The sequence below is a fragment of the Squalius cephalus genome, assembly GCF_949319135.1.
Source record: "Squalius cephalus genome assembly, chromosome: 22".
In the NCBI taxonomy this organism is placed as follows: Eukaryota; Metazoa; Chordata; class Actinopteri; order Cypriniformes; family Leuciscidae; genus Squalius; species Squalius cephalus.
Genome location: NC_137143.1, coordinates 3,877,826 through 4,020,773, shown reverse-complemented (window position 1 = coordinate 4,020,773; position 142,948 = coordinate 3,877,826). Strand labels below are relative to the sequence as shown.

Sequence of the window (142,948 nt, the reverse complement as noted above, 5' to 3'; positions counted from 1 at the left end):
GTGGCTTACGGGTAACCAATGATTTTAAACTTCAGACAAGCGCCCCCCCGCGAGAAAGAAAACGCTTTTCAATTATGCCATGCCAGACTCTGTCTACGAAGCAAAGCGAAGTAGCAGAGTTTGGTATTACCAGGCTAGAAGACCAGGCAAGCTTTGGGACAAACTACTTTGTCACAATTGCGTCTTTATCGGACCGCTCTCATTCATCCTATCACCTTAAACTGCCCTGTCAATCATCTTATCACAGTTAAATTCCTCCACATTCAATTTAATTTAATTTCCTATAGACGAATCCGACGAGCGTTCTGTGTAGGCTGCCATCTTGTGGCGACGCCATTACTGAGCTGTTACTAGTATGTAAACAAACCTCCGTGATAACGCAAACGCACCCTCGATGACAGCTACAGCCAGGCCGTATGACTTGTTGGGTTGATGATGTTAGACAGTGGCCTCCAGTCACAGATGAAGGTACAAACGATCTTACAGATTATTTATGAAAATAGCTTGGCAATAACTATGCTAGCTAGGCAAGCTAACGAGGAAACTATTAAAAGATCTGTCCATTTGGCAACAATAAATAAATTAATGATATCAAATAAACGAATTCATGTTTTTCATTTGTGACCATTATTTATCTCATTTTCACATTTTAAAAGGAAAGGGTAGGTACAGCTAACTGCTAGCGTTGTTGGTTCTCAGAGTGAGAGTCACAGTCAAGCAAATACAGTAATGTTACTACTGCCCCAACGCGCCCCTTCGGTTGTTTTAAATGTATTCAAGAGTATTTTCTCCTTCGCCTGGCATCCGATGATCAACAAAATGCCAACTACAGGTCACTGATAGAGGGTCAAAAAAATTATCTGAGCTCCGTATGGGTTGGTCAAATAATGCACACTCTACCAGATGATAAATACATAGTTCTTAAAGGACCTGTCCGATTTTCACAGACCATTAACAACACTTATACTGTTCAAATAACTCTGCAGAGGAAGAATAGTAAAGTTGTAGATGTAACGTTAGTGACAGTCGTAAATCGCGGGCTGTTTATTCCAGTGGACGCAACCAAACCAATAGGAGGCAATGGCGCAACGCTACCCAGCAACAGCTCAGTAATGGCGCCCGCTTACTTCCGGTAGTTTCGCCGGATTCGTCTATACCGTATCACAGAGAAATGGAGTAGCGCGTTGATTTGCCAACCGTGGCTCTTTCATGCGGAGACTCTTCTCATGTGTTTGAGTATGATGCATTTATAAGTTAAAGTCCCCCTGTGGTGAAAATCAAGTTTTAAATGTTGTTTATATGTCTATGTGGTGTTTTTAATCTGCTTTAAGACAAACCATATGTAAATTCATAAGTCGACAGCATTGCTGAGTATTTTCTCCTTAAAACTGCAGTGAACCAAAGACAGTCTCAAAAACACGCTTTGAAATCGCTGGTGTTTCTGACGTCACAAACTACCTTGTAACCAATCAGATCAACGTGTGATCGTCAACCAGTGGATCTCTGAGCTGAGTGAGTGAGTGGAGGCGGGGAGCATTTGCATTTAATTTGCATAGAACCGCGTATACTAAATGAGGCAGTAGAGTTACATTCAAGCTATTTTAAGGCATGAATAAAATCTTTTAAGGAAAAAATATTTAAATATGTAATTTTGGTGATCAAAGATGAGTAATGATTGACTACAGGAGGACTTTAATGACCAAAAGTTCGCAATGCTGTAGCAGATGAAATATAATGTGGGTAACATTGTATAAATATATTTTAATCAGGTTAGAAACTCATTATTAATCACTTAAACCCCTTTATCTAAACCTCGATACGCAAACGTCGGTGGCACATCTGCCATGCTTGTAGTTTTTTGTTTGTAGTTCTAATCGAATCCTCATTCACTCGCAATGGGTTTTGGGCAATAATGCACGGATCCACACTTTTGACTCTAAAAAGTAGACCATCCGGGTATCTTTGGAATACTCAACTTACTAGGATTTGGGACACACTAATTCTAATTTCGAATACTATTTAGGACGGATAGTATGCGAATTGCGACACAGCATTTAGCTAAAACACACCAGATCCACCCTGTGTCTCAATGTCCATACTTTCCATCCTAAACAGTATGTGAGATTAAAATTAGTGTGTCCTAAAGCATAGTGTCATGATTCTCGTAGAAGCAGAGACGTAGTCGGATCTAAATGCAGCAGTAGACTTTAATTGACTCAGAACGGGATAAACTCAGAACGGGATAAACTCAGAACGGGAAACAGGTACATGCACACGAAACCTACATACAATAACTGACCAGGAACAAGAGAGCACACAGGGTTTAAATACACAGAGGGGATCAGGGAACGAGACACAGCTGGGGCAAATGAGAACAACGAGAGGGACCATACAAACTAACAAGACAACACACCTGAAACAAGGGAACTAATGATTAAGCAAGCTAGGGATAATTGAACACAATAAGCACTGGCAGAATCAAGGAGACTGAATGAAATAAAACAAAGTCCAAACAAAAACATGACAAAACAGAACCTGGTTGTCACACATATTATGTTGAAAAGAGTGTGCCAGAAATTTCCGATGTTTTTTTTGCGAAGTGTGGATCCGAGCTCACTATAACAGCTAATATTGCCCACAACCCATTGCGCTTTGGAGGAGGATCCAGTTCAGACAAACACGAGTAAAGAGTGTTAAAAAACTACAAAACACGGCAGATGTGCAAGACTGACGATTAAGTAGAAGGGTTTGAAAATGACTAATAATCAACATTTTACCTGATAAAAATATGTATGTAATGTTATCCATGTTATATTTCATCTGCAACAACAACGTGAACTTTTAAATGCATTATTATGCATTAATATGAGAAGAGTCTCCGCATGAAAGACCCGCGACCGCAGATCAATGTGCAGCTGCATTTCTCTCCAATACGGTACACTCAAAAAATGAATTTTTGCCTCTTGTTAAATTTAATTAATTAAAATAAGCAAAAGTAACACAATTGTTTAATATTTTGTCACAACTTAATTTAATTGTGTTCAATCAACCTAATATATTTAAAACTGAAGTTTACTTAATTAATTTGCGTGAAAACTACATGAATAATTTTTGTTGACAACTAACTGGGCAGTGGATCTGTAGTTCCCAGCATGCTTTGCAAGGGTTTAGGAGGGTAAATTTAGGGATTAAAGTGTTATTTTATGTGTTTTTCTGTAAATGGAAAGATGTTGTTAGTTAATGTTAGTGTTTAATATTCACTAATGTTAGAAACTTAGAGGACTTTCTGTAATGTTTTTGAATTTTGTGGTTACCGTTATGCAGAATAGTGGCGACTGTGTTTAGTTTAGGGCTTTGGGCCTCTATACATGCATTAAACCTCTTTTGCAGACCTGCATAAGTAATATTCAATATTACTCTGTAAAAAGTGTTTTTTATTAAACTGAACACTAGTAGCTCCTATCATTGGAAATAACTGAGTCAAATTAAATAAAATTATAATGTTGACGATTTTAGGCAGGGCAAAAATGAAATGTATAGTCAACCTGACAAAACTTAGCAGGAATGACTAAATGAATTTAAGTTCATACAACAAGATTACAACAAATAATTTCAAACAAATTAGATTTTGTTGGAAAAATGTAATTCATTTTCATGGAAAAGTTTTCCTTAATTTAATTAAGTTCGTTCAACAGCTTATTTTTTTGAGTGTAGGAAATTAAACTAAATTAAATTAAATGTGGAGGATTTTATCTCTGAGAAGATGATTGACAGGCCAGTTAACTGTGACAGGATGCGACAGAGAGCAACCGTTAAAGACGCAATTGTTGTATAACGTGATAGTGTGTCCCAAAGCTTGTCTACTCTTCTGCTACACTCAAAAGTATGTACTTTTTCGGGCATAGTATAATTAGGTGAATTGAGACGCAGCATGGAAGTCTAGTGATGCTAAAGGCCTGCTTGATTAGCTGGTTCAAGTGTGTTCAATTAGGGCTGGAGCTAAACTCTGGATAGTGGCCCTCTAGGAATGGATTGTGTATTTTTGTCAGCGTTGTGTAGGCCAGTGGTCAGGCCCGGGGTGGGTAATCGGGAGAATCGGGCGAATTCCCGGTGGGCCACAGAATAAAACATTTTAAAAGATAATTGCGACTTTTCTGTAAATTCTGACTTTATTTCTCAGAATTGCGAGATATAAAGTCAGAATTGCGTGAAATAAAGTCGCAATTGCGTGTTATAAAGTCAGAATTGAAAGATATAAAGTCAGAATTGCGTGAAATAAAGTCGCAATTGCTTCTTATAAAGTCTAAGTGAATTATTATTTAACCTTTACATTATTTGTTGAACCATGGTATTAATACAAACTACACAATAGTAAGAGCTGAACTTTTGCTTCATTTATCCAATTTGGAAAAAGTGCTAATTTGGAATTCCACCATGGAAAAAGTGGGCCGGTCTTGGGCCTGAAACTCCCGGGCTGAAAAGTGGCCCCACTCCGGCCCTGCCAGTGGTTCCCAAACCTGTGCTGGAGTACCCCCAACACTGCACGTTTTCTTTGTCTCCCTAATCAAACACACATGATTCAACTCATCAGCTCATTATCATTATGGGTGTGTTTGATTACGGAGACAAAGAAAACGTGCAGTGTTGGGGGTACTCCAGGACAGGTTTGGGAACCACTGATGTAGGCAATTAGCACTGTGATGGCATTTGAACATGACCAATGGAATCTTTGGAATCAGCAGCAGTGTGGGGTTCAGTTTAACTGGTTTGGGAGAGGGAGGAAATCCTGCATCAGGTTTATCAGGAATGGCCAACACCGTTCTGCAGAGTTCAGATTCAGCCTCAATAAAGCAAGATAGATAGAATCAAGATTTTCAGGGTTAAATTACAAGCAGTTGTGTTGGGCTGGAACTGAAGTCTGCAGGAGCAGGGTTGGGGTGGTTTCTTTCCATACACTTTCATGGTTATTTATTGAAAGTAAATGGTTACTGAGGTAAACATTCTGCCAATATGAATCTCCTTTTTCAACAGAAAAAAAAAAAAATCAGATGGGTTTGGAACAACATGAGGGTGCGTAAACAAACTTTAAAAAAATTAAAAAAAACATTTTATATACAATGTGTAACAAAATTTTTTTCATAGTCATTCCTCCCTATTGTGATGTATATCCAAATGAAATGCCTTCTGGAACAAAATCAAATGTGGGCGGGGCTTGATTTTGTCCATGAGGAATTGATTGGATGGTTGTGGTTTGCTATTGGTGGATCTCATGTGAGTGACAGGTTGCCCCGCCCTCATCATCAGAGAAGAGAAGAGATGCTGCAAGAGGGAGAGGAAGTTATTCTGATTCAAGATTAAAATTTTTTTACAGATTACAATAAAATAATGATGTGCACGGATAAATAATTTATAATAAACACTGCAATATTACATGAAAAAATAAGAATTATCAATTTTGATTTCATGGTGATAGCCAGGCCTATATTGTAGAAATAGTAGATCATGGTAATATACATTACTATAAGTTAAGGTCTCATTAAGTCGAATATTCAGATAAAATAATTATTAGATAAATAATTTAGCTTTTATAACATAATTTGACAAATAATTATGAAGGAAAAAAATTTGATCACTTTCTCTCACTTAGCCTATGTTTGAGCTGTTTTAACTGAAAGCAACTTGCACTGATATATCTTAAAATATGTGAATGACGTTACTGTTCTCGTTACAGTGTCGTTGTTTTGTCTCAAGATTCACACCAGTAATGTATTTTTCTAAGACATGTTTATACTTGTCCTTATTGAACTAAGGCCTAATCCTGGCTTAATCTAAAGTCTGTCTGGGACACCGGGCATTTTTTAATTTTTAAATAAAAAAAATGATGAGTTAAAAAAAACTGATGACAATATGTAGAACCAGGTTGGACATGGGAAGCATGTGTCAAAATGTTGCAGTGAGACAAGCTTATAATGTTGCTTTTGTGCTGCTGTGGAAGTTTTCATTATATTATGTGTTTTGGCCTCTAGAGGTCCTCATTGTACTCGTTATATCAGCACCATCGCCTTCATCTCTTCACCTTTGTGTATTTAAAGGCCCACTGAAGTGTAGAATACAATTCTACAGGTAATGGGTTTATTTCGATTTATTTATTTTTGCTCTTTTATTTTATTTTTCAGTGACATTTTGATATTCTAAGTGAGTTATTTTGTCAATTCAGTTCAAGTGTATTTGTGACAGAGACAAATTTGGTAATTTATCACGAGCTATTGCATTATTGGTGTGATATTGTGTAAATTTGTGATTTAAAAGGAATGTGACTGTGTGAATTTCTTACATTCTGAACAAACAGTCAATTTGAGCTATTTTTACTCTTTAATCCTATTCTAATTAAATCCTTATCCTTTTGTTATACAAGAGTTTTATTCTTTCAAAAGAGTTTATTCGTTACAATTTAATCATACATTTTAATTATCAGTAATTTTCTACGGGAGAAGTACTTTATTTAGTGACATTAGAAGGGCCTAACTTCAACAACTTCAACATACATGCATTATGCAAAAGCTGCACCACATTCATATCAAGCCCTGACATGAATATATGAATGAGGGGAGCTTCAGGAAGACACATGTAATCAAACACCAAAAGGAGGCATTGCCACCATGATGACTAATGATGACTGACTCATTGTCAGTGCAATAAGGCCCACCAGCCATGTCTTCTTCATCATAATGACGCATTTAGACGTTTTTACCTGTGACGAAAATAACTTTAACCTTAAAATAGCTTGACTCAGAGCCATAGAGAGAAAGAGTTGCGACACTCTTTGATGTCGCCGCTATGGCTGTCACGTGGTTCATGTAAGCCCCAATAGTTCCAAAACATACGCCGGCTGTCATGTTCTTCTATGGGACAGACAGCAGCGATTACATTATTGAACGGTAAATATAAAATAAAACACACACCCAAGTACTTTTTCAGCTGTTATTGCATTTTGTTAATGTCAGTTTTGCATTTGCAAGTTTAAGACTATATTTTTGGAGGGAAAAGCTTAGTGTTCATGTTCGCATAGTAGCACTGGCTTTAGCGGCTCTAACTTAACTTTTCCATATCATTCATCTGATGATGGACGTCTCATGATATTTATTTTAGCACAACTGGGCTGTATTAGGCTATTGATTTCCGTGATTTTGCTTATAAATTCCGATTCAGCCATTAGCCTACCTTCGTGATCACGCAGAGAGGTCTGCCGTGGCGGTCCGTTCAGAATTCGCTTAGAAGCTAGCTCACTTCTTCTGATGAAAGTGGCCATCCCCAGGACCACAACGTGAAACATGATCATGTTAAGACTAAGAATATAATTTTAAGATTTAGCCATACACATATCAAAACTATAACAGATTAAAAACGAATTTACACTTTTATGTTTGGGTCTATAGGTAAGTGCAGAGTGAAGATTTTTCTCTATGGCTCTGGGTTAGTGTACAGAGTAGGCTAAGAGTAAGGGTAGCTGTAACTCAATACAAGTAACTTAAGCAATTAACTAACAAAACACTTGTAACTTCTGTTACAGCTATTGAGACATCAATTAAGCATGGCTGATACAAATGAAGGTTTTCAAATAAAATATTTTTTATTAAACAATGACAGACAACAAAAATGTGTGCTTGTGTGAGTGTGTGTGAACAAGAAAAACAAAAACCAGGGGCAGGTGATCCATGAAACAGACAGGACTGGTGATGGCCATAACAATCCCAGAGGTCCAGCATTTTGTTCTCACAAGCCGCTTCACTCAAGACAACAAAACAAACGGTGGGATAAAGTGGGGCAAAGAAACCATAAAGAAAGGCATACAAAAATTCAATTAAATAAAAGTTGCTATAAAGGTGGTAGCGATTCATTACCGAACTAATTTGATGCTATACCTTCACAGCTGGCGAAGTCGCGCTAGCTAACTAGCAAGCAGGCAATGCTAGAAACAACCTAGATAAAATATAAATAATTACGCTGTGCATATACAAATGAAGATCAATAAGCTTCGCAAAGGGCCTCTGATACAATAGACAGTCGACAATTCAAAAGAGGTCGATATTTCAGCAATTTACCTCTGGAACAACTCGACGCGCAGCAATGTAAGTGAATGGGGTCCAACGCCCAAATGACAGTGTTTGGAACTAATCCGATCTTCAAATCCCGGAAGTAGGCGGTTAAAAGCGCCGCAATTTTTGTACAACGGAGGTCTATGGGAGTGTCACAACTCTTTCTCTCTATGGCTCTGGCTGGACTGTAACTCCACACCCTTGCTTTATTCAGTATACTTCATTTTGCACACATGAATATGCAAATTAGCCCCGCCTCCACTCACTCGCACCAGCTCAGAGATCCACTCACTAAACTTTACTCAAGTTACTGTAGTCAATGCTACACAATGTCGACTTTTACAACGTCAGACACATAACTGTAATTAATATGATTAGCCTTTTGCTTGACTATGTTATCAAACAGCTAATAATGTGTTGCTAATGATACACAAACCATGTTCCCGTTCGCCATCTCAGTCTGTCTTCTAAAAATCAGCATGCTTAGAAACAAATTGAACATCAGAACGTCAGTGGAGAAAAGCATATAGTTCATCATAACATTATAATATACATCATTTAATGCATCGGCTATACTGCTAAATGTACAGATTTTTCATATCAACACAAAAATATAGCGGGATAACCTGGCTTCTCTTGAGACTTCCCCGCTTCACAGCAGTTAATGATATGCTAAAGCCCACACACACGTTGATGTGATTGGTTACTAGTTTTTGACGTAAGAAACACAGGCGATTTAAGACTTAAGTCTTTGGTTCATTTGAGTTTTAAATAAAAAATACTCAGCAATGGTGTTAACTTATGAATTTGCACATGGTTTGTCTTAAAGCATATTTAAAAACACTACATATAAACAACATTAAAAACTTGATTTTCACCACAGGGGGTCTAAGTAAAACTATAGATTACAGTGAAAATGACTCAATAACAAGTTTCCAATTCCAATATGACTTGAGTAAAAGTCTTACCCCTGGTTTTACAGATAAGGCTTAAGATAGTCTCAGACTAAAATAAAATACATGTTTGAGCTGTTTTAACTGAAAGCAACTTGCACTGATATATCTTAAAATATGTGAATGACGTTACTGTTCTCGTTACAGTGTCGTTGTTTTGTCTCAAGATTCACACCAGTAATGTTTAAATGCTTATTTTTGTTATTATTTGGTTATCAGTAATTTGATCAGAAACCGGATGCAGGGGCTGCCAAAGGAGTTAGCAGTGCCTGGTCTCAGATGCCTTAATGTGACCCCATCTCCATTTTATGGCCGTTGACCTTTTTCTGGTTGAATACTAGTGAGAAGGTTCCTCGGGCCATAGAACGATGGTGGGAAACCATCAAATATTGGTCAAATTACCCTATCGAGATCGAGATGTCCCCTGTAGACCGTTTCCTGCAATTTAAAGAAGTTGCAAACGACTTTTCTCCAGTGTTGTGACGTATTTCCCAGTGAAAAGGAATATTGAATAGAGGGCAGGGTTTTACTCTAGCGCTCCTCCTCTCCATCTCTGCTCATAACAGTAACAATAATGGTTTGAGGGGAGTGGTTAAGCGTTTCCCAACCCAAGCCGTCAAACCTACATCATCAGAGAAGGAACGCCATTCCAGACCGGAAGTAACTTTTCAGACTTTGATTAAAGATTACGACGGCAAACAATTTTTTTCTGTGTATTAACTTGCACGGACTAATTTTTCACCACAAGACTAGTAATATGCGCTAACAAAGTAAATAGGGTCCATTTTGATTTCAGTTGGACTTTAAGGCACAATGTCAATGTGCCCGCAGGTATTCACTCCCACTATAGGAGCAGCATGTAATCATGTAAACATATAGTCACGTAACAGTTCCCACACCGCCGGATGCCATCCCGGAGCCCATTGTTACCAGTGAGCCTGTATTCATGGGGAATACCCCATACCTGTAGGCCATTTAAAAGGAATGTGATTGTGTGAATTTCTCACATTCTGAACAAACAGTCAATTTGAGCTATTTTGACTCTTTAATCCTATTCTAATTAAATCCTTATCCTTTTGTTACACTTTCACAAGAGTTTTATTATTTCAAAAGAGTTTATCCGTTACAATTTAATCATATTAAGTACTTTATTTAGTGACATTAGAGGGCCTAACTTCAACAACTTCAACATACATCCATTATGCAAAAGCTGCACCACATTCATATCAAGCCCTGACATGAATATATGAAAGAGGGGAGCTTCAGGAAAATACATGTAAACAAACACCTAAAGGAGGCATTGCCACCATGATGACTAATGATGACTGACTCATCCATACCTGTCAACACACCCGTTTTTCCGGGGGTTCTCCCGTTTTTTAGCCCTATCTCCCGAACCCCTTCCGGTTTGTTATTTCTCCCGTGAAACTCCCGTAATTTGCATGGCCCAAACTCCTTTATGAATAATCGGACATATGTTTGTCTAATGTTGACCAGTTGCCAGATCTTGTATTAAATGCATTATATTAACACAATCCACACACCATACAATTTCAACCCGTTTGTCACCTCAACCTGGCAACCTATAACCCAGTTGCGCAGTCGCGGAAAGTTTAACCCCAAAGCGAGCCGATAGACATGGCAGGTGAAGGCGGTGTCCCCCAAAGAAACCGAAGTACAGTTGTAACCTACCTCTTGCTATTCTTCAACCTCTACTCGGCAATGGTGTTGACTTATGAATTTGCACATGGTTTGTCTTAAAGCATATTTTAAAGGTACAATCTGTATTTTTTTTTTTTTTTTTTGCCGCCAGAGGTCGCATTTTCAAAACAATAAGAAAGGTGAAGCTTGATGACACTGTGGAGGAGAGTGGAACAATGGGAGAAGTCGTTTTCACCATCCATGGCTGTATGGAATGCACAAATCATATAAATTATATATTAGCTAATAAATTAGTTTTTGTATTACCTGTACGTTTTATCACACTATTTTATATCATCGTCGTAATGAATTAGCTGCAAGGAACGTGGCATGTAATGCTATCTTAGCATGTTACTAATTTGTGACTATTTGTCAAATGATTTGGTGGGTTAATGTTGCGCAGATTCACATGTTTAAAACAATCGTATTAAAAGTACATCTGAACAAATCCACAGTATTTGCAAGTAGGCCTAATGGCTAAATATTTTTGTGCAACACATTTAATTTCACTGTCATCAGACTTGATAAAAAGCGTTACTTGTCAATTAAAACCATAGACTGTAAAAAAAGATGGACGACGCCTCTTCGCTCTCTTCCATTGATGAGAACTGAAGCCGCCAGAGTCCCGATATCGCGCTGACATATTGGAACTTGAGTCTACGCAGTAGCGATCTCGGGACCAGACCTGCGCAGTAGTGAGCAGGAAGTAAAGCCGCGAAATCAACGCTCCGCCCTCACTCGCCTCAGGGAAAGTGCATTCTGCACACTTTTTTAAAAATTGATTGCAGTATGACAAGAGGCTTTTTAAAATAAAGTAAATACAATCTCCTCAGTCCTCCGAAGATCCCGAAAAAATGTCCGTTGGTGCTTCAGTGACTACTTCGCTCGGAGAACCTGTCAATCACAGCTGTCAATCATGACGTTACACCACCGCATCACGTAACTAACTAAAAACCAACTTATTTTTGAAACAGACACTTGAACTTACATCAGCGTGATAAAAACAACAGCAAATGAAAGAAACCACCTTTGGAAAAAGATATTTGAAGTGTAATTTAATTGTTTAGTTGGTCTCACATCCCGTTGAATAACACGGGGAGGCGGGGCTTATGACCTATACTAGGACCAGTCACCGGGGGGCGATCGAGACGTTTTGGCTTCACTTTTCAGGTCTTGTGCGGCACGCTTGATTAAAACACATGCAGGAGCGGAGTCTCTGTCAAGTCCAAGTTTGTCGCGAAGCTCTCTCCATCCTGAAAACGCCACGGCGATGTTGATCCTTATTTTATTTCTCGATTTGTCCCAAAGCTTGCTTGCCTCAGTTGATCTACGTTTACGTTTTTTTTTTTTTTTTTCTGTACTCGCCAATCAATAATCGTGAACCATGATGACTGAACGACAAAACAGGTGCGAGATACTGTATCATAGATATACATAGATCCTCATTAGCGGCTTGCGTTAGCGGCCCATTGAAAGTGCCGCTAGTGAGGCATCCATGTATTATATCTATAGTTTATACAAGCAGAACCCGAGGATAGTGCAGATATTACGTCATTAGGGCTGCACAATTAATCGCAATGAAACCGCACGGGATTTGGCAAAGGCTGCGATTATTTTATGCTTAGTTTGTCAGTGCAACGGCTGATCGGTAGTAAATGCTGCATCTGAACGCCAGAGGGCGTTTCACACACACACACACACACACACACACACACACACACACACATGCCAAATCATCTGAACACCAGAGGGCGTCTCACACACACACATGCCAAATCATCTGAACACCAAAAGCCGTCTCACACACACACACGCCAAATCATCTGAACACCAGAGGGCATCTCACACACACACACACACACATGCCAAATCATCTGAACATCAGAGGGCGTCTCACACACACACACACACGCCAAATCATCTGAACGCCAGAGGGCGTCTCACACACACACATGCCAAATCATCTGAACGCCAGAGGGCGTCTCACACACACACATGCCAAATCATCTGAACACCAGAGGGAGTCTCACACACACACACATGCCAAATCATCTGAACACCAGAGGGCGTCTCACACACACACATGCCAAATCATCTGAACACCAGAGGGCGTCTCACACACACACACGCCAAATCATCTGAACACCAGAGGGCATCTCACACACACACACGCCAAATCATCTGAACACCAGAGGGCGTCTCACACACACACACGCCAAATCATCTGAACACCAGAGGGCATCTCACACAAACACACACACACCAAATATGCCCCACTGCAGAAGTATGATAACGCGTAGCATGCAGGAAATGTGCTTTTAATCCCATGCTCCAGACTCTCTACTATTGATTACACACACACACACACACACACACACACACACACACACACACACACACACACAGTACTTGTCAGGACTTTGATTTTGTTGTGTTTTGGCCTCTAGAGGTCCTCATTGTACTCGTTTGTAAATCAGCACCATCGCCTTCATCTCTTGTCTCATTCACCTTTGTGTGTTTAAAGGCCCACTGAAGTGTAGAATACAATTCTACAGGTATGGGTTTATTTCGATTTATTTATTTTTGTCATTATTTGGTTCTAGCCCAGAGCTAAAATGTGAACGTACAGCAACATATTTTGATGTATAAAATGTGAAAAGATTTTTCAGTGACATTTTGATATTCTAAGTGAGTTATTTTGTCCATTCAGTTCAAGTGTATTTGTGACAGATTTGGTAATTTATCACGAGCTATTGCATTATCGGTGTGATATTGTGTAAATTTGTGATTTAAAAGGAATGTGATTGTGTGAATTTCTCACATTCTGAACAGTCAATTTGAGCTATTTTTACTCTTTAATCCTATTCTAATTAAATCCTTATCCTTTTGTTATACGTTCACAAGAGTTTTATTCTTTCAAAAGAGTTTATTTGTTACAATTTAATCATAAATGTTAATTATAAGTAATTTTCTACGGGAGAAGTACTTTATTTAGTGACATTAGAGGGCCTAACTTCAACAACTTCAACATACATGCATTATGCAAAAGCTGCACCACATTCATATCAAGCCCTGACATGAATATATGAATGAGGGGAGCTTCAGGAAGACACATGTAATCAAACACCAAAAGGAGGCATTCCCACTATGATGACTAATGATGACTGACTCATCGTCAGTGCAATAAGGCCCACCAGCCATGTCTTCTTCATCATAATGACGCATTTAGACGTTTTTACCTGTGACGAAAATTACTTTAACCTTAAAATAGCTTGACTGTAACTCCACACCCTTGCTTTATTCAGTATACTTCATTTTGCACACATGAATATGCAAATTAGCCCCACCTCCACTCACTCACACCAGCTCAGAGATCCACTCACTAAACTTTACTCAAGTTACTGTAGTAAATGCTGCACAATGGTATATCGACTTTTACCACGTCGGACACATAATTGTAATTAATATGATTAGCCTTTTGCTTGACTATGTTATCAAACAGCTAATAATGTGTTGCTAATGATACACAAACCATGTTTCCCGTTCGCCATCTCAGTCTTTCTTCTAAAAATCAGCATGCTTAGAAATGCTTTGAACATCAGAACATCAGTGGAGAAAAGCATATAGTTCATCATAACGTTGTAATATACATCATATACATAATGCATCCGCTATATTGCTAAATGTACAGATTTTTCATATCAACACAAAAATAAAGCGGGATAACCTGGCTTCTCTTGAGACTTCCCTGCTTCACAGCAGTTAATGATATGCTAAAGCCCACACACACGTTGATGTGATTGGTTACAAGGTAGTTTGTGATGTAAGAAGCACCAGTGATTTGAGACTTTCTTTGGTTCACTGGAGTTTTAAATAAAAAATACTCAGCAAAGGTGTTGACTAATGAATTTGCACATGGTTTGTCTTAAAGGGGACATATCATGCTAAATCCACTTTTTTAGCCCTTAAATGCATTTTGTTGTATATTTGGAGTGTTTAGAAGTACAGAAAAGTTGAAATTATTCTCTTCAGGTGCTTCGTTGATATCTTTATATTCTGTTTTGGCCTTATTTTTCAACCTGTTCCGATTTTTCTGTTATCTATGACGTTTTGTGAACTATAACGTCACAGTATTTGCAGCGGAACTGCCAGATAAGGACATTGACTTCCAGCCCAACACTTCGAGCAATCCGCCATTTTTATTTCTCGCTGCAATTTTGTAGTCCAAGCTAAAAGATGCAGAAGTTACGAGAGGGTAAGTTAAAATGTTCGGTTGTTGGATGTAGTAACCCACACGCTTCATTACACCGTCTAATGTAGATGAACTGCTGCGCTTGTGACAGGGCGCATGTTTAACTGAAAGAACGAGCAGAGAGAGAGAGACCCGGTCGCGCGCACACACTCTCTCTCTCTCTTCGGAGCCAGGCGAAAGTGTAAACAAGACATCACCGTCTCCAAACTAGACGCTGTCTTGCTCTCTCTCCCTCGCACATATTAATCAAAATAAATCGACACGGTGGTAAAAGGTCGGAAGACCAAAGTTTCATGTGTAAATACAGTAACACACCATTGCGATACATCCATATGAAGACGTTGTTCTGCAGGTTCGTCGTCTTCATTTTCATCTCGCTCCGGCTCCGACTCTGGCTCGAACATGTAAGGCTAGCTGGACAAGTCTTCCGTTGTTGACATTTTGTTAATAACGTGTGAATAAAAAGTTTCTGTGCCGCTAGATAATCGTATCTCTGCTATCAAACTACAAAAATGGCCGAACGGGGTGGAGTTGAACCGAGTGTCACCTCTGCATCCTGGAGAGGGGGCGAGGTATGACGTGTCTCAATTGTATTTAAAGAGACCGCACCAAAACGAGTTGCTCTCAGACGCACATAAGAAAAGGGGTAGAAACGGGGCCTGTGGAGCTATAATAATGAGGAATTCAGACCCAAGCATTGCAGTTCCGCTTTATATAGACTACAAATGTATGATTTATATGTAAAAAGGAACGATTTAAAAGCATGATATGTCTCCTTTAAAGTATATTTAAAAACACTACATATAAACAACAGTAAAAACGTGATTTTCACCACAGGGGGTCTAAGTAAAACTACAGATACCTTACATTGAAAATGACTCAATTGAAAATTGGACTTTCCAATTCCAATATGACTTGAGTAAAAGTCTTACCCCTGGTTTCACAGATAAGGCTTAAGCCTATAGTCCCAGAGCTGTTTTAACCAGAAGCATCTTGCACTGAATATATCTTAAAATATGTCAGTGTCATTGCTTTGTCTCAAGATGCAAATCAGTAATGTTTTTTTCTAAGACATGTTTATAAAGGCTAAATGTCCTAATGAAACTAAAACCTAATCATGGCTTAATCTAAACCCTGTCTGTAATTAATTATGAAGGAAAAAAGACTACTACATTTGATCACTTTCTCTCACTTTACCGTTTTATAGCCTATTATTGTTTTATATGTAGCCCTGGTTTCACAAACAAGGTTTAAGATAGTCTCAGACTAAAATACATGTTTGAGCTGTTTTAACTGAAAGCAACTTGCACTGATATATCTTAAAATATGTGAATGACGTTACGGTTCTCGTTACAGTGTCGTTGTTTTGTCTCAAGATTCACACCAGTAATGTTTTTTTTCTAAGGCATGTTTATACTTAAATGCCCTTATTTGAACTAAGGCCTAATCCTGGCTTAATCTAAGCTCTGTCTGGGACACCGGGCCTTAATGTTTTACTTTTAGTTTACAGTAAAAGAAATATGAGTTAAAAAAAACTGATGACAATATGTAGAACCAGGTTGGACATGGGAAGCATGTGTCAAAATGTTGCAGTGAGACAAGTTTATAATGTTACTTTTGTACTGCTGTGAAAGTTTACACTTATATTAAGTACATATGATACAAACTATCCTAAATTCATGTTTTTCTCATGATACCTAAATAATAACTGAATAAAAATCAGTGTTTGTCATTACATGGATGATCCATGACCTTGTTTGTTTCTGGTTTCTGAGTTGTTAAACTGACTGCTTTTCTCCAGAGAAATCCCCGGGTCCTGCTCATCCTTTTCTTTTCTTCCTTTCTCCCCTCAGTCTTTGGTTATCTTCTGCATATTTTAATCCTTTCCAACAGTTACTGGATTATTGTAGAGAGTTTCTATTATTTTGTTCAAATATAATATTTTCTGCTTTATTCCCATGCTCCACTCTCTCTCCTCCAGGACTATTAATTACACACACACACACACACACACACACACACACACACACACACACACACACACACACACACACACACACACACACACTCTCTCTCTGTACTTGTCAGGACTTTGATTTTGTTGTGTTTTGGCCTCTGGTCCTCATTGTACTCGTTTGTAAATCAGTGCCATCGCCTTCATCTCTTGTCTCATTCACCTTTGTGTATTTAAAGGCCCACTGAAGTGTAGAATACAATTGACCCTTCGCTAAGCCCCGCCCTCCTTAGTTACTGTTGCTACGCCTGACAAGCTTTCGCGCCTGGCACGTCTATTACAGGATGAATGCACTGGTGTCAGACATTCCCAAGGAGATAATTAGTCATTTTTGGTGAACAGGTGAAATATCTGAGAGAGCAAGACAAAATGGACTGCGGTATGCATTCGAGGGATATATCCACGACATAATATGCAACCGATTAGAGAATAATTTAATCAAAATTGAAGCTAAAGGTCCCAGCGCAAGCAGCAGCCGCCTCGTACGCTGACCATTCAAATGGGAAACCCACAAATTGAGGAACAGCTATGTGCATGCACAGCAGGGTAAGTGAAATTTGAAAATAATATAATAATTATAAATCAAACAGCTTATCCATAAATCTTGTGGAATAAACACAAGACATTAGCCTGACCACGTTGCAATGATAACATTCTCCCGCTTATATTTTTAGCGCGTCAGGCTACTGCTCACACGTCGTGGAGCAAACGTAGGTGTTTTTGTTAATCCTGTCATCCCGGAATTTCTCCCCTTGGGTTTTAGGTTTCGGGAAGGAAAAAAATGCCACTCCGCCGTGTCCAAACGTTTAGGATACCGGGTATCAGATTTGCACAATCCATACGCACAACGCTTCGGCAAGTTTCCCTCGCTTGAAAGCTTGCCAGACCTCCCGCGCCTAGTTACGGTTGCTAAGCCACAATTGGCCTGTGGCGGTTTTCGGGCGTGGCTTAGCGAAGGGTCAATTCTACAGGTAATGAGTTTATTTCGATTTACTTATTTTTGTTGTTTGGTTCTAGCCCAGAGCTAAAATGTGAACATAAAGCAACATATTTAGATTTTTCAGTGACATTTTGATACTCTAAGTGAGTTATTTTGTCCATTCAGTTCAAGTGTAGTAGTAGTAGTAGTAGTAGTAGTAGTAGTAGTAGTAGTAGCCCTTTATTGTCACTTAGTCACAAGTACCAGCGAAATTAGCCATCAACCTGTCCATAAAAACATGCATACAATATGACAAGGGGGTAGACAGGACAGGAAGACAGAGGATTGAGGAAAAAAAATACAGCATGACATGAGGAGAGGTGAGGAGAAAAAGGCAACCCCCAGACTATGCTCCTGTGAGGAGTACAGTGTGGGAACAGGAAAAAAACACCTCAGCAACATAAGCACATAATCAGTACACTCTACAACAGGGGTGTCAAACTCATTTTCACTGAGGGCCACTTCAGCATTATGGCTGCCCTCAAAGGGTTGTAACTGTAAGACTTTTAAAATGTTAATATATTGTCTGTGTAATGAGGTTCAATGTTCGTATGGGTAAGGAAGGAAGAAGACAGGGGTCGGCGTGACTGAAACACTCACACTTTATTGTAAATCAAAAGTAAATAAACAAAAAGGGCGCACGTAGCGCATTCACCGTGCCACGCACAGCTCACACAAAAATACAAAACAAAAGACAACTTCCACTCCAAACAGGCAATAACGTTCCGTGAGGTTTCAGTCCAACTCTCTCTCTCCCCTCCTCCCGAACACTGGCTTATATCCGGTCTCTCCATGCCAATCACTGCAATCAGACACAGGTGTTCATCATTTTGCACTTGACCTACTTACTCACCGATCGGCCCCCTCCTTTCTCTCCTGCTACAGACTTCGCAAAACCACGCCCCCCTCGCCACAGTCTCTTTATTTGATTATTAGTTATTTAAGTTACAAATATTGTATATGCATTTGCATGGGTGTTTCTAGGCTTTAAAAACATCAGGGGATGAGCCCAAAACATCAGGGGCTGGGTAATAATGATTTGATACAGAGAATAATGTATATTGTATATATGCAGGGGCAAACTGGCTCAAAAATTCAGCCTTGGCACTGTAGCCACACCAGCACACATTACCACACAGTCATGCGTATTCAAATGTGAGGTAGTTAGGGGGGTTCGGGGACATGCTCCCCCGATAAAATTTGGATTTCTCGGACCTACATATGTGCATTTTAAGGTGTTTAAAGGCCACATTTTTTTGGATAACAATAGCTTTAAAAGCCTGTCAGTGCGCAGTAGCATAAATTATTTGTCAAGATAACAGATTCTTAAAAATGAGAATGAGGATAAATGTTGCAATGAATGATCCACACTACAAAATGGAAATGCAGAATGTTTCTGCTTATTGTTGACAATACACAATCACATATTCTAAACAGGAATGGCCTTAAATGAGAAATCTTTCAAGGATTATTTTGCATAGATGTTACATTTCAATCAAAAACCAGTGCAATCTTTTTGTGTCCAAAGGCAAATGAGCAATTTATATTAGCATTAAAGATTGGTTTCAGCAACTTGTTTCTTTTCTGAGTTAATCAGTGTTTTTGGCACTAATCAGTTTAAAGTTCAATTGTTCACTCATAAAGACAAAGTCACTTGTCGCCACCTACTGGCTTAATGATGCAAGTGACGCAAACACAGACAAGCGGAGTGATACAAATGGTGAAAATGCTAATACTTGTACCTATATTAAAATAATATAAAATATCAATATATTATTCTTCAATCAGTTCTATGCAGCAGAATCAGATTTAACAGATTTATTTTATGACCAATTGTCAAAATAAAGTATAGTCCTACAAAGCTATTTTTATCAGAGCATGAGCAGAGCAGGGAGAGGACCAGCGAACGAGAGGATCGTGATTCGTGTAATTTTACCAGTGTTGCCCAGCACGGCTATACACACCATGTTACAGCACAGTAGTGCTATTGCAAAAAGAAACAAGTCCAGAGAAATTTCATGTCGGCACTTTTTTTAGCGGACTTTGCCTTTCCGGTGAGCGTGAGCAGAGTTCGCAACACAAACACAAACACACACACACACACACACACACACACACACACACACACACACACACACACACACACACACACACACGGAGGTTGCTTGCGGGAGTGGGGGGTGGAGGTAACCCAGCACAGGCAAGCAGCCATCCGGTCCTGCAACCATTCTCGGCGCTGGTCACAGACCCGCCTGTCAGACTGGGGGTACAAAGCAGCGAAGGCGCGGGATGGGGGGGTGATTGCATATCTGTAAATATATGTAAGAGTTTGTGTATGTGTAGGCCTGGAGAGTCGCTACGCCTGGCAAGGTCCCAGACAGAGTCAACAATCAGCAGGTGTCTGTGGGGAGTGGGGGAAGGAACGCAAGAGCGTCTCACTGCAGTGCTCTTCCGGGGGAGTTGTTGTTCCAGCAGCAGCCTCGGCCAAGGCCAGTGCTGGTTGAGGGGGGCCGAAAGCAGATAAGATTGGGATTGTTTGGTCTTGGGGCGAGTAGCCGCATTCCAATTTACACGACTATTCTCCTGGTCCATTTTGGTCTCCGAATCGATCCATTTGCCTTTGCAAAGCTGTGAGCTTCTCCATGATGTTATCCATATTGTGGTTCATAGTCCCAGTCTGAGTGCTGACAGCTCTGCCCACTGCTTCAATCATGATGGGCAGCCTTGGGCTTTCTTAATTCCTCGATAAACCAGGGCAATGCCTAATCCAGTCAGCAGAAAACCTGTTATCATGGTTCCGAATAGGTAGATATCTTCAATGTCCTCCATGGAAAGAGCCGCCAGACACACGACCCGCCACCTCTCCCACGCGTCCATCACGTAGCCAGCTGCGAATGTAACCCAGGTTACTAAAGATGTTTTTATTTTTGAAATAGAAAAGAAAGAGACTGACACTTATGTGAATGAACAGTTTTTATTAAATATCTGTAAAGAAAAGAGAAAATAAGAATACATAAATTAGAGAAGAGTGATTTGATTTAATGAGACGATGATTGGTCCTAATAAACGAATCAGAGTTGGCCGCCTTAGTGGGTGGAGTCATCGGAGTCGAGAGATGATGCAATGATCATTTTTTCGGAGAGAAGCACCGAAAGAGAAGCAGTGAGCGCGATCTGAGAAGAGAAAGAATTAGACTGAGCGAGCTAGTAGTTTGTTTAGAGAGATTTAGAGATATAGAACATAAAGATTTTGAGAAATAGAAACAGAACTTGATACTGTGATTGATTTTGAGTAAAAGTGAAACTAGCTTTTTGTACGTGCATTGAAGTACGGGCCTAAAGCTGAAAGATCTGCCGCAAACTTTTTCTAATTGATATTAGAGTACTCTTGGTTGGGTTTTTTCTTCCCCCCCCCCCCCTTCCATTTCTTTTCTTTTTTTTTTTTATATATCCTTTCGGGATTTTCTTTTGGTTTTGTCTGCCATTTTCTATTTGCTGAGTTTGGATGCTGCTTTCTGGAACGAGGATCGGGGAAGCTGCACGTGAGATGTCCCTGCTTCACTGCGAAAGTTCGAGAGTTGGTGCAAGCAGGAACTGGCGAGCCATGCCCAAATAAGGATTGAACTGAGAATCGCACTGCGAACTGTGTGGTAGGGTCGAGTACATGGTTTCTCTTGCTATCCTACTGAACCGTGAGTTAATTTGAGTTTGCGGAAGAAGGATCTCGTGAAGGAACATTGAACTGGAGCTGAGAACTAGTACAATCTCATATCACATTGAGATTTCTGTGAACACTGAGATAATTTGACTGTGATTTATTTTCCTTATTGTTGTTATTTTGTTTCAATTTATATTGTGATTTATTTCTTTTGAATTATTAAGAGTTTATAATTTCTATTTTTGGGTAATAAGAGTGAACTGAAAGGTAATTTGGAAGGTTGAAGTTGAAAAGTTACATTTAAATCAGACCAAAAGAGAAAAGTATTCTTAATATAAATAAGCCAAATTAGGAATAACTCAAATAACTAAAGAAACCATATATCTTAATTATACCAAAATAAGTTAATTAGGTAAAATTAGATTTAAAATCAAATAGACCGTATAAATTATAGTAGATAAAAAGAAAGACTAAAAAAGGGTTATAATTAGGATATAAATAAGAGTTTATTTATTTCTGGTTTATTTTCTTTTATAGACGTGTTGAGTTTAATTTTATTGTCTTTTTGAACATTTTCTTTCGTTTTAATTGCTTGTTATTCCTTTTAAATACAACTTACCTGTTTTTCCAACTTAACCCTCTGGGGACCAAGGTGTTTTTGGGGCCCTTGAGATGTTCTGACATGCCTTGACATTTGTGCTTTTTTCAGTTATTTATAAACATGTTAATGACAAAGGTGTAAATTCACTATATATAGCACAAACAGGGCTACCATAATATGCGAGCAACTTGTATGTAGATGTTTGTATTTTTAAGAGAATAATGTTTATGCGTGGTTATTGGAAAAAATAAAAATGAAAGTTGCTGAATTAAGACCACAAAACACATATTAAATATGTGTCCACAAGACTTTTGACTAATGGATGTGGTCCCATTGAGTTCTAGCTTCAAAATTAGTCTTAGATAGAAAATAGAAAATAGTCTTGCTTTATCGTTCACAAAAAAAAAAAATACATTGATTTAAATGGTGTAAAACAGGTTTTGCTTGGAAAGCCAATATGCGAGGGGGAGGAGTAGTTTACACCCACTCTGCATAATGACTCTGCCTAATGAGCCATTCTTTCAGGTGTGACACTGACTGAGCCACAATGCAAGGACAAAGGATGTATTTAGAAGAAGACTTATATTGACCATTTAAGATTTTGCTTACATCTCTCTTGTAAATATGTTTTGCTATTTTATTAAAAATGTTACAATTACAACAATAATTACAATTTCAACAATATTTCAAGTGTACTCTTTCTTTGTAAAAAAGAAAAAGAAAAAAGATTATAGGCCTACATTTTATCATATGTATTCATTAGTTTGAATATAGCCAACATTGGAACATCTAACATCTTAGTCTATGACTTTATTTTTGACAAATATATATATATATATATATATATATATATATATATATATATATATATATATATATATATATATATATATATATAAAACGTTAGATATGAGCAGAAATTGCTAAACAAAAGCTTATTTGATGTGGCAGTATATTCTACAGTAGCCTAAAAACTGTACCCAAATCTAGTCAACAAGTGACTGACTGTAACGTTGTTTTTATGAAATATTAGGGCATATAAATGCTAATTTGCAGTTTAATACGTTGCTTATACAAATACATTTTATTTCAACATATTCCAGTCGATTTTTACTCATCTCAGTAGGCTATAGCAAAGCAGTTTATTCTTTCACACACAGACGCGCGATTTATATTTAGGCTAAACAGTCTTTACAAATATGTACCCTTCATTCATCTCACAGAAAGGCGAGTCATATTATAGAAATGCGATTCATCTTTTTGCGGTTTGCATAGGCCTACACTAACGTTATTCCATAACGTTATTCCACACTTGAGAAAAGAAAACAGCCTACCTCACTCCTCAGCGGGATCTGCTCCTCATATCAGGATATATTGTTCCTCATATCAGCACTGTTCTGAGGAATCTTTTCTCCATAAGGTAGGCTATATTATGCCTCACTCGATCGCGACGCGCTTTGTTTACAGCTGATGTGGGCGTTTCACAGATCTTCAATAGTTCTCAGAATTTGCGTTTGAATAGCACGCGCTCTCCGGGGAGTGGTCACATTACTGTGAATTAGCTCGTAATGAGCTCGACTGGAGTCGCTCTCTTTTTATACAGATTACAGAAGATGAGAATATTTGTTTTTTATATAAGTTACTTCATTTAACAGATGCGATCTCAAGCTTTATGCCCGTGGGTCTGTTTGCCTGTTTGACTGAATTTTCGCGGAGTTATAGATCATTTTCGAACGCGTTTCAAATGGGAGTTTACTGACAGTGAGAAGGCAGAAATCGCATCATGTTAATTTTTCTTTATTTGTCAAAAAGCAAAACACTTTATTTTTATTGTGAGTATACAGAAAAAAAATAGAAACTGAACAGGATCGTTTGATGTATTACACGAAAATGAAAGATCAAAATTAACAGAGCATTTAGTGTTTATTTTCATTGCTAAAAAAAAAAAACGAGCAAAACGCGCGGGCGCGTTTTTGGTCCCCAGAGGGTTAAACAGTGTGTCCCTGTGCTTCTTTGCTGCTAACACAGTCTCTTGAGCGAATTCTGGTCTTCTGATCGTTGGTCCATAGATTGAAGCAGTGTCTTCTTTCACGCCTCTCTGTGTCTTTTACCGAGGAGGGTGAGGGTAACACACTTGCCACGACACGGGTTACAGAAAGTTGGCGAGCCAGCCAGGAGACTGTTGCTTAGCAACAAGGATAGTAGTAGGAAACAAGCTAATTAGTAACCGAATTTTTCTCAGAAGCGTTGATCTTGCGTTGTGACAATGGAAATCATTGAGAGAGAGAGTGTGGACGTAGCAAATGCGCTTCTTGTCAAAGGTCTCACGTTGACCGAAACAGATGATGAGCTGAGTACTTTCTTGCAAAGGTATGGCTCAGTTAAACGTAATTTGATAATTGACGATCAAACGTCTGAGTTCCATCAGCATGCCATTGTAGAATATGCTCACAGCTCTGCAATTCTGGACTTAGCGCCAATGTTACCCATAACTTTGGGAAGTCTTTCGAATCCAAGTGTCATGTTTCAAGTACGAGCTTTGGCTAGCGTCTGTAACCAGACGGCCAGTGAGAAACCTCTTTCAAATGTGTTTCAGGAGGAGTTGAATGAACTCCAGGAAGTTCACTCTACCAACTGTACTCCAGAGAGAGCGCGAAATGTGAGCTGTGATGAATCCAGTAAAGCAGAAACAGTAGGAATGCGAGGTTTAGAATTCAAAAACCCAATCAAGAGACAGACAAGCCCTATGGCCTTTCCAGAAACCACCGTTGATGGTGTTACAGTGACTACTCGTTCTGGTTTCCCCATGAACGTTGTAGACCCACCAGGTATTCAGAAGATGGTTGTAGAGCACATAGTGAAGTCAGCTGATGCTGCGATGTTACAGCAAACTTCAGTCCGTCTTAGGAATTTCTCAGGGAGGTGCCCGCGTCCTCCAAATGAACCTGACTTTGACACTTGGCGAGTAAGTGTAGAACTCCTGCTAAGTGATCCGGCTATTTCCGATTTGCAAAGAGTACGTAGGATCCTAGATAGCTTGTTGTCTCCTGCCGCAGACGTAGTGAAGCACGTGCGACCTCCAGCTTTGCCTGCGGTGTACCTTGAGTTGCTAGAATCAGTGTATGGTTCCGTAGAGGATGGTGACGAACTGTTGGCCAAGTTTATGGGCACTTTACAGAACCAAGGTGAAAAGTCATCAGATTTCTTGCACCGGTTGCAAGTTCTTCTGAGTTCAACGATTAAGAGGGGAGGTATCGCGGAGAAAGATTATGATCGTTGTCTTTTGAAGCAGTTTATGAGGGGATGTTGGGATAATGGTCTCATTGACAGCCTTCAGTTAGGGAAGAGCGGAACCCAGCCACTCACTTTCGCTGAGTTGGTTGTGTTAATTCGAACAGAAGAGAATAAACGTACTTCCAAAGAAGAGAGAATGAAAAAGCACCTTGGGTTGCCAAAAACTCCTGTTGGTTACCCGAAACCTCGAGCTGCCACCCAGCAAGTGTCAGTGTATTCTCATGAAACACCAAATGCTAGTAGTTCTGAAACAGATTCTCTGAGAAAGCAACTTGCAGAAGCTCAGGCTCAACTTGCTACTTTAGGTAGAAATTCAGATCAGAAACGCCAGAGCGGATGTTCTGAGAGAAACAGAATTTGATGCTTTGAGAAAAGTAGTGGAAGAGTTGCGCGCGTCAGATAGCCGCTATGCAAGTTTCCATGACTCAAGAAGCAAAACGTGAAGATTCAGATAGCTTAGAAGTCGCTAACCTACGACGACAGGTAGCTGAACTGCAAGCTCAGAATGTTGCTCAGAGAAATTTTAGAGATCACTCACCGTGTGACTGCTGGTCCTCGAGTTTTTCCGCCTCAGAATATGATAGAGACAGATACTGGTCGAGATGTTGTAAGGGCCCCAACCAATGGCCAATCGGCCTCGTCCCGGATATTGTTTCCAATGCGGAGAGAACGGTCATTTGGCTGTTGCCTGTGATAATCCAGCAAACCCCTTGAGAGTTGAATAAAAGCGTCGTAAGCTGAGAGAGCAGCAGGCCCAGTGGGCTCTCTGCACGGGGATTCTTCTTGTCTTTAAACTAAGGGACGTTTCTGTAGCGGGGCATACAGAGACGAGGTGTAACTTTAACCGCCCTAAGTGTTATAGACAAGCGGGCCGTCGCGAGTAATCAGATAGATCACCCTTAAAGAACCTGCCCAGAGGGTTAGTAGGAGTAAAGTGCACAGCGCATATTGTCTTGGGGTAAAGAAATTAGTTGTCTCCTAGACACAGGATCTCAGGTTACTACCATTCCCCAGTCGTTTTACGAGTCGCACCTGTCTGATCATCTGTTGAAGTCATTGGGAAACCTACTAGAGGTAGAAGGAGCCAATGGACAAGCAGTTCCATATCTAGGGTACATAGAGTTGGTCTTGAAGTTTCTGAAGAGTTTGTGGGTGCAGAAGTTGAAATCCCTACCTTAGCTTTGGTAGTTCCGGACCTCAATAGTCTGTCGCAAGTTCTAGTAGGTACCAACTCCTTGGATGTGCTTTATGGTCACTGTATCAACGAGAAACAGAATAATCCTTGTTCGAATCTTCATGGGTATCAGGCAGTGCTTAAAGTCCTTGAAGCGAGATGGAGGCAAGCTAGCAGTGAACCATTAGGACATGTGAAATTGATGGGGAGTATCCCTGAGGTTGTGCCTGCCGGGAATACAGTAGTCTTGAATGGCTATGTTCAGCTTTGGGAACCTTGCTTAGAGAAATTGATAGCTCTTGAACCGCCTTCAACCCCAGCGTTCAGCGGTCTTTCGGTGGCGAGTTGTGTACACACTTTGCCATCCAGACGATCCTCTCAGCTGTCAGTTCTGCTTAAGAATGACACTCGGACTGATATAACAATTCCTCCTAAAGCTATACTTGCGGAGATTTACGCTGTAGAGGAAGTGATAGAGAGTACTAAGAGTTCTTGCGGAGTAGAGTCATCAGCACCTACCTCTGCCAACCTTACCTTTGACTTTGGAGATTCTCCTTTGCCTTCATATTGGAAAGAGCGAATTTCGAACCGGCTAAATTCCATGCCTGAAGTTTTCTCTTTGCATGATCTTGACATTGGTTGTACTAGTCAAGTGAAGCACCAGATTAGATTGGCAGATGAAACACCCTTTAAGCATAGGGCGCGTCCAATTCACCCTCAAGACATCTATGCCGTTCGAAAGCATCTTCAGGAATTGATTTCTGCCGGAGTCATTCGCGAGTCCGAGTCTTCCTTTTCTTCGCCCATAGTGGTGGTCCGGAAGAAAGATGGCTCGGTTCGGCTCTGCATCGACTTTCGGAAGTTGAACTCTCAAACGATTAAGGATGCTTACGCGCTACCAAATTTAGAGGAGGTCTTTTCTGTGCTTACTGGTTCCAAATGGTTCTCGGTACTTGATCTGAAGTCTGGATTCTACCAGATCGAAATGGATGAAGCTGATAAGTGCAAGACTGCTTTCGTATGTCCCCTAGGCTTCTGGGAATTCAATAGGATGCCTCAGGGAATCACAAATGCGCCAAGTACATTCCAGAGGTTAATGGAGCGGTGTATGGGTGATCTTCACAGGAAGCAGGTCTTAGTTTTCATTGATGACTTGATTGTCTTTTCAAAGACTTTAGAAGAACATGAGTCGCGGTTAGTCCAGGTCCTAAACCGGCTTAAGGAGTACGGGTTGAAGCTAGCGCCTGAAAAATGCCGTTTCTTTCAGACATCAGTCAAGTATTTGGGGCATGTTGTTTCAAGGGATGGAGTAAAGACTGACCCGGCTAAGATTGAAGCTCTAAAAACTTGGCCGAGACCCACAAATTTAAAAGAGTTGAGAGCTTTCTTAGGCTTTGCGGGGTACTATAGGAGGTTCGTGCGTGACTACTCGAAAATGGTCAAGCCTCTCACGGGACTCACTGAAGGGTACCCTCCACTGCGCAGGGGCCGCAGTGGGAAGCGAGAGGGGAGCGAGTATTTTAACACGAAAGAGCAGTTTGGTGATCGATGGACTGATGCATGTCAGAATGCGTTTGATGATGTTATTTCAAAGTTGACCTCTGCTCCTGTCCTGGGCTTTGCTAACCCCAGACTTCCGTATACGCTCCACACTGATGCTAGTACTATGGGGCTGGGTGCGGCATTGTACCAGGAGCAGGACGGGCAGATGCGAGTGGTAGCGTTCGCCAGTAGGGGATTGACAAAAAGTGAGGCGAAATATCCGGCACATAAGTTGGAATTTCTTGCATTGAAGTGGGCTGTCACAGCTAAGTTTAGTGATTATTTGTATGGTACAGACTTCACTGTTGTAACAGACAGTAATCCCTTGACGTACGTTTTAACATCTGCGAAACTTGATGCTACCAGCTACCGTTGGCTGTCTAGTTTGTCGACCTACACTTTAAAGCTCCAATATAGGGCTGGGAGTCAGAATCAGGATGCGGACGGTCTTTCCCGGCGTCCACATGGTGAGCCTTTTGATGATTTGGTCTCTCAGAAAGAACGAGAAAGAATTGAGAAGTTTACACTTCATCACCTTGCAGATCCTGAAAACAAGTCTGATGTTCTCATGGCAGATGTAGTGAAAGCCATATGTGAAAGGCATCAGGTGATTAGTTTATCTGAAAGTCTCAGTTTGACACACCCTTCTATTACATTAGTTGAGTCTCTCGCTCATTGTGTCAGTGCTTTGCCGAAGGAGTTGCAACATGAGACTGAGCATGGGTTGCCTGCTCTTCCCAATCTCTCTGAGGCAGCATTGGCAGAATGGCAAGAGAAAGATCCAGCGCTCAAGGTGATAGTTGAGTGGATGAGAAATGGAACTAAGCCAGGTACCCTGAGGGGTCAGCCATCTGATTTAGCATTGTGGTTGAGAGAATGGAGTCAATTTTGAGTTGAAGAACGGAGTGTTGTATAGGAAGAAGCAAGAGAACGGAGTCTCTCACTATCAGTTAGTGTTGCCAGTTGGACTAAGAGACATGGTGTTGTGTAGTCTTCATGATGATATGGGGCACTTAGGTATTGAGAGGACTTTAGACTTGGTGAGGTCCAGATTCTTTTGGCCAAGAATGTCCCAAGCCGTGGAGAAGAAGATCAAGACGTGTGAACGTTGCGTGCGTAGAAAAAGACCTCCAGACAGAGCCGCTCCCCTGGTTAACATTCAAACCAGTAGACCCTTGGAGTTGGTCTGTATGGACTTCTTGTCATTAGAGCCAGACCGCAGTAATACCAGTAACATATTGGTTATTACGGATCATTTCACGAAATACGCCGTAGCAGTACCGACCCAGAATCAAACGGCTCGTACAGTTGCGAAGAGTTTGTGGGAAAACTTCCTGGTACATTATGGGTTTCCCGAAAAGCTACATAGTGACCAAGGCCCTGATTTTGAATCCTGTACAATAAAAGAGTTGTGTCATGTAGCGGGTATTCACAAGATTCGTGCTACGCCTTATCACCCCAGGGGTAACCCGGTAGAGCGTTTTAACCGGACGCTTCTCCAAATGTTGGGAACGCTAGAGAATGAGAAGAAGTCTAGGTGGAAGGAGTTTGTAAAGCCCTTGGTACATGCATACAATTGTACGCGTAATGATACAACAGGGTATGCTCCTTATGAGCTTATGTTTGGACGTCTTCCTCGGTTGCCTGTAGATTTAGCTTTTGGATTGCCAGCAGAATCTCCAGCTAAATCTCACTCTCAGTACGTTAAAGATTTGAAAGAACGCTTGCGAGAGAGCTATGAAATAGCTAAGAAGAATTCTGCTAAGATAGCAAAGCGCAACAAGGGAAGGTTTGATAAACGTGTGGTTGATTCAACTTTGGCAGAGGGTGACAGAGTTCTTGTGCGCAATGTTAGGTTGCGACGAAAGCACAAGCTCGCAGACAAGTGGGAGCAAGGAGTTCAAGAAGTGGTTAGGAGAGCGGGCGATTTACCGGTGTACACTGTCCGACCAGTTGGGCAGAGTGGTCCCCTCAGGACATTACATCGTGACTTGTTATTACCTTGTGGATTTTTGCAGCCGAGTCAACATGAGAAACAGCCTAAGCAAAGGGTTCGCAGGCCCAGAACTAGAGCCTGTGCAGATGATAATGATTCACAAGAGCCAGAATCTGAGTGTGAATATGAGTCTGGCACTGATCGATTCATTAATCCTGCATTTAGGGATACATTGGATTTTGAAACACGAGTTTTGGTGAGCCCCGAGCACTTACCTTGTCGAAATCCTTGGAATGTCCCTGTTGACTTACCTGTGGATGAACCTGTGAGAGAGAACTTACCTGAATCTGGAGAAGCGGAAGCTCCTCCTGTTGGGATGGAATCTGTTCGTGTTGATTTAGAGATTCCAGTGAGAGGAGAACCAGAAATTGATCCCCGCTCTGAGTTTCCTTTTCAGGAAGCTGAAACAGAAATTGGTTGTGAAGGTGAAAACAGAAATGAAGAGAATCCAGTTCTGAGTGAAGCTAAAGATACTGAAATTGATCAAAGTGAACGAGAGAATGACACAGAGTCTGAAGAGGGAGTTATTCCCAGACGTTCGCAAAGAGAGCGAAGACCTGCAAAAAGGCTTGAATATCCCCAGTTAGGGAATCCACTTACCGTAGTGATTCAATCTCTGTTGCAAAGTCTAAGTGTGGCATTCAGTACTGCCTTAGAGGAAGTAAATGCTTCTTCTGTTGATGATGTACCTGTGGTTTCGATTCAATCCCAAAACGTGTAGATGCAGCGGGACGTGCATGTATTCAAGAGGGGAGGGTGTAACCCAGGTTACTAAAGATGTTTTTATTTTTGAAATAGAAAAGAAAGAGACTGACACTTATGTGAATGAACAGTTTTTATTAAATATCTGTAAAGAAAAGAGAAAATAAGAATACATAAATTAGAGAAGAGTGATTTGTTTTAATGAGACGATGATTGGTCCTAATAAACGAATCAGAGTTGGCCGCCTTAGTGGGTGGAGTCATCGGAGTCGAGAGATGATGCAATGATCATTTTTTCGGAGAGAAGCACCGAAAGAGAAGCAGTGAGCGCGATCTGAGAAGAGAAAGAATTAGACTGAGCGAGCTAGTAGTTTGTTTAGAGAGATTTAGAGATATAGAACATAAAGATTTTGAGAAATAGAAACAGAACTTGATACTGTGATTGATTTTGAGTAAAAGTGAAACTAGCTTTTTGTACGTGCATTGAAGTACGGGCCTAAAGCTGAAAGAGCTGCCGCAAACTTTTTCTAATTGATATTAGAGTAGTCTTGGTTGGTTTTTTTCTTTCTCCCCCCTTGGTTTGGGGTTTTTCTTTTTCTTTCTCCCCCCTTGGTTGGGTTATAATTAGGATATAAATAAGAGTTTATTTATTTCTGGTTTATTTTCTTTTATTGACGTGTTGAGTTTAATTTTATTGTCTTTTTGAACATTTTCTTTCGTTTTAATTGCTTGTTATTCCTTTTAAATACAACTTACCTGTTTTTCCAACTTAAACAGTGTGTCCCTGTGCTTCTTTGCTGCTAACACAGTCTCTTGAGCGAATTCTGGTCTTCTGATCGTTGGTCCATAGATTGAAGCAGTGTCTTCTTTCACGCCCCTCTGTGTCTTTTACCGAGGAGGGTGAGGGTAACACACTTGCCACGACACGGGTTACACGAATGTTCCGGCAGGGCAGTCAGGTTCCCCCGAACCCAAGCTTCTCGTCGAAAAGATGGTGTCAATTGCATTGAGAGACCAGTTGATCAAATCCATGATTTCTTAGTTCGGAGAGCAGTGCGGAGAGAGTCTCTCAAAGTATTTGTGTATTTGTGACAGAGACAAATTCAGTCATTTTATCACAAGCTATTGCATTATCGGTGTTATAATGTGTCAATGTGTGATTTAAAAGGAATGTGACTGTGTGAATTTCTCACATTCTGAACAATCAGTAAATTTGAGCTATTTTTACTCTTTAATCCTATTCTAATTAAATCCTTATCCTTTTGTTACTTTCACTAGAGTTTTTTTTCTTTCAAAAGAGTTTATACGTTTTAAATTTAATCATATGTGAGTATACATTTTAATTATAAGTAATTTTCTACGGGAGAAGTACTTTATTTAGTGACATTAGAAGGGCCTAACTTCAACAACTTCAACATACATGCATTATGCAAAAGCTGCACCACATTCATATCAAGCCCTGACATGAATATATGAATGAGGGGAGCTTCAGGAAAATACATGTAAACAAACACCTAAAGGAGGCATTGCCACCATGATGACTAATGATGACTGACTCATCGTCAGTGCAATAAGGCCCACCAGCCATGTTTTCTTCATCATAATGACATATTGGCCTTTATGGGTGAAACTGGTAAAAATAGACAGAAACCACTCACTTACTCTAATGTCACCAGTTTAGATTATGCCCAAATCAAAATTTAAACTTGAAATGCAGAGGTATAAAGAGTACCTGAAACCCATACTTAAGTAAAAGTATTTTAGCGAAAATTCACCAATTATGACTTGAGTAAAAATCTTACCCCCAGTTTGCAGACAAGGCTTAAGCTAGTCCCAGACTACATGTATGTTTGAGCTGTTTTAACCCAAAGCAGCTTGCACTGATATATCTTAAAATCTATTTAAATGTCCTAATTAAACTAAGTCCTTATCCTGGCTAAATCTAAGCCTTGTCTGTGAAATCAGGCCTTAAAGTATCTGATTTTAACAGTATTTTATTCAGACTGAATGTAGGCTCAGAGATGCACTAGTGCTCAACCGATATCCTTCAAAACAGTCTCTTCATTATAATATAACTTAAAGGCTTACATAGGATATGTGCTGGTTTCGGCCTCATCAGTTGGTGCAGCCATGTCCTCATCTCCTATATGAAACACCTGCGATTCACAACTACCTGCTAATGTACTTGCTCTCGTGTAGTCTACAGTAGCCTATATTGAAGTTAATATAACTTGTGCGGTTTTACCCTTACCCAAACTTGCCAACAAGGCTACTGTACGCGAATGCACGTGCATTGGCAGGTGGTTGTGAATATATATATATATATATATATATATATATATATACATATATATTATTGGCACCTAACATTTTGCATGGCACCTAACTTAACAAATCTCTGAAACCTATGACATCATGCACATGGGTATTAGGTGTTCAATCTATTGTGTTTTATTGTCATCTAACGGCCTGGCAGCAGAATACAGCTTTTTAGTCTTTTTTGCGGAAAACTCAAAATGAAAAACTACTGCAATAAACCACCCGCATCTGAGTTTTGCATAAACCAACCAGTATATTAGAAGACACACATACTGTACATTACTGGTTACTGGTGTTTTTGATGATATTTACAGTCAAACTGTCACGTGCATTTCAACATAGCACAGTTTACTGCAGTCTTTAACTACAGTCTTTTACCCTCCACAACACAAATACAGACAAATGAACACACAAGGACCGACTTAGTAAAAAAAACTTTTCTTGGCAGTCTACACTTCATAATTTATAACAAACAAATGTCCACAATTACAGTTCCTTTTGCATTGTTACATCACTATAAATTAATAATTCATTTTCATGAGATAAACTTCTTTACTATGAATTTGCAAACAGATTGCAACATGGTTATAGGTGTTTGTCTTTAACTATTATATAATAACACCAAAATAAACCATTTGATACAATGCACTTATTGTTTACATGTTTTTATATTGTGCTTTTTTTTTTTTACTGTATTTAAAAATAGCTGCATGTAATTTGTAATTCTAAAACAATGGCTAAATAACATTCAAATAAACCATTTGATACAATGCACTTTAAAAAAAAAGTACTGTATTTAAAAATAGCTGCATATAATTTGTAATTCTAAAACAATGGCTCGCAGGTCCGAGGGTGAGAGGAGCCAAGGTGGAGCCGACAGGATGACGGGTCGAGGTGGAACGAAGGGATCACCCAAAGGACCCTCTTGTTTCAGTGAGGCTGGTGACTAATACCTGACGCTCAGCTGCACCACAAGGTGTCAGTGGGGAAGATGAAAGGCTGCAGAGAACCAGCTGGGAGGTGGGAGAGGGAGGCTGGGCGGGATTAATGATGACAATAGAGTGTCTATACTGGATAGACCCCGCGATGATGAAGTCACTGTCTCAATACAGGGTGATGTGAAAGTTTTTATGCTGGACAGGACCAGCAGTGATGTAGACACTGATGAGTCAGGGCGGGGTAGGGAGGGAAGCAATGCTTTAGAGTCCCAATCGATCAGCCAGACGTTCCCAGTTTCAATCTCCACCAAAATACCCTCTGGTACGGTAGTTACTGGCTCACACCCCTGGTCAGACTCATGTTGGGGCTTTGGCTCCGGGGCGATAGTTGGCGCTGTCGTCAGTGGCTCTGTCCTCGCGGCGGGTAGAAGCTCTAAGTCTGCGGGGGGCTCTCAGTCATCCTCCTCTACCATAGGCATAGTCTAGGAACTCACATAGCAATCATCGAGGACCATCACAGATGAGTGTGGATTGTAACATGTTATTTAGCCCATAGCAAAATAAGTAAATAAGAGCAAAGTCTTGGAGGTCAGTGAAATTAGCAATGTCTAGGAAGTCCTGGATGTGGTCCATGAGAGAGAGAGTTCCTTGATGAAGGCGGAAAAGATGTACTGCTGCATCCATGTCGGTGAAGTCTTCTGTCACAAACTGCTCCGGGACTTGGGTGAAGATCCAAATGCAGTTTTATTAGGGTAATCCAAAATTGTCAGAACATAATGAGTCCAGGCAAAGGTTTATGGGAAATGTAGTTCATCATGGAATGGCAAAGGACTAGAGAGGAGTGCCCTGCTCTTTCCTGAGTTAAGATTTTCTTTAGGCTGTCTCTGTGTCTTTTATATGGAATGGTTCTCCTGAAAAACACAATCAACACACATCCGGTCAAGATTTCATTAGTTTTTGTTTCAGTACACAGAAGTACAATATGAAGAGCAGATTGGTTGTTTACCTGCAGAGCTTTCATCAGATTCACCAGATCTACTGATTCTGATAAAGCAGATTGCCACGATCACAGCCAGCATGAAGACAGCAACTACCACATATGAGCAACCATACCTGAGGATTGGTTCAATATTTTATTACGTTTACCATGAATTCAGATTTCACAAAGCAAAGAGGTTTAAGAAAAGAAGATAAACTTACAAGGTTATCTGTGGCAGTTGTCCTAGGGGGAAATGGGTGAAAACAATTAGCTTATGTGCATATATTTTATATACGAGAAAAGGAATTGCATTCTCGGAGCAATACTGCAATGAATAGCCCAGTCTGGTCTGCAAAGGCATCTAGCCTAACATTTCAAAAGTTGTTTCAAAAGTATAAATTATTGAAGCTGCAGTAATATATGGAAAATTTAAGAAATGAAGTATTATTCTCACCCATGGCACACTGTGTGTCTGCGAACTGCGTGCAGTTGGAAACAGTTATCTGTCCAATTTCTATAGGTTGAGAAAAAGGATTGTATTCTCAGAGCAGAACTGAAATGAACAGCACAGTCTGGTCTGCAAAGTCATCTAGTCTATAAACTCTCAGTCATGTAAAGCAGGAGCAGTTCTTGACAACATACCAACCTGTAGATTTGCATTGAATGATTATTTAGTGATTAACAGTGGTCACTGCAATATATTCAGATGTACTATTATATAGTCAGTGGAGCTCACCTTCTGGGCAGTTAAGGCAGCACAGCAAATCTGGAAGTTGGAAATGGTTCTCTGGGCATGTTTCGACACATAGAGTACTGAGCGCCCCAACAAATATTGCCTGGAGTTACAAGAGTATTCAGCTTAAATATATAACTCTCAAATTACATATGTTTAAATCTGGACAAGTTCAAGACAGTTCAAGACAAGAAAATGGAAACCAAATACAATTTTTGCAGAATGTAAAACATGAACAAAATCCCTTTCAATCATTCTAGAGTGAAAATATTATCTTTACATGCTTGGTAATGTTTACCATATAGATTAAAACAACAACCAAAGACTTTTTCACTGTAGTTAAAATTTTTAGTTTGCACATGATACAGTTCCGAGACTTACCAAAACACATTTGATGTCTGTTTGCTTCACTGTAGGTTGTAGACTGAAACAAGTGTTTCTTACCAATGTCTTCTGTAAATCCCTTATACACAACTCTCTGCTTTTAATCAGCCTGAAACAATGAGGCATTGAAGGTGTGGCCTCTAGGAGATCCAGGCTATATGTCTCAGCCCGGAAATGAAGGCGAACCATATATGGATTTTATTCAGGGCTGCCAACTTTTATGTATTTAGCGTGAGACGTGAGATTGACGCAAATGACTCTTTTCACATGCTCTCACGCCACACATCCACCCTGACACCGACAGACAAGACAGAGTAGGTTACTTTTGAGAAACAAATCCTCAGGCTCTCAGATTCTGTCAATTTTATTATGAAATTCAAACAATAAATACTGTTTTAGCGCTTGTAAATGTGATGTGACAGATCACTGTAGCACCTCAGTTCAAGTGGCAAGTGAACCGATCATCTCTTACTCTTTACTACTAGTTTTAGAAAATAAAAACAAATGAACAATAGTTATGTTGAAAGATACAACTTACCGAAATGTATAAGCCTCTCCAGAGGCGGACAGAGTACACAGCTTCATTACTTGAGTAAAAGTACAGATACCCCTTGCTAAATTTTACTCAAGTACAAGTAAAAGTACTACAGTCAGATGTCTACTTAAGTAAAAGTACTAAAGTACTTGTTTTTAAAAGTACTTGAGTATCAAGAGTACAAGAGTACATTTTCTAAATATTGCATTACTACTGCCACAGTGCTTACATTGGTAAACACAGCAAACACTTGAAGTGAAAACTATCATTAACTTGTTCAGAAAATTGAAATAGTCTGGCGAGGTGGGGCCACGGCTTGGCACATTCCCGGGATGCAATATTTTTTTTCCCAGGATGGTAGTGGAAGACTCATGAATATTCATTAGGGAAGTCATCCCTGATTGGTCTGATGACCTACCCCTAACCCCACCCCTAAACCTACCCGTCACTGGGGGTCTTATGACCTCCATAACCCCGCCCCTAAACCTACCCGTCACTGGGGTTAAGACCAATCAGGGATGACTTCCCTAATGAATATTCATGAGTCTTCCCCTACCATCCTGGGGAAAAAAATATCGCTCCCAGGATGGACCTGCGTCTTCATCCATTGTTTCGTCCATGGTTTCTTCTCTTATCTAAATCTGACCATGGAGTTGACTTTGGCGGAAAGCTGAAGGTGATTGCTGATAGGCTGTCCCAATCAGTGGCGCCTGCACAATCCAATCACATTTGAGAGGGTTTCCGAGATGTTTCTTTTTTCCTGTTCCTTTTTTTTTTTTTTTTTTTTTTTTTTTTAGAAGTAATGGGTACTCACAGTTATGGATAGAAATGTAGTGGAGTAAAGAGTACAATATTTGCCTCTCAAATGTACTTGAGTAAAGTCATGAGTACTCCCCAAAAATGATACTCGAGTAAAGTACAGATCCCTCAAAATTGTACTTAAGTACTGTACTCAAGTAAATGTACTCAGTTACTGTCCGGCTCTGTGCCTCTCACATAATATCGATCAATCAGTATTTTTCAACTCCGGAAAGAGGTCAATAAAACAGCTGGAGAACAATGTCACATAACGTTACATTTACCTTTTAATGTCCATAGCACGTTAATTGGCTAGAAAAATTAGCTATAGAGAGGAATATTTTGCTAAATATGTGCACCATATTACATATTTATTATATTTTTACTTATTAAAATATTATAACATTATTATAATAAAAAACATATTTAATTTGAGTTATTTTAAACCTTTAATAATAATACCAGCTGGAAGGGCTCTCAGTATTTATGTTTACAGTATTAGGTGAGATTTTTTTACAGAAATATTTACATGTATCTACTGTACATATAGTGCAGTAGATTTTTTACACCTATCTATCCAAATGAATCGATATTGAATCAAGATCGGAATCAAATCACAAGAATTAAATTGAAATCGTGAGATTTGTGTCAAGCAATAATATAAACCGTAACCTACCAGTCATTGTACCATGTAAACATTGTAATGTTGTCGCTTAATACATTTCTGTTTAGTTACCAAATGTTTTGACAATCACAATCACTTATTGTGATGCAAGGCTCTTTTTTTTTACACCCCCCCCCCCCAATCCATAGACACATTTCATGATGATAATTTTCATTTCCTTAATTATAACATGTAGTGCTGTTTAAACACACAGCCATCTTCTAACCGTATACATACTGGGAACTATATTCTCAGAAGGCGAAGCACTGCTACTTGGGCGGAGTGATTTACTCCAACTCTGAGCGAACTCTCTGCTCCTCACCACGGGGCTTCTCAGGTGCTGCAAATCACTCTGCCCAAGTAGCAGTGCTTCGCCTTCTGAGAATAGTACCCAGTATGTATACGGTTAGAAGATGGCTGTGTCTCATGTGACCTTGTTATTTGTACACACTGATACAAATCACAACATGTAAATATGAAAATGTTGGCGTTATTTTGTCACTTATTGGGAGCAGTATGCTAGCTGGAGCCGTTAACCTCCAGTCTTTGTGCTAAGCTAGGCTAGTGGTGGGTGCGTCAGACAGAGTTACGGCACGCACGGAGATGAAAAGGGTATATATGGACTTATCTAACTCTGGGGGATATGGTGAATAAGTTAAAGTCCCAAAAAGTCTGTGTGTTCCTTTAAATCAAGGCAATCGTATTGGCCAGTGACAGCCTATGACATCATACTAGTGCGACTAGGAAGTATATAAGGGGCGCCTGGGGAACATGACAGCCACTTCTCGTCTGTGCAGGCAGCCCAGAGGCATGGTAAAGAGAAGCAGTGTCTTGTTCCCTGTTCTCAGGGGTTACAGTCGGAACCCGAGACATACCCTTTCAAAAGGGAATTTGCACTGCGTGCTGAGACGCTTATGGCGAATTAAATACCCGCGCTGCCATGCTGAGGTGAGTGCATGCCAAAACAATGACGGAGACTATAACATAATAATGGCAGCTTCCAGCAGAAGTGCCAAAACCACTCGCCCCTTCTGGTCACACATAGACTGTCAGTGACAATACTCCCTTTGGCCATTGCCCGAGCTATCATGCCACAATGAGCTCAATAGAGCGGTGGCTTCAGCTTAGAGAGACTCTCTAGACTAGAGAAAGGAAGCTAACTCACCCAACACACTAGCTGCGTTTACATGGACACTTATAATCGGATTGACGGCTCAATCGGACTAAAAAACCTTCATTGTAAACACCTTAATCGATCCGATTGAGCTCGATCCGAATGAAATTTCGATTGGATTGAAAGGGGTGGTTTATTCCTTTTGTAATCCGATTGAGAGAAAATGTAAACACTTGATCGGATTGAAAACCGAAACTGAAAGGACTGTGCATGTGCAATAACGTTAAATAGTGTAAAAATGATGCGCGGAACGAGCTGTTCTTCCTGTTGAATAAAGTGTCATATAAATAAGTGTCCCGTCATTCTAAAATTCTCATTTCACTCAGCGTCTGTGAAGTGAAGCAGGACAAAGTCCCACCAGTCCTTATTTTGGATTCTCATCCACAGACGACTGGTTTTGGGCATTTTTACTGCGTGATAAATATAAGCAGCACGGCAAAACGTTAATATGCTCATTGTCTCAAAATCATGACCAGAGACGGATTAATATTACGTCTGCTGTTTAAAACAAATAAAGAACCAATAGAGGAGAATAGTTATGCGCGAACAGCGGGAAACTCTGTATATTTGTGCAGTGTGCGCATGTCAAAAATTATTCTATTCAAATCAGGATATTAACTATTCCGATTTGAAACTTGTGACATAAACGCGCACATCAACCTGATTACTTTATTTATCGTTCATGTAAACACCGTGTTCGGATTCATCAATCATATTGATTTCATTCCGAATGAACCAAAAGGTGTCCATGTAAACGTAGCTACTGATGACATATCACTATCTGGCTCAGATAAGCAGAGGCCCTTTCAAGCTTCAAAGGCCCCTCAAAGGCTTGGAAGCAATATCTTCACTGGGAAGGGATTCCTTTAAGGGTATATGGCCAGGGGCCTAATAGGAACCCTGGCCAGTCACTTTTAGGGGGACAACATGTCAACCCCATAGCCACCAGGGAGGCTGACCTAGTCTAGCCAACAACCTGTCTGTTTCCTGAACAGAGCCTCTTACCATTACTTGCCTCATGAGAGGTAGCCAGATGAAAGGGACTGCAAAAAGGCAGTAACCAGCTCACACCGGATAAAGAGATGGGCATCCTGTGGAGCAGGACTCAGCATAGCGCTTTCCGAAACTTACAATCGAGGGGAGTTACTCTGCTCGACCCAGGACCTACAGAGTGCTATCTTTTTCAAAGCACTGTGGAAGCTGGGTACTCCATAGGGAGTACCTTAACAGTCTATAACATTATCTACCAGGGAGGTCTCATGAGAGTCCTTCGACCTTCTGACCAGACTTCGGGAGCGGAGTACTCTACAAAACGGTCCTCTCAAGTGAGGGGAGTACTCCCAAGCTCAAGCGAGCAGAGCATCGACCAAGCCCTAAGCAATAGCAGAGAGGCTCCATAGGCTCCTGCAACTTGATGTAGTTGATGTTGATGTAGTAAGTTAATTGCTTTTGATAATTAAGACACTGTTTGTATGAACAGGTCAGTTCTCTTACAAGAGGTTCTCTCGTATTGCGTAAGTTGCTTACGCTACGGGCAAAGTCATCTTTTCTCGAGATCTGAAGCCAAAAAATGATCCATAATTTTGTATTTATTGTCAACGCAGTGCGGCAGCCAGCAGACCATAGCAGGCTGTATAAGCGTGCTCATTGTCCTGCGGCAACTGCAGCAGCCTACCGGTGAGCCCTGCGTAACGTCACGCCCAATACGCATCACAGCCTGCCAGAATGGGTGTGGCTTAGCGTATATAAGGAAGGGTTCAACAGGCTGAACTCTGATTTTCATTTCTTCAGCAAAGCTCTACGCATCGCTGGATCTTGAGAAGCCGCCGCCGTTGAAACAAGCGACCAGCAAGCCCAGGAAAGCAACTGAGGAAGCTGGGCGTTTTCGCCGCCTTCAGCCATCCGTGCCTGCCGTGCTATCCGGCGACAAAGTATCCTTTCTCTGCTGTGTGTGCTCGCCGCCACGACACACACTCACTATCTAAAAGAGCGCGAGGCGTTTTTATCAAGCCGTGGACACGCAGCCATCGCTCTCTCTTCGGGCGGCTGCCCCGAATGCGAGGAGCTTTCAATGTCGACCCTGCGGGCTCGACTTGAAGCATTCGACGCCGAAGCTGTCACTCCGTCTGTCTCTGCTGGGCCGCGCAGGAAGAAGCGCCGCTCCCAGAGGCCACCGGAGACCGATGTGTCGCTTAAAAGCTCGCCGGAACCCTTCCCTCGAGCTTCTTTCTCTCATTCTCCGCCCCCCTCCCGGACGCGCAGCCGCCGGCTCCCGCCCGCGCCGCCGCCGCCTCAGGATGAAGCGGATGAACACACTGCCGCTGACAGCTGCTCCATCCTGGCCTCTGACAGCGAGGAATGGTCCGGTTCACACCATTCTGCCTCCTCGTCAGTCCAGGAGTCCGGCCGTACTCGGGCCGGCGTGGATGCGGAACTCCTGCGCCTCCTCACCAAGGCCGTCGACCAACTTGGCCTCGAGTGGTCACCGCCTAAAGAGCCCGCGCCTAACAGACTGGATGGCTGTTTTCTCCATCGCCGCCGCAGAGCGCCCGCATCTAGGACTGCACCCTTCCTGCCGGAGCTCCACGCTGAGCTTTCAAAATCGTAGTATGCACCATTCTCTGTGAGAGTCCACTCTCATGTCTCCTCGGCGCTCTCACAGGTTGACGGCGCCGCAGAGAAGGGGTATAATTCTATTCCCCCAGTGGAAGAAGCGGTTGCAGCGCACCTTTGCCCGCCCTCTGCTGGATGGTGCTCAATGGCTGCCCTCCCGTCCAAAGCCTGCAGGACTACATCAGCCCTTGTCGGCCGCTCTTTCGCCGCTGCCGGACAGGCTGCCTCAGCCTTGCACTCCATGGCAGTCCTACAGATCCTCCAAGCCGATCTCCTCCGTGATCTGGACGAGAAAGGCCCGGATCCTGCCTCCATCACGGATTTGCGCAACGCGGATCTCTCCCTTCGCGCTACTAAGTCCGCTGCCCAGGCTCTTGGAAGGTGCATGTCCTCGCTGACCGTCACAGAGAGGCACCTCTGGTTGACACTCGCCGACATGAGGGAGTCTGAGCGAGCCGTTTTTCTCAACGCCCCGCTCTCCCCCACCGGCCTCTTCGGCCCAGCGGTTAACGGGATTGTAGACAGCTTCTCGGAGGTACAAAAGACCACTCAGGCTATGAACCTTTTCCTGCCTCGACGCTCGAGCTCAGCCGCACGCCGCACGCCGCTCTCAGAACCAGCCTGCGCAAAGCTCTACCCAGCGTCCAGCTCAGCCTCCGTCTTCGCAGCGACGACAGGGCAGCCGCCCTAGATCGTGCTCGACCAGCCGTCACAGGCCGCCTCCCCCGCGGGGACCCCGGCCTAAGATCACGCTGAAACCGGAGCCCGCGAAGTCCTCCTAGTAACTCAAAGGAGGAAAAGATGGTTAAGTCCCGCCGCGGCCGGACCACCGTCAAAGCGTTCCGCTCTGCCAGTCCCCGTAGTCATGGCTACTGCAGATGTGTATTACGCAGCCAACAAGCCGGTGATACAACCCGCTCGCCTGCATACAACCGCCGTTGTCACGGCGACCCAGAGAAATCTTTCAAAAAGAGCATATTGTCTGGTTGTCCGGCTCACGCTGCATGTGTTTTAAGTGTAGAAAATGTGCCCACGTTTCAGTGTTCACCCCTACACACAAGCACTATACCCCCCGTGCCTTTCACGGAGCCCACTCTCATAAAGCTGGCAAAAGCCGCTCGAGTGTTAGATGTAGGACATGTGCCCATGACCCCGTGCCCACACCTACTCACTGCCCGCTCCGTTACACGGCCACTTCCTGCCAGTCACGTCACGAATGTAAGTCCTGTGCCCGCTCACGAGCGCTCACACTTACTGACAAGCATTTTACCCCCGGCGCCGCTCTTGCACAATATTCTCCACGTCCAAAGCCACCGGGACATCGTGTGTGAAACGGCCAGCCATCGCTGTCTGCGAGCTGCCGTATTCAAGCACCAAGAGCGCGCGCACTGCGCCGTGCCTCCAAGTCAGTTTCTCGAGCCCACAGAATGCGGCAATCGGAACCCGGAGGCCATTCTGCCCCTAGCTGTACATGCAAAAGCATGGGAAGCTATTCCAGGTGTGTCAGAATGGGTGCTGAGCACAGTAAAGCGGGGCTATTCGTTGCAGTTCACTCGCCATCCCCCGTGCTTTCGAGAACGAACCGAGACGAGAGTGAATGGGGAAGTAGCACACCTACATGGGGATAGATCTGGACTCTGTGTCTATGACGGCCCGCCTGTCACCTAGCCGCTTCATTCCGAACGGGCAGCCTTGTTCCCCTGAAAATTTTTCAGAGAATGCTAGGCTGCATGGCTTCAGCTGCAGCGGTGCTTCAGCTGGGTTTGCTACATATGCGCCCGCTACAGCGCTGGCTGAGTGCATGAGTACCACACCGAGCTTGGGCTTCCGGCGGTCTGCATATCAGAGTGACTCAGAGCTGTGTTTCAGCTCTGGAGCCCTGGACAGCGGCCAAGTGGTACTAGTCGGGGGTGACGATGGGAGCCATCTCGTACCGAAAGGTTATCTCGACAGACGCCTCCAACCTAGGTTGGAGTGCCTTGTTCGAGGGCAGACCGGTCTTTGGCCAGTGGTCAGACCAGGAGAAATGCCTTCACATAAACTGTCTGGAGATGATAGCGGTCGAGAACGTGCTGAGGCACTTCCTCCCACACCTACGGGGCTACCACGTGCTGGTCCATACGGACAATATGTCAGTGGTAGCCTACATGAACCACCAGGGCGGTGTCAGATCCAGAAATCTCAATGCTCTGGCGGAATGCCTTCTCGTTTGGGCTCAGCACTCCCTGCTCTCGCTGAGAGCCGCGCATGTGCCTGGACGCCTAAACGACGGTCCAGACAGACTGTCCAGGGACAATGTTCCCCCGGGAGAATGGTCCCTGCATCCTCAGACAGTCCAGCTGCTGTGGCGCCGTTCCGGCAAAGCGAAAGTCGGCCTGTTTGCGTCGAAAGACAATGCTCATTGCCCAAGGTCCTTTTCAAAGAACGAGGACGTGCTGGCCCAAGCGTGGCCCAGCTGCCCGTTGTACGCTTTTCCCCCGATCTCGCCGTTACCACAGGTAATCAGGAGAGTCAGGGAGGCGAGCCATGCGGTGCTCCTCGTTGCCCCGCGATGGGAGAGCTAAGTCTGGTTCCCAGAGCTGATGCAGCTGACCGATCTAGCCCCATGGCCAATCCCGGTGAGAAGGGCTCGAAGGAGGCGGTTAAATTTGGCATCCTCATCCAGAGTGCTGGTCTCTGCATGCATGGATAATCAACGGGTACCCATTGTCCTGCCAGAAGGGGTGGTGAACACGATCACATAGTCTAGAGCTCCCTCCACGAGAAGGCTCTACGCGTCGAAATGGTCTGTGTTTACTAACTGGTGCGCGGGGAAAGACCTGGACCCACAAACCTGTGGGGTCTCTGAGGTACTTGTTTTCCTTCAAGAGCTGCTGGAAAAGGGCAGGTCCCCTTCCACGCTCAAAGTTATCTGTTAACGCCGCATGTCTCGAGTTTGGGCCTAATGACTCTAAAGTCATCCTCAAGCCGAGACATGGTTATGTCCCCAAAGTGCTCGGCACTCCTTTCAGAGCGCAGGTTATTACGTTATCGGCCCTGCCGGGGTCCGGTAGCAAAGTCGATGTTAACCTTCTCTGCCCTGTCAGAGCGTTGAGGATTTACATCACACGCTATTCATTTACACACAGCTATTCGTTTCGTTCGGTGGATGCACTAAGGTTCTCGCCACCTCGAAACAGAGTCTGTCCAGGTGGATTGTTGACGCTATCGCGGCAGCATATGACCTGCAGTGACCTGCACCTAAAGACCTGCAGTGCCCTTTGGGCATTAGGGCTCATTCCACTAGAGGCATGGCCTCTTCGTGGGCTTGGTCCAGCAGGATTTCTATTCGCGACATTTGTGCGGCGGCAGGCTGGGCCTCCCCCTCTACATTTGTTAGGTTCTACAACCTAGAAGTTCCCGCCCTGCAGGCTAGACTTCTGTCAGTCTGTTCTGTCAGGCTAGACTTCCGTATGTTCTGCTCAGGTTCGATCACGCACAGGCTGCTCTCACGCTAATATTAGCTCCCCTGGCTGAACTACACGGTGAGGATTGTTATCCACGTGTCAGTATGGACCGGCTGTGCTGCTCTGTATTCTTTGCCACATGATACTGTGTGCTTATGTACATGTACTGGCCCACTCAGGTTGGCCGTCTTATTCCCACTGATCCGTGTCCCCAGGGTGTTCCCTTGGGACTATATGTGGTTGATGCTGGCGCGCATGGCGATGACAAGGGGTTCCCGTAGCGTAAGCAACTTACGCAATACGAGAGAACCTCTCATAAGAGAACGTACTCGGTTACTAACGTAACCTCGGTTCTCTCTAGAAGAGGGAACGAGTATTGCGTAACCTGCCGTGCCCGCCTCGAGCTGGTATCACTTCAGTTGATGAAAACCAGGTAAGCAGCCCCTGAGCCCTTCCTTATATACGCTAAGCCACACCCATTCTGGCGGGCTTTGACGCGTGAGGGCGCGACGTCACACAGGGCTCAGCGGTAGGCTGCTGTAGTTGCTGCAGGGCAGCCAATGAGCGCGCTAGTAAGCCCGCTCTAGGTCTGATAGCTGCTGCAACGCGTTGACAATAAATACAAAATTAAGGATAATTTTTGGCATTTTCAGAAGTACTGGGTACAATGACGCAGTAATTTTTTTTCTCTTTTGTGCAGGTCATGTTTTGAAAGACAATCTCCTGTAACTTACTAATGTAAGCTCTCCAAGCTACTATGCTCTCCACAGAGCATAAAATATTCATTTTATTTTATTTTTCGTGTTCGCATTTATGAGGAAAAACAGTGACAGTTCTCGGTTACGGACATAAGCGCTCTGAAATCGGCACTAAAAAGACTGCTTTAAAACTTTCACAGAGACCTCAAACAGAAAGCACAAACCCTTTCTAAGTGAATTTCATTTTGTATTAATTGTATCTTAATTTTAATCAATGTTTCATCAACCAATTGCCTGGATTTAATAAATAATAAGTAAAGCAGATAATAGATAATAGATATCACAACACGGAGGTCCCGGCGCTCATAAATGAAACGAAACTCAGCATAGCCTACTTGCCTCACAGACCTGAGAAATATATCTATTATCTACAGAATGCTTGAAATCATATTTTTAAACAGAACAATTCAAAACGAAAGAAAACTATGTAATCTGAAATGTGCATTTCTCTCCGGCGCATTCACTACTGTGAAGAACGTGAGTCAGCATCGTCAACTTCATCTTTGCAGCCGACACTTACAGAAACTTACAGAAAACACTTGTTTATTAATAAACAATTAAAATGTCTCCTTGCTATATTTGACATATTCATAATCATTACTTTTGCGGTTCTTTGTGACAGCTTTTAGTTGCTTTATTGGCAGTGCCACCCTTACATGTTACATGAACGGGTCACCACTGCATCAGCACCGAAAACAGAGGAGCATTTGGTAGACCTTTTCAAGTAGGAGAAGATGTACATTTTTTTTTTTGAAAATTTATTTTTATTTATTTTACTCCTAAGGACTGAAGTTTGAAGTCTGAACTTATAAACAAAATGTGGCACTGGCATATCATTTATTCTCCAAGTGAAATAATTTACCTATTTTTCAGGGGTGAATGTCTGTCTACATTTGTAAAATTATACATTTATGGTAGAATCAAATGTTGTTTTGTTTGTCTTGTGTATTGCCTTATCTACAACACATGAGTGTAGTACGGTAAAGGTAGTATAGGAGAGAGACTTGGATTTCTCTTCAGTAAAATTAAAGTGTAAATATATCAGGGGGAAAATGTGTATATACATCGGTATCGGTATCGGCATTGGACAAAATTAGTTTGAAAATATCGGCATATCCAATATCGGCCAAAATGCAATATCGTGCATCCCTAATATCTGATGATGGATTATATGAAATATGACTCACCCTGCATTTGAATTCCCCCTAAATGACTAAGATTTCCATCTTACGTCTCTATAACCTTTACTTCACGAGTTTACACTTACATCCCCCCCCCCGTGTTAATTATCTGAACATGCTCCTCCCGAATGTTGTAATAAAACATAAATCAAACAGATTTGGCTTTACCTTAGAAATTTCAGCGAGTCCGTGCCAAACTCAGTCTGGATTCGGGTGCCCTTGAGGCTCGATGAGATTGATTGTCCAGGTTCAGATAATAGTTTTTAGATGAAAATCACTCTGAGACTTGTTATAGAGAAGTTTACGAATCACCACATTCAATGGTTTCGTTTTAATAACAAAGTAAATAATAAACATCAACATAAAAAAATAGAAGTATACAAGCAGAATCTCTTAAGCAACATGGTATATGTAAAAATACATTGCCCTATACCTATTAAATACATATATGAATTACACATCAACACTTATTTCATGACTTATCGAGAACATACTCAACAGGTCTTGTCAAACTTCAACAAGTTTCACACCCTCTGCCAGTCTGTCCACTTTATATTTTTAACAACAGTGTTTTTCCCCAGTTGACTGTTTTCATCAATCTTTTATTCAGTCGTGTTACTTCTTGTCTAAATATTCGCATCATCTCTCTTGCTTTGGAGATGGTTGGCTCCTGATGAGGACCTTCCCATCTTCTGTCTCCTCCTTTTCTTGGTTTCTTCTCTTTTTTGTTTTGTGTCTTTTGAAGACTGGCTACAAGCAAATAATCCATGTTAATCTCAAGCTTGTTTGTTACAATTTGCTCTTCCCACAGGGAATTTAAAATGGAAGTACACATTAAAGTATCACATGAAACAACAAAGCATAAATTATTGAAGCTGCAGTAAAATGTGAAAAATGTAAGAAATGAAGTATTATTCTCACCCATGGCACACTGTGTGTCTGCGAACTGCGTGCAGTTGGAAACAGTTATCTGTCCAATTTCTATAGGTTGAGAAAAAGGATTGTATTCTCAGAGCAGAACTGAAATGAACAGCCCAGTCTGGTCTGCAAAGGCATCTAGTCTATAAACTCTGTCATGTAAACGGCGGTGAAACAGTTTTTACATACCTTCACAGCTGCGGCATTTATTACAATCCACACCAATGTAGACTCCAGGTCCTTCGGAGCAGTTCTTCACAACATACCAACCTGTAGATTTGCATTGAATGATTATTTAGTGATTAACAGTGGTCAATATATTCAGATGTATTATTATTTAGTCTGTGGAGCTCACCTTCTGGGCAGTTAAGGCAGCACTGCAAATCTGGAAGTTGGAAATGGTTCTCTGGGCATGTTTCGACACATAGAGTACTGAGCACCCCAACAAATATTGCCTAGCGTTATGAGAATACTGTTTCAATATATAAATCTCAAATTACATATGTCTGAATCTGGGATTAGAAACAGTTCAAGACAAAAAATGGAAACCAAATACTATTTTTGCAGAAAGTAGAAAACATGAACAAAATCCCTTTCAGTCTTTCTCTACTTTCATATAGATTAAAACAAACAACCAAAGACTTTTTCACAGTAGTTAAAATGTTTAGTTCGCACATGAAACAGATCTAACACTTACCAAAACACGTTTGATGTCTGTTTGCTTCATTGTAGTTTGTAGACTGAAGTGTTTCTTACCAGTGTCTTCTGTAAATCCTTTATAGTCGACTCTCTGCTTTTAATCTGCCAGAAACAATGACGCATTGAAGGTGTGGCCTCTAGGCATATCATATATGGTTTAGAGCGCATGGCATGAACACAATGGAAACTAGGGTATCACACGACATGACATCAAACAGCCCAACCAAAAACATTAACAAAGAGTCCTGGAGGATGGTGGAGAAGAGGCGGGCAAGGGGTAGGGATGGCAGGCCAGGACCATGTGGAATGAGGTCTGGGTCATGGTGATTTTCAGGGCAAAGTTCATGGTATAGTTCATGACTTAAATCCTGGAACAAAAGAATAACTTGATCGTGGAGCATAGGTGGAACTAGACTGTAAAACAGGGGTTTCAACCCTGGTCCTTGAGCGCCACTGTCTTGCAGAGTTTAGATTCAATCGTGATCAAACTAAACTCTGCAGGACAGTGGCCCTCGAGGACCAGGATGGAGAACGCCTGCTGTAGAACATGGACCATAGTGCCAAGACAAGTTGGATTTGTTCATGTCTTTTATTTTAAAATTTGCCTTGGTCTTGTTTCCTGATTTGTCTTGTGACTCCCTTACCCCTCATGTGCTTGACCGTTAAGCCCCTCCCCTTGAACACAGATGAGCCAATGGCAGTTGAGTATCAGTTGCATGGGGACTAGAACTTGGACATATTTAAGTTTCAGCGCCATTGAGAAACATTGGAAAATCCGAAGCTCTCATCGTTTGTATGGTATTTATGTTACAAAAATGGTAAAAGGATATGCCTGGGGTTCTTGTAACACTGATTCCAGGTATCCTGAGAGGATGGGCATGGGTATTCATGTATTGAATCACTGTACTGTGCGCGTGTTCACCAGTGCGTTTCAAAAGTGTGATAAGATTTGTGCAAACGGACCAATTATCTGTGTGAGCGCGAAATCTGGTTCCCTAAGGATTCAATTCCAATGAAGATGAAAACTTTAATTTTCTTGTTGTCATACTCTCATTAAAGGAGAACTTGGTAACTTTTTTAACTTAATAAACCTGTCTAGAATTCATTTGGATGGTTAAACAACCTGTTCTGGTGATATTGGTGACTTTCCCCGCTCCCCCCAGCGTTCCCAGGCGGAAAACCAACCTTGCAACTTGGGGACTACCGTCCCGGCAAAATAGAAATTGGAAGTCTCGTGAGAAGCGAGAACGAGAACGAGAATGAGCGCGAAACACGAATTGCTTTACGGCAATTCGACATAAACACACACGCATGTATTATTATTTTTTTACAGTCTATGTGTATTACCAGATTACCTCGGTAGACATAGCTCCACACGATACAGTTGGCTTGCTCCGATCATAACAAACGCACATGAGCAGTGGTAGAGAGGGGGAGGAGGCCACCGCAAGTGAGTTTTTTACGACCGTGTTGTGAAATATACGCCCCCCCACAGCTGTAGGGGGAGCTCGTGGGGAAAACATGCGACAACAAAAGGAAAAATCAGCGAAGAAGTGACTAGAGTTCGCTAGAGTTGCCGAGTTCTCCTTTAAGTTACAATTAAAGTAAGTGAGTTCATGCTAACATACAAACCTAAATAGCTTACTGTTCTCACGTGATACAGTGTAGGTCTTTTATATATCCCATTGCATATTTAAGTCCCACTTGAATGCTCCTCGACAAGAGGTCGTTCTTCTGTGTCCAAAATGTATCAAAAACATTGTGGGACAACGTTTTCACACTGACAGCTGTTATTGTAAGGCAGTTAGCAACTCCGTTTGTTTGTCCGAGATAGCAACAGTAACTAAGGGGGCGGGGCTTATGATTAGGGATGCAACCATTATAGATTTTATTGGTACATTATAGTCTGAGGAATAATCATGGTTTCAAGATTATCACGATTATTCTGCATTCATTAATTTCACAACATTGTATAAAATCACATGAACACTCTTTAGATTTTAAAGTGTTATTTACTGCTGCCTAACACAGTAAAGAAATAATACATATGCTCTTTTAACATCCATATCAGTATAAGGGGAATAAACTGAACTGTCATTGTCATCAACTGCCATTCATATGCATTATTTTAATAATCTTTTTAATAATTTTACATTTGGCTTGAGAAAATCATGTCTATTAATTTGTTTGTTTGAAGTTTTAGTAAAAATGATTAAAAGAAATTGAGAACATTTCGCATGCAGTGTTATAACGCGATTGATTTTAACTCATTGACGCATATGATCACACCGGTGCGACTAGAATGTTAAATGTATCAGTGATCAATTCAAACGGCTTTCGCTTGACATTGTGAATGAAACAATAAAGTGTATTCTTACCCCATGTTCTCTGGCCACTTACTTTTATGTATTTAGGGAAAATGGATGAATTTACGTGATGTAAATCCGACATATCCTCTGAATTGCGGTGCAAACTCTGTGCGTAAATATCAATTTGCATGGTCATTAAAGGTGTTTAAACTACACAACACATTCACTTCCACATGTTTTACAATCACAGTGCATCTTATAATTCATGATATAGTTAACAAGTTTGTGAATATTTTGAATATGATTTTGAAACTGATGCGAGCTCCACAGCAGACTTCTTCCCGACAGTCAAAGTGGCGTTACGTCACGAAAGTGCAGACTCTGGCCCTGTCCCAAATGGCACACTCCGGACTTTGGTGACGTCATGTAGTGCAGACCTATAGGGCCCTTGGTGCGAGTCCACGAGGGCGCATTGAGAGGTATTTTTGGGACAGACTCGATCGTCAAGCCGGATATAACGGTCTGGTTGTTGTTGGACAGGAGAAATCACATTTTTGCGCTCTGACGTCTTGTCAACTACACAGCCTAATTTTACAGTTCTGTATTTTGATATTGTGCATATCACCTGGGCATTAGACAATAGATATATCATGCTTATTTAAATGATGTATACAGATGTACATAATAATACATAATGTTCCATTTGAACTAAGATTACAATTTTAACACATAATGAAAATGTTTATGCGTTTCAGATGAATTTACAGGTTTCAATATTCATACTGTTTACATATGACTCAGTAAAGCCCTGACATTCGGTTCTATTTATTTAATGAATCATAATGCGATCATATTATTCAACACGCTATTATTATGTTTGAGACATCAACCACTGGTCAATGACCATAATGTTTGTATAAACTGTTGGTAACAACTGGTAAAATGTACATTTAGGTCATAAAAACCGTAATATTTTCTTCTCAGCCATGTCAACAATTGTCCGTGAGACTGCGGGTGGTTCTCAATATCCCTCCTCGTCTCCTCGCTCCTCCGTCCTCCATCCTATGACCCGGAAACCGATCGAGCTCAGCAATCTTGAAAGACATCTCAATTCTCTAATTGCACCGCGAGGAGGCGAGGATTTAGGAGTGAGGAGGCATCAGCGAGGATGCACAGGTGTATCCTATGCGGAAGAGTTTTATCGTCCAAAAGTGGCGCACATATAAATTCTCCTCCCCCTTCACATTGGTCTCAATAATTTTAATTTATACTTTACCTTTGCAGTTTATATAAACCACACATCTCACATATTTCAACAGGGTAGCCTATCTTGCTTTATTATTATTTATTATGAATTTCTTAAACAAACTTCAAAAACATAAGGGCAGATCCTTTGAGCGCTGCTGATGACTCGGTGAAGTGATGCTCGAGTGATCAAGTATTCCACTCTATAAAAAAAGTTACATCCGATTACTCCGTCCTCCTTTTCTTTCCTTGCAGCCTTCCCTCGCATCCCACAGGGGGTGGAGCTGAGACGCAAGGAAAGGAAGCGAGGAAAGGAAACGAGGATGCACAAATAAGAAATGAGAAGCACCCCGCGAGTGCTTAGGGTGCCATTTGGGACAGGGCCTTAGTACACTTCACCAAAGCCAGAATACAAAATAATCGTGTTATACAGTACTTGGGAATGAAGTTAATATTGTGCCATAATTAAACAAACAAATCCAGCATTTTGCAAACAAACTCGATCTGCTTTGCAAAGGAAAACTCGACTCGCAAACAAACAGAAAGCATTGTGCAAGTACAAAGGTCAAATTGAGTGAAAATTTTGTGTTTTACAAATATAAATAAATGAGCCTAGATAATATTTCACATATAAATACAAACCATCCTACAAATTGCATGTAACCTTTGAACAAATACCAAATCTAGTGCATACAAATGCATATCTGTCTGTTTTGATTGCGAGACACTTGGCTTTTTATGAGATCTCTCGGCTCAATTTTCTCACAAATGTGTCCAGGCAGATTTTCTCACAAATGCAGTTGAGCAACTTCCTCTTCTAAAACAGTAGATGACGCTAAGCTAGGGGTTAATAGCGTACCGCACGATATACGTCACCTTTTCTCATTAATATTCATTAAGCTAGCGACGGTTGCTAGGGGGGTCAAACTCGCGCGTGTCACTCATGCTAGACGCATGTAAATGTGGTGGTTACAAAAGTATATAAGCATTTGTAAATAAATAAGTAAATAGTAGTAAATATGTTATATGTAAGATATATGGATGACGAGAATTTATTCCTTAAATGTGTTTATTCCGTTGATTAATGTTCCCTGCTCAATCGTTCTATGATTTGATTGCTTTCACCTTTTGGGAGTGTTCGCCTGCTTGGGGAGGGGGTGGGGCACGCGCGCGCTGCTCAAACAATTCAGACTCTGATAAGTGAAGCAGCAGCAGCTCCGTGTCCTGTATTAATTTATACACATATCTCCCCTCATCAGGCGGTGAGGGTACTACATTTTGGAGGCACCGCTGGGATAGATGTTCGATGGAGTGACTCCCTGACCGGTAGAGCCCATTTTGCAACATCGTCCCCTTCTTAGTGACCCAGATGAGCAGCAGTGTGAGATATTCCGGATGAGTGGTGGTAAAGACTGATTGAGCAGTGTGTGCACTTGGAGTTGTCACAAGGTCAAGTCAGTAAGGTAAACACCCTCAAAAGCCTGTCTACACCGCAGCAAAAAGAAAAAAAATGGATGAGTTTAAACATCTTCAAGAGGAAATTTGTGAGAAATTATGCACACTATCACGGGAAAAACTGACAAAACTCAGTGTCTTTCTTCACCTAACACGAGAAGATGAGACTGTTGAGCCTCCTTAGTAACCATTTACTAAGAGCTGAGCTAGAGGAGTTAGAAGATGGCGGTATGGCTGCACTGTTAACAATCAATGACAAACTGATCCAGCTCACGGGAATCACAAGTAATGCTCCTGAAAAAGATACAGAGAGGGAGGAAATTAAACTTGGAGATGTTAACACAGCCCAGAGAACAATACAAGAAAGTGGAGAGAGTACAGCTGAATTGTTTTCTACCATGTATATTAGCCCCACAGTATTACAAAATACAGCAGACAGACAGACATATGCAGCCCAGAACCCAGTTCATTCGTCACCCACATTTCAAAGACAAGTTAACGCAACATGGCAGAAAGACTTCAAAATTTCTGGTCTAATAGGAGACCTAGGGCAGAAGGACCGTCTCTCATTCTCCAGTCTGGCACGGCAGATAGAAGGTGGACTTAAAAAGGGCTATGCAGAACAGGAAATAGTAGATTCTGTCATCAGGGCTATCACACCAGGGCTTCAGCTGCGGAGCTATCTTGAGGGGAAGGCAGGGCTGACACTCCCGATGCTAAGGCGGATACTTCGTTCTCATTATCAGGAGAAAAATGCGACTGAATTATATAAGCAGCTCACCAAAGAAGCTCAGCACGCTAGAGAAACGCCACAAAGCTTCCTAATTCGAGCTCTTGATCTGAGGCAGAAAATTCTGTTTGCGTCTCAGGAGGATGACTCCGGGTTGAAGTATGATCCCGCCCTAGTTCAGAATATGTTCTTGCACACCGTCTTGACTGGATTACAAAACGACCGCATCCAAAGCCACCTTCAACCATACCTTTCAGATCCCGCTGTCCCAGACGAAGTGTTGCTGGAGAAACTCAATGTAGCTTGTTCCAATGAATCTGAAAGACAAAATAAGCGAAAATATGAAAAAAATGGTACTGTTCATGCTGTACAGTTGAATGAGCCTGCCCCTGAACAAAAGCTTCAGTCCAAACAGTCGAAGTTCGATTTAATGTCACAACTGAAAAGCCTGAGTGATGATATCATACAGATTAAAGAGTCTATCCAGCAGCCCTTACCTGTTCCTCAGCAGTGTTTTGCAGTTTATGACAAAGACCCAGCATCAGCAGTGTCCCAACAGACCTCAGGATGGACCCGAGTCCAAGAGCACCAGACCTGGAAACCCGAGACGGCTACATACCAACGGCAGGGAAACCCATACATGTCTCCACACCAGTTCTCACAAAGCCAACAACAGGTGAGGGAACAGAAAATACCTCCTCTACCTGCAAACCCAGTTCAGTTGTCCACTGTTCCATCAGAACATTCTCTCCAGCCACGTCAGCATTATTCAATCTTAGAAACTCACCATGGACAGCCATATGTGTACCCTTCTCCTCAGCAGCCCCCCATGTCCGTCAATTATGCAACTCAGCCGTCAAACTTTGCAGCACCGCAGTATTATCCACAGCAGTATATGGAGCCACCACGACAGCACCCCCATCAGTTCCGCCAGTCCCGTCCCTCACGAGCCAGACAATGTTTCCATTGCCAGCAGCGCAACGCAGAAGAACCTTGCACCCATTGTTACCACTGTGGCAGCAGTGAGCACTTCTCAGCTGGCTGTAAGAGTAAAGGCGCCAGACCTCAGCGTGGAGCTCCGTTAAACAGGAGCGGGTTACCCCCAAGGGACAGGGTGTGACCCGAGCGGCAGAGAAGTCCCAAAAACATGAGAAATGTAGCATTGGCCATCAGAGACAGCTTGAGTCCCAGTCGCTTGATAGTACGCTTGATAGTATTTTAACTGCCCCTTGTCAAGTTAACCAGCATTCTGCCATCACGTCCTTAGTTGGAAAACAGTGCCTTGTTACCTGTTATCTACAGGGAAAAAAGATTGAAGCATTATGGGATACAGGCTCCCAAGTATGCATTATAGATGAGGAGTGGAAAGCCAAATATGCACCTGAAGTGACACTGAGAAATATTTCCGAGGCGACCGAAGCACCAGACAGTCTGCGCCTGGTGGCAGCAAATGGAGCGAACATGCCATACAGTGGATGGGTGGAGTTGACTTTCAAGCTGGCATCCCCTGTAACCAATGAGAAAGAGTTAAACATTCCTGTGCTTGTTTTGAAGGACCAAGAATTGCCCAGACCTATCGTCGGGTATAACGTGATAGAACAAATAATGAGATGAAGCGAAAGTGGATCCCTTGATGTGACTAATGCTTGTTTGTACAGAACTGTCAGAAGTGCTTTCCCTAGCATAAAGAAGAAAAGTGTACATACCTTCATCAATTTGGTGACTGCAGAGAGGCTCAGCGAGTACGTAGTAAGAACCAGGAAGGAACCTGTGAACATAGAGAAGCACACCATTATGCAAATTCAGTGTCTGGTAAAAATGCCTCATGTGAAGCGAGATAGTGTGCTGCTGTTTGAACCACATGTCAACCCACCATATCCTGATGGCCTTGAACTGTTTGATACCCTCCTCACTCTGAAAAGGGGTGGTCGCCCGGTGATTACAATCAGTGTGCAGAATGGAACAGACCATGACATCACACTCAGCGGCAGAACAGAGCTAGGAACATTGCAGCCGGTTAAGTCTGTCTTACCAACGGCAAACCCACCATGTGCAGCCACAGCCTCTGTTGTTCAGGTTCCACCAGAATCAACTAGTGGAGATGGCAACCAGGATTCATGGGACCCTCCAGTTGATGTGAGCCATTTAACTCTGCCCCAACAACATCAAGTGAAGCAGATGTTGCATGAGGAATGTCATGCCTTCTCAAAGTCAGATGATGATATTGGCTGTGTTCCAGGTTTACAACTGAGCATTGATTTAAACGATAACACCCCTGTTGCCCGCACATACACATCAGTCCCTAAACCATTATACCAAGAAATGAAAGACTACTTACACGATCTGATTGCTCAAGGATGGGTGGCCAAGTCTCATTCCCCTTACTCGTCCCCAATTGTCTGCGTTCGAAAGAAAGATGGCAGTCTCAGGCTGTGTATTGACTATAGGGGCCTGAACAGCAAAACAATCCCTGATCGCCAGCCAATACCCAGGGTGCAGGATATCCTCGATGGCTTGGGGGGCAATGCATGGTTCTCTCTACTGGACCAGGGAAAAGCATACCACCAAGGGTTCATGTCCCCAGAGAGCAGGTATCTGACTGGATTCACCACACCATGGGGCCTCTACGAATGGATCCGTATCCCCTTCGGCCTTATGAATGCGCCTGCAGCCTTCCAACGGTTTATGGAGGAATGCCTGGAAGGATTGAGAGATAAAATTTGCATACCCTATCTAGATGACATCCTGGTCTTCACTGAGTCCTTCGACGATCAGGTGGAAGCGTTACGGAGAGTGCTTAAAAGGTTGCAATCCCATGGAGTCAAGTTAAAACCTAAAAAATGTGAGCTCTTTAAGAAGGAGGTGCGTTACCTGGGAAGAATTGTCTCAGCTGAAGGCAGTAGTATGGATCCCGCGGACACAGTCGCTGTAACGGCACTTAAGGAAAAGAAACCGAGCACAGTAGGAGAGCTGCGCAAGATTCTTGGCCTGCTCAGCTATTATCGGCAATACCTCAAAGACTTCTCCCGGATTGCCAGTCCCCTCTATGATCTGCTAAAAGCTAACACTGACGGTGAGCCACAGAGGAAAGGAAAGCACAACATAAGAAATAACAAGCGGAATCATGTGGTACCATCAAGTAAATCGATTGAGTGGACAGAACACCATCAGGAGGTACTTGAGAAATTGATTGATTGCCTGGTTCAGCCTCCAGTTCTAGGGTTCCCAGACTTCTCCCAACCATTCATACTCCATACGGACGCATCCAACCAAGGTTTAGGAGCAATTTTATATCAGAATCAGAAGGGAAAGCTGAGAGTAATTGCCTATGGCTCCCGAACGTTGACAGCAGCAGAGAAAAATTACCACCTGCACAGTGGGAAATTGGAATTTTTAGCTCTGAAATGGGCTGTAACAGAAAAATTCAGAGACTATCTGTATTATGCACCAACCTTTACAGTGTTCAGTGACAACAACCCATTGACCTATGTCCTGACCTCGGCAAAGTTAAACGCCACCGGGTGTAGATGGGTATCAGAGCTCGCAGACTTCCACTTTACCATACGCTACCGTCCCGGTAGAGAAAACATAGATGCAGACTCACTCTCCAGGATGCCAGTCGACCTGGAAACGACAATGAGAGAATGTACTGAGGAGTTCTCATCTGACTGTGTGGGAGCGGTAGTACAAGCAGTGGAGATTCAGCGTGATCCAGATGTGTCCCTTGCTGTGGCCTTTCAGAGTGCTCCAGTATATGTGGAGGAAGATGATGGACTCCTCAAACCCCTGTCAAAAGAAGAAATTAGACAAGCACAAAAGGATGACAAGGACATTGGAGTAATCATTGAACACTTACAAGCAGGATCCAGGCCCCCTCAGCAGTGGCGTTCAGTCAACTCGCCGGCCAAAGTTCTTCTGAGAGAGTGGGAGAAGCTGAAGCTAGATGAACATGGCATCCTGTTACGCCAGACGTCACAAAGAAAACAGCTGGTGTTACCAACACAATTCAAAAGAACTGTTCTGAGAGAGATGCATGATGAGATGGGTCATCAGGGACTTGATCGCACCACAAGCCTCATTAGGGATCGGTTTTTCTGGCCCTACATGCAGAAAGACATTGAAAATTATGTTCTGAGAACCTGCTGCTGTATCAAACAAAAAAAACCCTGTCGTGAGACAAGAGCGCCTCTTAAAAATATCAAAACGACCCACCCATTTGAATTGGTGTCCATTGACTTTCTCCATCTGGACAAATGCAAAGGGGGCTATGAGTACATTTTGGTAATCGTCGACCACTTCACTCGATTTGCCCAGGCATATGCCACCACCTCAAAATCTGCAAAAACAGTAGCTGACCGGTTATTCAATGATTTCGCCCTGAAGTTTGGGTTTCCATCTAGAATTCACCACGATCAAGGGGGAGAATTTGAAAACCAGCTACTCACCCAACTCAAAAAGTACAGCGGCGTTGCCGGCTCAAGGACCACCCCCTACCACCCCCAGGGGAATGGGCAGGTGGAACGATTTAACCGGACATTATTGCAGATGCTGAAAACCCTGACTGAAAGACAAAAAGCTAATTGGAAAGATGCATTGAACAAATTGATCTTTGCCTATAATTGTACCAGATGTGATGTGACTGGCTTCTCACCTTTTCAATTGCTGTTCGGACGCTCACCAAAGTTGCCCATCGATGCTCTCTTCGGACTCAACTCCGACAATGACTCCCAAAGTTACAGTGAGTACGTGGAACGATGGAAAAAAGGAATGCAGGAAGCTTGTGAGATTGCGAGAGAACAGGCAAACAAGTGTGCAGAGAGAAACAAAAGGAATTATGACCAACGAGTGAGGTGTACTGACCTGTTCCCAGGAAGCAGGGTCCTCGTTAAAAACCTGACTCCAAGAGGTGGGACCGGGAAACTGCGAAATTTCTGGGAGGATGAGGTTCATGTTGTTACACGCCAGGTGGCAGATGGTGCTCCAGTCTACGAAGTAAAACCTGAACAGAGTAAAGGCAGATCACGAGTTTTACATCGCAATCTTCTCCTTCCATGTGACCATCTACCTCTTGAAATCACACCAGCTCAAAGTACTAAACTAAAACAAGGACAGCAACCAAGAAACAGCAGAACTCAGCCCGCCCGGGGAAGAGAATGTGAGTCAGAGTACGATAATGAAAGTGAAGAGGATGAATACTACTTTCAAGTGGAGCCCTTCCAGATAAGACCACAGAAAAGCAGTGATTGCCTAGAAAAAAGAAATGCGTTATCACCACAGTCTGTACCTTCTGAGCCTCGATCTAACTCTCCAGTGGTGGAACCAAGGCCACAGTCACCTCCAGCTGAGTCAGAGATGGATCTCCCAGAGTCTGTACCTGAAATAAGAAAAGAACCTAATGAAAATGAACCAACTGCTGACCTAATGCAACAAGACTTACCTGATAGGGAAGCAGCTGCAGCGCCTGGGTCCAGAGACAGGACCTCCGAGGGAGAAAACGAGTACCAGTTCACCAGGAGAAGACGAAGACCGCCTAAAAGGTTTACCTATGACAATCTTGGGTCCCCATCATGCTACAATGTGCAGATAGTGGGCAACAACCACTACCCACACTTTGCATCTAGTGGGATGACAGCTGTGACACCCTGGTCATCAACACCCCTTTGTTACCCCCAGCCTTCATATGTGTGCTATTAACTTTGAATTGCACTACCACATGAAACCCCCACGTCACTAGTTACAGTATGGTCTGTGTTGAAGGTGAAGTACCGCTATACACCACACTACCCAGAGACTGTTTATTGCCCATAGTGTGAAACTATTGAAAAAAAAGAGCAAACAGAAAAACAATGGACTATTACCAAATATTAAGAAAATGGACTGTTGTGCGGTCTTGAAACTGTGGACACTTTGAGTCACTTTGAGACTTTCTTGTTGACACTTTCTGAATCTTTTTTTTTCTTGCTTTAAGGACTTTCTGCCATTTTTGCCGGGGCAAATTAATGGACTGTTTTTTCCTCCCTAAAAGAGACTCTGTGGTTTTAAAAGAACTTTCTTTTTTGACACTAAACCATGGGACTTTTACGAACAAGTGCCTCTGGACTATTAAGTAATATGGACTCTTGTATTGTCAAATGATTGCTTGTGAAAAAAAAAAAAAAAAAAAAAAGAATGTTGTGCAAGAAAATGTTGGTAACAGTGTTGTGAAATCTGATGTTACGTAAAACAACTGCTGGGTGGAGTTAAATATTGTAAATTGAGCATTGCTGTAGCCTAACTGATTACTTAAACATTGATGTCGGGACGACATCTTATTTTGAGGGGGAGAATGTGGTGGTTACAAAAGTATATAAGCATTTGTAAATAAATAAGTAAATAGTAGTAAATATGTTATATGTAAGATATATGGATGACGAGAATTTATTCCTTAAATGTGTTTATTCCGTTGATTAATGTTCCCTGCTCAATCGTTCTATGATTTGATTGCTTTCACCTTTTGGGAGTGTTCGCCTGCTTGGGGAGGGGGTGGGGCACGCGCGCGCTGCTCAAACAATTCAGACTCTGATAAGTGAAGCAGCAGCAGCTCCGTGTCCTGTATTAATTTATACACATATCTCCCCTCATCAGGCGGTGAGGGTACTACATAAACAGTTTACGGACGAGATGTCTACTGAGCTAAACCTGCTAACTCTGTCCGAGAATGATGTCCCCGGTGCCAAATTCACTGGTATAGAAGTACATGTAGAAGAACATACAAATATTCAATTGAAGAGATGGCTTGAGTGTAGAGGGCTGAAAAAGACGGGAAAAAGAGCCGACCTGATCCAGAGGTAGATTGTTATCGACAGAATTTCTCCCCCAAAAAACATCGCCTTACGCCACTGACAGTGACATTTTGCAGTTTCAACAAGCTATCTTTTACCACCCTATGTCCTGTCTGTCATATATACTATGTCCTCTGGTTGTCTTACGTCTGACAGTTGTTGGGGGTAATTTATATTATTATTATTAATGTATTTATTTTTTGTTTAGCGATCGCTAATGCTACTTGGTCACAACCAACAACACTTAATTTTTAATTAATATCAAATCTAAATTCTCTCAATTATTTTACCCTCCCCCCTAAGGCTGTTTCCTTACTACAGAAAAAGTAAATCTGTCAGATCTAGGGCCTACCTGTAGCATGACCAGGCTTGCTAGAAAAAGGCAGAGGCTGAACATGTCTTACATATTTAAATAAGAGTATTTTAAGAAAGTAGGCCTACATATGACTTTTATGATAAATACATGTCATTCAAGGCAGTAGTAGCACCTACAATTAACTATATATATATATATATATATATATATATATATATATATATATACATACATATATATATATATATATATATACATACATATATATATATATATATATATACATACATATATATATATATATATATATATATATATATATATATATATATATATATATATAGAGAGAGAGAGAGAGAGAGAGAGAGAGTTATTCATTCATTCAAAATAATGTCTAGGGCAGGGTTCACCAATCTCGGTCCTGGAGGGCCGCTGTCCTGCAGAGTTTAGCTCCAACCCCAATTAAACACACCTGAACCAGCTAATCAAGGTCTCATTAGGCATACTAGAAACTTTCAAACAGGTGTGTTGGAGCTGGTTGGAGCTAAACTCTGCAGGGACAGCGGCCCTCCAGGACCGAGATTGGTGAACCCTGGTCTAGGGCGTAGTACAGGACTAGTGTCTGTAGGCCTACATAAGTCTCTTAATTGAACTTGTGTCATTTTATGTATTTTTCAGATGTAAAGATTGCATTGCATCAGGGAAAGCAGGAGACATTGACGTATCAGTTGACAAAGGGAAATGGTATCAGAAATTAGCAGATACCCATACTGAGAGTCCACAAACTGCTCTCGAATCTAATGATTGGAAGGAGTTCCTACCATCAAACATCCCACCACTGTACAACTATGGCTACGTGTATCACTGGCTGGTGGAATCTCTGCCCACTCTTCCCACAAGGCCTACTCAGACAGAAGACAGTGATGAGGAGGATGACATAACTTCAGTTGTCACTGAAAAATCTCTGCGCCGTGGCTGGCAGTATGTTGACTCAAACTTTGTTCAGGATATCAAAGTAAGGCAGACTCATAATTCTATAGTATACAAAGCAAAAGTTGATGCATCTATGAAAAATGAGCACCATGATGTATCAGTTGAGATGTCGTCTGTGAGTGGTGCAGTTTTAAGTGCAACGTGTAAATGTAAAGCATCAGCCCTAGGGCGGTGTAGTCACGTGGCTGCCCTTCTTCTTTTCCTGACAAAAGTTGTCGACACTGATGTTGGGAGAACACCGGCTTGTACAGACCTACCATGTGAGTGGAAACGGGGTCGGAAACGAAAAAATCCTGGTAGCATCAATGCAAAATCGTATGGTAAACTCCCTCCAACTAAAGTAAAATCTTTCGATCCGCGTCCAGATGGCAGTCATGTCAAAAATGAGGATGTCAATGCCTTCTTGACTGAGTTACAGGGAGCAAACAGTGGAACTGGTGTTATCAGTATGTGGGAAACAGTCCTTGTATACCATTATGAGGACTATGATTTGCCAGAGAGCCACAGGGATGTCATCACCAGCTTACGTAGTGTGTATGAAGCCAACTTACTACCTAAGTGCAGTGTGCAATGCATCAGTTCGATGATTCCAGGGACAGTTGAGCAGTCATCCTCAGATGTTTGGTATTCAGAAAGATACCTCAGAATGACAGCTTCCACGTGTAAAGAGGCTCACAAGATTTGGGAGGTCATAGCAAACTGTGAACAAAAAATGAGTGCTGCGGTGAAGTTAAGACTGCTACACTACATCCGGAAAAATGTGTGGGGCCTCGACAGAATCACCACAAAACATATGAATGAAGGAATCAAAAACAAGGACAGAGCAAGGGACAGTTATGTGCTGTTTAAAAAAAAGACTGTTCCTGACTTCTCTTGTGAGAAGACCGGACTGTTTGTTTCACACAGGCTTCCCCAACTGGCTTGTAGCCCTGATGGCTTATCATATGATCCCTCCACAAATAGTTTTGGTCTTGCTGAAATCAAAATTTTAGGGCTTCTTCAGAAGAAATCTCCTCAGGAATGTGTTGATCAGTACAACTCTGGAGAAATGACCAGCAAGGACATCCAAGCCACCTGTTTCACGATTAGTGACAATAAACTTGTTTTGCGTCGTTCTCATCCCTATTATTACCAAGTTCAGTATCAGCTTGGTGTCACAGGCCTTGAGTGGTGTGACTTTGTCCTGTGGTCAGTGAAAGGAGATCCTTCCATTGAGAGAATCTACTCCGATTCAAATTTCATTGCTGACATTATTAACTCAAACTATAAGTTGTGGAGCTGTGTTGTCATGCCAGAGTTGGTTGAAATGAGGGCCCCTCGTAATCTAATACCATTCATTCTTCCCAAATAAAATATCAACACAGTATTGACATTGAATGTAGTTTTCTTTTGACAAGTTTACTGTAATAGACCTTTCACCAAACATTTTTTACAGCAGAAGTGCCTGCTCAGCATTTACCTCTTATTGTTAAAACTTTAACTTTGATTATATTTACTTAAGACAATGGCGACATTTTGATGCTATACAAATATTTGCTTCAGAAATGATCAGTTATTTATGGGTATTTCATTGTTATTCATGATGATTTTAAACTATTAACTTTTGAATTAAAATGTTTAAAAGATCATTTCATGTGTATGCATTTCATTAGTTTTATGTAAAATACATTTTGATCAAAAATTCCCAAGATATCAATTCTATGTTAATCTACTCATTACCTCAAAACTTAGAATATTTTCTATTATCTTTCTTTATTGCTTTCACTGTACATACAATGAAGGCAATAGTGCACAACTGTTCTCTTTGCAATTAACCTTCATTCTCTCTGTGGATATAGGTTATAAATTACCCCTATATGTAAACAAAAATGAAATAATAAATCCAAGTAAATGTTTATAGAAAATAACTTTTTAAATTTTCAAAGTTCAAGTGTATATTTCAGAATGAAATTGAATGGGGTCACTTGTTGGAAATATGATTGCCTTTAAGCATCAAAGTAATATTGAGATGACCCCTCTAAATATTGATAGATTTTGGATTAAATGTGCAGAATTAGTAGAACATTTTACAACTTAAATAAAGCTTTAACATGTCTTCTTTTATTTACTTTGCCAACTGATCTTGAAAGTTAACAAGACAACAAGCAACAAAGACAGCCTGACTTGCTAGTGGAGTTAGAGACAAGGGAATCGTGCCAGAGATCAGTTTAAATTTCTTAATACGTTCGTTATATCGCTCTACATGGATACGTGCCTTTGCTATTTTTCTTGTCAGAAGCTCTTCTTGGGGTGTGAGCTTATCCCGACCTTTCAAAAATGGAGAAATGTTCATCTTGACCTGTCTTGACATGAGTAAGTCTTTCACAGTAAAGCCTCTGTCAACTAATAAAAGATCACCGGGATGTAAATGCTCCAATATGCCACTTTGTTCAAATATGTCTCTGTCACTTATAGCACCCTCGTAAAGATCTGAGACGAACACACCAGTGCCATTAGGCGCAACAGCTATCAAACACTTAAATGTGTGATGGTGCTTATAATTTGAGAATAAGTTTCCTTGCTGAGAAAAGTTACGAGGCATTTGTACGAAGAATTCTGTACAGTCCACAGAGCACCGAATATTTTTGAACCCTTTGAATGATTTAGGCATAAATTTCTTGAGGACAGATCTATCTGGGAACAGTTTTACCTCTTTAAAGTGGCAGTACAATAATTGGAGCCATGTAGTAAATATTGACCTTAGTGAGGACTCCGATAATTTGAATAAGAATGACATTGTATAAAAGCAATAGCCACGACGTAGTCTAACAACAGTCATAAATAGTTCCTTGATTGGTTTTGTCTTTCTCCTCTTCTTAGTTGAACTCTGCTCACTTTTCCCAGTACTGTTCCAGTAAGTAAGGTTATTTACCGCGGGGCCGAGGAAGTTGAATAAGGCCATGAAGTGTAAAAACAAAAGTCCAGTAAAGAACTTCATTTTTCTGGCATCATCTTTAACATCATCTAAAGTCAGGAGGGCCTCATCTTCAGGTTTCTGATCACTTGGAGGCACATCAGGAGAAGAAGGCCTGGATCTCGATACAGTTGCTTCATTCTTCAGTATGATGTTTTCAATCTTGGACTGCAACATGTATCGGTCATATACAGTCTGACAGCCAACATCCACCATCACCTTTGAACATTTGGAGCAGGGTTCCAGAGCTTCTGTTTGAATCCCTACAGAGTTAGCCTGACAGAAAAACAAAGATACATGTACATTAATACTGGTACAGATTTATAGGGCTACAAATATACCTGATAAATTAGAATTTAAGTGGACTAGATCAGGAATTAGCTTAAAATGTTTTGTGTATAAAAATCAATTTTTGTTTTCTGGATGGCCCTCAAATTTGTGATTATTGAAATTTTCAAAGATTGCTTGGCTCCACCTTTTTCTGATGTTATTAAAAATGAAGCTGTTGTAAAAGTGTATATTAAGAGGCCACGTTTTTAATACCCACAATTTGTTGTTTGATAGAGCACATACTCAAAGATCTAAATAGTTTAATATCACTTATTGAAGTATATGACAATCAGATTTACACTACATCAAAAAATATCTTTGTACACTTACTTTATTTTCTTCTGTGTCAGTAACATCTAGAGGTGAGATCATACTGAGATCCAACAAGATGTTTGCTGCGTCGAGATCAGTATTTGCGGAGTCCACCACTTTCCTTCTTTTTGTCGCTGGAGTGCTTGCGAATGGCCTAGGTGTTGGTGCTTTTCTCCTCCGCCTGATAATACGTTCAATCTGCAACAATAAACCAAAATTCTTTACAAATCTCCTGAAAAACTCTGCTTATCCTTTCTAATAATAACTTCTCATACATCTCACAGGTGAGGCCTTAGTTCAGGCCCATCTCAACTCTCAACAAGATAGAATAAATAAAGCATCTGTTTTATATAACACTTTTCTGGAAACTCAAAGACGCTTTACATTGCACTATTCATTCATTCCACACTGGGTGGTGGTAAGCTACTACTGTAGCCACAGCTGCCCTGAGGTAGACTGACAGAAGCATACAGACAGAAAATAAAAGGTTGTTCATCAATATCACGATTGATGTGTGAAGCAAAAAAAAAACACAGGTTAGAACAACAGTGGCAGAGAGACCATTTAAAAACTTTTTTCACGTCATTCATTTTCGTCAGACAGTAGCAGTACGGCCAAACGCCAAGCATGAATCTATGTTGACCCCCTTCCGGTTTACGTTGCTGACGTCACGCGGCCTTGCGGTCTAAAAATAGCACTCGTGCGGCACGCTATTTAGCGCTCATCTCCCGGAAGTTCAATGGGCATTACTAAAAGTGTTTTGAACGCACTTGTTATATGAATATATATAAACTATTAACTACAGTTATGAATTTTCTAATTATTTGTACTTTTTGTGTTTATTTAATGTGTTTCGAATTGTTGACTATATTTGATATGTTTGGATTTATTATACTGGTGGAATCTGTGTATGGGCATTATGAACTTGTAGCTACTGCACTTCATGATTATGTGAATATGTGTTGTTTTACCTGCTCTGGGTTGTGAAAGGTCATTTGAATTGATAAAAGAACAAAACAAAAGCAAAGACACAGGATATGATAGGGATCATATGATTTGATAAGGTCAATAGATTGAAGTCTTAAAGGGGGGGTGAAATGCTCATTTTCACTCAATCTCCTGTTAATCTTGAGTACCTATAGAGTAGTATTGCATCCTTCATATCTCCAAAAAGTCTTTAGTTTTATTATATTTATAAAAGAAAGATAGGCTGTACCGAGTCTTTCCGGAAAAACCCGAGCGTCTGGAGGCGGGCCGTGTGGGCGAAGCCAGAGCCATAGAGAGAATCCGTCGATCTGGGCTTTGTTTATAAAACATTCATCGTCGAAATGCAGGGAACAAACAGTCTACACAACTACACAACAATCTGCATCCACTGTTCCTAACGCTGGGTTCTTTGGGAAGCTTTCCCTCACATCCAAAAACACACTTTGGAGACACTATGCAGCGCTGCCGATGATTTCCTGTTGAAGCGCGTTGATGTGCGCGGTCTCGCTCTCCTCTGGTCGACGTGTGCGCGGGCGAGCTTTTCCGGGAGAAATGCTCATATAAGGAGTTCCACTCTGGTCTACGTCATTAGATCCACGGTCGAAAAAAACCCAGCCGAAACTTGCACCAACCCGGAAGTAAGATTTTCGGCACAGAAATTCTCCGTTATTCGTCCAAAATATTTTTTAAAAACTTTGGCCATGTTAAGCATGAGAATCCATCTCTTTAACACTGTAAACAACTCTGAATACACGAAACACCATTGTACCCCCCCTTTAAGGTAATCTTTTTGAAGGAAAGATCTATAATAATAATAATAATAATAATTTGTATAAGTGAATGGATAAATACAGGTTGATGTAAAATCACAGAAAATGACTCTTACAAATTTGAGTTGCAAAATAAATATTAAAATTATGTTTACTTGAAAACACATGAAGCGTAATTTCTGGCAAATATGTCTTAAGTTGGGATAGAGTCAAACGAAAGTATAGATTAAGTCTGATGTTACAAGTTTATGAAAATGCAGTGTAACACTGTAAAGAGTAATTCTGTGGGTTTGTAGATTTCATGAAATTTAATATGTAAACTTTATTTAACAAAAATCACTGTAATAAAATCTACTAAGTTTTGTTGATTTAGCTATTCTTTTTGAATAATTCCAAATAGAGAGAATATTGAATTAATCCAACGTGATGCAAATAAGATGTTTTCAATTTACAAGCATTTCCTGTTCAAATGCGCGCTTGAAGCAGCTCACGACTCACGAGCACGAGACAGACACACATCATGCACCTGAGTTTCCTTGCTGCAGACAAGTCATATTTTGCGCACCTTTTTTAAAATATTTTCTTTTCTATCTTCGTAATATCATTAAAGGACACCGATTAACGTCAAAAGGGCAGTTGTAAAACTATTCACCTCTGAAGTTGAATAGTTAATGCTCACGAGGCCTGTCCTGGAGTTTCCCGCTGACAATCCTGGAGGCAAAGCTATGCAGCGCTCTTTTTTCAATTAATTTCTGACAAAGGTAAGGACAATTATTTTTTTATATATATAAAAAAAATAGTTTGTGTTGTCTATTTGATGTAATATGCACGTCATAAAAAAATAAATAAAATAAAACCTTTATTGATGGTAGTGCTACTAGTGCTCTAGAAATATAAGGCAACTAAGTTAACTAGGCCTAATCCATTCACGTAAGTTAGCCAATATGTTTAAAGTGACTATTTTAACTGTAGGCTAATAGGGAACGAGCAACATTATATTTAATGATGGCCGTATAGTGTCGCATTTTGAACTTGGGTGTTGCTCATAAAGAATGGGTAATTGCGTTTTTCACCGATCAATGGCTGAAGTTGATAACTGTAAAGCTGTAAAAATATTTAGTGCTACTGTTGAACCGTGTGCACGCTGTGTCCGTCAGCAATCGCATGTAACATACTTCTCCATTTCAATCCCTACGTTGACGTACGAATAATAATTCCTGAACATAAATGCATTTTGTTTTTATAACTTTAAAAATGATTCAATACTTTAATGCTTTTCACTTCCAGTTTAAATGAATGTGAATCAGTTTATATATATATATATATATATATATATATATATATATATATATATATATATATGTGTGTGTGTGTGTATATATATATATATATATATATATATATATATATATGTGTGTATGTGTATATATATGTTATGTATATATATAATTTTTGTCCTCCATTTCAGTTAAAATGTGAAATGTACTCGTGTCTCTTTTATTTAATAGGTGCAATTAAATGGAGCTGTAAAGTTTGCAGATATAACGCAACAACGAGGGGTGATCTCTTACAACATCACAGATTACAACATTGGACATCTTTAACCTCAGTGGCGTGTCTTCATTTGGATTGTCCATGCTCTTTTAAAATGTGGACTGCTCTCCGCACACATCTGTCAAGGTATCATATACAAGATGAAGTTAAAAAGCCAGAAGTAATCCTCTCTCTTAAAGGTGATCTAAGTAACTTTTTTACCTTAACTGAAAAGCTTCGGAGTCATTGGAATGGTTATATTACTTATTTCGGGTTGAATGGTGGTCGTTTCGCACCCCCCTGGTGCCCGTGAGCGGAAAATACGCACTTGAAACTTTGAGCCGGCGGGCCGCCGGCCGCCGCGTCAGGAAGTATCGCGTGATATCAGGTCTCGCGATGTAAACAATTGCTTTACGGCCAAAATGCTGTCATTATTGCGCTCCCTCACGCTGTTTGAACCCGAATGAAGAAGACGTTTTAACCCTCTGGGCTTCTTCGTATAATAGTCACACTTAGCTTCCTCCCGCCCGAAAACGGGCGAAGCCTTAAAATTTTACTTTACTTTTTCCCAGGATAACCAATCAAATATATTTTTGTTCTATAATGTTTTCTGATTATTATTTAGAATTTTTTATGATACTTTGCATTAATTATATAATTTTTATGAGCTATTTTTTCCATTAGAATTAATATATATATTTTTATTTTATTTATTTTATTTTATTTTTCAATAAATGCAACATTTCACATCAAAATAGAGTGCAGGCCTAAAAAAAAAAATTTTTCAACTGAGAAGAGCGCCATCTAGTGGCTTCAAAATGTATTAATTTGTGTCATGTCCTATAACCGCCTATAGGCGGCCTATAGCTTTTTTATTTATTTATTTGATTTATTCCCATTCGGAAAGAAATTTTTTTATTACTAAGCAACCACTGAATGGAACAACACAAGCTTAGGATCTCAGCTTTTTAATGCATATAATTACATTTATTAACTCCTAACGAGTGCTGAGTAATCCCTCTAAAACCAAGTGTACCGCCAGCAGGCGCCACCTAGCTGCAAAAATATTCTTTACCATATTTTTAAAAAATCTTGCCTTGATTAACACAAAGTTGATGTCATTTGAAAGCTTAGAGTCTGAACTTTACAGTGAATGTATCCACTTTGAAAAACTCTTAAGTATTGCTGAGTTATTTGCTGATAAATAGAATTTCCTTTTTTTCATAATCTATAAAATAATGTACTGCGCTTCTTTTTTTACAGCATATTTATACAATTAAAATGAGCCCAAAATTAACATAATCTATTGCTTTTATGACAAGATATTCTTCATGGAGAAAATATTGCCCATGAGGGGGTGTCAAAGACTGTACAAAAAGGCTATCTCTTTTCCAAATGCTGTAACTTTTGATTCCTTTATCCAAAAATTATTATTTTTTATCCAGATGCAGCTAACATGTAGGGGGACTTCACTAAAAAAGAATTTTCCTCCTACCTTATTTCCTTCCTGAGTTATTCCATGACAAATAAGAAAGATATGCAAAATCATAATAAAAATTATATATATATATTGTCTTTTATCCGCTGTTTCTTGGCAGGACAATGTCCAAATGTAATGTAATTTATATTTTCAAAAAATTTAAAAAGAGTTCTTTCAAACGATACCTACCTTTTGACTCTCCTTGCTAAAGTTTTGGAGTTATTATGATTATATAATTTTTATATAGTCTGGGGCAAAATTGGCTGTTTCAGTCTTACCAGTTCATTTCTCTCTGTGTGTGTGTGTGTTTGTGTGTGTGGGTGTGTGTGTGTGGGGGGGGAGGGTGTCTTATTTGCACTCTTGATGTTCTAGAGTGTCACCCCTTCATTGCTGTACACTTTTTTTCAGCACAGTGGCTGATCTGTAGCTTGTACCACCAAAAGTTTCTCTGAGTTTTCCTATTTTTTCGTATTTCCCATTCATTTCCTATGTCGCCCGTTTTCGGGCGGGAGGAAGCTAAGTGTGACTTTTTTTTTTACGACCCTTTAACATATCAGAATCATCTCCTTGATTTTTTTGTGTGTTCATATAGGTAATAAAACAAAAGTCACCAAGTTTCACCCCCATCCGATGAAGCAAAAAAATTAAACAATTCGAAACGTTCAAGTTTTCGCCCGTTTTCGGGCGAAGAAGCCCAGAGGGTGTCCCATCTGCTTTGATGTCGTTGATCTACTAGCCTCTGGTGTCTGAGAATCGCCAACGAGTTTTTACAACAGTGTTGTCAAATATCTATTCCGAAGCTGTGGGGGGAGCTCTAGAGAGAAACCTGCGAGCAAAAAGCGAGAATACAGCGAAGAATTCCCGAAACTACTGAGCCCCGCTTTAAGTGTAAGAATGCTCAGAAAGAGATTTTAATCAAAATAAGATGTTTCCTGATTAAATAAAATAAGCCTAATACATAAAAACCACAAGACACAACCGGACAACAGTGGTTATATATAAATATATTTTAAGTTTTGATCGAAATTATTGCTAGGGACATATCAGTGACACTGGATATTGGTAGGGACACGTCCATACTAAATTCTACGGCCCTGTGAACTATACACAAGTTCAATGGGCATTACTAAAAGTATTTTGAACGCACTTATGAATATATATAAACTATTAACGCAGTTATTAATTTGTAAATAATTTGTACTTTTTGTGCTTATTTAATGTGTTTCGAATTGTTGACTATATTTGATAAGTTTGGATTTATTATACTGGTGGAATCTGTGTATGGGCATTATGAACTTGTATTGCACTTCATGATTATGCGAATATGTGTTTTTTTACCTGCTCTGGGTTGTGAAAGGTCATTTGAATTGATAAAAGAACAAAACAAAACCAAAGAAACAGGATATGATAGGATATGATTTAATAAGGTTAAAAGATTGAAGTCTTAAGGCAATCCTTTTGAAGGAAAGATCTATAATAATAATTTGTATAAGTGAATGGATAAATACAGGTTGATGTAAAATCACAGAAAATGACTCCTACAAATTTGAGTTGCATAAAAACTATTAAAATTATGTTTAATTGAAAACGCATATCGTTTCTGGCAAAGATGTCTTAAGTTGGGATAGAGTCAAAAGAAAGTAGGCTAGATAAAGTCTGATGTTACAAGTTTATGAAAATGCAGTGTACCATGCAGTCCTGAATGCCTCAGACTCTCTCTCTCATTCAAAGTCAGCTAAAAGCTGCTATCTAAGCCTGTGTCATAAGCTATTTATAGTAAAGCACAGTGTTTCAGTTGAAAATCATAGACACTGAGATGTTAAAAGAAATCATGCTACAGGCAGTTCAGATTTTATACATTTAGAGGGCATTTTATTCGTAACTGTTTTAAAAGTAAAACAGGACAATTTTAAGGAGGGCCTTAAAATAATAATACAGACCTTAAACGATAGAAGTTTATTTTAGGACCAGTAACTTTGTCTAATCTTAGTCTCCACCATGTTACACTGAATGGATGGTTGTAATCTAAATTCACTGAGTATAATCTCAGCACTGATATTTTGCTGCTTTGAGGATGTTTAAATGGATTTTAGTGATTAAATACTGCTGTCATGAACTTGTCTCCTTGTGTTAACACTATTAGGCAGTCCAAATGACTGGTGGCTCTTTAATGCACCTTCCCTAAGCTCCAGAAAACACCTGATTCTGTTGAAGTTAACTGTTAAAGGGGTCATATAATGCCATTTTTGTACAAGCTAATATGATTCTTTAGGGTCTAAATTAAAAGTTTGTAATATACTTTAATTAAAAATTCTCATTAGTATTGTAAGAAAACACTCATTTTACCTGGTCAAAAACAGCTCTGTTTTCAGCACGCTGTTTAAGTGCATGTGTCTTTAAATGATAATGAGCTTTGCTCACCCCGCCCCTCTGTTCTGTGCACACACCGTAACACAATAACCATAACGCGTTGTTCATTATAAATGTGGGATTATGAATTATATTGAGAACGTCGTATATAGAAAACATGCCGTAATGTACCCTGAGTGTAAACAGCCGCATTCATCATGAAGCGTGCTAGCGATTTGCAAAGATTAATATAAAGATTAATATAAAGGTTAATAAAACGTTACACTCACTTCTTCTGGAGGTGCAGCAGGAACACAAATGGTTGGTACCGATCCTTTTTTCAGGAGCAGCTTCTTAGCAAAACCAGCTTTATATTGACCTCGTTTGTAAAGCAGTCTGGTGTGTGAAATGATTCGCGCAAACATGAAAGCATTGACGTTGATCGTGGGGAATAGTCCCTTCGAAAACAAACTCAGCCACTGCGTCTTCAGCGGTTCGGATTTAGGAACATCAAAATGACTGCTGTGTTCCTTATTACACCCAAGAACAGAACACCACAATCGCTTAGACGCCATTCTGCTCATAGACAGTGCTCCAGCGTATCAACAATGACCGCGCCGGTCCGCGCGGACTATGATTGACAGCTCGCTCACGAGCGAGGGCAGGTCTGTGTTGAAACGCTGCTGTCAATCAACAATCGTGGGAGGGGCGTCAATTTTGTGACGTCACAAAATCGAACGACTTGATTTGAGATGGGGGAAAACGTATAAGAAGATAAACAACAAAAAAAAAACACTGGATGGATTATCATTTTATGATGGTTGTGTACAGGCACTGCCAACACACATTTCAGTACAATCAACTTGTAAAAGTGCATGACCCCTTTAAAGATTTTGTAATGGGAAAAGTGTGGTTGCCAGTGTGCATGAGGTGATTTCTCAATGACGGGCAAGATCCTCTTTTGCCAAACAAAGGGCAACCTAAGGCAGGGGGTCACGCCGCCACTGGGCATCTCCTGATGGAAGGTGTTTTATGTGAGATGGTAATGAGAGTGGAGTGGAATTTAATATTACTGTCTGTCTAAGTTACAGTCTTAGGAGGCTGTTGAAAAGACTATTTGTGTGTATATTGGAAGAGACTGCTTGAGTGGAGGCAGGGATGGTACTCTGTCTGTCTCTTATCGGCCTGCTAAAGCAAGCTTTAACAAAATAATGATAATGAACCAAAACAACCCTGCTGACTCTTCAAAAAAGAAATGAATAATGCAGATTGTTTTGAAAATGGTTAAGAGACCGTGTAAAATTAGGTAAAAATGTGAGGTAAATATTTTTAGAGCTAACTGCTAATGAAAACCTTGACTATGAGCGGTTTATGTTGATATGTGTCTAGTATGAGTGTGTGTGATGGTGACTGCACTTTATGGCTTGTATGTGTTAGTTTGGGGTACTATTATTTTCCAGTTTTCTGGATATTGTGTCATTAACCTCTGGAATAAGTGTTTTATCATTACAGATGGGTTAAGTGAAACAACAAACTTTTAAGGGCACCTATTAACCTGTTAAGCTGCAACGCCACTTTTGAAAAATCCCCAGAAATGACATACCCAAACTTAAACAGATACAGTTCATGAACCCTTTGTACTAAAAGCACAAGTATGATCTCATTTGAAAGCTGACACCTGGCAGTTTATTGTAAATGTAGAATCAATTATTGTCATAATGAAAAAAATTGTTATAAATAGCTTCAAAGTTTTGTAAAGTTATTAGAAATTAATTTTTATGAAACATCCTCATGAAAATAAAATTGAAGTTGGCACTGGAGCAATCTAGAAATGCACTACAGCTAAGGCCACATGTCTTGTCATGATTCTGCCTTCCTGTCTGATTTTCCCTGGTCTTGAGGCAGGATCATGACAGGCCCATGTTTTATGTGCAAGCACATGGCCATTTGTTTGGGCCATGTGCTTGTGTTGTCTTGTTCTCTTGCCCCGCCCCCTTGTTATCCTCGTTTAGTCATCATTGCTTTACCCTTGTCACCTGTTTCCCTCATTAGTTTCTCCCTATTTAATCCCCTTGTGTTTGCTGTCCTGGGCTGGTTCATTGTTAATCATTGTGATTCCTACCTGAGTGTTCCATGTCATCTGCTATCATTCATTGTGATACTTTGTTCATTGTGAGTACCCTGTCAAGAGAGAGTTCTGTTTCTGTATTAGCTGTTTATTTGTAGTCTAGTTTTGTCAAGTCAGTCTAGTTTAGTCACTCGTAGTCTTGTCTAGTTTTGCCCCCTCGTGGGTTTTGTTTTCCCTTTTTGTATATAATAAACCTTGTGTGTCCTGCAAACTGTCTGCTATTGGGTTCATCCTTCATCCTCATAACATGTCTAAACATTTTATATTTAAAATCTGAAGATAATAAGTCCAAAACTCTGTATTTAGTTAAATGTTTTTCAAGACCATGTCAATGACTTTATTTTGATTTGCTACTTTAAAATGCTACTGATGTTTATTGCCATCTTCTAAACATCAATTCAGTATATTGTCTCTATTGTTTTGTGGTGCAAACGAGCCCCATTCAGTCTCAGTCTCCCCCTGCACACATTCACACCTCTCCAGCCTGGTTATGGCTCGAAATATGCATTTCTTTTGTCTGCATTATAGTTACTAACGACTGGCTATTCATAGGGTTTCAATCCCTAATTTCTTTTATCAAAGTTCTCACTTAACATTTAAAAACTGGATCAAATGCCCTGCTTGAATTTCAGTAAGCATATTTAGAAAAAAAACATAAAAGGATAACTGCTATATGTGGCAGGTGCACCTAGGGCTAGCTAGCATGTTAGCTTAGCACACCATCAATACACAACAATTTATGAGATTAAAACTATGTTTGTGCTCCAAACTTAATTTATAACGCAAGTCGAGTGTTTTAAATAATCTTCTGTGATATAATTTCGCTTCAGATAAAAAAATCAGACAGAAAATATATATATATATTTTATTCTGCACAATGATAAAGTCTATATCGATTAGCATTACATTATAAATATAATCTATTATTATGGAAATACCTGACATTACTCGAAGAACACAGGTAAACCAAATATCATTTCAATCATGTTTATTGTCTTCAAAACATGTTACAGCGATCTCTGATAGCTTTGAATGTGTTCGAGACTTCCTGGAATGTCACATGATCATGCCTCTTCTTCATGTTCTATATATGGACTATTATTGTGCATGTAGCGCCCTCAGGCTGTTGGTATGGATTGAAAACACAATACATCACAGTATCCAGCACTCATAATGATTACATCGACGCATTTGGGCATAAATTCAATAAATATTATTCCTGTCTATAGAAATCTGATGAAAACCTATGAAAATATATCAATATTTCTCCAAATCTGCACATTTTTGAGCTAAAGCCCTGAGGGACGTTGTTTTGTGTATCGCTGTCATGACGACAGCACGGGAGTTTTTTATGAATGAAAGCGGTTGACGCGCATAATTCATATTAAAGGTATCGACTCATTTTTTTCATTTCATAACTCCTGACACAAATTAAGACATAACTGTCACTATAAGTTTTTCAGAATACAATAGTGGTCAAATACTGAAACTTGAGTCTTATATCTTTTTAATGATGTATAGTTTGTCAATGTATAACATTAAATCTGATAGTAATTTTTAACTAACTAAAAAAAAAAACGCTTCAGTGCGCCGACGCACTGGTGAAGCTTAACAGGTTAAGCTCCTTTACACAAGATGTGAAATAAGTCCCTGATATCCCCAGAGTGTGTATGTGAAGTTTAAGCTCAAAATACCCAACAGATAATTTTTTACAGCATGTTTAAATTGTCACTTTTTGGGGCTGAGAAAAGCGCCGTTTTTGTGTGTATCCGTTTAAATGCAAATGAGCTGCTGCTCCCAGCACAGAGGGCGGAGCCTCATAAGCTTGCGCTCTGTCAGGATAATCTCATCCCATGGAGTGATATCAAAACAGAAACTCTCAGTAGCAGCTGCATCACAAGCACAACAGTTGGTACAGATCAATCCTTGAGTAACGACTAAAGTAAATGAAGACTGCTATGTTCATTCTTGCATCTTATAACAAAACACCTCAATCACTTAGGAGACATTCTTGTCTACAGCTGCTCCTGCGTTGAAACAATGGGGGACTGTGTTTAGCTCACTCAGGTTGGGCCTATGCTAAAACTCTAGTGTCCGTCAACAGTCGTGGGAGGGGCCTGTGCAAAAGTACGTCACATTGCCCTGAATCTGAGATCTGCTTGTTCTGAGACAATGCTTAGGATTTATGGGGATTAAAAAAAAGAAAAAAAAAAGCTCTGGGTGGATTTTTATCATTATTTCACTGTTGTAACTTGTTGTTAATGTTGAGGTTATTTCAACTTCGTACAAAGTTTGCTTTGTACATTTAATTTAATTGTATTGTTAAAGAGGGCAAGCTAAAGCATTAAACTCAACTGTATGCATGCATTTTAGACACTTACATTGTTCTTGCTCCGTCCATGCAATAACTGGGTCCTTGTATGAGCCGAGTTCTCTTACGAGAGGTTCTCTCGTATTGCGTAGTTGCTACGCTACGGGAAAGCCTTTCTTTCTCGAGATACTGAAGCCAAAAATGATCCTTAATTTTTATAATCTTGTCAACGCAGTGCGGCAGCCTGCAGACCTAGGGCAAGCTTACTAGCGTGCCCATTGGCTGCCCTGCGGCAACTGCAGCAGCCTACCGCTGAGCCCTTGGCGTGACGTCACAACCAATGAGCGCGCTTGGCGCGCTTAATGCGTCACAGCCCGCGAAAAGGGGTGTGGCTTAGCGTATATAAACAGGGCTCGGAGGCTGCTTCTCTGATTTCTGTCTTTTCAGCGAAGCTCTCCGCATCGCTGTACTCTGAGGAAGCCGCCGTCGAATCAAGCGACCAGCACGCCGAGGATCTCAGACTGAGGATGCCGGCCGCCTTCGCCGCCTTCAGCTTTCCCTGCCTGCTTCGCTATCCGGCGAATATATCCTTTATTGCTCTGTGTTGTGTGTGTTCGCCCCGCGACACACTTTGCATCTAAAAGAGCGCGAGGCGTTGTTTCAAATGCCTCGCTCGTCCTGTGGCTCGTGCAGAGCCACGCTCAGCGACAGAGACCGCCATGTATCTGCGCTCTCTGCCTGGGCTTCGACACGCAGCCGCGCCCTTTCCTCGGGCGGCTGCGAACAGTGTGAGGATTTGCCAATGTCGACCCTGCGGGCTCGACTCGCCATGTTTGATGATCCTCCCCCTTCTCCGGCTGCCTCTTCCGGGCCGCGTAAGAAGAAACGCCGCTCTCAAAGGCCTTCCGAGCCGGTTATGACAGCTGAGCGCTCGCCGGAGCCCCTCCCGCGAGCCTCGCTATCTCCTTCTCCCCCCCACCTTCCGACGCGCAGCGGCCGGCTTCGCCCGCACTGCCGTCGCCTCAGGGGATGAAGCAGTCCAGCTGGTTACTCCCCTCTGTCAAGCCGCGCAAACGGCGCCGCTCACAAGGGATGTCAGAACGGACGGTCACGGGCTATAGCTTCCTTTACGTTACAAGAAAGCTACCCCCCCCCCCGGATGACGCACGCCCTCTCCCCCTCTGTTCGAGCCGCGCAAGGCGCCGCTCACAAGGGATGTCAGAAGTAGACTGTCACGGGCTGGCTTCCTTTACGTTATAAGAAAGCTACCCCGCGTCTCGGTCGCGCGCGTCACTCACCGGCCACCTCCGTTTCTCACACATTTCTCAGTCCCCTCCTAAGCTCAGGCGACTAGAAATATCTATATTGCAGTAAACGAGCCTGTTTTTATACACGCACGCCTGCAAACAAACGATGTCACAGCACATGATGACATCTTCCCGCTCTCTCTCCCTTTGTTCGAGCCGCGCAACTGCGCCGTTCTCAAAGGATATCAGAGCGGACGTCACGAGCACCGGCGAAAGGAGGAAGAGAGTGTTCTCGTCCCGCCTAGGCCGGACTACCTCCAATTTCTCGCATATTTCTCAGTCCCCTCCAAGTTCAGGCGGCTGGAAATACTAATACTGCAGTAAACGAGCCTGTTTTAATACACGCGCGCCTGCAAACAAACGCCGAAACGAAACACCGCTCGGTCATATGCTCGCACTGACTGGAAGCTCATGTATGCCCCTGTGGCTCAGTGGCAGAACATTAGGCTTCCACGCGGGAGACCCGTGTTCTAATCCGGCTCTGGCGGCAGAAATAAATTTTTTTCTGCTTGCTTCTCCGAGCTCGCGGCCAGCTTTCTTACATACAGAAAGCAAACCCGCATCTCACGGGATACATATTTCTCAGTCCCCTCTAAGTTCAGGCGGCTGGAAATACTAATGCTGCAGTAAACGGGCCTGTTTTAATACACGCGCGCCTGCAAACAAACGCCGAAACACGACGCTCGGTCATATGCTCGCACCAACTGGAAGCTCATATGTGCCCCTGTGGCTCAGTGGCAGAATATTACGCTGCCGCACCGGAGACCCGAGTTCTAATCCGGCTCCGGCGGCAGAAATATATATTTTTTCTGCTGGCTTCTCCGAGCTCGCGGCCAGCTTTCTTACATACAGAAAGCGAACCCGCATCTCACAGGATGGTGCTTGAGTATTCATGAGCGTCTAAACATATGAGCCATCAAAGCATTTGCTTTATAACGCCTATGGTGTTACAAGTGTAGAAAATGTGCCCACTCCCATGTGCTCACTGCTACACACAAACACGGTCTCCCCGGTAACGTTTACAGAGCGCACTCTCATAAAACGGACACATGCCGCTTGAGTACTAAGTGTAGTAAATGTGCCCACAACTCTGTGCTCACACCTAGCTGCTGCCCGCTCTGTCACACAGTTACCCCGGGTTGCAGATCCTCTAAAGCTCACAAACATTCCGGCTCTGGCCGAAGGTGTCATAAGTGTAGAAAATGTGCCCACTCCCATGTGCTCACTGCTTCACACAAACAGGGTCCCCATGGTAACCCGCACAGAGCGCTCTCTCATGAAGCGGACGCAAGCCGCTCGAGTATTAAGTGTAGAAAATGTGCCCACAACTTTGTGCTCACACCTACCCGCTGCTCGCTCTGCCAGTCAGTTACCTTGGGTCGCAGACCCTCTAAAGCTCCCAAACACTGGCCGTGTCATAAGTGTAAACTCTGCGCCCGCTCACGAGCATGCGCACTCACTTTTAGACATTATAAGCCCCACGCCACTCTCACGCCTGGGATGTTTGACAGCAAATCACGCTCCATCCGATGGGACCGAGCTACTGAACGCTGTACAGTCGGCCAATACTGTTTACCAGCCCCCGTGTTCGAGCACCAGCGGCGCGCACGCCGCTCCATCCTCTCTGATACAGGTTCCCCATCCCGCGCAGCGCGGCGATCTGAACCCAGAGACCATTCGACCCCTAGCTATGCATGCGGAAGCATGGGAAGCGATTCAGGGCGCGTCAGAATGGGTGCTGAATACTATAAAACACGGCTATTCGCTTCAATTCGCTCGTCGCTCTCCGCGCTTTACAGCACAGACGGAGACGAGAGTGAGTCCAGAAGCTGCGCACCTGCTTCAAGCAGAAATAGCGAAGCTGCTGCGCAAAGGGGCTATAGAACAGGTTCATCCTTCTCTGAGCGAGTCAGGCTTTTACAGCCGCTACTTCCTCGTACCCAAGAAGGACGGAGCGTTAAGACCTATTTTAGATCTGAGACATCTGAACAAAGCCCTCATGAGACGGCCGTTCAAAATGATCGCAACCAGAAAAATCCTGGCGCAGATTCGCCCAGGAGACTGGTTTGTCTCTCTCGATCTAAAAGACGCATACTTTCAGATCCAGATAACTCCCCGTCACAGGCCATTCTTGAGATTCGCCTTCAACGGTCGAGTATATCAGTACACAGTCCTGCCCTTCGGCCTGTCTTTGGCACCCCGTACATTTACGAAATGCATGGACACGGCCCTCGCTCCCCTGAGAAAACAGGGAAAGCGAATACTGAATTATCTGGACGATTGGCTTATTCTAGCGCAGTCAGAGACGGAACTTGTGTCTCACAGTACAGTGCTTCTCAGCCATCTGGAGGAGCTGGGTCTCTCGGTCAACTGGACCAAGAGCTCGCTATCGCCCCGTCAGTCAATTTCCTTTCTTGGAATAGAACTGGACTCGGTGGCTATGACGGCCAGACTGTCGGAGCAGCGCGCGCGCCGCATCCGCCTCCTCGCCGCATCCCTCCAAATAGGCAGCCGGGTTCCGCTGAGGACATTCCAGCGTATCTTGGGGCATATGGCCTCAGCTGCAGCAGCGCTCCAGCTGGGCCTACTGCGCATGCGCCCGCTTCAACGCTGGCTGAAAGCGCGCGTGCCCCACCGAGCCTGGGCGGCCGGCGGCTTGCGAGTCAGAGTGAATCAGGGCTGCATTTCAGCCCTGCAGCCCTGGCTGGTGGCCGAATGGTATCTCACAGGAGTGACTATGGGAGTGATTTCACACCGGAAAGTCGTCTCGACAGACGCTTCCAACTTAGGTTGGTGAGCGCTCTTCGAGGCAGACCGGTCTATGGCCGCTGGTCAGACCAGGAGAATCTCCTACACATAAACTGTCTAGAGATGCTCGCGGTCGAGAAAGCGCTCAAACACTTCCTCCCATTCCTCCACGGTCACCATGTTCTAGTCCGCACGGACAATACATCGGTAGTGGCCTATGTGAATCGCCAGGGCGGTGTCAGATCATAGACGCTCTGCACCCTGGCGGAACGCCTCCTTGTGTGGGCTCAGCACTCTCTGCGCTCGCTGAGAGCCGCGCATGTGCCTGGCCACCTGAACGAGGGCCCCGACAGACTGTCCAGGGACAACGTTCCCCCTGGGGAGTGGTCTCTACACCCCCAAACAGTCCAGTCACTGTGGCGCCGTTTCGGCAAAGCGAAAGTCGACCTTTTTGTGTCAAAAGACAACGCTCATTGCCCAGAGTTCTTCTAAGAACGAGGACGCGCTGGCCCAGACCTGGCCCAGCGGCCCGTTGTACGCTTTTCCCCCGGTCTCTCTGCTGCCTCAGGTCATCGAGAGAATCAGGGAAGCGCGCCACTCAGTGCTCCTCATAGCCCCATGCTGGGAGAACCAAGCTTGGTTCCCGGATCTAATGCAGCTGGCAGACTCAGCCCCCTGGCCGATACCGGTGAAGAGAGACCTTCTCTCTCAAGCCCGCGGCTCGATATGGCATCCCCATCCAGAGCGCTGGTCTCTGCATGCGTGGAGCCTCAACGATTACACGCTGATCTGCCAGACGGGGTCATGAACACGATCATACAATCTAGAGCTCCCTCTACGAGGCGGCTCTACATGTCGAAATGGTCAGTGTTTAACAGATGGTGCACTGCTAAGGGGCTCGATCCACAGACATGTGGGGTATCGCGAATGCTGTGTTTCCTTCAAGAGCTACTGGACGCGGGCAGGTCCCCCTCCACGCTCAAAGTCTATGTTGCGGCCATTTCAGCGCTCTCTGTTTCAGAGCGAGGCCGCGCATTAGGAAGGAACGAGTTCGTCATCCGCTTCCTTAGGGGAGCCAGGAGGATGAACCCCCCGCGACCCCCCTCGGTTCCTATGCGGGATCTTTCTCTGGTCTTGGAGGCCCTGAGAGCGCATCCCTTCGAACCCTTGGAAACTGTGGATATGAGATAGCTCACGCACAAACCGTTTTTCTGATAGCTCTGTCTTCAGTCAAACGAGTGGGAGACCTTCACGCGTTATCTGTTAACGCCGCGTGCCTCGAGTTCGGACCTAATGACTCCAAAGTCATTCTCAGACCGAGGCATGGGTACGTTCCCAAAATTTTGGGCACTCCCTTCAGAGCACAGGTCATTTCCCTCTCAGCCCTGCCAGCGCACGGCAGCGAGGCCGATAGTAATCTCCTTTGCCCGGTCAGGGCGTTGAGAAACTACATTTCACGGTCCGCCGCTTTCAGGCGCTCGGAACAGCTCTTTGTTTCGTTTGGTGGGCGCACCAAGGGTCTCGCCGCCTCGAAACACAGCCTGTCCAGATGGATAGTGGACGCTATTGCTGCTGCTTATGCGTCTAAAGACCTGCAGTGCCCATTGGGCATTCGAGCTCACTCCACCAGAGGCATGGCCTCGTCGTGGGCGTGGTCCAGCGGGATTCCCATTCATGACATTTGTGCAGCGGCAGGCTGGGCCTCCCCCTCCACATTTGTTAGGTTTTACAACCTGGATGTTCCCGCCTTGCAGGCGAAAGTGTTATCAGTCTAAGTCTCACGTATGCCAGCCCACTATCTGTGCGCGGGCTACGTTGTGTGATTTAGCTCTACTGGTTGAGCTGCACTACACAGGGAATTGTCAGTTCGGACCGGCCGTGCCGCTCCTAACCCCCTAGTGTGCTTATGTACGGCGCTAGCCCTCTTCGGGCCGCCCGGCTCTCTGCTATCACGTTCCCCGGGCTCTCCCTGGAACTCATTCAGTGGATGCTGGGCGCGCACGGCGTTGACAAGGGCGTTCCCGTAGCGTAGCAACTACGCAATACGAGAGAACCTCTCGTAAGAGAACGTTTCGGTTACTCACGTAACCTCTGTTCTCTCTAGAAGAGGGAACGAGTATTGCGTAGCCCGCCGTGCTCGCGCCACGAGCTCATTTCGCTTCATGCGACAGAAACCAGAGAAGCAGCCTCCGAGCCCTGTTTATATACGCTAAGCCACACCCCTTTTCGCGGGCTGTGACGCATTAAGCGCGCCAAGCGCGCTCATTGGTCGTGACGTCACGCCAAGGGCTCAGCGGTAGGCTGCTGCAGTTGCCGCAGGGCAGCCAATGGGCACGCTAGTAAGCTTGCCCTAGGTCTGCAGGCTGCCGCACTGCGTTGACAAGATTATAAAAATTAAGGATAATTTTTGGCTTCAGTATCTCGAGAAAGAAAGGCTTTCCCGTAGCGTAGCAACTACGCAATACTCGTTCCCTCTTCTAGAGAGAACAGAGGTTACGTGAGTAACCGAAACGTTTTCTATTTACTTCAACTGCTCAGTGCTATAGTAATACCAATGGTATGACCGATTTCAATTTAATATCAGAATATGAGCATCGCTCCCTTATATTCACAAAACTATTGAAACGTTAGCCATAGTGATTCAAAACGCGAACGCCAGTGATTGACATTTACATTTACATTTACATTTATGCATTTGGCAGACGCTTTTATCCAAAGCGACTTACATTGTATTCAAGGTACACATTTTACATTTTTTTGTCAGTTCTTGCTTTCCCTGGGAAACGAACCCATGACCTTGGCGTTGCTAGCGCCAATGCTCTACTGTTTGAGCTACAGGAAAGCCATTTGAATGTCAGCACGGTTTGAACGCTCCGCCCCCCAGCTGAACTGGATGTTTTGATTGGTTTTGCACCCAAGTCAGACCTGTCAGTTATTGGCTGAATCGCTTCAGACCTGTCAGTTATTGGCTGTCTAACTTCAGACCTGTCTGTTATTGACTGAAGCGCAGGACTCCAGCGCAGTAGTAGTTTAAAAAGTGTCTGTGAAATGTCAGCTCGCCCTGTTGCTCTGTCGTCACCTTTGTGAAAAATAAACGTAGCAAAGTTGAATACTTTGTTTTTATTCAACTCAAGTAAAAGTATCACAATTTAATTATAAAAATTGAACAATCTACTCAAGTATTGTAATGAAAGTATTTGTAATTAGTTACTTTCCATCTCTGGTAATAAGTGCTATGACTGTACTGCATCTCTTAAATGTCTGTCTAGTTTGAACTTGCCATGCTTGCAACTGCTCTCTCCACGGAAGCTTTGCGTTTAAAGACCTAATAAAATATTTCAACTCAAAAACATTTTTCTTGTCTAATTATTTACTTATGTGGCAAGTAGCCGTGTATTAAGCGGGATAATATACATCCAGCCGGTTGTTCTCTCAAAATAAACCCCCTTCAGGCTGATGGAAGATTCTTCATCACCCTGTCAGGGGTTTATTCTGAGAGAACAACTGGCTGGATGTACATTATACCTTACACAACAATCGCTGAAAACAGATAACACATGCTCATCCGGGTTGAGCCTGCTAAAGTCAGCAATGCTATACGCTTGCTAGGAACGGTTCCCTTTCAGTCGGTCATGTTCGACATTACATCGGTGTGCCGACGTAATTGGGATCACTTCAGGGAGCCCTATCACGTTTGAGTATCGAATATATCCAGAATGGGCGGCTATGCTTTCCCGGGCTGCCGAGAAGGTCGGGCTTGTGTGGAACCCTCCATCACATCCCGAACCATCTCGGTTGGACGATTGGTTTCTCGGGGCGGGTCGCGCTTGTTCTCAGTGTTCCGCCCCAGTGCCATTCTTCTCGGAGGTGCATGAGTGCAACTGCAATGCAACTGTGCCTGGCCTCCGCTGCCTCTTGGCGGGGTAATCCACGCCTCCCGTCCAGGGCCTGTAAGTTTACGTCCGGTCTAACGGCGAACGGTTAAAGAGCCTGTGGACAGGCTGCTTCCTCCCTCCATGCCATGGCACTCCTGCAGGTTCACTAGGCCCAGGTGCTCATGGACATGCACTAGGTGGTTCTGACCCAGCTCCTTTGGGAGCTCAGTGTGGCTACCGACCACGCCCTCCGGTCGACGAAGGAGATGGCACGTTCAGTGGGTCAGGCGATGTCCACCTTGGTGGTCCAGGAACCTCTGGCTCAACCTGGCGGACATGAGGGAGACCAATAAATATCGGTTTTGGAAACTATTTCAGAGGCTCCTGGGGCATTTGGCATCTGCAGCTGCGGTGACGCTGCTTGGATTGCTTCATATCAGTCCGCTTCAACACTGGCTCCACGGTCGAGTCCCGAGATGGGCGTGGCAGCGCTGCTCGTGACGGGTTTCCATCACGCCGCACTGTAGCCAAACTCTCAGCCCGTGGTTGGACCCTTCGTTTCTTCGGGCAAGTGTCCAGGCATGTTGTGGTCACCACGGATGCCTCTGCCACAGGCTGGGGAGCCACGTACAATGGGCATGCAGCTTCAGGTCTGTGGACGGGGCCTTAACTGCATTGGCACATCAACTGCCTCGAGTTGATAGCAGTACACCTTACGCTGGGCCGCTTCAAAACGCCGCTACTAGGCAAGCATGTTCTGGTCCGTACGGATGGCACTGCGGCCGTTGTGTACAACAACCGCCAGGGTGGTCTACGCTCATGCTGCATGTCACAACTCACCCGCCATCTCCTCCTTTGGAGTCAGAAGCATCTGAGGTCGCTTCACGCCATTCATATTCTGGGCCTGCTCAACCGTGCAGCCGACAAGCTCTCACGGCAGCAGGTGGTACCGGGAGAATGGAGACTCCATCCCTAGTTGGTCCAGCTGATATGGAGGTGCTTCGGGACCACACAGGTAGATCTGTTTGCCACCCTGGATACGTCCCACTGCCAGTTGTTCTACTCCCAGCCCGCTCGGGTTGAGAGCCCACTCCACTAGGAGTATCGCTTCTTCCTGGGTGCTGGCACATGGCGCCTCACTGCTAGATATCTGTAGAGCTGTGGGCTGGGCGACACCTAACACGTTTTCTAGGTTTTATAGCCTACGTGTATAGCCGGTTTCTTCCTGTGTGCTCGCTTCAACCAGCCAGTAACACCGAAGTCCCTGCTCTAGTGTTGGCTTGCTGCGCCACTCCCCTCCACATGGTTGTGGATACGTTCTCTTTTTGCTCGAGTCAAGTCCCCCACTTAGGTGAACCCTGTTGAGTTCCTCCGCACCCCTTTTGCAGTCAAATGTTGCGGAGCGTCCGACGCCAGGCCTAGTGCTCGTATGCTTGTGTAACTTGAGCTAGGCTGGGTTCCATATGTTGTGATCCCTGCGGCGATCCTATATGTGTATTCTTCCATGATCAGCTCCCTGTGGTGAGCCCATGTCTTTCCCTTGGCCCTGCCGTCACTGTCCGGTGTAGTCTCCCCCTCTCAGGCTGGAGCCACCCCAGTGACATTCCATATGTTGTGCTGCCCCTGACCGGCCAATCCATATGTGTATTGTCCACATGTTACCTCCCTTTGGGCAGGATGTGGCCCTTGCAGTGTCCCTCTCTCCTGGAAAGGCACGCTTTCCCAGAGTTATCCAAGAGATCCACTGTGTGGGTTATAACGGAACAGCAGTTTGAAATCCCTCTACGCAGGCCTTCTGCCCCAGTCAGTTGGGGGTCTGAGAGTATTGCGTAGGGCGCTGGATGTGGCAGCAACTGTACCATTTTCCATAGGGATCCCAATTACGTCGGCACGCCGATGTAATGTCGAACATGACCGACTGAAAGGGAACGTCTCAGTTAAGTATGTAACCCTCGTTCCCTGAAGGAAGGAACGGGAGACGTTACGTCCCATCGCCACAGTTGCTGACCATCGCTGTACGGCTGTCACAATCTCGACTCCTCAGCAAAAAACAAATGTGCTTGCGTCCGCTTCCGTGTTCATACCGGCACGCCGGGGCACGTGACGTGATTCATGCACGCCAAAGTTCATTGGCTTGTTCTGTAGATACGCCGGCACGTCAACGTAACGTCTCCCGTTCCCTCTTTCAGGGAACGAGGGTTAAATATGTAATCGAGACGTTTTTCTTCATGGAAGTTTTGCTTTCGGTGAGCTTATAAAATATTAAAACTCAGTCGAATCAATATTTTGTGTACAGTTATTTAATTATCATGGCCTCGCTTTCTCTTGTTTCATATAAATGCAGCTGCTGCCATTTTGTGACTACTGTTTTGTACACTGTTGGATTATAGGATAACAGTTTCATCTCAAATCGATATCTCTTGACCCCATAATATGTTGCGAAATGCTGTGTAATAAGTGGCATGACTGTATACCGTATACCTTAAATGTCCATCTAGTTTGAACTTGCCACACTAGAAACTGCTCTCTCTGCAGAAGCTTTGCGTTTAAAGAGCTAATAAATATTTCAACTCAGATATATATTTTGTGTCTACTTATTTACTTACTGTATGTGGCAAGTAGCCATGTAATAAGTGGGCGTCTGTGTTTATTCCATAACAACCGGCTGGATGTACATTATCCCTTAGGGCAGGGGTCGGCAACAGGCAAGACTGGCCCGCCAGCAATATTTTCTGGTCCGCCGGATTATTTTGGAAGTCAAAAATTTACAAAATAGGCCCCGTGTATCATTCGTTCAATCTTTTTTCAAATTAAAACCCCCCAAAAAAATGAAAAACGACTTGTTTTTCCATTATTTATTTCCTGAACTAAAATGAAAAAAAAACGAATAACGACTCGTTTTCCGATTTTCTGATTGTGAGCTCAGATCAAAAATAGAAAAAATGAATAACGGGTTTAGACAAATTTTAATTTAGAATTTTAATTTAACACCTTAGCAGACATATACCAATGAAATCATTTTAAACAGATCAAGTACTATTGTGGTAACAGATTACAGCCATTTTAATAAGGGTGTGAATAGCAATCATGCTCTCCTGTAAGTCTCATTCGCTTACAGTCCGACTTTTGAACTTTTTTTCATTATTATTTATTCGGGTATAACACACTTATAAATATGTATTACCTGATAAAAAATATTTGCACTAAATGCTGCACAAAACTCTTCCAATACTTGAGAAAAGCTGTAGCAGCGCAGCGATTTCACCACCGCATACTGTGTGAAACGCCCATAAGGAATCATGCGGCGCGGGATTAAATTTTAAAGTATAAAGACGGTAGCGGTCAGAACTCTGGTGTACCTATACTTTGGATGGAGCGGGCGGTCTGACTGACAATAGCCCACTCCCGACATCTTTTGACAGCGTATCCGCACTTCATTCTGACCACCTGCAAATCCTGAAGCCACCTGTGTCTAATTGAGTTCTCTTTTTACCTCCTGTGTATTTATACCCCTGGTTCTGTTCAGTTTTCTGTCGGTTCTTGTCAATGCATGGTATAGTTTGGTTTGCGTTTATCCTGTGCGTTCCTGTGATCTTCTGAGTCTTTTGGATAGTTAATAAAGCCTGTTATCTGAATCATCTTTGTGTCTGCTACCTGCATATGTGACAATAGATTGGCTAGGTCAGATTTTCACAAGTCTTTGGCTACGTTTACATGCAACCAAACAATTTGTGAGTAATCGGATTGATGGCTCAATAGGGCTGAAAAGCTTTCATGTAAACACCTTAATCGATCCAACTGAGCTCGAACCGAATGAAATTTCGATCGGATTGAAAAGGGTGGTTTATTCCTTTTCTAATCCAATCGAGAGAACATGTAATCACTTGATCGAATTGAAAAACGAAACTGAAAGGACTGTGCATGTGCAATAATTTTCTGCAGAATAGATACATAATACCAGCTGTGCTTTCTAGCTCTCTCATCTCTTCGACAGCCAGTTGACATACAAACCTGCATCCCCCACTCACAATTTCGGCATGGGATTGCGTGCAGATTTTGCAATCACAGCCAGAGTGGCACATAAACCTGCCTCTCAGTACTAAATTGAGTCCTTTTTTGCTGCTTATTGCACTTAAACAGTCAAATACACACACAATATTGTCAAAATGTCTTTTTTGACTTTGCAAGTATTCATATAAACACAGTCAGTTTTAAGTGGACGTAAATAGTTGAGAAAGAAAATGCATGTGTAACAGTATAATGGATCCGTGCATCAGGTCTTAACGTGACAGCAGCCTAATATACCTGCTGCCAAATTATAAGTTGATATTAAAAATATCTATCTGGCAGTTTTTCCCCATGGTATCGATGTCAAAACTATGGCCAGTGAAAATGCTGAGTGGATTAATTAATTGACTGAATCAATGAAATTAATAATTAAAAATTTACAATTATTCACTCGTTTAGATATTTTTCGGGCTTATGGGGAAATGGTTAGGTTTGGAGTCAGTCAATAAACCAGTGGTTTTCGATTCTGCTCTTGAGGACTCACCTCCACCTCCTCACTCACCATTTAACACACCTGATTCAAATCATTAACTCATTAGCAGAGAGATTCATGAACTGATCTAAGAAACAAAACTCCAAAATTACAGTTCGTTTTGCACTGTTACATCACTAAATGAATAGCCTAACTCATTTGCAAACAGATTGCAACATAGGTATAAGTGTTTACATTGTTTACATTCATGTTTTTATATTGTACTTTAAAAAAATACTTTATTTAAAAATGCCTCCATGTAATTTGTAATTCCATCTATAACAACACTGTTGAACCTTCTTACCCCTGAACCACCATTAAACCAACCCAAACCTGTCACCCGTATCAACCCTCAATAGCAGCACAAGTGTTTTGCAATACAACATCAACACAATAAGTTATACCAAACAATTATTATTATTATTATTATTATTTTATGTTAGTACATAGTAGTTAAAGACATGTAATACAAAGTGTGCTGATTCCACTGAGGAAAAAATAGAACTATATTTCTTTAGACAAATAAAATTGTCAAATTACAAATATCTGATACAAAAAAGATACTTAATGAATTTAGAAATCCTTTTTTTAAAACAAAAAAATAAAAATAAAATAAAAATGATACACAGCATCATTATAAAATAAAGGAGATATATCTGACTATAGATACATTTCTAAATAAACAGATGTTCACATACCTACAGTACACATTCACAGCATCTTCTTAACTACAGCTTTCAGTGCCTCTATAGAGTAAACTCAAATCACAGTATGATCTCCTGTCACAGGAGAGGTATGTTTACTGACTCTTAAAAAATTAAGACTTTCAAATAAATAAAAAAATCTTGAACTTTAAGAGAAAATATAGAACTTTTTATATTGCATTATTTATAATTTCATTGAATCCTTATGATAATTCGCATGATGTCGGCCTTTTTCTGAGTTAAGATTTTCTTTAGACTGTCTCTGTGTCTTTTAATGATTCTCCTGAAAAACACAATCAACACACATCCGGTCAAGATTTCATTGTGTTTGTGTCAGCACACATTATGACAAAAGATGAAGAACAGATTGGTTATTTACCTGCAGAGCTTTGACCAGATTTACTGATTCTGATAAAGGAGATTGCCACGATCACAGCCAGCATGAAGACAGCAACTACCACAAATGAGCAGCCATACCTGAGGATTGGTTCAATATTTTATTATAAATGAAACTTTTACCATAAGTTCAGATTTCACAAAGCAAAGATGTTTAAAAAAGAAGATAAACTCACAAGGTTATCTGTGGCAGTTGTCCTAGGGGGAAAATGGGGCAAAGCAATCAGCATATATTCATGTGTATATATATATATATATATATATATATATATATATATATATATATATATATATATATATATATATATATATGTATGTATGTATATCTGCATGGGTTTATTGAGGGGTATCTGAGGGTACATTTACACGACAACAGTGTACAATAAACATAAATGTTTTTTCTTTACGATGTTTAAAAGTTTCACATACAGACGACAACATTGTCAAAACGATCCCAGTTCACACGGATTCGCGAAAACAACTATACTTTTCCATTATATAACAATGGAAAAATTGTTATACAATGGAACAAAATGTCAAATTACAAAATCTGTTATAAAATGTCAAATTAGATTGAAATGCCAAAACACTCACCCTTCGGGTCACATACAGTGACAGTATTCCCTACGACCACTGCCCAAGCTACAGTATAATACTCAAAGAGGCATCCGATACATCCGATACAATGAAGGCCTACCAAGGCCCCTCAAAGGCTTGGAACCAACAGCTTGCATGGAAGGGGTTCCTTTAAGGGAATATGGCCAGGGGGTCCAAAAGAATTCCCATCCAGTCTCTGAAAGGGACCCTAATAGGCACCTCCAGCTCTAGGGCTGATCTAACAGGGAGGCCTCGTGAGAGTCCTTCGACCTTCCGACCAAACTTAGGGGAGCTGAGTATTCATACAGAACGATCCTCAGATAGATTCTGGAACAATATGCTCAAACCTGATAGGAATTGACCCTTCGCAGGGAGCTTGATTGACAGGTGATCTGACCAATCATACTTCGCCATCCGCCATTTTGTCCGACAAAGCAGTCAGGAGTGTTAGTAGATTAACATGGGAGGATTTGAACTTGAAAAACGGAGTGTACTTGACGCCTTTCCGCGGTTAAAACAACATTCCTTCTTATGTTTGTTCATGTTTATTTGAGGCTATAAATTAACTAGAAGGAAGAGATGATCGGTTCACGAGCAGCTTTAACTGATGCTCTACAGCGATCTGTCACGACACATTAAAGAGCCACAAAACGGTATTTTTTGTTTAAATTTCTTTAAAAAAATTATCAAATTTGAAAGGTGAGACTTTGTTTAATATGTTTAATATCAAACGTAACCGAAAAGTAACCTGGTCTGTCCTGTCTGTCAGCGCGTTGTCAGTCCGCTCTCTGCTCCGCGATGTATTTTTCACTGCGTGAGAACATGGTGTGGCGTGAGAACGGCGTAGCTTGTCGGACATAGCGACAGTAACTAAGGGGGGCGGGTCTTTGCGAACGGTCAATTGATCAGGCTCTGGGCTAGAAACAGGGAGGCTCCATGGGGGCCTGCAACGTGATACTTAATGCCTTTGCAATGCTACGCATCCACTCTTTGGGGAGCCGCCTTCAAGGGGCATGTTAAGGCCTAACTATTTTTTTGCGGGACTGTTAGCAGAGCTAGCCACAGAAGCCAGGTACTCTCACAGACATCTCTGTGGGCCTTGTTATACTTATTTAACATTGCCAACAGGCAGAACTCAGCCAGACCTGCCAACCTGTATGCATTTTGCGTAGCGGATACGCATTTTGACTTCAAAGTACGCTGGTACGATTTGTCACTCTAAACTACGCAAAAACCTGGTGACGCCTCTGTGCATGCGCAGTCCTCAAATCAAGTAACAGCAAAAGAAGAGTTCAACCAATCATAGCGCTGGGTTCATTCCCCAGATAGCAAGCGGGGATGATTGACAGATGCGTAAGGCCTATCATTAAAAAGAGACTGAAAATCGACACCAATAAAGAATCCCACTCGATCCCACTTCCACTCCTGCGGCCCGACATCTGACTGATGTTATAAGTGAGGACAGTACAGTAGTCACGGTACTTCTGACTCCTGAAGGTAAACGGCCTGGGGTGGATGTGGAAAGTTGAAATATTGTATTGAGTTAACTTAATCCTATAGATTCGATGATCACACGGATCGCATGGATTATCTTAAAATACTCTGTTATTCATGGTCACTCAGAAAAGAGGAAGACATCATTCAGCCATGCAAATTATAAAATGCTCAAGTAATGCTGAACAATAAATCTTAATAAATTTGAAATCGCTATGGTTTAGTGATTATGAAAGTGATGTGATTTGTGGATTACCGATAAGCACGAGTCTGGAGAAACAGGCGTTTATTTATTTTGTATGAAAACTAGCGCGTTAGTTACTTATGGATGAAAAAGTACCGTTGTATCAGTGCTGCGCGAGCTCTCTCTTACAAACACGGATGCGCGCACACAGAGAGAGAAGATAATTGTAAAATGAAAATTGACGGGCTAAGTTTAAATTTGTTCTTGCTTGTTTTTTTTCTGTCAAAATGTCAGAAAGCATTTTGTATTATCCATCCGTGTTTTCGTTAATTCGTTAAATGACGGACGTTTTACTGTTAACACAGCCCTCATTAGGCTATATGTCGGATTCGTCTACCTTATACTTGATATTCATTTTAGAATAAGTGATTCGTTATGCTACTATTGGACTCCTGTCTATTCATTGTCAACTGTTTTCTATAAATATGTTTGTATTGGCTAACATTTATTCACCTAATAGCCTACGTGTCGTGTTTAAAATGTGCAATGTTCAAATGCAAAGACAGCACGTCACAAATAGAAGCCCTTTTGCCTGTGGGATTTAGTATCATATTTGGCTATTGGAATAATATTAAGTAGCTTAAGTTTTTTCTTTTTTTTGTTTTTTTTACTGTTTTCTAGGGGTTTCTTAATGTTAGACTAGTTGACCAGCTATATTGCAAAGCAATATAATGCATGTGTGTCGCTGTCATCGTGACTGTCACCGGACTATCGAGGAGGCCTACTGTAAGGGCTACGGCTTCGAAAGTCACAGACGCCAGCCCGGGTAGTGCTTTGGCTCCAAGAGAGCATACTCAACCTTCCCAAATGGGGGGGAGTAACTAATCTGTTTCTCTACCTGAGCCTGGGTGGTGAAGGGTGATGTTTATCACTGCCATGAATAAAATTATGCATATCAGGTTTTATGGTTTTAGTCATATTGCCCACCCCTAAGCAATATAGTATAAAATAATGCATTATTACTTTCATCTTTAGTCCTCTTAGCCACAGGCAACTGTGGCAAGGAAGGAAAAACTATATCTGATGATGGATTATATGAAATATGACTCACCTTCTAACTGTGTTGGATGTGTAGGAACAGATGGGTCTGCAGTAGGAACTAAGAGAAATAAAAGATAAACTAAAATAAATGACAAGCAGCAGGTAAAAGGGAAAGTATATGAAAAGGAAAAAAACAAGGTCAGATACATAGGCAGGAAAATTTGAACTTAGAACAAAAGCAGCATACAGATGGGTTTACAAATACAAATTATATCAATACCTTTGGTCCCCTGAGAATTTTTTTTTTCTTGTAAAAGTTTTCCTTAAAACTAGTGATGGAGATGTTATGATTCAAGTAGGAGGAAAATCTATATTTCAGTGCTTTTGTGACTGAATGCAAACTTTTTGCTAGTACTATAAACGCAAAAGTTCTTGTTTAAACTTGTTTAAATCTCATGTTTCCTCTACCATGTCCCTTTAGGGGCTCCATACATTTGCCTTCCAATATGTACTAAAGAAAAATTTCAAAAGATGTTACAAAAACATAAATTATTGAAGCTGCAGAAGTATATGAAAAATGTAAGAAATTAAGTATTATTCTCACCCATGGCACACTGTGTGTCTGCGAACTGCATGCAGTTGGAAACAGTTATCTGTCCAATTTCTATAGGTTGAGAAAAAGGATTGTATTCTCAGAGCAGAACTGAAATGAACAGCACAGTCTGGTCTGCAAATTCATCTAGTCTATAAACTCTCAGTCATGTAAACAGCGGTGAAACAGTTTTTACATACCTTCACAGCTGCGGCATTTATTACAATCCACACCAATGTAGACTCCAGGTCCTGCGGAACAGTTCTTCACAACATACCAACCTGTAGATTTGCATTGAATGCTTATTTAGTGATTAACATTGGTCACTGCAATATATTCAGATGTATTATTATATAGTCAGTGGAGCTCACCTTCTGGGCAGTTAAGGCAGCACTGCAAATCTGGAAGTTGGAAATGGTTCTCTGGGCATGTTTCGACACATAGAGTACTGAGCGCCCCAACAAATATTGCCTGGAGTTATAAGAGTATTCAGCTTCAATATATAACTCTCAAATTACATATGTCTAAATCAGGGATAAGAAACAGTTCAAGACAAGAAAATGGAAACCAAAAACTATTTTTGAAGAATGTAGAAAACGAACAAAATCCCTTTCAGTCATTCAGTGAAAAAATTATATTTTACATGCTTGGTAATGTTTACTTTATCATATAGTTTAAACCAACCAAAGACTTTTTCACAGTAGTTAAAATTTTTAGTTTGCACATAAAACAGTTCTCACACACTTACCAAAACGTGTTTGCCATCTGTTTGCTTCATTGTAGGTTGTAGACTGAAACAAGCGTTTCTTACAAGTGTCTTCTGTAAATCCTTTATACTCGACTCTGCTTTTAACCAGCCAGAAACAATGACGCATTGAAGGCGTGGCCTCTAGGAGATCCTGTAAACCACTTCTATCAGTCCCTCATCTGCAGGCAATCTATGTCAGAGCTGCGTGTGTGTTTGTGTTTGTGTTTATGTGTGTGTATTTTTTACAGTTTGTTTTTAACTGAAAGGTCTCTATGTGAGCCGGTGCGTCATCTCATATGTGATCTATATCTTCTATTCTATTCTATTCTATTCTATTCTATTCATTCTTTATTTCGGACCCTTAGGTCCATATCACAAAGTAAAATAAAATGAAAAGAATAACATACAACATACATTTATTAAATAGAGCAAACATTATTTTAAACACATACAAACTTGAATTCCAGTGCTTCCAGAACCAGGAGGAATACCTTGTATCACTTAATGTAGGATAATTTAAGACCATTATGTTTGTATTTCTTGAATCACCTAATCGACACATGAAATTATACATAAAATTTCTTAACACCGCATGCACTAAAGTTTTATTCACTAAGCCACTAAATATGAACATTTGGCTTGCACTTGCCCACCTTGGGAGCTTACGCAAAATTCTTAAAGCATCATTAAATCCCACCTGAAGTTTTTTATTTTAGCTTTACTAGGCCTCTATCTAAACCATATCCACATAGTAAATTTTATCTGGCCCAGTTCCGGTCCACACAACACCCCATTTATCTCGGCCCACATACCGCAAAGAATGACTGCCCTGTAGTGGCCCAGATCTGGATTAAAGACTAGGACCACAAACAGGCTATTACTGGCCTGAGTTTCATCCAATTAATAACCAGTAACTGGCCCTGCACTGGGCCTGAATAGGTTTCCCATGTGGGCGGAAAAGAAACAAAAGGAAACAAAAGATTCTTCATCCTGCCCTCCACCGGGGGAAAGAGCGGTGCCTTCGCCACCTCCAGAAGAGCAGTCCAATCCACCTCTGGGTCGCCCGTCTCAGGGACTTTTGCACCTGTGCTTGCCTTCTGGTTTGGCAGCGGCCTGGATGGGCAGGGTCGACTTCCTGCGGCTTGCTCCGTAGTGTCCCGTGGTGTCCGAGACACAAATCGGTCTATATATATATATATATAATATATATATATAGGGGGGTAAAATCGCTGTGAGCGCTGAGCGAGCAGGTATGAGTAGTGAGTTGTCGAAAAAGATGGATAAAGCAAAAAAGCTGTCGGGGGCTAAAAATAGAAAAAGGAAGAGGGAAAAGGGGATATATATAGGAGGCATATAAAGGGAAGCGACAGCAGCTAAATAAGTGGATGGCGAAAGGCAACTGGTAGGATTTAAAGTGTGACGTCTGTGTGTTCTTGGAGGCTTGCAAATATTCATGTTAACAGACTAGCTAGCGTTTGCTAACACTGGGAATGTAGCAGCCAAATGGGGGTTTAAATTACGGCTAGTTTAGAATACGCAAAACCGAGGTTGCTGAACTGAAAACTGGAAAATATAAGGTAGCATGTACAAGAAATGACAAGAATCTGGAAACCATCTAATGCAATATCTCTGGTTTACCATGGAATCATGCAAAGATTTGCTACCAAACTTGGAGGCTTGCAAATATTAATGTTAACAGACTGGCTAGTGTTTGCTAACTTAATGCAAACTAATGTTGCTGATAGCTACATTTAGATTTTGGTTAAACCCTATGGTACCAATCCCGTGCATGACATATCTCAATTTTATTAAGGTTTTTTGGAAAGTTTTCTTTCATCGAAGCAAGACCGGGAGACGTTGGGATAAGCAGAAGTGATTTATTGGGATCTTCGCTGTGTGTCGTCTGTAGTATTCTTCCAAGTCTAACTCAAGACAGTTGCCTTGCAAATTTATAGACATTTAGGGGGAGGGATTTACATTGAGGTTGAACAAAGCATGCAAATTAAGTATACAGGTTAAGGAACCCGCCCCAGACTCCACCAGTTACCAGTCTCAATCCAATCAGCATAACCATTCAAACGCATATGTGCTAATCCAATCAGCCAAACGATTCAACGTCTGGGCTGTGGCTCTGAGTGAAACTGGGACTCCAAGAGCCATTGAAGACAATAAGGAGAAAACAGGAATTGCAACTTTTCTGAGCAGAATCATTATCTTAACTTTAAACGCTAAGTACAATATTCTTTACCGTGATGTTATGTATGGAAGCATATTTGAAATAGATTTAAAATTTGTTCATCTCAGTATAGCAATACAGTTTGCTAAAACATCATCATTCATTCACACACAGAAACGCGATTTAAATTTAAACTGTCTTTTTCCGAGCTGTGGTAGGCTAAACAGCGCGCATCTCTGCCGTTCATTCATTCATACACAGAAACGCGATTCACTTGAGAACTTACTACAGTATTCCTCAGCTCAGTCGGATCCTTGCTCCTCGAAATACCCGCACTTCTGAGGTACATTTTCCATTATTATTATTCCTCACAGCGCTGCGAGACGGTGTAAATAAGTAGGCTACAATGATCTGATTAAACTTGTGTTTTCTCGAGCTGATATGGGGGCGTTCACAGGTTTGCGTGGATTGCCTCAGTCATTTGCGTTTGTATAGCGCGCGCTCTCCGTGGGCGGAGTCACATTAAAAATAATTAGATGAGATGAGAACGACTGACATCTCGCTCTTTTCTTACAGATTACATGAACTGAGAATATTTGTTTTTTATATAAATTACTTCATTTAAAAGAAGAGAACTCAAGCTTCATGCCTGTGTGTCTGTATGCCTGTTTGACTGAGTATTCGCTGAGTTATTGTTCATTTTTGGACGCGTTTCAGAATGGACTACACTGACAGAGAGAAGGCAGAACTCGCTTCGCGTTTATTTTTCTTTATTTGGCAAAAAGCACAACACTTTGTTTTTATTGTGAGTATACACAAAAATAATACACATTTAACAGAATCGATTGATGTATGAAACTTGTTTGTAATATCAAAGTCAACAGAGCAAAATGAATCTCTTTTGAACTGATAAAAAAAAAGCGAGCCTATCACGCCGCCGCGATTGTCGACCTCAGGGGGTTAAGGGCTCAAAGTTATTGTTATTCCTACCTGTAAAGATCATTGCCTTATAATCATATCACTTACAAATATTAAAGTAAATTTATGTAAGTCACTCATTTAAGTTTATTTCTTTATTTTGTTCCAGAACCACACCTGTTAAATTTGAAATTATCATCAGTAAACTTTCAAAGAGATTTGGAGTCTGCAGAGTGAATTCACTACATTTGATGTCATTACACAGTTCTGACCGACTGTCTGCAGGGGTTCGAAACAACCCGAATTAGCGTAAACTTAAACCTCAGTTACAAAGGTAAAATAACAACTGGTAAATATAAGGTAGCGTGCACAATAAATGACTAGAAGCTGGAAAACATAACTTACAGTTGAGTAAAAATCAACGTCACTGTGATTTGTTCTGGTGATTGGTTTGTAATGATCTAAGCTATCATATGACTGTTAGTTCTACTGTGTTAAGCACTTTTTGGTTAAGTATATATGGCCTTTGACCTGAGCATCCTTGGTCTGCATTTTTCTGTACATTTAATGTTGAAAATACCCATTACAAAAAATATTTCTATCACACTGGGCACTGGTCTTTGTTCAGTTTTTGTTTTGATTGTATAACAAAAAAACCAAACAAAAAAAAAACACTCAAAACAATAAAAAAAAAAAATGCATGAATGTTCTGAAAGTAATTTCTGAGGTAATATTTTGGTGAATACTCACAAGTAATGGGGGCATTGGGTCATTCAACTAAACATTCACCAATCACTCTTCATTCATGATTGATGCCATGAGCCTGTTTGAGCTGCTTGATCTACTGTCAAGTCAAGTCAAGTCATCCTCATTTATATAGCGCTTTTAAAAATGTAGATTGTTTCAAAGCAGCTTTACAGAGATAAACGTATAATTTATGGTAACAGAGATTGTTTTGGCTTTATAGCGGTTCTTTAATAGTTATTTTTCAGCTATTTTCCATCACAACGTTCATATGTTATTAAATTAGGGGCCGCTAAGATGACACCATTCTCTCAACACAGACTTTAACGCGAACCTGTGAGAAACGCTGATGGCGTTCACATGCGCATTAAGAATTGGTTCTATAGTTATGTGCGTTTGAATATATGTGTGCGCAGGTTTGGAATTCCCTACAAACCAAGCCTAAACAAAGTACTGGTGTTTCCTTATAATTTTTGATACAGAATTTTATTTTATTTGATCAATTCGGGGTAGATACGCGAATTGAGTTTCCCGACGACGCTTTATCTGTAGAGTGGTAAAGGGATCCTCCATAGGGAGAGACTAGTTGGCACTTCAGCACTGCGTTGTTATCGGGTCCAGGCGAAGGTGCTTCGTCAGATCTGGATACGGCCTGGATCCGGCAGGCTGCGGGAAAACCTCGGGATAAACAAAGACACTAAAATTAGCATAGATGCCGTTCTTCTTATGATGTAACGAGTACATCAGGATTTAAGGGAAGTGTTCCCGGTTATGGCTGATCTAATCTATGCAGCCTAACATTGAATTATAGAAGTCTATAATGTATTATGCGAATGCTAGGACAAAGAGATGTCTTTAATCTGGCTTTGAACTGACAGAGTGTGTCTGCTTCCCGGACAATGGTAGGAAGACTGTTCCAAAGTTTTGGTGCTAAATAGGAAAAGGATCTACAGCCAGCGGTCGATTTTGATTCTAGGTATTAACTGGCCAGAATTTTGAGATCGCAATAGACATGAAGGACTATAATGCGTTAAGAGCTCGCTCAAGTACTGCGGAGCTAAACCATTTAGTGCTTTGTAAGTAATCAGCAATATTTTAAAATTTATGCGATGTTTAATAGCCAATGCAGTGTTGACAGAACCGGGCTAATATGGCAGTGTTTCCCCTACAATGTATTAAGCAGCGGCGCAGCGGCGCAGCGCCGCCGCTGGATTTTCAGCGCCGCTGCAAAATCTTCACATGATCAGTAATATCACGACATTCACTTACACACGTTGTCATAAGGGGCCGTTCACATGCAAATATTTCAAATGTGGGCGCGCGGAAAGCGCACTCATAATAGAAGCGACGCGGCGACAGACACAACGACACCACGACAGACGCCACGGGAGAGTGAGCAAGCGTTTCTGGAAAGGAGAAAGCGGTACGAACTTTTCTCCGTTTAAGTCCATGGGGTCGCTGTGTCCATTTTTTTACTGTCTATGGAAAATATGCCGTACCGCCCTTCCGTGTTCGGCGATCAGGTTTCATTCTCGCGCAGCTTGTTTAGTAACTTCACGTGCGAGTCTTTTCCGCTCCATGTTTGCGCCGCGCTCTCCGTTCCGTGCGTGTGTCCGCGTACTGCGCTCTCTGCTCAATGTTCCGCTCTGTGTTTGCGCTGCGCGTTCTGCTCCTTAACGGCCCAAACGCTCCAATCATGTAGGCTACCGATCACGCACTAGAAAAGCAAAGTCCGCTCAAATAACGTGAAACTTCTCAGTAGTAGACTTCTGTTTGCTGGGCAACAATGGTAAAATTACCTGCTCTGATCACATGCTCTGGTAATAAGAGCTTTGTATGACTATATTTTATTTTGATATTAGTCAAAAAATAAATCTGTTAAATCTGAGTATGTTGCATAGAACTGAATGAAGAATAATATATTGATGTTTTATATTTTAATATAGGGCTATTTTCTGTCCAATTTGTGTGGACATTTTTCTTTTTCCCCCCTTTTTTGTGTGTTGTTTAATTTAATTAGTGATTCTATATTTAAATATTGATGATTACAAGTTTGGGGGAATTGCGATTAATCACAGCAAATTGTCTTTCTTACATTTGAGCCCCTGGCCCTGATGGCCCTTTGCACGTCCCTGGAGGTTAGTGAAGTAAAATAGGCTATGCAAGCTAGTCACCTTTTAAACTAATGAAAAGTTTCATTTGGATTTTAATGTTCAAAATGTCTACAGGATAAAATAAATGAAAGTACTGGTTACATGATGATGTATCTAAGTGCTAAAGTGTGTTACAGAAAAAAAGATCAGTAGTGCAGATGAGGGAGGAAAGAGTTTCATTTTTCCACTATCAATTTCTACCTTACATCTGAAAATTAACACAAAAGAAAAACATGAATAATCCTGTCCTAATCCTGTTTGTGACCAGTTCAAGGTATGTGCTGCAATAATCATGTCTTCTGTTGATGGTGTCAAATTTGTATGTCTCAAAATGTCCATTTCTATCCACAAAACTTGCCAGAAGTCATGGTTTAAGGGGTTATTAAAAAAAAAAAAAAAAAAAAAAAATCTTGCACCCCCGGACCCCCCCCCCCCCTCACCCCCACCCCCGTAACAGCACCGCTGCTGGAAAAAATTCTAGGGGAAACACTGTATGGTCATACTTCCTGGTTCTGGTAAGAACTCGAGCTGCTGCATTTTGAACTAGCTGTAGTTTGTTTATTAAGCGTGCAGGGCAACCACCCAATAGAGCATTACAATAATCTAGCCTTGAGGTCATGAACGCATTAACTAATTGTTCCGCATTTGTCAATGAGAGCATATGGCGTAATTTAGATATATTTTTAAGATGGAAAAATGCGGTTTTACAGATACTAGACACGTGACTTTCAAAGGAAAGATTGGTATCAAAGAGCACATCCAGGTTCCTAACCGACGACGAAGACTTGACAGAGCAGCCATCAAGTGTTAGACAGTATTCTAGGTTATTACTTGAGGAAGTTTTTTGTCCAATAATTAGAATTATTGTTTTTACAGAGTTAAGTAGTAGGAAATTACTAGTCATCCAATTTTTTATATCAGCTATGCATTCTGTTAATTTTGTGAATTGGTAAGTTTCGTCAGGGCGTGAAGAAATATATAGCTAAGTATCATCGGCATAGCATTGAAAACTAATGCCATGCTTCCTAATGATATCTCCTAAGGGTAGCATGTACAGAGGGAACAGCAACGGTCCTAGTACTGAGCCTTGTGGTACGCCATACTGAACTTGTGATCGATAAGACATCTCTTCATTTACTGCTACAAACTGATAACGGTCAGATAAGTATGATTTAAACCATGCTAATGCAATTCCACTAATGCCAACATAATTTTCGAGTCTATTTAAAAGAATGTTCTGGTCGATAGTGTCAAATGCAGCACTAAGATCAAGTAACACTAATAGCGAGATTCAACCACGATCGGATGATAAGAGCAAATCATTTGTGACTCTAATGAGAGCTGTCTCAGTACTATGGTACTGTAACGGTCACCAGCTGGAGTGCCCTTGAGAGCCACCAGAGGGCACTCCACATAAGACTATTATCACTCACAAACTACATTTCCCATAACTCACTGCCCGGACTCATCATCACTTATCACTGATCACATTCACCTGTACCTCATTCACTGATTGCATTCACCTGTGTCTCATCATCCTGTTAGTCTCAGTCTATTTATACCATGTTCATTCATTCACTCACCGCGAAGTCTTGTTTAAGTGTTACACTGCAATTCCGAGCGTTTTCCCTGGTTTCTTGTCTTTTGGTTTATTTGGATTTCTTGCCCTGTTCCCTGGATTACTCTTTTGCCTCTGGTCCCTGCCTGTTTTGTTTGTTTCTTTGTTGATTTGTTTGGACTGCCTACCTGTAGTGATGGCAAAATGAGGCTTCCTGAACCACTGAGACCTCGCAGCCCATTGCTTCAGCCAAAGGTTCATTACTCGAAGCTTCATTCAGCATTGCTCACTAGTGACACCTAGCTACTGTGCAAAGAAATAGCAGACAAATTAATTCATTCTGAACCAGTGTCGCGCCCTCCCTCCCTCCCTCCCTCCCTCCCTCCCTCCCTCCCTCCTTCCTTCCCTCCCTCCCTCCTTCCCTCCCTCCTTCCCTCCTTCCTTCCTTCCCTCCTTCCTTCCCTCCTTCCTTTTATATATATATAAAAATGTATATTTTATAAAAAATAATTTTATAAATAAAAATATTTATTTGTAATGTAAATATACAAATACATATTTATATTTATATTTAAATGTATATTTTATAAAAAATATATTTTTATAAATAAAAATATTTATTTATTTTGTACTCACTGTTGATGTCTGTAACCTTTCATTTGCAATAATAAAAATACATGATCATTTGTCCATTACTGTGTATAATATAAAATATGTATCTTTCTCTCTCTGAATTTACTTGTGCAGTCACACACACAGTTAATTAATTATTCATAAATTGTTTGGATAGTGACAGAATGAACAACAACAGTGAACAACAACAGTGACACTGTGTTGAGTGCATGTTAGAGGGAGTGTAATAAAGTACATTTATTCATTTAGCAGATTATAGATAACAGATTAAAGTAAACTGCAACAGAATAGTTCCGGAAGGAAGGATTACAATAGATTTTTGATTGAGAAACAGAATTATTTCAAGTGTGTTGGGGTTTAGACGATTCCTCTTCTTGGACAAAATCTCTCTAGCCTTGGAAAAGATCCTTTCACAAGGAACAGAGGATGCATCATGCAGGGGAACATAAAAACGGTATAAATGAGGATACTGCTTCTGTTGAGCCCAGACAGGGGAGGATTCCCTCTTTCTGCACTGCTCCGTTACCAGGAAAAAGGAAGAGTCACAAAAAGCAAACAAATCCAAAAGGGCAATCCAAATCACAAAGCAGTCTAGTCCAGATGCAAAAATCCAGAGCAATCCAAATAAACTTAACTAATTAATATAACAAGACTATAATATAGCTAGGCCTACTATAATAATAATATAACTATTCTAACCTGATAATGTAATAATATACAGCCCTCACATATGACACAATAACGACAATGACAAATTGACAATGATAGTTATCTAACTCTCTGACTCTCTGACACTACTACAACTGCTTCTTCTACTCCTGATCAACACCCACAAGGTGGCGCGAGTTTCGAACCGCCTTTTATCCGGAAGCGACACTCGGACCGAACCGATGACGTATTCACACAAACCGAGGCCTCGTTTGTCATTAGTCACGTGATTTTCACGTTAACAACACAAGCCTCGAATCGCGGCTTCATCTGGCACGCCCACTTTTTCTCGACACACGCTCCGACGCCTCGGTTCAAATGTCACATCACTACCTACCTGTGTTCTGACCTTTTGCCTGTACACTGGATTACGCCTCTGGATTACCCACAATAAAGCTGCGTTTGGATCTTAACCCTCGTGTCACGGAGCAGTTTCGTAACAGGTACAGTCTAAATCCTGACTGGAAATCCTTGCAGACATCATTTCTTTCTAAAAAGGAACATAGTTGTGAGGATACTGCCTTTTCTAGTATCTTTGACAGAAAAGGTAGATTCGAGATCGGCCTATAATTGAATAATTCTGTAGGATCAAGTTGCGGTTTTTAACAAGCGGTTTAATCATAGCCAGCTTAAAAGTTTTCGGTACATATCCTAGTGACAAAGATGAATTAATGATATTAAGAAGAGGATCTGTGACCTCTGGAAGCATCTCTTTCAGTAGCTTAGTCGGTATAGTTCTTATTCGATCTACGTCATCAATGTTCGCGTTTAGCCATGTTGTTGACATAGAAACCACGACAACTGTCAGTCTGTCAATTGACAAGCGAGGCAGCGTGGTATTATCCATGGTATTATCGCTGTATTTTTTTTTTTTTTAAACAGCGCGATGGTGTGTTGTGTAATACACGGCTGTTCTAACAACAGCAATAAGAACCCCAAAGTTTTTATGCGATACCGACTGTCAGAAAACGTGAATGGAAGAGACTTGTGGCTAGCTAGGATAAATATAGTCTAAACTCCCCACAGCAAAGTCTGTTCCCATCATTTTACCACATGTTAGGGGGGATTGGGGGGATGTAAAAAAAAATATTGCATCACAATAAGTGTATTGTGATTGTCAAAACATTTTAGCAACTAAACTGAATTTTATTAGGTTTAGTGACAACATGTTACAATGTTTACATGGTAAAATTTCTGGTAAGCTACACTTTTTTTTATTATTTCAATTCAATTATTGTGAATTGATTTAATATTTACTCATTTGGATAAATATTAGGTAGGCTACACAAGATAGGCATTAATTTTTCTTAAGAAAAAAACAACTCACCTAATGCTGTAAACATACAGAAAGAGATATAATGCGTTTTTTTTATTATAACTTAATTTAATGATATAAGTAAACATATAATAAATATATAATATAGTACACATATTTAGCAAAATACTCTATAGCTCTTTTTTCTAGCCAACTAATTATAGCCTATATTATGGTCATCAAAAGGCTTTCCTGAGGTAAATGATATGTGACATAATTGTTCTCCAGCAGTTTTATTGAACCCTTTGTTTGTTTGTTTGATTGATTGGTCGATATTATGTATGAGGAATATACATTTCAGTAAGTTGTACTGTATCTTTCAACAGTGTTCGTGTTTATTTACTATTAGCTAGAGATGATCGGTTCACGTGCCGCAAGGGATCTGTCGCATCACATTTACAAGCGCCAAAACGGTATTTATTGTTTGAATTTCGTAATAAAAGTGACAGAAAATGATAGCTGAGATTTTTTTATATCATAAGTAACCTGCTCTGTCTAGTCTGTGCCCTGTCTAGTCTGTAACCTCTCCGTGCCCTCTTTGCTTCGTGAGAAAATGGATGTGTGGCGTGAGAGCGTGTGAAAAGTGTCTCACGGTGAATGCGTGAGAGTTGGCAGCTCTGTAAAATTTAATAAATATCCGGATAAGTTACAGCTGGCAATAAGGACGGATCTTTACTTAAGGCTATTGGGTCTATTTGATATGGGTCCACACCAATCAAGCTTATCTTCTCTTGATACCGACGAGATGAAGCCATTAAGCTACTGCTCCCCTCAACTCAAACCTGCGTGCGGCTAGGGGCAGGACAGATGTCATGTCAACAATATGGCCGCGGTTAGCTACTTCCGGTGTTTGCGAATAAGGCCTATAGGGTCTAACATACATGTTGTCGATTTAGATGATTTAAGGAGTTTAGTTAATTCTTCCTCTCCTATAGCAACGAATGAATCAAATTTTTCTTCAAGGAGACTACAATGCACTGCCTGATGCGATACTGTAGTAGATGCATAGTTATCATTTTCTCCCTGATATTATCAATCTTGTTAGTAAAGAAGTTCATAAAGTCATTACTGCTGTGTTGCTTGGAAACATCTGGGGTTGAGGATTTATTTTTCGTTAGTTTAGCCACTATTTCAAATAAATACCTAGGGTTATGTTTATTTTCTTCTAATAGTTTTGATAAATAAGCAGATCTAGCAGCTTTTAAGGCCTCTCTGTATGCAGTTGAACTCTCTTTCCATGAAATGCGAAATACCTCTAATTTTGTTTTCTTCCAGTTGCGCTCCATTTTTCTGGCTGCTCTCTTAAGGGCCTGAGTGTGCTCGTTGTACCACGGCGTTGGACTATTTTCTTTAATCTTCTTTAAGTGCAAAGGAGCAACTCAAGTTATATTAAACAGCAAAACAAATGATTTTTCAATGCTCTTTCCAATGCATACAAAGTCCTCTGAGGCAAATTATGGTTATATGGTTAAAAAATGGCAAAGAAAGTGTCTGAACGCTCAACACGTCGAACTTTGAATCAGACGGGCTACAGCAGCAGAAGACACACCGTGGCCGCTACCCAAGGATTTTCTGTCAACTGCATTGTGATGTGCGGCAATAGAGGCAACATACACTTTGAGGGTGGAGGGAGTCTGTATTAATGCAAGACGCAATGGTTTAGAAAATGTGGCATTCATGTACTTTAGGCATTTTGCTATAACAGCAGTAAATTATAACCTCACTTGTACTGGAAATTCACAATTGAACTGTATCTTACATTTTAATCATATGAGCTTTAAACACTCTGGTAATATTTAACTTTAAATGGTGATACTAACATTGAGACCAGCGCTGTTGCTATTTGTCGTTGCTACTGTCAACAAAAAGAAAACTTGCAAAACAGGAATTATGTATATGCTGGTGTGATAGCAATCTGTCCAAATTCTCATAGTTGTTGCTTCTTCCTATGTGAGTGTGATTTGAACTTGAATAACATCCAATAGTCCACTAACAACTTTTAGGTAAAGTTTAATAACAAAATTAATTGGATAAAAAATTATCGTTCCAACATTGCATCACAAAAACTAACAGTCATTGTCGTAAATGACGCCATTGTCACAATAATATTATATTACACATATTAATTATTTACTAATTATTATTTAACAATTGCTTAATATACACAGCTATTTATTCCACATAGATATAAAGAAGCACATAACTTATGGCTCCTACAGCTGCTGTCTTCTAACTTTAAACATAGGACCAGAAACTGCTGAAACAAAGGAGATTGAGAAACTTTCTGATTTAATCTGAATTTAAAGAAATCCCAAAAAATAAAACTTAGCCCTGGTTTCACAGAAAAGGCTTAAGCTAGTCTCAGACTAACATACATGTTTGTGCTCTTTTAACTGAAAGCAACTTGCACTGATCTTAAAATGTCAATGACATTGTTTTGTCTCAAGATGCAAACCAGTAATGTTTTTTTTCTTTCTAAGGCACGTTTATAAAAGCTAATTAAATGTCCTAATTAAACTAAGCTTATGGCTTAATCCTGGCTTAATCTAAGCCTGTCTTGTGAAATCAGGCCTTAGAGGCACAAATCATCTCTAGATCACTGTAAGCATATTCACTTCAATGATTTAAAATACACCCACTGGCCACTTTATTAGTTATGCCTGTACAACAGCTTGTTAATGCAAATATCTAATCAGCAAATCAACTCAATGAATTTAGGCATGTAGACATGGGGTGCGTCTCAATCGGCTCCCTAGTTCAGTAGTCAGGGCACTGATCAGGGAGACGTCCATTTTAACGGCTGCATAAAATCGCAAAATCCTTCCAGTGCACTATACATTCGCTCCCTGAAAAATCCCACAGTGCACCACAAAAACCAGGGAGCACCGATGCTCATTATAGGTCTAATTCTGTGATTCTGCCACATTAGTTATCACAGTTGAAAACCAAAAAAACACCTCTTCATCTTAAAATTTGGGATGCAACGATACCGCTTTTTCAAAACCGATCAGATACCAACATTCTGAGTATCGGCCAATACCGATACCAATCCAATATCGGTGGAGGTTTTTTTACCTTCAAAACTTAAGAATGTATACAATTCACTTGGTCATTAAGATTTATTTATATTAGGTAAAGAAAGGAAAACCAAATCTGACTGCACATTACTTGATGAAAAAGGGGAAAAAATGTATGGCTGACAACTTTATTAAGAAAACTGAATGATGCAGTAGCAAAATTAACAGTAATTTCAACACTTACTAGTTGTATCACAAACAATCTTAACAATATTTACTGCAATTATCAGATTAAATTATTTTCTGAAGAAAATCCAAAAAGTAATATTCTAAATCTACATACATACATACATACATCATCCTCCGCTTATCCGGGGCCGGGTCGCGGGGGCAGCAGTCTAAGCAGAGATGCCCAGACTTCCCTCTCCTAGACACTTCCACCAGCTCTTCCGGGTGGACACCGAGGCATTCCCATGCCAGCCGGGAGACATAGTCCCTCCAGCGTGTCCTAGGTCTTCCCTGGGGCCTCCTCCCGGTGGGACGCGCCCGGAACACCTTCCCGGGAAGGCGTCCAGGAGGCATCCGGAACGGATGCCCGAGCCACCTCAGCTGACCCCTCCTGAGCTCCTCCCGAGTGACCGAGCTTCTCACCCTGTCGCTAAGGGATCGCCCAGCCACCCTGCGGAGAAAGCTCATTTCGGCCGCCTGTATCCGGGATCTTGTGAGAGTAGGAACGTAGATTGACCGGTAAATCGAGACTTCACCAGTAACACAAACCTGCTTCAGGATTCACTTGATCATCATTGGCAGGTTTTTTTTTTTAGGAATATTAGCATTTCTGCTCTCTCTGCTTTTAGTCGGTTCCTTCTTTCATCTAGAATGTTGGAGGCAGTGCTAAACAGTCTTTCACTCTCAACACTGGTACAGGGGGCAGAGAGAAAGGCTGATGCAGTAGTAGCAAGGGCAGGGAAACGAAGCTTGTTCACTGCCCAGTAATGGAATGGGTTTTCAGACTGAGGGATAATTTGCTCTGTCATATACGTTTGTATTTGAAGAAGAGCACTCGTGATTACTCCTCCAGGTTCTTCTTGCTTCTTGAGAACTTCATCGAACATCATCATGAAGGTGCTTTTGCTTGTGTGTCCGCTTGACCCGCTTGCTTCTGCATGAGAAACCTTCTCTGCTGGATCTGCTGTAGCAGCTAAGGCAGTAGTTGTCCTCCTCTTCAGTGCATCTTCCATCTTCTTGACCTCTTGTATCAGGGCATTTTTTGCATGCCTGGCAGCGTCTGCATTTGAAAAGCATCTGAGACAAAACATGCAGAAAAAATAGTCTATTTTATACAAATGTTACATGGTCATTATACAGGTATATCAAAGTTGCCAGTTGTCATCTTGTAATGAAAATAAGATAACCTATCTATCATCATACCCATCAAACATCATTTATCTTTATCCTTTTTTTTTTTTTTGAATCGTTTCTTAAACTAATTAAAAATGAATGTATTCATTTTGTTTTGCGATGAAAGTGCAACTGTCAGTGAAATTATTTACAGATGCATTCTGATAAAATTCCAAGCTGCAGTGTTATTACTTTTCTTTTTATTGGTTGCTGAAAAAAAATTAACAAAATAATTACCTATTTTTCTGAATAAATAAAGCCTTATTTGATGTCTCAAAACCACAGACAATTTTCATATATTGGTCAGACATAACGAATAGAAATTACAAACATGCAACTAAAATAAATAATTTTATATAAAGGCCAAATTTGATCATATATAATACAATAAGTGGTCGTTATCTGTCATCCAGTCACTTAAAAAAAAAAATCAAATCTTCAGAATGAAAAAACTAATTATATATATAATGTGATTGTTCTAATGTGACTAATGCATAATGCTTCGGACGGCTTCACATTAAAACGAACGTAAATCTGCAGAAAAGCATTTCTAGCCGTTATTTTAGCATAAAAAGTTAAAGGATAATTCTGGTATTTAGCACTTTGAGTCTCTTTTCTGGTTTGTTTTGGATGAACTAGAGTGGTGGACACAGAAATTTTGACGATGGGTCCTGTCTCGACTTTTTGACTGGTTTAGAATCGCCTTTGACCTTCAGCCTTCAGAGTGGCTGACTACGGGCATGCGCGAACATGTCCTTAAAACAACCCTTAACGTTCGTTTTCAAAACTGTGCAACTCGCCGAGTGGTTAGTGCTGTTCGTTGGTGATTAAAAACAAATATATCGGCGCAATGTATGATTTCAATCCGTGTTATTTGCTATAGTGGAACTATTTTTTCAGATACCTCACAACCGCGTATAAACTTCCGCTCGATATTTGAGACTGAAGCGCAGTAATATCAACGAGCAATGAGTCCTCCAACAGAAATCAATGGGATTTTACAAAATGCCAAATAAAACACGACAGAAACTGTATTTCGCTACGCTACTTGTTTTGGAACATCAACGAACACCACTAACCACTCGGTGAGTTACACAGTTTTGAAAACGAACGTTAAGAGTTGTTTTAAGGACATGTTCGTGCATGCCCGTAGCCATGTAATTTGTAGTTCCATCTATAATGACACTATTGAACCTTCTTACCCCTGAACCACCAACCCAAACCTGTCCTAACCAACCTGTATCAACCCTCAATAGCAGCACAAGTGTTTTGCAATACATTAACAACACAATAAGTTGTACCAAACAATTATTATTTTATTAAATTTTTTAATGTAGGTACATAGTAGTTAAAGACGCCTAATACAAAGTGTGCCAATTCCACTGAGGAAAAAATAGTACTATATTTATTTGGACAAATAAAATTCTGTCAAATTACAAATATCTGATACAAAAAAAACACTTACTGAATTTAGAAATCCTTTTTTTAAAACAAAAAAATAAAACAAATAAAAAAATAAAAATGATACACAGCATCATTATAACATAAAGTAGATATATCTGACTATAGATACATTTCTAAATAAACAGATGTTCACATACCTACAGTACACATGCACAGCATCTTCTTAACTACAGCTTTCAGTGCCTCTATAGAGTAAACTCAAATCACAGTATGATCTCCTGTCACAGGAGAGGTATGTTTACGGAGTCAAAAAATTAAGACTTTCAAAAAAAAAAAAAATCTGAACTAGCCTGCATCTTATGACCATCAATATAGAACTTTTTGTATTGCAGTATTTCTAATTTCATTGAATCCTTATGATAATTCACATGATGTCGGCCTTTTCCTGAGTTAAGATTTTCTTTAGGCTGTCTCTGTGTCTTTTATATTGAATAGTTCTCCTGAAAAACACAATCAACACACATCCGGTCAAGATTTCATTAGTGTTTGTGTCAGTACACAGAATGACAAAAGATGAAGAGCAGATTGGTTGTTTACCTGCAGAGCTTTCATCAGATTCACCAGATCTACTGATTCTGATAAAGCAGATTGCCACGATCACAGCCAGCATGAAGACAGCAACTACCACAAATGAGCAGCCATACCTGAGGATTGGTTCAATATTTTATTACGTTCACCATGAATTCAGTTTTCAAAAAGCAAAGAAGTTAAAAAAAGAAGATAAACTCACAAGGTTATCTGTGGCAGTTGTCCTAGGGGGGGAAATGGGGCAAAGCAATTAGCACATATTAATATATGTTAATATAATATATATATTTCTGCATGGGTTTATTGAGGGGTATCTGAGGGTACATTTACAGACAACAGTGGACAATAAACATAAATGTTTTTCCTTTGCATTGTTTAAAAGTTTCACATACAGACGACAACATTGTCAAAACGATCCCAGTTCACACGGCTTCACGAAACAACTGTACTTTTCCATTGAATATCGTGTTTAAAAGTATTTTGTAGAGTTGATTATAATGTTTTGTTGGATTATTATTATTGTTGATGTTTTCCTTTCTCTTTTCTTTTTCTTTTTAGCTTCTTGGCCCAACAACATCTTGCAAAGGGACTACCAATGAAAATGTCAAGGTTACGACTGTAACCTCTGTTCCCTGAGAACAGGGAACTCACACTGCGTCGATTTGACGCTTTGGGGAACGCCTGCATGTGAACCAGTGTCTGAAACGCTTATCTAATCACGGCAATCCTATTGGCCGGTGACAGCCTATGATGTCACTACTAGTGAGACCCGGAAGTATATAATGGGCGCCTAGAGAACATGTAAACAACTTACCGGCTGAAGGGACTATTGTGCAGGCATCCCCGAGGCATGGTGAAAGACGCAGTGTCTCGTTCCCTGTTCACAGGGAACAGAGTTTACAGTCGTAACCTAGACGTTCCCTTTCGAAAGGGAACTCGCACTGCGTTGATTTGACGCTATGGGGAACGATATACCAACGCCACCATGCTGAGGGGAGTACACGTCAAATTTCACTGAAATGGCAAAACATTCACCCTTCGGGTCACATACAGACTGTCAGTGACAGTATTCCCTACGGCCACTGCCCAAGCTATAAGCCTCAAAGAGGCCTCCAATACAATAGCCGCGTTTCCACTGTCGGGCCAGGGCCGGGCCGTGCTAGTGCGTGCCAGGGCCAGTCGCGTTTCCACTGTCACTTCCGGGGCTGGATCGGGGCTTACTCGAGGCCAACGGCCAGGATTTCTGGCCCGTCGAATACCTTGGGCCAAAGCGGGCCAGCTCGAGCTAGAGGAGTGGTTACCAACAGAGGAGGAGTTTACCAGCGCCGGATGATTCTGTCAGCATTAAAGACTTAAAAATAAAATAATTTAACTCGCGTTCATGTTTGAATGCCTTCTGTTTGTGATGCAAAAGACTATGCGCACTAACCGTTACCATAGTAAACGCTTGAAGATACGCATAGTAAAAAACAAAAAAACATAGCGAACGCTTGAAGAAATCAGACCAATCTTAAAGGCTATGACAGTCATGTTTTTATTTTATCTGTCATAGCCTACGTCTCGTCTCTTTAAACCGGACTATCATAAAATAAAGTAACTTTTTTTTCGGGAGCTTCCTCTGTTTCTCTGACTGAAATATCTGTATGGGAGTCGAGAGATTGCTAAAGCTCATCAGGTCGTGGCATATATTTGTAGAAATTATCATTTTTTTCTAAATGTGATGTAAATATGATAAAGAAACAGACGCGACTGAAAAAGTAAGTGTGTCCTCTTTCTTTTGTGAAATAGACCTAACGGTAATTTATTTCTGAGTGACTAATGTGCAATTTTGACATAAATTAATTCATTATGATCAATGTATCACTTTTTATTGTAAATCTGTGGTAAAACATCGATGCTTGGGTTTTAAATATTCAAGTAAACAAACAAAAAAAATGCTAGCAAACGGCCGCTTTTATCGTGTTTGTTTTCAACGCTGTTTCCAGTGATTTCTGATTAGTTTTCTGATAAAACTTCCATTTGTTGGTGAAAGGATGGGTTAGTGTGACGTTGTTCCAGAGAGGCGTGTTACGGGCGTGTTTTAGTGAAGCGCTGTGGAGCTTCTGGCCCGACAGTGGAAACGCAGGCCCGGTGCTATTGGCCCGAGGCTATTAGCCCGGCATGGCCCGTTTAAAGCCTTGGCCCGGCCCTGGCCCGACAGTGGAAACGCGGCTAATGAAGGCCTACCAAGGCCCCTCAAAGGCTTGGAACCAACAGCTTCCATGGAAGGGGTTCCTTTAAGGGAATATGGCCAGGGGGTCCAAAAGAATTCCCGTCCAGTCACTTTTTGAGGGGGACATAAAGTCAACCCCACATGCCACCAGGGAGGCTGACCTGGTCTATTATACTGACCTAGTCTTGCCAACAACCTGTCTGTTTCTTAAACAGAGTCTCTAACATTATTTTCCTCACTTGTAGAGGAATCTTATTTATCGCTCTTAGACCGGATCATAGTGATGGGCACCCTGGAGAGTAGAACTCAGCATAGCGCTTTCTAACCCTTGCAAACGAGGAGAGTAACTCTACTCAATCCTGGATCTACACAGTGTTTCAGCCCTGTGGAGGCTGGTCACTCTGAAAGGGACCCTAATAAGGGGGGGCACCTCCAGCTCTAGGGCTGATCTAACAGGGAGGCCTCGTGAGAGTCCTTCGACTTTCCGACCAGACTTAAGGAGCTAAGTATTCATACAGAACGATCCTCAGATAAATTCTGTCTCAGATTCTCAGATAAACTAGTCTGTTTCTCTACCTTAGCCTGGGTGGTGAAGGGTATTGAAGGGTACATATGAGCTATGGGCAAAGTACTGACCCTAACAAGGGGAGTACTATCAGCATGACCCTGAGGAATGTATCAGGGTCGAGGCATATTATCTTGTATTTTTTACAAGACAGATTTTATATTCTAACTAATTTATAAAATATGACAAATAGTCTAGTCAATTCATTTGCAGTGATAGTGAGGAACATGAAATTGAATTCGTAACATTTTGTTTTAGTGACAAACCTATTTCTTTAGGCAGATTCAGGCCTATTATGTGATGTTTATCACTGCCATGAATACAATTATGCATATCAGGTTTTATGGTTTTGGTCATATTGCCCACCCCTAAGCAATATAGTATAAAATAATGCAATATTACTTTTATCTTTACTTCTCTTAGCCACAGGCAACTGTGGCAAGGAAGAAAAAAACTATATCTGATGATGGATTATATGAAATATGACTCACCTTCTAACTGTGTTGGATGTGTAGGAACAGATGGGTCTGCAGTAGGAACTAAGAGAAATAAAAGATAAACTAAAATAAATGACAAGCAGCAGGTAAAAGGGAAAGTATATGAAAAGGAAAAAAAAATGTCAGATACATAGGCAGTAAAATATGAACTTAGAACAAAAACAGCATACAGATGGGTTTACAAATACAAATTATATCAATACTTTTGGTCCCCCGAGAATTAATTTTTTTTTTTTTTTTTTTTTTTTCTCTTGTAAAGGTTTTCCTTAGAATGAATAGAATGAGGCATTTATATAGCGCTTTCATATGTACTACTGTACACCCAAAGCGCTTTACAATCATATCAGGGGTCTCTCCTCAACCACCACCAGTGTGCAGCATCCACTTGGATGATGCGACGGCAGCCACAGTACAACGGCGCCAGTGCGCTCACCACACACCAGCTATAGGTGGAGAGAGGAGAGAGAGTGATAGAGCCAATTCAATGTAAGGGGATTATTAGGAGGCCATGATTGGTAAGGGCCAATGTGTGGAATGTGGCCAGGACACCGGGGTTACACCCCTACTCTTTACGAGAAATGCCATGGGATTTTTAATGACCACAGAGAGTCAGGACCTCGGTTTTACGTCTCATCCGAGGGACGGTGCTCTTTGACAGTATAGTGTCCCCGTCACTACACTGGGGCATCAGGACCCACACAGACCACAGGGTGAGCACCCCCTGCTGGCCTCACTAGCCGCGTTTCCATTACCCTTCAAATTGCGCAAATTGAAATTGCGAATTGAAAATACGCTTAATGGAAACATGTCAATTTCGCAAAAACTCCCATTTATCGCAAAAAAGTTTTTACGCTCTCATGAGGTGGTTTTTCAGTCAATTCGAAAAAGGAATATTTCGCAAAACTGCAATGGAAACAGTTTTTGCGCATTTACAGTCACCTGACTTAGAAGACGCAGTGTGTTTGAAGTCCGTGTATAGCTACGCAAATAATAATTTTATATTATTTTATTATAACATTTAATAGGCTATATTTAGAAGACGCTTTTATGCAAAAAAGGAACAAAGCTGAGCGTGGAGCGCGCACTGCATGGCACGGAGGCGCGGCCGCAAACACTTGCATTTTCCTATCAACAGTGGAAACAACTTAAAATACTCCATCATTTCTGGTCAGACAGAAAATAATAATACATTATTCTCAACCACTTTTATATGTGTAAACTCACAATAACAAGAAAACGCTGTGCTTTTGTAAAATAAAAGAAACAATCAGACGCACTTTCATGATCTCCGTAAACTGGAGCACGAGAACTGAAACAAAATATAGCCTAGGCTAAAGCTTGAAATGTCCACTTTAAAACTAACAAATTCGAATTAAAAGCTAATACCTTCTGATTATGTAGGCTAATCCGTATGAAAGTTGCATTTCTCTCTAAAAGCGCATCTGCTTAACAGCGGAGATGGAGATGTGATTTTAGCCGACACTTAGAAAACAATAGTTTATTGATTATATTAACGGCTCTTCTCATTCAGCACTGCGGGAAAGACATCAATTCCAGTTTCTAATTTGGCCTTAGAAAACCAGTAAAATCGACATGTTTTCCATATTAATTTGTGAATATTTTAAATGTTTAATAAAGGGGCAAAAAGTCATAAACAAAGCACAGCAGTTGTGTGTAGCCAGTTCAAATTAAAATTTTGGTGTTCAACTTTGCGTTTTAAAAAGACAACAACCGTTCATTTTTCGTTTTTCAATTAGGAGTTAAAAAAGGAAAAACAAATAGACACAAAAGTAGCCTACATGGATCGTTTGGACAGAATACGAGACAGAATTCTTTATTAAATTCATAAAAGAAACAATAATTAGCCTATAGGAATACTGGATTCTAAATCTCAAAGAAATGCCACAATCGGAGCAGAAATGAGGGCGAAACACCCAGAAACTCCTTATGTGTCGTTCGGGGGTCTTTCCCTGCCATTAATGCTTGGATAACATGCCACGTCTCCTTCCATTAATAATAATAATAATGTATAATGCGCGTGGCTGTGATATTATAACCAACGTCCGTTGCCGTGATTTTAGGAATGACTTATCGCGAGAGAAAAAAAAAGACGTTTTAGTCGCATAACATCGGTTAATGGAAACGCCGTCATTTCGCAATAGTTTTTTATCGATATTTAGATAATAGCGCAAAACATTTGCGCAAATCTGTAATGGAAACGCGGCTACTAACACCTCCTCCAGCAGCAACCTGGTTTTTCTCAGGAGGTCTCCCATCCAGGTACTAACCTTAAAACTAGGCTCTATAAATTTGCATACCACTATGTACTAAAAAAAAAAAACATTTCAAAAGATGTTACAAAAACAAATGATTGAAGCTGCAGAAATATATGAAAAATGTAAGAAATGAAGTATTATTCTCACCCATGGCACACTGTGTGTCTGCGAACTGCATGCAGTTGGAAACAGTTATCTGTCCAATTTCTATAGGTTGAGAAAAAGGATTGTATTCTCAGAGCAGAACTGAAATGAACAGCACAGTCTGGTCTGCAAAGTCATCTAGTCTATAAACTCAGTCATCTAAACAGCAGTGAAACAGTTTTTACATACCTTCACAGCTGCGGCATTTATTACAATCCACACCAATGTAGACTCCAGGTCCTTCGGAGCAGTTCTTCACAACATACCAACCTGTAGATTTGCATTGAATGATTATTTAGTGATTAACATTGGTCACTGCAATATATTCACATGTACTATTATATAGTCAGTGGAGCTCACCTTCTGGGCAGTTAAGGCAGCACTGCAAATCTGGAAGTTGGAAATGGTTCTCTGGGCATGTTTCGACACATAGAGTACTGAGCGCCCCAACAAATATTGCCTGGAGTTACAAGAGTATTCAGCTTAAATATATAACTCTCAAATTACATATGTGAGATCTGGCTGATCACAAAACCAGTCTTATTCGGGCATATTTGTGGCAATAGCCAACAATACATTGTGTGGGTCAAAATGATTGATTTTTCTTTTATGCCAAAAATCATTAGTATATTAAGTAAAGATAATTTTCCATGAAGATATTTTGTAAATTTCCTACCGTAAATATATAAAACATTTATTTTTGTGAGTGAACGCAGCACAATCGCAAACATAAATGGACAACTTTAAAGGCGATTTTCTCAGTGTTTGGATTTTTTTGCACCCTCAGATTCCAGATGTTCAAATAGTTGTATCTCCGCCAAATATTGTCCTATCATAACAAACCACACACCAATGGAAAGCTTATTTATTCAGCTTTTAGGTAATGTATACATCTCAATTTAAAAAACTTGACCCATGTGACTGGTTTTGTCGTCCAGGGTCATATATGTCTAAATCAGGGATAAGAAACAGTTCAAGACAAGAAAATGGAAACCAAAAACTATTTTTGAAGAATGTAGAAAACAAACAAAATCCCTTTCAGTCATTCAGTGAAAATATTATATTTACATGCTTGGTAATGGTTAATTTATCATAGTTTAAACCAACCAAAGACTTTTTCACAGTAGTTAAAATGTCTAGTTCACTCATAAAACAGTTCTCACACTTACCAAAATGTGTTTGCTGTCTGTTTGGTTCATTGTAGTTTGTAGACTGAAGTGTTTCTTACCAGTGTCTTCTGTAAATCCTTTATACTCGACTCTGCTTTTAACCAGCCAGAAACAATGACGCATTGAAGGCGTGTCCTCTAGGAGATCCTGTAAACCACTTCTATCAGTCCCTCATCTGCAGGCAATCTATGTCAGAGCTGTGTGTGTGTGTGTGTGTGTGTGTGTGTGTGTGTGTGTGTGTGTGTGTGTGTGTGTGTGTCTTTTTTACAGTTTGTTTTTAACTGAAAGGTCTATATGCGAGTCGGTGCGTCATCTCATATGTGATCTAGATCTTCTATGCTATTCTATTCATTCTTTATTTCAGACCCTTAGGTCCATATCACAAAGTAAAAGAAAAAGAAAAGAATAACATACATACATTTATTAAATAGAGCAATCATTATTTAAAACACATACAAACTTGAATTCCAGTGCTTCCAGAACCAGGAGGAATACCTTGTATCACTTAATGTAGGATCATTTAAGACCATTATGTTTGTATTTCTTGAATCACCTAATCGACACATGAAATTATACATATAATTCCTTAACACTGCATGCACTAAAGTTTTCTTCACTAAACCACTAAATATGAACATTAAGCAAAATTCTTAATGCATCATTAAATCCCTATATCTAAACCATATCCACATAGTAAATTTTATCTGGCCCAGTTCCGGTCCACACAACACCCCATGTCTCTCGGCCCACATACCGCAAAGAATGACGGCCCTGTAGTGGCCAAAAAATACAAGAAAATACACCACAAACTGAATAAAATGATCATAAAAGTATTAAATTCTTGTGCTGTAATCCAAAAGTTCCATTAATCTGCACCAATACTAAAACAGGCCCAGTGTAGAGTCAGTTACGGGTTATTAATTGGCTGAAACTCAGGCCAGTTATAGTCCGTTTGTGGTCCTAATCCTAGTCCCAGATCTGGGCCACTACAAGGACATCATTCTTAGCGGTATGTGGGCCGAGAGAAATGAGGTGTTGTGGAACAGAGCTGAGCAATATAAAATTTACTATGTGGGAAAGTGCATTTATATGGCCCATGGTCACAAGCCTGATTTGGGCCAGATAATCAATGGACTGATCTGGGCCACACTCCTCCCACCAACATTCAGCCCTCTTGGTTTTGCCGTGGAACATGCTATACCATATACATATATAAAAATACGTAAATAAATAATATATATATATATATATATATATATATATATATATAAATAAAGGTGACTATGTGTAACGGAGGCCAGCTTGTAAGAGCTGTGTAAGTAAACCTCATTCCCCCGATCTAGTGATGGGTGAAACTAACCTTTTCAAAGCCAGATGGTATTTGACTAATACACATATCTATAGCAGACTGGTGGGAGTGGCAATTATTTGTCGCTGCTTCTTTCTTCTGTATAGGCAGACAAGTTTTATTGAAAGCACATTTTGCCAGCGGTGAATTACCCATGTAAGGGAGGTGTGACCTAAACCCACAGTATTATTTTGGTGCTACGTGTGAGAACTTGTATTAATATTGACCTGACCTGACTTGATTGCATCAGATAAAGAATACCATTCAAAAGTTTGGGGTCAGTATGATTTTTAAATTTTTTTATTTTATTAAGAAATTAAACTTTTTTTTTTCAGCAAGGATTCATTAAATTGAAAGTAAACATTTATAATGTTGGTGTTACAAAAGATCTCTATTTCAAATGCTGTTCTTTTGAACTTTGTTCATCAAAGAACCTTGGGAAAAAATAGTATCATGATTTCTACAAAAATATTAAGGAGCACAACCGTTTTCAACATTGATGTTAATCATAAATGTTTCTTGATCAGCAAATCATCATATTAGAATGATTTCTGAAGGATCATGTGACACTGAAGACTGGAGTAATGATGCTGAAAATTCAGCTTTGATCACAGGAATAAATTACATTTTATAATATATTCACATAGAAAACAGTTATTTTAAATGTAATAATATTTCACAATGTAACTGTTTTTAGTGTATTTTTGATTGATTGAGCATAAAAGACTAGTTTCATAAACATTTAAAAAATCTTGTCAACCCCAAACTTTTGAACGGCAGTGTATGTCACTTTGCTCACAGGTTAGTCAAGTTTAGTCATGTTTGCAATTTCTTACTCAGGTGAGTCAATATCTTAAGTTACCGTGGTGATGAATAATGCTAAAAAGAAAACTTCTTGAACCTGATACACCACTTGCGCAAACTAATCTCAGAATTACATGAGTAGCTAAGCACTGAAACTGGCTTGGAATACAGTGGTTGCATCCAAAATCATATACTCTCTTGACTAGGTACCTATTTTGAACAAGTAATTACTTTGTGAGCACTAAAAAAGTATGTTCTATATGAATGTGTGTAGTATGAATGAAATCTGGACGTTCTATATTCGCCATGTTTTCATTATCATGTGAGCCATGCGTCAAGTGTGTCGCTTTTGCCTTCTCGTTTAAGACATAATGTTTTTCACCTATTATAAACAGTTCTGCTTATAAGTTTGCACACCCCTTGCAGAACCCACGACTCTTAATGCATTGTGTTGCCATCTTGAGCATTAGTGAATGTTTTCACCTAATAATTGTCTATGAGTCCCTCAATTGTCCTCAGTGTGAGATGGATCTCAAAATCAAGCAGTCACTGCTGAAATAAATAAAAAAAATATGCAGAAGATGCTAGAAAATCAAAGAATGTGAGGAAACTGGAGGACGTTTCTGAAGATCTGTGCTCACTTTAACTGTTCAGGACAAAATATGAACAACTATTACAAAACATAAAAACAGTCATTGATCATCAGGTAACAACTCACAATATTAATTCAAGGGTATACATGATTTTTGAACTGGTTTATTTGTGTAAATTCAGTTATTATTTTTAACTTGTGGACTATATGTCAGCATCTATGAAACGGCTTATTTTGGACAGTACTAAAAATATAGCATGCAATTTTTATGATCACACTTATTTTGTTAATATTATTAACATCTTAAATATTCTGCAAGGTGTATGTAAACTTGTGAGCAGAACTGTTGTAGGGAAGTGTGTGATTTCAGACACTGGACTCTGGGTAAAGGAGCTCCTGGCAGAAGCTCACTGGCACAACCTAGTGGTCAGAGTGGAAGAAGTAGTGAGACACGTTATGGACTGAAGACATCCAGATACAGATAATAAACACAAGGGATTTTGACATGATGATCACTCTCCTGAGAGCGACCCATTCTTTCACACGTTTGTTGAAGTGTTGGAGTGGTGTCCCAATACTTTTGGCAATATAGTGTAAATCAAAACTGCCTAATGTAACAGAATGAAATATTGAAGCCACGAAGACGTATAGGACTGTGAAGCTTTGGGGGGTGTTGATGGACTCAATCTATTCTACACACTCCATGTTTTGATCATCATTCTGATCATTCTGAATCCAGATGAAGACTTTTATCTCAGCTTTTTGTTCCGAATTTATCCACATTCAAGTGTTCATAAAAAAAAGAATGCATTGTTTAAAAAGAATGTTTGTGTAAAAGCAGAGGCTCTGTTGTTTCTTTTGATATATTGTATGCTCAAATATTCATACAACAAAATATTCTGGGGGCCATGAATGTTTTGTGAAAATGATCAAAAATGCAACTTAAAAAAAAAAATGCAGATGAGGAAAGAGTTAATCTTCAGCTGAGAATTCTGTCAACTCTTAAACAAAGAGGTAATCAAACTGATGCTCTCCGGGTTTCATGTGATTGGCTTCATTGCATACTTCACTACTATATACTGTAGTAGGCGACAAGAATACTGACACTATAGTGACAAGAATAGTATATCCAAATTCACAGTACTAATAAAAGAGTGGACAAAAAGTACCCAGATGAGATTCTGAAGTGGGCATATGATGGACACTTTACTATCCCATGAGGCCACAGGAGAGGATTTGTGAATGACAGTGAAGCGATGCAACTGACCCTGGTAGATCACATGATAATGACAACATGGCAAGCCCGGATTTCATTCACACTACACACATTCATACTGTAGACTTAGAGTTCCTTTATTAATCCCCGAGGGGAAATTAAGGTGTTACAGCAGCAACAGTAAAGCAAGACAACACGAAAGACAAAAATAGACAATACAATCAATCAATCAATCAATAATCTCAATAATTATCAATTACAAAATACCATACAACAGCCTACTTAACATAACAAATTCAAAAGCACCTATATAGAACATACTTTTTAGTGATCGCAAAGTAATTCCTTGATTAAAATAAGTTCACACTCAAGAGAGTTTGTGATTTTGGTTGTTACTCTTTCAGGCGCACACGATCCAGGATTAACCAAACGTGTGAACCTGCTGAACCTGATCTAAACCAGGTTGGATTTGTTTTGTTTTGTCAACTCTAAAGTTACTATAAACCTCAGAGTTTGTTTAACTATAGCTTCATGTAACAGGGCACTGGTCTTTGTTCGGTATTTGTTGTATAAAAAAAAAAAAAAATCCAACTTATTCATACGCCCCATGACGCTTTGCGCAAATTATGGGTGTAACTTCCGTTAAGCTGTAAAAAATCAGTGAAAAGGCTCGCTCTATGAACGCAATACGTTAAAAAAGTGTCACAATGAGATGACATTAATTTACTCTCCCTTCATCCGTGGAAAATTAAAAGGAAATTTAAGTGTAAAAGCATCAACAAGGTATTTCAACAGACCAAATTACCCCAAAAGCGTGAGTCTTTCTACAGCAATAACGGCCAGGTTAAATATCACTGTAGTAATATATATGTATTATGCAATGTAACTTATGTTGCGTAAATCAAAAATGTTCATTAACTTCAGCATTACTCCATTATTTGGAGTCACCTATTCCAAACTCCAAACAGGAGGGGCTCACATAGAGCGCCTGCAGATCTCCCACTCGCTTGATAGATGCCAGTGCCAGCAGGAGAGCAGTCTTTAGCGAAAGTGGTTTGAGATCAACCGACTGAAGCGGCTCAAACGGTGGAAGACGGTATAGAAGGAGGTCTGGAAGGGTTCATCCTTCCTGACCTTTAGAAACCGTACGACCAAGTCGTTTCTTCCTAGTGATTGGCCAGCCACCAGAGCATGATAAGCTGCTATGGCTGCCACATACACTTTGAGCGTGGATGGGGAATGGCCCGCATCCAGCAGCTCTTGTAAGAAGGAGAGTATCACTGATACCTCACTTGACTGGGGTTCAAAGTGTCTATCCGAGCACCAGCCGGAAAACACTGACCACTTCAGGGCATAGAGACGCCTGGTAGACGGTTGTGTTCAAAACCCTGTCAGGGAGGTCCCTGGGTACCCGTTGATGGGCCACACATGTAGATACACATACATTTAGGCGAAGATGCCAGATCGTCTCGTTCGCCTGCGCGAGGAGATCTTTCCTCAGTGGGACAGGCCACGGGACTTCGTCCATCATCTGAACCAGCTCTGGGAACCACGGGCTGGATTTCCAGAGGGGGACCACTAGGAGGACTGGGCATCCGCTCTCCCTGACCTGTTTGATGACCTGGGGAATCATGGAAACGCATAAAGGGGGCAACTGGGGCAGGGATGGGCCAGCACGTCCCTGCTCTTCGAAAAGAACACTGCGCAGTGAGTGTTGTTTCTCGAGGCAAAAAGGTAAGAATAGCTGATATATCCATATCAGACGGACCGTCTGAGGGTTTAGAGACCACTCGTGTTGTCTTGAGAAAGCATATCCGCACCCAGATTCTGAATGCCAGGGATATGTGCTGCTCTCAGAGAGCTCAGGTTGCCATGCGGCCAGAGAAGGAGGTCTCTCGCCATGGTGAACAGGTTGCCCGACCTGATGCCACCTTGGGGATTTATTTATGACACCAACGACATGTTGTCCGTGCGAACTAAGACATGCGGTTTGACAGAAATGCTTTCAGGGCCAAACAAACTGCTTTCATTTCCAGGCAGTTGATATGTAAGCTCTTCTCCGTGCTTGACCAGAGGCCGGAGACAGTCTTGCCCTCGTGCAGCGCACCCCAACCTAGGTTGGTGGCGTCTGTGAAAACCACTTTCCTCCTGGAGGGCACCCCCATGGTCACACCCCCATGGTCACACCCTCATGGTCACACCCTCGTTGTACCAGTCCTGAGCCGGCCAGGGAATCAGGGCGCGTAAACAACCGTGATTCACCGTAATGTGCAGGCTCCCCGACTGCCATGCAAGGGCTGGCACGCGGCGTTTGAGCCAGTGCTGGAGCGGACGCATACGCAGTAATCCCATACAGAGTACTGGTGATGCGGCTTCCATGAGACCGAGAAGTTTCTGAAACTTTCTGAGGGGTGTGCGTGCGCCTGCTTTGAAGGAGGCCGTCAGCTGTTTAACAGAGAGTGCGCGCTCTGGTGTGAGTCGCGCTCTCATAGTTGTAGAGTCTTTAACTGTGCCCAGAAAGATTACACTCTGGCTGGGGTTCAGTTTGCTCTGGGATAAATTGAACTTGAGCCCCAAGCATTCCAAATGGCTGAGGATCGAAGCTCTGTGTGTCAAAAGTTTGGTCTTCGACTGCGGCAGAACAAGCCAGTCGTCGAGATAATTCAAAACACGCACTCTCTGATGCCTCAGGGGAGAAAGCGCCGCATCCATGCACTTAGTAAATGTACGGGGTGCTAGGGACAGACCGAATGGCAGAACTGTGTATTGATAAGCCTGCCCCTCGAAGGCGAATCTCAAGAATGGCCTGTGATGGGGGGGCTATCTGGATGTGAAAGTATGCGTCTTTCAGATCCACAGTAAAGAACCAATCCCCCCCGGGCAAACTTGCGCGAGGATGTGTCTGATAGTTAGTTTTCTGAATGGCCATCTCATGAGGACTCTGTTCAGGTGCCTTAGGTCTAATATGGGTCTGATGCCGGCGTCTTTTTTCGGTACTAGAAAATAGCGACTGTAAAACCCTGAATTTTTTAGCGCAGGAGGGATTAATTCTATCGCCCCTTTTGCTAACAGATTTTGTATTTCGGAGCGAAGCACGTGACACATGCTGCTTCTCACCGAAGTCTCGACTACCGCCTGAAACTTTGGGGGTCTGCGAGCGAACTGAGCAGCCACCAGCAGAAAGTGCAGCCTCAGCATGGGCGGTACCCAGGCATTTGACGCACTTCGTGTGCCCGTCGGCCTCGTGCAGATGGGATCCGCACATGGCGCAAGTAGAGCGAGGCATTTGAAACAACGCTCGCTTAGAAAAAGGATATATATGACGATCGCCGGATGGCCTCAGGAGAACGGCGACAGGAGAGAAGCTGCTTCCGGTGAGTGAAAAGCGCTGTCTGCTGTGAATGGCTCCTTCTAGCTGAAAAAGGCTTGTTTGCTACGGCCAGGGGCGCAACTACCCAGTGTCACAGGGGTATGCAGCAACAATTTTGGCGCCCAAAGTCCTCTGAGGCAAATCATGGTTATATAAGGTTATAAATGTTTTTTTTTTAAAGTTTGTTTTGATTCTTAATGCAAGACACAATGGTTTAGAAACTTTACAAAAATGTGGCATTCATATACTTTAGGCATTTTGCTATAACAGCAGTAAATTATAACCTCATTTATACCGGAAATTCACAGTTAAACCGTATCTTACATTTTAATCATATGAGCTTTAAACACTCTGGTAATATTTAACTTTAAATGGTGATACTAACATTGAGACCAGCGCTGTTGCTACGTGTCGTTGCTACTGTCAACAAAAAGAAAACTTGCCAAACAGGAATTATGTTTATGGGCAAATGTTGCTGTGATAGCAATCTGTCCAAATTCTCATAGTTGTTGCTTCTTCCTATGTGAGAGTGATTTCCAATATCCAATAGTCCAGTAACTTCTTTTAGGTATAGTTTCATAAAACTAATTGGAAAATGTTACACATTCAAAAAAAAAAAAAAAAAAAAGTAATTATTGCTCCAATATTGCATCACAAAAACTAACAGTCATTGTCGGAAATGACGCCATTCTCAAGAAGAAATATTATATTACACATTAATTATTTACTCATTATTTACCAATTGCTTAATGCACACATTTATTTCACATCTATATAAAGAAACACATTGTGACGGTGTGGTGTAGGCAGAAGAAGAAATAAAAGTTCCAATGCAAACAATATAAATCATATGGGCACATCAAAGACAGGCAGAAGGTTCACACACACATAATAGGATGGAGATCAGGGGCCTGTTTCAGAAAGGAGGTTAAGTGAAAACTCTGAGTATGTTAACCCTGAAATGAGAGAAACTCTGAGTTTTCTGTTTCAGAATGGGAGGTATGTCAAACCTGAGAAAGCAGAGTAAGTCAAGCCCGTTTCTGAAAGAGAGGTAACTTATACTCAGAGTCAGTTACCATGGTAACTTACTCTGTGAACCTAACCTGGTCGGGAGCAGGTTTTCTTTGGTAAACCCAGAGTTTCTTTCGGTCTCCTCCCATTTTTTAAAGAGGAAGCGTTGTTTAAACACCTCATTCATTCTTTCAGTACATTTTTATTAATAAAATTAATCTTTTATTAATAAATAAAAGATTGCTATTTTTACTGTTGTTTTTTTTTTTTATTAATAAGACGAAGTCTATATAACTCCTTAACTGGCAACTGAAAATACAGTAGTAGATTAGAGTTACATAATGTAGTTCTAAACAAATTCTACAGAATTAAACTATGGCATTTACTGAAAATCACTGAATCACTGTTCATCTGTGCAACAGAAGTTGATGGACCGTCCTCCTGCTGTTCTTCCACACTCTGGGGGCGATAAGAATACCTGTTTATACTTAGATTTAAACTTATATTCTATAGGCTACTCCACATAAAATGTGAAATAATCTGAATGTGTAGATTGTTTGATGTGTAGACACATAATATTAACATTACCTCTGTAGGCCTCTCCTCATCAGAATCTGTTGGGACCAACAAAAAACTCAACCCAAAGTAAAATAAATGGAAATATCAAAAATAGCCTATATAAAAAATAACACATATATAAACCTCTTACATTTTATGAGGCCCTTGGATCTTCGGGAGTGACTGGCTCTGAAGTCCCTCCAGGAATTTCCTCAGCCAAAAATGCTGCTGCACTGCTAGACACTGGATGCTATTTAGTTATTTAATATGTCAAATGTTTGTAAAGTAAGGTAGCCTGCACCCATGATATGCTCATGCCTTACTTGATTGAATTATGTTTTTATATTTAATTTTCAACTGCTGCCATGTTCTTTTAATACCTGCAGGATTGCACCTACATGAACATTAAAATTAGGTTGAATAACATACTGTTCTTCCAGTTTCACCTCAGATATTATAACAGTTGGGTAAGTTACTTGTATTACTAACGACAAATGACATCTTCAACAGTGTAATTAGATTAATGTAATAATGACTATCTTTATAAAGTATTGGTATAATTATTGCTAATTACTAAATCCCATATCAACCTCAACCACTTCACCACAAGAAACTGCACTTTTAATGCTTTAAAATAAACAATATACAATTGCATGAATTATTCTTGAATTGACCAAAGTGTGTAGAGGGAGAAGTTTACATTAAAAATATACCTTTTAAAAATGTATGTTAAATATACAGAATTGTTCTATAGTCTAATGCAATTATCAGATTTAACTTTAAATTACAGAAGAATTAAGATTAATCCCTTTAATTCAATTACAGTATTTAGATTAGATTATTTGGTAATTAATTACACCCATCACTGTATAACAGTAATTAAAATGTAAACTTACGCATTGACTCGAGCAACTATTTTCTCCCTAGCTAACTCTGTCCTTCGCTGCTGCAGCCGATATTTAAAAAATAATAATAATGTTCGTACTCTCCATATTCTCTGCTGGTGAGAAATATGAAGACCTCTTTGTGTCTGGCGCTGTTGCCATGGTGACTCATAATATCTGCGCTCCATTGATAATGGCTTTTTATAGTTGTGGTGCATGCGCTAAACTCAGAGTAGGTCAACTCAAAGAGTTGATTAAACTAACTCATTTCAGCTGTTCTGTAACCGAAAACTCAGAGTTTCCCATCTCAAGGTAAGTCAACTCAGAGTTCAAGTTTTAACTCAGAGTTGGTTGAACCTCCTTATTGAAACAGGCCCCAAACAATGACTGACTGAACAGAATTGAAATAAATACAAACACAGATGAACACTGATTAACAGAACACAGGTGATACGGATGATGATGATGATGAACTAAACGCAGGTGATACAGATGAACTGATAATGACTGTGAAGACAACATGTGATGTGATGACAGGCAGACAAGTCCAATGAAAACAAACTAAACCAAACATAACTGTGACACATAACTTATGGATCTTACAGCTGCTGTCTTCTAACTTTAAACATAGGACCAGAAACTGCTGAAACAAAGGAGATTGAGAAACTTTCTGATTTAATCTGAATTTAAAGAAATCCCAAAAAATAAAACTTACCCCTGGTTTCACAGAAAAGGCTTAAGCTAGTCTCAGACTAACATACATGTTTGTGCTCTTTTAACTGAAAGCAACTGATCTTAAAATATGTCAGTGACATTTTGTCTCAAGATGCAAGCCAGTAATGTTTTTTTTTTTTTTTTAAATTAAACTAAGCTTCTGGCTTAATCTAAGCCCTGTCTGTGAAACCAGACCTTAGAGATTCAAATCATGTCAGACTAGATCACTGTAAGCATATTCACTTCAATGATTTAATATACACTCACTGGCCACTTTATTAGTTGTGCCTGTACAATAGCTCGTTGACACAAATGTCCAATCAGCCAATCACAATACTCAATGAATTTAGGCATGTAGACATGGGGTGCGTCTCAATCGGCTCCCTAGTTCAGTAGTCAGGGCACTGATCAGGGAGATGTCCATTTTAAGGGCTGTATCAAATCTCAAAATCCTTCCAGTGCACTAGAACATTCGCTCCCTGAAAAATCACACAGTGCACCACAAAACCAGGGAGCACCGATGCTCATTATATTCCCTTACCACAAATTACTTCACATTTCTGAAGCGCGAAAATAAAATGCATGAGTCAACTCAATAAATATAATGACACGCAATAGAAGATTTGAAAAGACAGACCATTTTTTGTTATATGTCAGCATAAACCCACATTGAGCACATCTAGTTAACATTTATAGTTAAATGTTGTCAGGATATGGAACAGAAAAATGTGTTTAAACAGCATAACAAATGATATAAAAAAGATGTAGGTCCTGTTGTTAATTAATACCAGCGGTGATGTTCGGTTCTAGTCATGTTGCTGGAAATTGAGTAGACTAATCACTGTCCCAATGTGTACTGAGCCAAGGTCCTACCAGTGCCTGGATTCTTTTACATGATATAGATCTTATGCGCCAGAGAAACAAGGGCACGGCCATCTTTAGAATATTTTCTTTGAACTTCCGTTTTTGCGGTTGCTCTGTATATTTCTATGGCATTGCTGTCCAGGAGTAATTAGCTTTTGAAGTTAACGAAAGTTATCATGAGGATTGTAATGTTTAAAGCAGTCTTAACAAATTTCAGTAGACCGGGAAGATTTTAAAACAAGCTGTTCATTCATAAATACGCAAGATCGCTGTGAAAATACAGACCGGAAGACAAAAGACAACGAGCTCAGCGCTGAAAAGGGGCGGGGCTACATAAGGTCTATACTGATTCACGAGCTCGGCTCGTTCAAGACGATCTGCTGAAGTTCAAACTGAGCAACAGAATGGGCAAGAAAGGTGATTTTAAAGGGACACTTCACCCATTTGCATCAAGCCTTGTATCATTAGAAACCCAGTCATATTTTTGAATGGTCGTGCATTATTCCCTCATTTTGACGGGAGAAATAAGGATTTCAGTGTTGCACTTCCTGCTTACAATGACGAAAAAATCTTAATTTTGCGTCATTCTAAGCAGGAAGTCCCATATCTTTGTAGAGGGGTTGAGACTACAAACACTCGTTCCTCATCTTTCCCAGGGGGTCGGACCCACTCACGCTACAGACCTATTACAGATCAGTGGGTGGGACTTTACTTTCTGAAACTAAAAGCAATAGGGGAGAGCGGGGCACAACCTAACGCTTTTTGACTTTCTCAGTTTGTGTAAATCTACTTATGGTTCAGAGTATTTATTTTTTTCCCACATTAATTTCCCACATGTCTACTACAATTATGTGTTTTTGTTTTATTAATATAGTATATACTTTTTTCTTGATATACCCCGAAAGAATGGAAGTGAAATGTGACAACATGCCCCAACATGTCTTCTGCTAGTTAGCGAAACATTAAATAACTATCTCAACTGTTAAATAACATCTTGGAGATTAAAATAATATCAGATTTGTCTTATTTTAAATAAACACAAAAAATAGAGATGAAAAATTAACTTAAGTAAGAAATTTACTTTTGCTATGGTTTAATAAATGTGTATGGATATCTTCCAAAAATAAAATAATTTTGGCGGATTTTGTTTTTTTCTATATAGTGTTGATATGGCAACTAGTAAATAAACAAAGTTTCGTCATCCAAGCATGTGCGGAAGTATTTAAAACAAGCGTGTTACAACTAACCCCGCGTTAGGTTGTGCCCCGCGCTCCCCTATCCTCCATCTTGTTTGGAAGCTAAGTTAACAGGCACTGTGGAGCCAGCATAGACTGTAAATGTAGTGTCCGTGACGTCACCCGTAGGTTTCTGAAGAGCATTTTTGAAGCCTAAAGTGGGCGGAGTCGGCCGTCGCCATCTTGGCCTCGCGTCACCTTGCGTCACTCTCGGATAACAGAAAATGGGCAAAGAGGCGGGACGTGTGTGGAGCTGGAGGAGCCGCTCGACGTGATCGAGTTAGCTCAGGCTTGAGGTAATGCTATATGCTACTGAAAGTACCCTATGGAAAGTACCAAGTCTGCGACTGCACAGGGCCTCGCGCTAAAGTGACAGTTGATGTAAAGCCAATTAAAAGTTCCTGTTTTTGCCCTTCGAAATATTATTAAAAGACATGGCTACAAGTGAGACTGTGTATCGTGATTCTGTACTATTCTGCTAGTTGAAAATGTATTATGCAGTACTCTGAGAGAGTGTGTGTGACAGTGATTTATGTGCATAACAGTTACATGTCAGTCACTCTTTTTTTATAGTCTATGGTCCGTCAGCGCGCCATCGCTCGTCAAGTTCGTAGAGAGCTTATTCAGTCCATTTTAAATTCAGATTTTGGCCGCCTCTCAAATGGGTTAAACCATAGATATATTACCTATGAAGTTCAAGTAAATGCGCTAGAAATCCGCACTCATTCAAGGATGTGCATTTATTGGACGGAGAAAGCGCCGACCCCTGCAGGATTTCATCTGACGGTAACGTTACATAAGCATATTATAATCAATCTGTTCCGTGAGAGCAGAACGAACGAGCCTTTATAGACGTTTTTAAATCTGAAAACTCCAAAAACCAACGAAATTGTCAGACATCCATTAGTGCATGTTCACAGAGGAAAACAACTGAAATACAGCGCTGGTTGTTCTCTCGAACGATACTCGACGACAACGACGGAATCCAAAGCCATGGGCGAAGTAATGGGTGTATTAAATTGTATGAAATAATCCCGAAAAAAGCACAAACACTGCAGAGATGGCAAGTTCAGCAGCTAAAATTTGCTGAGGTGAAGTGAGTAGTGACGCGGCTAACAGCAGACAAACGGCTAGCATTGACATCAGCGGGATCCACCTGTCACTCAAAAGTGGACACACCCTTAATTATGCAGAACTTTCAATATTAATCAACTAAACAGATGAGTTATAAAAAAATTCACCCCCCTCACAGTTGTTATGAAGGGCAAAATTAGCTGTATAGACCTAAGCCACAGAGAGAACCAGGCTGTAAACATGTTTTTTTCTGCTGTAAAGTTGGTAATTTTAACATGGGGGAGATACAGATTTGACTCACTTGCAGGCATGAAAACTCCTCACCTTTCGGCGAAATTCGCCGTTTTAAAACCAAAATGGGTCACCTACGTGATTTGTGCAGATCCGATGAGAAAATATTTAGGGGGGGGGGGGGGGGGTCGAGGCCAGCATTTACCCGCTATAAAGTTACCATAAACTTCGCAGCTTTAAAAAACAATCATCATTCCTAATGCCGAAACATGACAGCCAATACGAGTCAGAGTAATGTTTAGGGCAGAAATGTTTTCAAAGTCTTTTACACCGCGAGTCTGACAACTGGACACACGGCCGAACAAAGAACCGCACGTCGGAAAGCAAGCCTGAGGTAGCTTACTATGTTAACTGCCCTGTCAGATACAGACAGCGATGTTGCCAATGTCATTATTTTTAATTTTTACATAGAAGTGGGCGGGATAATATCGCGAGCGGGCGCGGGCGCCGTGAGCTCTGAGCGAGCAGGAACGAGTAACAGTAGTGAGTTGTCGTCGAAAAAGATGGATAACCCAAAGAAGCTGTCGGGGGCTAAAAATAGAAAAAGAAAGAGGTCGAAATGAGATGGCATGTCAACTGATGCGACAGCAGCTAAATAAGTGGATGGTGAAAGGCTACAGGTAGGATTTTGTTTTGTGTGACGTCCAGGCATGTTGGCTAATGCCATCGGGACTACCGGGAGATTCCCGGTGGGTTGACGTGCTTTTTGTTTGGACCAATACATCTCATACTTTTTTTTTTTTTTTTGTCTTAACGGCCAATAAAACTCGTACATCGGCGGCCCATACGTTTTGTTTTGCTTATTTGGCGGCGCTGGGTTAGACAGTGCGTAATTAGTGTGTAATGCATTGGTCAAAAAAAAAAGTCAGCGCTAGTTTTTTTTTCTGACACCTGATGAAACACGTAGATCAGCGGCCCATTGGTTCTTTTCTTGATTGACACTGGGCTAGCCCAATCACATCTTTAATGTGAAGTATAGAAATATACTCTTTCAAGTATAGAAATTAGTACAAAATCTTTAATCTTTTCAGTGCATTTGTTTTACAATATATGGCCATTACTATCATGGGATTAATATTATAACTATTATTGTAGTATTAATGTAGACAGACACTGTAACTAAAAGAGTTTTGAATTTTTCTTTGTTTAATTTGCACCAGATTGATGAATTTAACATTAAAAAGCACAAAATTTTCTGACGGGGGAGCATGCCCCCGAACCCCCCTAGAGTGGCAGAGGTCCACTCACCATAGTGATCCAAAAAATCCTGTGAGAAACACTGGTATTACTATACCAATGCAGCTTACAGCTTTTGGGGGGGGGGGGGGGGGATTCATCACTGTGGAGTATAGTTCAATTCTATTAATAAGTGAGAATTTTGTACTTATTTCATCTGTTCGTGTTAACTCTCACGCGTTCCTACTCACTCATTACATTTATTTTTATTTTTTTTGGGGGGGGGGGTATATATGCCGCACCCTTCTCACCTTTTTTACCCCTGACCTGTTTTCATGCCTGCACTTGTGCAGCCAGCCTCAAGCGGCCAGTCAATGAATTGCAGTTTAACTCACTTCCGTGTTGGTTTCAAGAGAGAGACGGGGAGGTTGCCGCTTGGGAGCCAGATGTGAAGTTACGACGATAGCGGAAGGTACTCAATATGATATTGAAGAAGAGGATTTTAAAAGTCTGATGCTCGAATCAGATGTTGGTGGCTACTTTTACGAGCCGCAATATAGCTAAGAGCAGCTGAGGCTGATGGAGGAACAGGAGGCGGAAGACCTGCCTGTCGCGGACAAGGAGCCTGGAATGGCTCGAGCTGGGGCGGACTGGTGGTGCCGGTGCTCTCACTGTGCGCCTACGGACACAGAGATAGAGTCTGTCTGCTGCAAAGAATTTCAACGATGCCAATTTCTCCTGGACGAAATCTCTGAATCAGACGAGGACACGGACGTTTGTGTTGTGAACCATCCTAGTTTCGCACCGCATATGTTCTGACTGAACATCCCAGTACCATGCAATAATTCACCATTTCGAAAGAAATACAAACGAGGAGTAATTCACTAATGAGTTTGCCAACTAACTAGAAATTTTGTGTGAAATGAATTTCAAGCTCTGGTGGTAGCTAGCCTTGTAGACGGAAGAGTGATTTCTCTGATAGGCGGATACCTCATGTGCTGTTCTGGATTAGTGGGAATGGCTTGCGGAGCTGTGCAATGTGGTGCATTGTGGGAGTTGTTGTCTTTCATACAAATGCGCCCTGAAATTACTTTGTCTTTCCTCTGTCAAAAAGGCACCAAATTCGAAATTTATTTTACATTTCGACTACAAATATGACCCACTTTCAATAAAGATGAATGTTCCCAAGGGTGAAATGCTCCAAGGGTGCTTTCACAACTGAGTAATTTTTCGGAACCTGGTGCGTTTTCACACCAGTGGGGATCGTTCAGAATCAGTTACATATAGCAGGTCGGCTGACTCGATTTCCTTCTCATACATTCCCGTAGCATCACAGTGCATTTCCCTGTTGAAGCCCAGCGTCCATTGACTTCAATGGGGCTGCTTTGAACAGTTTTTTTCAGTGCTTCGGAACTAGATGGTCATTGGATAAATGCTGCGATTATGTCCCGCCCACGGACGCTCAGCTTCTCTGGGGTGAATGAGGATTCTGCACATTAGTTATCATAGTTGAAAACCAAAAAAGCACCTCTTCATCTTAAAATGTTGTGTAATATCGCTTCTCAGTGCGAGAATGCTGTCCCGATGAAGACTTGATTTCTGCTCTAGCTGTATTATACCATTCGTATAGTGTTTGTGTGTGTCTTGACACTGCACGTTTGAATTTGCTGTAGTATTAATACGAATAGTATATAATTTAACAGCGGCAATGATGGCTACATTCATATAGTGTTTGCGTGTGTCTCGACAAATAAAGCCACAATAAGCTCATGGAGCGAACTTGTTAATCATCTTGATGGATGACGCAGAGGAAACGCTGGCTAATTAGAGGACGGTTGTGCCTGCATGTGACTTGCGTGAACACATTTTGGTATGCTTTGAAAAGTTGCCTTGTGAGAAGAGGAAGAAACTGCAACATTGTAACAAATTAAGTCCCTGTTTCAGAACAAAACAAACAATCTATAGGTGTGAAAAAGTGACTTTAAACGTGGCATTGTTGTTGGTGCCAGACAGACTGGTCTGAGTATTTCAGAACCTGCTGATCTACTGGGATTTTCACACACAACTCATCTTTATGGTTTACGGAGAATGGTCAGAAAAGAGAAAATATCCAGTGAGTGGCAGTTCTTTGGGAGAAAATGCCTTGGTGATGCAAGAGGTCAAAGGAGAATGACCAGACTGGCTCAGCTGATAGAAAGGCAACAGTAACTCAAATAACCACTCGTTACAACCGAGGTCTGCAGAGGAGCATCTCTGAACACTCAACACGTCGAACTTTGAAGCAGGCGGGCTACATCAGCAGAAGACACACCGGTGCCCTACCCAAGGATTTTCCATCAAATGCATCATGATGTGCGGCAATAGAGGCAACGTACACTTTGAGGGTGGAGGGAGACAGCCTTCGCTTCAGCACTTCTTGCAAAAAGTAAAGCACAGTAGCGATCAAACATCTTCGGGGGTCTTCTCGGTGAGAAGAACACCACTCAACAAACAGGTTTCACTGCAGAGCGTAAGTATGCCTTGAAGGAATGGGTCATGGAGGGGCTGTCAAGAGGAGCATCAGTTTGGGGAACCAGCACCAGTTGGGCCAATAAGGGGCAACTACCAAGACCTGCTCCTTGTCCTCCCTGACAGTGTCTGTGCGAGAAGGCTTACTGGGGGAAACGCATACTTGCGTAAGCCAGCTGTGTGCGAGTGCATCTATGTCGAGGGTCCCCTCGGTCAGGGAATAAAACAACCGGCAATGGTACGAGTCCAGAGAGGCGAACAGATCTATCTGTGCGGCCCAGAAGTGGTCACAGATCAGCTGGACTGCCTGAGGATGGAGTCTACTCTCTCCTGGGGCCACAGGCTGTCATGAGAGCTCGTCGGTGGCACGATTGAGCAGGCCGGGGATATAAATGGTACGAAGCGACCTCAGATGCTTCTGACTCCATAGGAGGAGATGGCGGGCGAGTTGCGACATGCAAGCGGAGCGTAGACCATCTTGATGGTTGATGTATGCAACAGTCGCAGTATTGTCCGTACGGACCAAATACAGACAAATGACTACACAAGGATTGACCTTGTAAAAAAAAAAAAAGGGTAAATTTTATATTTGTCTTGGCAGTCTACACATCATAATTCATAAGAAACAAAAGTCCAAAATGACAGTTCCTTTTGCATTATTTTCATGTGCTGAAAAACTTTTTTCTATGAATTTGCAAACAGATTGCAGCATAGGTATCAGTGTTTACATTGTTTACATACATGTTTCTATATTGTAGTTTAAAAAAATACTTTATTTATAAATGCCTCCATGTAATTTGTAATTCCATCTATTATGACACTATTGAACCTTCTTACCCCTGAACCACCATTAAACCAACCAAAACCTGTCCTAACCAACCCGTATCAACCCTCAATAGCAGCACAAGTCTTTTGCAATACAACATCAACACAATAAGTTGTACCAAACAATTATTATTTTATTTAATTTTTTAATGTAGGTACATAGTAGTTAGAGACGCCTAATACAAAGTGTGCCGATTCCACTGAGGAAAAAATAGAACTATATTTATTTGGACAAATAAAATTCTGTCAAATTACAAATATCTGATACAAAAAAATACACTTAATGAATTTAGAAAACTAAATAAAAAAATATATAAAATAAAAATGATACACAGCATCATTATAAAATACAGTAGCTATATCTGACTACAGATACATTTTTAAATAAACAGATGTGCACATACCTACAGTACACATTCACAGCATCTTCTTAACTACAGCTTTCAGTGCCTCTATAGAGTAAACTCAAATCACATTATGATCTCCTGTCACAGGAGAGGTATGTTTACTGACTCTTAAAAAATATTCTGAACTAGCCTGCACCTTATGACCAACAATATAGAACTTTTTGTATTGCAGTATTTCTAATTTCATTGAATCCTTATGATAATTCACATGATGTCGGCCTTTTCCTGAGTTAAGATTTTCTTTAGACTGTCTCTGTGTCTTTTATATTGAATGGTTCTCCTGAAAATCACAATCAACACACATCGGTCAAGATTTCATTAGTGTTTGTGTCAGTACACAGAATGACAAAAGATGAAGAACAGATTGGTTGTTTACCTGCAGAGCTTTCATCAGATTCACCAGATCTACTGATTCTGTTAAAGGAGATTGCCACGATCACAGCCAGCATGAAGACAGCAACTACCACAAATGAGCAGCCATACCTGAGGATTGGTTCGATATTTTATAACGTTCACCATGAATTCAGTTTTCAAAAAGCAAAGAAGTTAAAAAAAGAAGATAAACTCACAAGGTTATCTGTGGCAGTTGTCCTAGGGGGGAAATGGGGCAAAGCAATTAGCATATGTTAATATATGTTCATATATTATTTATTATTTATTAAATATATTATTTATTATTTGTGTATATCTGCATGGGTTTATTGAGGGGTATCTGAGGGTACATTTACACGACAACAGTGTACAATAAACATAAATGTTTTTCCTTTGCGTTGTTTAAAAGTTTCACATACAGACGACAACATTGTCAAAATGATCCCAGTTCACTCAGATTCGAGAAACAACTGTACTTTTCCATTGTATATCGTGTTTGAATGTATTTCGTAGAGTTGATTATAATTTTTGGTTGGATTAGTATTATTATTATTGTTGTTGTTTTCCTTTCTCTTTTCTTTTCGTTTTCTTTTTAGCTTCTTGGCCCAACAACATCTTGCAAAGGGACTACCAATGAAAATGTCAAGGTTACGACTGTAGCCTCTGTTCCCTGAGAACAGGGAACTCACACTGCGTCGATTTGACGCTTTGGGGAACGCCTGCATGTGAACCAGTGTCTGAAACGCTTATCTAATCACGGCAATCCTATTGGCCGGTGACAGCCTATGACGTCACTACTAGTGCGACCCAGAAGTATATAATGGGCGCCTAGAGAACATGCAAACAACTTACCGGCTGAAGGGACTATTGTGCAGGCATCCCCGAGGCATGGTGAAAGACGCAGTGTCTCGTTCCCTGTTCACAGGGAACAGAGTTTACAGTCGTAACCTAGACGTTCCCTTGCGAAAGGGAACTCGCACTGCGTTGATTTGACGCTATGGGGAACGATATACCAACGCCACCATGCTGAGGGGAGTACACGTCAAATTTCACTGAAATGGCAAAACATTCACCCTTCGGGTCACATACAGACTGTCAGTGACAGTATTCCCTACGGCCACTGCCCAAGCTATAAGCCTCAAAGAGGCCTCCAATACAATGAAGGCCTACCAAGGCCCCTCAAAGGCTTGGAACCAACAGCTTCCATGGAAGGGGTTCCTTTAAGGGAATATGGCCAGGGGGTCCAAAAGAATTCCCGTCCAGTCACTTTTTGAGGGGGACATAAAGTCAACACCACATGCCACCAGGGAGGCTGACCTGGTCTATTTTACTGACCTAGTCTTGCCAACAACCTGTCTGTTTCTTAAACAGAGTCTCTAACATTATTTTCCTCACTTGTAGAGGAATCTTAGTTATCGCTCTTAGACCGGATCATAGTGATGGGCACCCTGGAGAGTAGAACTCACTATAGCGCTTTCTAACCCTTGCGAACGAGGAGAGTAACTCTATTCAATCCTGGATCTACACAGTGCTTCAAAGCCACTCTGAAAGGGACCCTAATAAGGGGGGGCACCTCCAGCTCTAGGGCTGATCTAACAGGGAGGCCTCGTGAGAGTCCTTCGACCTTCCGACCAGACTTAAGGAGCTAAGTATTCATACAGAATGATCCTCAGATAGATTCTGGAACAATATGCTCAAACCTGATAAGATTTGACCAGGCTCTAGGCTAGAAACAGGGAGGCTGCAAAGTGATACTTAATGCCTTTGCAATGCTACGCATCCACTTGTTGGGGAGCCGCCTTCAAGGGGCTTCATCTCTGTGGGCCTCGTTGTACTTATTTAACATTACCAACAGGCAGTGTACTCAGCAGAAGTGTTATCGACCCTTTTAAGAAAGGGGAGTACAACCTTGTGCTACCGGACTATCGATGAGGCCTACTGTAAGGCCTACGGCTTCGAAAGTCACAGACGCCAGCCCGGGCAGTGCTTTGGCTCCAAGGGAGCATCCTCAACCTTCCCAAATGGGGGGGAGTAACTAGTCTGTTTCTCTACCTGAGTCTGGGTGGTGAAGGGTGATAACATACGAGCTATGGGTAGCAAAGTACTCTAAATAATGACCCTAACAAGGGGAATACTATCAGCATGACCCTGAGGAATGTATCAGGGTCGAGGCATATTATCTTGTATTTTTTAAAAGACAGATTTTATATTCTAACTAATTTATAACATATGACAAATAGTCTAGTCAATTCATTTGCAGTGATAGTGAGGAACATGAAATTCAATTCATAACATTTTGTTCTAGTGACAAACCTATTTCTTTAGGCAGATCCAGGCCTATTAGGTGATGTTTATCACTGCCATGAATACAATTATGCATATCAGGTTTTATGGTTTTGGTCATATTGCCCACCCCTAAGCAATATAGTATAAAATAATGCAATATTACTTTTATCTTTACTTCTCTTAGCCACAGGCAACTGTGGCAAGGAAGAAAAAACTATATCTGATGATGGATTATATGAAATATGACTCACCTTCTAACTGTGTTGGATGTGTAGGAACGGATGGGTCTGCAGTAGGAACTAAGAGAAATAAAAGATAAACTAAAATAAATGACAAGCAGCAGGTAAAAGGGAAAGTATATGAAAAGGAAAAAAACAAGGTCAGATACATAGGCAGGAAAATTTGAACTTAGAACAAAAGCAGCATACAGATGGGTTTACAAATACAAATTATATCAATACTTTTGGTCCCCTGAGAATTTTTTTTTGTTTTTTTTTTGTTCTCTTGTAAAAGTTTTCCTTAAAACTAGGCTCTGTAAATTTGCATACCACTATGTACTAAAAAAAAAACATTTCAAAAGATGTTACAAAAACATAAATTATTGAAGCTGCAGAAATATATGAAAAATTTAAGAAATGAAGTATTATTCTCACCCATGGCACACTGTGTGTCTGCGAACTGCATGCAGTTGGAAACAGTTATCTGTCCAATTTCTATAGGTTGAGAAAAAGGATTGTATTCTCAGAGCAGAACTGAAATGAACAGCACAGTCTGGTCTGCAAATTCATCTAGTCTATAAACTCAGTCATCTAAACAGCGGTGAAACAGTTTTTACATACCTTCACAGCTGCGGCATTTATTACAATCCACACCAATGTAGACTCCAGGTCCTTCGGAACAGTTCTTCACAACATACCAACCTGTAGATTTGCATTGAATGATTATTTAGTGATTAACAGTGGTCACTGCAATATATTCAGATGTATTATTATATAGTCAGTGGAGCTCACCTTCTGGGCAGTTAAGGCAGCACTGCAAATCTGGAAGTTGGAAATGGTTCTCTGGGCATGTTTCGACACATAGAGTACTGAGCACCCCAACAAATATTGCCTGGAGTTACAAGAGTATTCAGCTTAAATATATAACTCTCAAATTACATATGTGAGATCTGGCTGATCACAAAACCAGTCTTAAAGGAATAGTTCACTTTAAAATGAAAATTCTGTCATCATATACTCACCTTCATGTTGTTTCAAACCTGTATGAATTTCTTTCTTCTGCTGAACACAAAGGAAGATATTTAGAAGAATGTCAGTAACCAGACAGTTTCTGGGTCCCATTGACTTCCATAGTATATTTTTTTCCTACTATGGAAGTCAATGGGACCCAGAAACTGCCTGGTTACTGATATTCTTCTAAATATCTTCCTTTCTGTTCAGCAGAAGAAAGAAATTCATACAGGTTTGAAACAACATGAGGGTGAGTATATGATGACAGAATTTTCATTTTAAAGTGAACTATTCCTTTAAGTAGCACGGGCATATTTGTGGCAATAGCCAACAATACATTGTGTGGGTCAAAATGATTG

The 142,948-nt window shown here is 41.1% G+C and overlaps 3 protein-coding genes across 10 annotated transcripts in view; all 3 read right to left on the bottom strand.

Annotated features, from left to right (window-relative positions):
* Positions 1-33,698: 33,698 nt before the first annotated feature.
* Positions 33,699-119,891, bottom strand: LOC307150301 (uncharacterized protein). Of its 7 annotated transcripts, none has more exons than XM_079857389.1 (8): positions 96,348-96,458; positions 95,971-96,070; positions 95,800-95,880; positions 95,612-95,671; positions 95,078-95,125; positions 35,418-35,439; positions 35,224-35,330; positions 33,699-35,128 (listed from the first exon to the last, which is right to left on the bottom strand). In XM_079857389.1, the coding sequence occupies exons 1-8, from the start codon at positions 96,375-96,377 to the stop codon at positions 35,091-35,093; spliced, it is 486 nt and encodes a 161-aa protein (XP_079713515.1). In that variant the 5' UTR covers positions 96,378-96,458; the 3' UTR covers positions 33,699-35,090. The 7 variants fall into 7 exon arrangements, with proteins under 7 accessions (XP_079713515.1, XP_079713518.1, XP_079713516.1 ...); XM_079857392.1 differs by lacking the exons at positions 33,699-35,128; positions 35,224-35,330; positions 35,418-35,439 and adding exons at positions 91,028-91,578; positions 91,675-91,772; positions 91,868-91,889; XM_079857390.1 differs by lacking the exons at positions 33,699-35,128; positions 35,224-35,330; positions 35,418-35,439; ... (3 more) ...; positions 95,971-96,070; positions 96,348-96,458 and adding exons at positions 91,494-91,578; positions 112,972-113,078; positions 113,165-113,186; ... (3 more) ...; positions 119,017-119,116; positions 119,826-119,891.
* Positions 47,774-49,203, bottom strand: LOC307150302 (uncharacterized protein). Its single transcript, XM_079857395.1, has 5 exons — positions 49,098-49,203; positions 48,756-48,855; positions 48,590-48,670; positions 48,404-48,463; positions 47,774-48,232 (listed from the first exon to the last, which is right to left on the bottom strand). Exons 1-5 carry the CDS (start codon positions 49,125-49,127, stop codon positions 48,033-48,035), a joined length of 471 nt encoding a protein of 156 aa, XP_079713521.1. The 5' UTR covers positions 49,128-49,203; the 3' UTR covers positions 47,774-48,032.
* An 18,515-nt stretch (positions 119,892-138,406) lies between the features above and the next one.
* The window catches only part of LOC307150630 (uncharacterized protein), a 5,210-nt gene continuing 668 nt past the window's right edge, over positions 138,407-142,948 (bottom strand). Inside the window, exons 2-8 of one of the 2 annotated variants that reach the window (XM_079858013.1) lie at positions 142,371-142,470; positions 142,200-142,280; positions 142,014-142,073; positions 141,612-141,659; positions 139,272-139,293; positions 139,079-139,185; positions 138,407-138,982 (exon numbers count right to left, since the gene is read on the bottom strand). In XM_079858013.1, coding sequence (XP_079714139.1) covers positions 138,945-138,982; positions 139,079-139,185; positions 139,272-139,293; positions 141,612-141,659; positions 142,014-142,073; positions 142,200-142,280; positions 142,371-142,470 — 456 coding nt within the window. In that variant the 3' untranslated portion in view covers positions 138,407-138,944. The remainder of the gene's footprint in view (positions 138,983-139,078; positions 139,186-139,271; positions 139,294-141,611; positions 141,660-142,013; positions 142,074-142,199; positions 142,281-142,370; positions 142,471-142,948) is intronic. The other variant, XM_079858014.1, reaches the window with a different exon arrangement.

Coding starts and splice junctions, on each gene's coding strand:
- LOC307150301 (XM_079857388.1), bottom strand. CDS start 119,855: ATGAACCAAACAGACAGCAAACACATTTTG. Junction 118,927..119,016: donor CTGCCTTAACTGCCCAGAAG/GTGAGCTCCACT, acceptor GCAAATCTACAG/GTTGGTATGTTGTGAAGAAC. Junction 113,079..113,164: donor CAACTGCCACAGATAACCTT/GTGAGTTTATCT, acceptor ACCAATCCTCAG/GTATGGCTGCTCATTTGTGG.
- LOC307150302 (XM_079857395.1), bottom strand. CDS start 49,127: ATGAAGCAAACAGACATCAAACGTGTTTTG. Junction 48,856..49,097: donor CAGACATCAAACGTGTTTTG/GTAAGTGTTAGA, acceptor TCATAACGCTAG/GCAATATTTGTTGGGGTGCT. Junction 48,233..48,403: donor AGACACACAGTGTGCCATGG/GTGAGAATAATA, acceptor ATTTGCTTGTAG/CCAGTCTTCAAAAGACACAA.